This window comes from Sardina pilchardus, chromosome 12, assembly GCF_963854185.1.
Source record: "Sardina pilchardus chromosome 12, fSarPil1.1, whole genome shotgun sequence".
Taxonomy (NCBI): Eukaryota; Metazoa; Chordata; class Actinopteri; order Clupeiformes; family Clupeidae; genus Sardina; species Sardina pilchardus.
In genome coordinates, this window is record NC_085005.1 from 10,357,417 (window position 1) to 10,485,836 (window position 128,420).

Genomic DNA, 128,420 nt, shown 5'->3' on the forward strand with positions numbered 1-128,420 from the left:
AATCGTTAATAATATGTTGATTAATGCTTTATGATAATGCTGATCAATAACCAATTCCAACTATATTTGTAGCCTATAACTTGGAAGTTCCTTGGCCATCATGATTTTACCAGCATGGTTCTCAGTGAGAGTGCGAAATATTTTAAGGCATTTGTAATGAAGTATTTTTGACCAAAGCATTACCAATAAAGAGGTGCAGTAAAATTGCTGACGGGACCTTGAAGAATGAGACTGGATGTGCAGACGCGGTCACTCATGTCTGTTTCAGCTCATCATTTGCAGGAACAAACTAAAACAAAAATTGCTTTTGACCAGCATAGTGTGTTACAACACCAGAAATATGGACAGGACGTTAGGATATAAATTAGGCAAATGTCTGCGTTTATTGTAACAGTGTAATAAATTGTAGGATTAGTGGGACTAAAAGGTTTCTCTAATACTCTTGATATCCAGACTTAGAATTTCCAAGGGACTGTCAAGACGCCCACTGGAGATTGTCTATCAGCTTCCAAGAACAGATAGACCTGTGGCTACAACGTCGTAATGGACATCACGCAAAAGGAATGCTAAAAATGTGCAGTTTCCAAGAGTGCATCCCCACGCACCAGAAAGTTTCATATTAGTTCGTGGCAAAGCTCCAAAATTGCCTTGTGTCGTAAGAGCTTACGATAGTTAAACGAGAATCGGGGACAGCCCCCTATTAAGTAGCAGATTGTGGAGAAGTTCTTCCCATTTGGAAAGAGGCTTCCTTTCTGGGACGTCCGAAACGGGAGCTCTGAGTGATCCGTCAGATCGAAAGTCTCTCCTCCACTGAAGGCGAGCCTCCCATCACGGTCTGGGCATCTTTGAAGAGCGGTGGCACCTTGAGAAACAGCATATACTGAAAAAGAACTGACTTTTCTCCTGAAGGTTAGGGTTCCATTTCAATTTAATTGCAGCATTTCAAATAATCATTCATATCAATTTTGAGAAAAAAAAAATCATCTGCGTCTGGTAAGTATATCCAGAGGGTGATTTCTTTGCCTGAAGTCAAAGTTCTCTTGAAGGAAGTTTTATATTGGAAATGGAATCGTGCTTGCTGATGTAGTAGTTGAAGTATTGAAAAGAAGTAGCCTTTGAAATGCACATTTAATTGACGCGCTAAAGGATTTTCCATTTCACTTTACGCGCCAGTGGACTACCTCATTGATTAATTTAATGAAAGACGTTTTCATCGCCTGGAGTAGCTCACGTGGAGTTATGGTACAAATACTGTTCTCTAAATTGCCGGACTTTTACGTGCCCCAAATTTACCAATGTATAGGCTTTAGCCGTTACGCGTGACACTTTGGAGCGTTTTCCGCGCCCTGTGATAACCTGGAAATAGTGACCAAGGAACAGTCTGACCAAGTAACGGGTTGTTTTAAGTTGCGGATACCATCAGGTATGACTGACTATCTGAAACACCTGATCAATTTTATTCTGCTTGAGTCTGGGAGTTGGATAAATTGGGTGACTTTGGAAAGTTGCCCCCCCCCCTGACCCTAGATGCAAAAAGCCTACACATTTTAGCTATGATATGCCACGTCTACCTAACATATTTCATTTTAGCTCAAGAGGATATAATACTGTTGGATCATCATGTCTAGGATATAGGATTGATTATTTCTTGCCAAGAAATGAGACCAGTTTTACCAAGTCGTACTTTTTTGGATACTCCAGGAGGCGCCCTTATACTAGTGTATAAAATTGTAGGACTGTGGGTGCCGCGTTGGAGACAGGAGTGAGCATATTTTTTTTAAGTCGTTGTTAGGCCTTAGGATATGGAATAGAATATTGAATGCATAGATCATAGTCATTTTTCACGTTTTGATTTGAATCCTGTTGTGGATTCATAGAAATGTTCTTCTGCTGAAAGTTTCGTCTGTGCCACCTATCTTGTCATTCCACTTATTTTTTATTGGTGGGATGCTTATTGAATCACGGGTCCCACTGGTTTAGTTCCTCGTGACCACTCTAAAACTGGGTTTAGTGTTCTCTATGCAAATATGCACAACATCTCGAAATTGTTTATCCTTTTTGCAGATTCATTCATGTGCTTCTGAGGAAGAGGGTAGCGAGAGGGTGAAAAAATGAAGACCAGGCTGTCTTTGGCAGCAGCTGCCATCATTGCAGCAGTAGTGCTATCTGCTGTTGGTGCTCAAGGTAAACTTCCCTAGCCACACTAAGATGGTTTCTTTCTTTCAAGCACCCCCCCCCCCTCCCTCCCTCTCTGTTTGGATATATATTGTTCAAAGATAGTCAATGATTTAATGAAATTTAATGATTTTTTTAATGAATTGCTTACCCCCCCATGTTGTGAATAGTTGTGTATCATGGTTCATGTCTCCTTGATTCCAAAATATTCCTTTTATTGATACTGCAGTGAAATGCTAAAAATATTGTCCAGCAGTTACTGGAATAATGCTTTGGTTAGTCAGTTCATATGCTGAGATTGTGGAAAAAAAATGTTTTCAAAGGGTTTAGAATTTTAGCATACCTTTACTTGGAGATGCTTTTATTTGTATTTGTTTAATTAAAAGTTGAGTCTGTGTTTCATGCATATGCATTGCAAGGGACTGGAGTACTATCTAGCATGGTCACTGCATATTTTATGTTTTTTTCTTTCTTTTTTTTAATCAGTGTTGCTGTTACAAGTATGACTTCATGTTTTCCATAAACAAGTGGTTTAGGCTTTTAGCAAAATGTCACTATGTTTACTGTTTTTTCCAGGCATTTGTTTTTCATACAAAAATATTATTATTTGCTTTTTACATTGACATTAACTGTTCACGTTGATAAACTGAAAAAGCAAAGGTCTAGAATGGAACTAGACTGTTCCAAGTACACAACATTATGTATTTCTGCGGCAGAGTGGAAAACAGAATGGAACATTTAACTACTTTCATCTTGGGGAGAAGATTGCATTTCTGGGGGCCAGATTTCTCTCTCATCTCTCTCTTCTGTCATCATGGAACAAAGCAACTAAATATGCCTCTCACACATCATAATTCCAAACGTCGAGAGGAGAAAAAGAAAAAAAATGAAGGCGTATTTTAGACTTCTGTGGCCCCTGCTTCTTTGTGCAGTTGTCTTGCTAACCATATGCCAAGTCAACATCCAGTGATCTAATGTTAGTATGTGGTCAGTAAATCCTCTCTCTTGAGATGGTTTCAATTAGACTTGGGCCTTCTTGCCCTATTGGGTCGTGACCAGTCAGAGGTCCCCAGTGGAAGACCACGGTTTAGTCATGCCTTCCTAAAGAGAGAGAGAGAGAAAAATGGCCCCCCATCAAAGTCATTCACTTTTCTCAGCCAGACTACCAGAGCTATGCCCTCTGACTGTTTGTGAACAGTCCGACAGCCTAGCTAGAATAAATGGAGATAGAAATGGGCTACTAATGAAGCAGCCCTAGGAAAACAGATGCAGTTCTCTAATACAGCGTGCTTTTAATATGAAGCAAGAGTGAGATTAAAATTAAGTAGACCACTACCACACACATTAAAGAGACGAGGGGGAATGAGTGATTTCATTAGTGTGTGTGCGTAGTGTGAGTGTGTATGTGAGTCTGGATTAAAGTGACTCCCAATGGGGAGTGTGTATGGCATGGGATAGTTGGGATGGGGCCCAATCAGCAAAAAGGAATGGAGTGATCGTGATCGTGACGATTGAATTGATCTGCCAGGTTGGTGGTTCTCATTATTGATGTTCTGTGTACTGGTCAAGCCTTTGCTCAGGCTACTTTTCCCTGTGCTCTTGCACAGTCAGTGTTCCCTGGGCCATGGCTTCACCATGATATTTTAAAATGATATTCTTCAAGTCACATGTTTGTCTTATCAAGGCTGATTATTTCTATAAATAGGCCCTTTAGGCGGGATGTAGGCGAGATGTGTAGTTTCAACTTTAGATGTCTTTCTCTTGCATCTGATCCTAACCGAAGTTAATGTTTGTTTACTATGTACTAGTAAAATGAGCGTTATCTCAGTTTGATCAGATTAAGGCAGGTTTTCAGTTATTTTTTTTTTTCTATTGTTTTAAATCACTTAATTTTAGAAAGCTCACAATCAGTTAGAGGTCTAGCATTAATAGAACAAATAGATTGTGATTCCAAGAAGAATATCATTTAAAATATTTTTACAAAAAGTTTCTTTCTACATGTGGTCTGTCTTGTACATGGAAATTTCAGTTCCACAAGTTGTTCCAAACAACTTTTCATGTACACGTGCATGATAATACAACAATCTGTTCAGATGAACACAACAGGTGTCACCATGACACCATGTTAATTTGTCTTTTTTTACTTTTTATGTATGTTTTTCATGATGTACAACTGTACTGTTTCATTGTTTGTGTGTCTGAATTTCCCTAGTTTACTCAGTATGTGAATAATGCTGTAGTAATGAAAAGAATGTACACCAAGGTCCTTCATGACTTTGTGTATTCTTTTAAAAGGTTTGCAATGGATGCCAGAAGGTGCAGTAAAGACTAGTTATGGTATAAGGCTAAGTGGCTAACATATTGCCATGGATTGCCTTCAGTTACTTCCTCTCAGGCTAGCCTGACTCCATTGTAGAATCGATACCATGTGTTTGTTGAAAAGAAAACTACTGTCATTGTCAACCCGGCTCAACACCAGGATTCCAGCCAAGCTGGGCTGACATCTTTCACAAGCATGCGAGTTCTCAGTCAGTCCATTACATGTGTTTTTGTGCCACTGTGAAGATCTCTGTGGAGCACCTCCTCTGTGTCGTCTGAAAGCCTTGTTCTCACTTGTGTGTGCTTGAGTTGTTCACTGTGGCCCCATGGCCCAACAGCTCAAACAGATGTCATTTTGAACCAAAATGGCCGCCTGTCATAGCATCTCTCATCACTCATCTTATATGGCCTTCGTCCATTTCTGCTGTCACACTCCCCAACAATGAACGAGATAACTTCGTTACTGAAGTGTTGATCGTTGGGATCCTATTGTCATCTGTACTTGTCTGTGTTTTTCTTTACTTAAGAATACATTTCTAAGACCACAAGCATGTATAATTAACATCTCCAATGTCCTCTCTCTACAGTTGTACCGCCCTCAGATTTGAGGTTTAAAATTCTAAATGAAAACACTGTAGAAATGTCATGGAGACCATCAAAAACACGCGTACAGGGATACAAACTACAAATAGTTGCAGAATCAGGTAAGTGAACTACCCCCCTCCCAAAGCCCCCCAGAGGCTTATCTCTGGGAATATGTTTTGAGGCCCGGAGTCAGATCAGCCACACCTAACCATGACATGATTAGTTCAGTTTTATGTCATAATGTCATAACTCATGTCATGTCAACAACTGGATTCTTGCTTTTACTTGCATCTATTTTCAGGCAGTTTGCCTTTGTATTGCCTTTGTATTTTGTCTTGGCAAATGAGGGTTGATTGCAGTGATTTAATAGCCATTTGGGTCCTTTTTCAGATGAACCAGACAGAGAAATGAACCTTCCATCGTCTTACACAAAGACATCCATCACAGACTTGACCCCAGATATGAATTATATGGTAACCATTATTTCATTCTCTGGGACTGAAGAGAGTTTACCCATTTCTGGCCAGATCACAAGTGAGTTGTATTTGATGATCGTTCTTCAAACAGTACAGCATTAATGTTTTAAATTGAAATCTTGAATTTCCCCTTGGGGATCAATAAAGTATCTATCTATCTATCTATCTATCTATCTATCTATCTATCTATCTACAGTATCTATCTATCTAAAATAAATCTTATGACACGATGGATACTACAACAGAAACACGTGCCCTAAAACTCACAATATCCTATTTTTTCTTATATTTCAGTCCAGTCCAGTGGAACAGGTGGCGGCACCAGGAAACCCCAGGTCACAGACTCAGTCAGTAAGTGGTTCCTTCTACATTGAGTTTGACATTGTAGACATTGCTGTGAGGGGTCTATGCAACATAATTAACTTAAGAAGAATACAATCAGTTGATAAATGTGACTAATTATGAGAATTAAATGTAAGATTTCACCATGGGATATGAGACTATACCAATTTTATAACCTACATATGTAGAGATATGTTCAGCTCTTAGTAGCTCATGTTGCATTGAACTATCCCCTAGTTCTAGCCACTCATCTGTGCCTCTGGGATCTTTCCATTTGAATGCCGTCGGCATTTCTGACTGGGAGTTTCCATGGCCTGTACCCTAACCCTAATCATTCTTTCTATTACACTTGGGTTGTAATTCCTGAGAAACGTAGCCACCGTGTTGATTAGCCCGTGTGTGTGTGTAGTCACACGTGCCGTTCATTGTAAAGCTGTAAATGCGAGGACGCTTTTTCCCCCCCGTTTCACTCTCTCGTCGAGCAGTGGAGGGTGCTGGGCTGGGAGTTAACAGCTGTATCGGGGACCCCCGGGCCTGGGTGAAATAAACTCTTAAAGCCCTTAAACACCGAGGGAAGTGGAAAGCATTACAGATCACACTTTACAAGTGTACTGTGGCCTCCAGTGTGCTGTGGCCTCCCCCTCCTACTCCTTTGCCTTCGCTTTGCCTCAGACTGGCTGCACCCCCCCCACCCCCCTTCCCTCAGATGAGACAGAATGTTTGGGCAACCCTACGCTCACTTTCCTCTCCGACGCATGGAGAAGGAGGTTGAGGAGAGACGGAAAATAATCTCCCAGCGCCGAGCAGAGCGAATCCACCTCCTCATATGTGGACTTCCGCAACCAAACGGCCCAGGGTTTTTTCTTGTGGAAATACCCTTCAACACATTTTTTTGTTCTTTTTCACTCCACACCCCCCTCTGCATTTTTCACTCATGGAAAATGCATTAATCAAAGTGCCAACAATAAAAACCCTAATGCCAAGTTTCAGTACCATCTCCTAGCTTGCCCAGTGAACCAACCAATCAGAACTCAAAGAGCGATCTCAGGAGGCACCAGAAAGAAGTTGGTGCATCCCCGTCATCACAACGTTTGCAACATGGCTGCTCGTCCAGTGGTAGCTAGAACAGACTGTAGATGATTAAGTTGTAAAAGAATGCCATGGAGATGAGTAATCTGTAAACAGGGACGTACTCACCCATTGCTGCCCTGATAACATGTCATTCTGAAAGCTCTGTCATTACATATTGGAAAGCTCATTGCTCAAGTTGTAAACTCTCTGTGCAGCGGAGACTTAGCAGGTCCTGAGTGTACAACAAAGTTACCAAAGGAGCTAAATGATTTACCTGGCTCCTTAAAGCAAAACCTGTGGACAGAGAACAAGTTCAGAGGGGCCAGTTATTTTTATGGATTTATTTTGTATCTTTTGTAAATGGGAACGCAAGCTGGAATATTTCATGGTTTTCTTTCATACATCACTTTTCCTTGACCACTTGTGCATTCACGTTCAGTTGCTGACAAGGGACTTATAAATATACAGGAACTGGACATGCTTTTCCCTTCCTAAAAATTTGTGCGGGTTCCGGTTCAGTGGCTTTCCAATAGATGCCGGAATTTTCCTGGGCCCTGACTCTGAATCTTCTCTCCCTTCCCAGAATGCACAGTTGGCGCCATTGCTGACTTGGTCTTCCTGGTGGACGGCTCTTGGAGTGTTGGGCGTGAGAACTTCAAATACATCCGTAACTTCATTAGTGCCATGTCTAGTGCCTTTGACATAGGGGAGGACAAGACGAGGGTTGCCGTGGTTCAGTACAGCACAGACACCAGGACCGAGTTCAACCTCAACCAGCACTCCAAACGGGGCGAACTGCTGCGGGCTGTCAACAACCTGCCTTACAAGGGTGGCAACACCATGACAGGTAAATCATGCATGCACTGATCTGCTCAGGTCTTCCACCTCTCGTCCGACATCACTTACAGCTTACACTTACAGACCAAGAGAGCCCCATGTACAAAGCAAAAACCACAAATGCAATGCAATGAAATGCAATTGCCGAATTCTTGAACACAATATAGGTTTTTGTCTTAGCCTTAAGGTAGACGGTGTGTTTCCATCTGTGCTGACTCAGGCCCTCATTGTCTTTGTGGTTTTTGCCTTTGGGCTGCTGATCTGGAGGCTCAGCCAAGCCCAGAGCAGGCCCGCCAAAATCTACTTACAAGGGCAAAAGCCTGACCTCCAGCTCTCCCATAACCACGAAACTCGAGATCTCCACCTTGAGCGAATACTTTCCATACAGTTTATGAGGGGAAAACAAATACTCTCTCCACTTGTTTATATCACAACGTAACGTTGGTGGACAATAGTTTTGTTTGAATTAAAACAAAACTACCACAAATTCTGCTCACTAATGTGGCGTCCGATCTGGAAATTTTTTGTGTAGGTGACGCCATGGACTTTCTGCTGAAAAACACTTTCACTGAAGCGGCTGGATCCAGGAAAGGGTTTCCCAAAGTGGCCATGATTATTACGGATGGGAAGTCACAAGACCCGGTGGAAGGCTACGCCAAAAAACTCAGGAACAGTGGAGTGGAGATATTTGTCCTGGGTAAGTGTGCACAGTTGCTTGAGTATGTGCTTGTGCATGTATGTCTGAGAGAGAGAGAGAGAGAGAGAGAGAGAGAGAGAGAGAGAGAGAGAGAGAGAGAGAGACATGCTGCAAGTCCATGTGCAAGTGTGTGTGAGTATGTGTTGCTACTCTCTTTTTTTTTTTTAAAGGACACATCTGTGTCTTTTGATCCTCTGTCCAGTGCTATGCTGTGTGGTCTTGGTGTGTGCCTCATCCCAAGCAGTTTTTTTTATGACAGGATTGAAAGCAAATGACAAAAATCCAACAGTCCAAAGTGTCAAATGCATTTTACAGACACCGTTGGCGGTGTTGTCATAGTTTCCAACTCCGAATGCAAAAAATATTCTCTCCTCAAATGTTTTCCAATGGCGATATGACCCACAGTTCCTCACTGCAAAGTACAAAGTGCCTCAGTTTGAATCCAGCTGGATATCCTTAAAAGAGAAAAGAGAAATGATAAACTTCTTCCCCGATTCGTATGTTTATGGAGCATTGCTAGCTCTTGACATTCCCTAGCAGCTCCCAAGACCTCAAAAAAAGTATGCTCATGTTAATTTTGCTCATTCTCACATGCCTGCATTGGATTTACAAGGAGTATTTGGGATTTATTGGTGTTGACTCTCCACTATAAATGAGTAAACTTCCTGTATTTGGCAGGCCGTGAGAGTTAATATGGGCTTGTGGAACATTTTCTAATTTTTTTTATGATAGGCCATAGATGAATGATGAGTGTCTTTTGTATGGTTCTTTCTTGTTATAAAAAAAAAAGGCATCAAAGAAGCAGACGAGGCTGAGATGAGACAAATGGCTTCCTCCCCACACAACACGCACGTCTACAACATCCCCGACTTCAACGTGATCAAGACCGTGCAGCGCAAGCTTATCACTGAAGTGTGTTCTGCCGTGGACAACCAGCTCAACACACTCGCCAGCGGAGAGGAAAGTGAGTCTGCCATATTTGCATTCGCCATGTTTTTTATGGTCACCTCACTGACTCTCCTCTGTGTCTGGGTCCCTACTCATTTGTGTCCTCTTGTTTATGTACTCACTCGTGGCATACTGTCTTTGTCTAGTGTCACATCAAAGGGTAATAAATGCATGCCTTTGTTTCCTTCTGGTCTCTCCTTTGCATAGTGGTCGAGGCTGCCTCAAACCTGGAAGTCACCGAGGTCACCTCCAAGTCCATGAGACTGCAGTGGGATGCCTCACCCGATGACGTGACCGGCTACAAGCTACAGTTAGTCCCGATGATGGCTGGGGCCAAGAGACAGGAGCTGTATGTTGGGCCCACACAGTCATTCGTGAATGTGCGTGACCTCACCCCTGAGACGGAGTATGAGGTCAGCCTGTTTGCCCTCAAAGGCCTGATCCCCAGCGAACCAGTCATGGCCATGGAGAAGACCGAGCCTCTTAAAGTGTCCCTGGGTGAGAATACTTCATCCTGTTTAGTGCCCTAGTGAGAACATATACAGCAATAATTCCATTCACTCCCATTTTAGCAAGCACTGCTGTTTGAGAAAATGTACTCTTTTTGTTTCTGTGAAGTGGCGTCTGCAGGTAGTTTATGTGCTCTCTGTTGAGTAAAAGTAAAAGTGTTGAGTTACTATGTTGGTGCCATGGATGGTCTAGCCATGAGTCTTATGTATTTTGCATGTTTGTTCATTGCTGCTTTGTTGAATCCTGCCAAACTTCAGAAAGTATAGCTCAACATATCAATCTATGTTGGTAGTACAATCCTAAACACAAATCTTCTCCTTTCCCCCTAGAGTGCTCCCTGGGAGTGGATGTACAAGCAGATGTTGTCCTCCTAGTTGATGGTTCATACAGTATTGGTCTGGCCAACTTTGCGAAAGTGAGAGCCTTCCTGGAAGTTCTGGTTAAAACCTTTGATATTGGACCCAATAAGGTTCAGATCAGCTTGGTCCAGTACAGCCGAGATCCACACACAGAATTTTACCTCAACACTCACAATGACCAAGCTGCAGTCCTCAAGGCAGTACAGACCTTTCCATACCGTGGTGGCTCAACTAACACAGGTCGTGCCATGACCTATGTTAGGGAAAAGATCTTCATTTCAAATCGTGGTGCAAGGGCCAATGTTCCTCGGGTCAATGTCCTTATTACAGATGGAAAATCATCGGATGCTTTCAAAGATCCAGCAGTCAAGTTAAAAAATGCGGATGTGGAAGTCTTCGCCGTCGGTGTGAAGGATGCAGTCCGCAGCGAACTGGAAGCTATCGCCAGTCCTCCCACGGAAACGCATGTTTACACTGTGGAGGATTTTGATGCCTTCCAGAGGATTTCCAATGAGCTGACCCAATCCATTTGTCTGCGAATTGAGCAAGAGCTGCTTAACATCTTAAGGAGAAGTGAGTATTGTAGCCTGTATACAATTCAACTCTGTGCATTTAGACATTGTAAACATTGCACTAGCTGAAATTAAACACATAATCATCTGTGTCCCTAGACCTGACAAATCCACAGATCAAGGCTTATGTGTAGTCAAATCTGAAATGTTTTTGTTGTGGGAAGATTTTTGCAAGTTTGTTTGTACATCAGAGCCTGCCAATTGAACCTGTTTTGAGACAGGTTCAACACATGTTGGAAATGAATATCTTATATAATTGGTCCCTAGAGTAGTGTTCTTGTACAGAGGAAACAGTTGCTCAGTTAACCGTAAAGTAGCCTAGAAATGAAATATATGCACCACTTGCCATTAATGGTTGTTGCGTCAGAGTCATTTAAAAGCCTGTTTTTTGGGGGGATAATGAGTTAGATTTAATGGGTTTAAATCGGAAGATTTCTTTTTTTTTTGAACAGCAAATCAAAAATTCATTGACCACATGCTGCCCATTAGATATGTCATAGAGTGCATTTGCAAAACGCACCTCATGTGTGGCCATTTTCTTTTTTTTTTGGTGCAACAATGTGTTGTCCATATGTACAATCCCCACTCTAAAGGAGCATGGAGAGGTTGCATGTGGAGGCGCTCTTCAAAGCCAAAAATTACTCACTCTGCATTACAACCCTGAAAGGTATTCAGTGCTGCCAGTATGTTGTGAAACTAACAGGAGGTTTGATTACCTATTATATAATTCTTACATAATAATCTTTTATGACAGCATGAAAGACTAGGGAGGATTTTCCAATCACTGGGTTTTGAGGTGAAGGGTCACTTGTGATTGAAGGCCAGCTGTGATTCAGACCTCCATCTATCTTTCCCTAGACCTGGTCGCACCCAGATCTCTCTCCTTCTCGGAGGTGACCTCCAGAAGCTTCCGAACTACCTGGGAAATCGATGCCAAGAATGTCCAGTCTTACCTGATTCAGTACAGGCCCGAAGCGGACTCCAGAGGGGACTATGTTTCCGTCTCGGTGCCAGGGGACAGCCTCACCGCTGTCCTGCTCCACCTTACACCCCAAACAAAGTATGAAGTCAACATCTATGCACAGTATGAAAAAGGAGAAAGCTTTCCCATCACCGGATATGAGACCACGCTAGAAGGTGAGAAATGCTTTCGTTTTCATTTAAATTGTTTAATTGTTTAATTTAATGCATTTAGTTTTTTTTAAAAAAAACTGAAAAAAAAGCATTTGTATAGCCCAATAAATGGCATGCACACATACCTTAGCAAACAAGCTCTGACTATAGAGGATTGTCCGTTTGAACTCATGCCAACATATAAAATAATGTAGGTGAAATCATTGTAATTTTGCACAGACTCGGGGACAGTGCGCAATCTCCGGGTGTCAGAGGAGACAACGGACAGTTTCAGGGTGTCCTGGGCGGCCGCCCCCGGGGCCGTGGCGAGGTACAGGGTCACGTACGTCCCGGTCAGAGGAGACCACCCATCGCAGGAGACGACCACCGCGGGCCCCGAGACCACCATCGTTCTCCGGCAGCTCTTGCCCACCACCACGTATCGTGTGAGCGTGTCGGCCGAGTACGGAGGCGGCCCGGGACCAGCCATGCAGATCGATGGCACCACCAAAGAAGGTGAGTCATGCGGCGAAGCCACAATGTGGCACGTTATGCATATAAAACGTGGCGTATTTTCCCCTTGTAATAATTTCACTCCTTCTATTGGCCTGTCATTTGAAAATCCAGGAGGAGAGAGAGAAAAAAAAAAAAAAAAGAAATGGAAAAAAGTCCATGTACACTCACATATGTTATTACACTGGAGAGTAAAGTGAACATTAAAGACTCAACTTCGTGAGGGGGAAATTTCATACAAGGAGGCATTGAGAATGCTTTCTGGGAGGCTTATTGGTGATGAAATGTTGTCCAGGAAGTGCTTTAGTTTACGGACCCCGAGCCAACGCCGAGGGTGGTGATCGGAAATAAACAAACGTTATGTCTGTTCACTAAGGCAACCAAATTCTTTGCCGTCATTATCATTGCTCAGAGCAGTTAGCGTTCACGGATGTTCCAGCTGCATTAAAGGGTCGTTTTAAATGGTGCAGCTGTGCCGTTTCCACTGCCATTAAAGGGGGTGGGCATGTTCCAGATGAGGAACTCACCCTTGACATGGAGAGTCCCACTACAATTGTGTAGCATACAAGACTCTGCCATGTTGACTTGTTGTCTGCAAATGCCTCTTTCAAAAGTCCTGAAAGTGTTCATCAAACAATCAGTCAATTCATTAACATGCATTGACATGCTTCTTCATAACAAATGTTCGGGAATTTTAGACATGTGCTTCCCAGACACGTGGATGGGCATGCCCACTAAAGAGGCTAATAGACAACGTGCACGATAGGTTCTTCCTGCACGCTCATTTATTTCCTTTGGCGCTTTATCTGTGTTGCAACGGAATATCTGTTATATTCACCTCCTTACGTTTTAACTCCGACACTGAATATTTGTTTGCCCAATAATAACAAGTTTAGCACACACATAAATCCTTCTTTATCGTAACATGCTGATACCCTAGCGCAACACCTAACCGGGCCCATGTAGACACTAATTACATTAACAGTAGTAGCAGGTTCTAACACACCTGGCTCCACCGAAAAAAAGGTACAGAGAGCCTTTCGTGCACATAGCCTGTTAATTATGGAGGACATATTACTTCATCCCATTTTGGCAGAGGACTCTGTCCTATCACTCTGTCCTTTGTCTCTGAATAAAGGCTGAAATCTGAGCCCAAAGGGGAAGAAAATAGGTATACTTAATTAGCTGCACTAATTATTACCATTATTACCATTAAAGTAAAGTCCAAGAGGATGTTTTCTCCCAGAAAAGGATGACATTAACAGTTCACATGTCTAGATGATCTTTCAAAGCCTGGCCCTTCTGAGCAACTTTTGTGTTAGGTCAATTACACATCATTTCGGTTCCCTGTATCTTTTATTTTTGGGACATGATAGCTTATTTATGTTGTGCACCAATAGGTAGAAGCTTTTGAATTGGTCTAAAAGTATCCTGAAAAAAAAATGGTCTAAACAAATCAGATGGGAGCCATTCCTACAGTGCCTATGTTTTGATTTGCTAAATGGATCCAAATCATAATTTTCTACTCCTGACTCTTCCTTTGGGGATTGTGCAAAAGTTGCCATGTGTTGCCCCGGTATTAATCTTCGCAAGTTCTCAAGAAGTTTATTTGCATGGTTGTCACTATCTGAGGGCCGCTCGACCCAGGGCAGTCTCCAAAGTCTCCCAGCGGCTGACTTGTCAGACAGGAATAACAAATAGAGAAGTGGCAACAGTGACGGCAGCCATCTGCTTCCCCCTGCTCAGGCCTCGCCCACCGGTCCTCCGGAGGACGCAGATCGGCGGCCGGGGTGATCTGGTTCTGGCATGGGGTCAAGCCTCGGAGCTCACCGCGCTTCGACAGCTACTGTATTTCCCCCCCCTAATGAAATCATTTGTCCTGGTGTGACTATGCGTGCTTCGCGTGCACCCATAACGCAGGAGAGACTGCCAAGCCCCCGGTGTTGGGTTGCGGCGGTCTGGTTTGATCATTTTTCTGGAGGAACTTTTTTGATCTGAAGGGAGCCACGCTCGGTCTGAAAAGAGAGTTTTTTTTTTTTTTTATCTTGGGCAGACGTACAGACAGAAAATTGATGACAGTTCTTTTTAGGTCGCTATCGCTTTTCATTAAGCGGTAAAACATTTCCGTGAATGACTCCTGCAAGTGAAACAGAAGTCAGGCTGCTGGTATGAGGTAGCTGCTGGATCTGGGGGCAGGCTTTACCCATAACCTAAACTTTGAGAGAGGCAGGAATTTGGCCTGCTTGGGTACTTAGGCTGCGAAGGAGCGAAGGGGAGAGAGGGATACAGTAGGAGGGAGAGAAGGAGTGAGAAGAGGAAGAGGGGAGGGGAGAGGAGAGGTGGAGGGTAGTTATGAGTAATTTTCCCCAGTACCATTTACCTTGTGAGGGCTTGCCTGGAATTTAAAGGCACTCTCCACAAACCATGGAGCGTGTGCTTTTCATTGGGAAAGACATAGAGGAGGTGCTAGTCTCTCACTCTTTCTCTCTCTCCCCCATATCCTTCCCTTTATTTCTCTGCTTTCCCCCCACCACACTACCCAGAAAAGTACCAAGAGCAGAATGATGAATGTATTCCATCTATCTCGCTAATCCCTCCGTTTCGAAAAATGTCCTTTCAAAAAAAGGAAAAAAAAGAGAAGAAAAAAAGAGAAAGAAACACTGAAATCCTTGACGGTATCCAGCCCTCTCCTCTCTCCTCTCCCTGTCCAGAGTTTTGGACAATAGGCCTACAGTGGCCTCTGACCCGAGGTGGACTCACTGAGTGGGCAGGGCTCTTGGAGCAGGTCCCAGCCTGTCGTGTTCTCCGGCACACACACACACACACACACACACACACACACACACACACACACACACACTGCTATAGTCTGCCCTTGGGCCAATGAGCAACCCTCCAGCATCCTCCAGAGTGCTGCTGAGGGCTTTTCTCTGTTTGGTTGGGTCCATGGCGTCATGCTGCTTCACTCTCCACAGGCCCCCTTGTCTCTCCCTTCCTGGTTTTTAAGGATCCAAGCCTTTCTCGGTGTCTAGGGGATGGGGGGCCATGTTGTCTGCGTAATGTACTTTTACTGGAATCAATGCAATGGCAGGAAAATTTCCTCTCGGGGATTCACGATGCCTCTCGGCCACTGGAATGGGCTGTGACATCACTAGGGAAAGTAGTGGAATAATTGCAAAAGCGTTATAATAGTTTTCAGATTTTAGTACTTTATGGCTGTACTTTAAAATTGTGTGTCAGTTGTCCAGGGACATGCTATAGTCTGCATGTGGCAGTGGACAGCCGTGACATGGAATTAATTTGTTCCATACAGTATGATGGAGTATAAGTATTATTTGCCTTTCCAAACAATTACCAGGCGCCTGAATTCCCATCTGATTTTGTCATTGACTGCTCAGGGTAAAAAGGGTAAAAAGTAACATCCTCACCAAAACAGTAATTTTCACTTCAGCCACATAGACATAGTCAATGACTTTCATTCTAAAGCATGTGTGTAGGCTCACATGTGGCCCTCTTCTGAGTGGTTAGCCTAATGTTCATCGTATGCCGCAAATGAAGAAACAAAAGTTCAAACAGCATAAACAAGACGAAATGAGAAACCAAAACTCGAGCCAGTGCAGCCGAGTGTGGGTGGGAAACAGACCGGCGGTGCGGTTCCCGGGCGGCCGGCTGGCCGACTGATTCGGTCTGGCCGCGGTTTTGCGTAGCGCTTCGTGTGGATGCGCCACCTGAGAGGCCTCTTGAGGGACGGCCATTTTGCGATCTGGCATTTGTCAGAGCGGGTAATACGTTCAAGCTGCCGCCCGCCCGCCGCCACTGCCGCTCTCTCCCCATCCCCACCCCGGGGATGTAATTAAAACAAACATGGAGTGGGTAGACGGCACGCTTTTTCAACACCTGCAGCCACTGACCCACCCGCCCACAACTCCCCCCCCCCACACACACACACCACCACAACACACCCCCGCTCTGCTCCGCTCTCACATCAAACATATAGTTTTGTTTCCAGTCCGTCTCCATTTGCTCTGCTGGCGCCTGTCACAAGCGAGCGCAGGCAGCAAACATCGCCGGCAGATTTCCTCCCGAGCTGGAATTTCATCTCCGAGAGAGAGAGAGAGAGAGAGAGAGAGAGAGAGAGAGAGAGAGAGAGAGAGAGAGAGAGAGAGAGAGAGAGAGAGAGAGAGAGAGAGAGAGAGAGACAGAGCAGGCGGGTTTTTGCGCCTTTTCGCCCGGCCGTCTCAAGGCTATAAGTCCCCCCTGTTGAAAAGGCTGAGAGCTAAATCAGACCCTGCTGTCCAGAGAGGGAGTACAAACAGCAGGGCTCTGTGCTTGTTTGTGAGGATGCTGTGCACACAGTCATGGCTCGAGGAAACTGTTTTGTTGTAGTTGGAAGCAATATGGGGGCTTATGCATAATCGACCACAGTTCACTCTTTGCCCCTGAGACTTGTGTTTGTCATTATTTCGGGCAGATTTGGTGGAAGACAAAGGACAAGAGAGAGAGAGAATGACAAGGCAATAGATATGTATATTACAGATAGAGATATAGAGATAGACAGGAAGGGAGAAAGAACGATACAAGAAAAGATTGAGAAAGAGAAAGAGAGTGAGGGAGATGGATACTCATGGGACTGCGAATGTGTCAAACACCCGAGCAGGGTAGTGAATTTACTGTGGTTTTGCTCAGTTTTGCCTCATGAAGGGCTTTGGAAAAAATGGGCTGTGGGTTGCCGGCAGGGATCACTTTTGCCAGATTCCATGTGAGAGCAGACTGCTGGTCTTATTTTCCCCTCCCCTCACTTTTCCTTCTCTCTTGCCCCCCTTTTCTCTCCCTCTTTTTTTCTCTCTCTCTCTCTCTCTCTCTCCCCCTTCCCTCTTTGTCTGCCTCCCTCCTTTTTAAAAGTCCATACTCACACAGCTTTGAAAAGAAGACTTTTAAGTGATTAAAGATGGAAGTGAGCAAACTCTTCACTAATGACAGCAGCCGGATCTCCGAGCAGGAAAGACAAAGCATGTGGGTCGTCCATATGTGCAGTGCGGAGTGATCTCTTTTAACCTCCTGCACGCTGCATTTTTTTTTTTTTTTTACGTCTTTCAAAGGTTCAATCTTCCGTGCTCACACCGCTTTGAAAGTGGGAGCTCTTTAAAATGATTGAGTATGGAATTCAAGTAAATCTTAACGAAAGGTGGCTGCTGTTTCTCAGAGAATGAAAGACAGAGTATGTGAACCTTCCACATGTGCAGTAAAATTAAGGAAATGAGAATTAAGCCAGGACTGGAATGGGACGCCTAAAAGGAATATTGTCTTTGATAGATTATTTTTGGCGTGGCAGTTGGAAAGACTTGCTCTGAAATCAGCCACAGCTTGCTTGCTGATCTATAAAATTAAACACATGCTTTAAAGGTAATCTCTGTGGCCCTTCAATTTTTCGTAAGACGGCGAAAATCATTTTTCCCCCTCTGAACGAAACGTCCCTGTATTTATTGCTTAAATGGACATGTGTTTCCATGTTGAATGGATTGGAAACCCCGACCCTCATATTTATCCGTTATTTCTTATGGGTCTCAGTTTGATCCCCAGTAAGCAACAGAAGATAATGGATTTTTCAAAAGCAGAAAAACCCTCTGGTGCTCTGGCCAAACGTCACTGTGTTGATCATAACTCCATCATCTCAAACATGCTGAAATCATTGAGACAATCAGGCACTGACCAACTGTGACTGAAGGGAGGTTTTTGAGAGAAAACGACATCCATAAACCAGGGACAGAGAGGTAGGTGTACCAAGCGGCTAGCGTTCCCCCGGCCGGCGCTCAAGCAGCGCAGCGCATAAGTCAGGCTGAGCATTTGGCCCGAGGCCCCCGTGGGCTCTGTGTCAAGTTGAGTCAGTGCTGGGAGGATTCGAATTGCCTGGATTCTCTGCCTGGGCGTGACACACACCAGACAATGAATGTAGCGGCTCTGACTCGGCCACAACTGGCACGGAGTCGCTGAGCTGCAGACATCACAATTGATGCATTAATTATTGCAGTTATTTTCTATTACCAAACACAGTGCTCTGGGAGAATGGTGGGAACGTGTGCGCTGACTTAGTGTGAAAAGTCTGGAAACCATGCGAGGTGGACTGGCGACAGCCACTTGGCTTGCGTGGGAGTTAAATCAGAGTTGGCCTTGGCGTGGGTGAAACAAATCTGTTGGTGGTACGCAGCTCTCCCATGGCTCGGCTCAGGGAAGGGCACACAACATGACCGCATGCTCGGACACTCTTACTATTACTTTCCGTGTGTGTGTGTGTGTGTGTGTGTGTGTGTGTGTGTGTGTGTGTGTGTGGGATGTGTGTCTACAGTATGTGCATGTGTGTGTGTGGGATGTGTGTCTATGTGTGTGCCATGCAGATGGCTCAAATCTGAGGTGAACTCAAGAAAGAGTCTCCTGTTCACTGTGCAATAATTCAGTTTCAGTAAAAAAAGTGAATGCACCCCATCTGGAATAAAATACATCATTGATCAAAGAGAGTCCCCCCATTCCAGGCACTTAAAGCTGTCTGGTGACCTTCAAGCTGACTTTTTTATGGCGCTCTGCGTGGCTTTCGAACAAGTGGCTTCAATGCTTTGGGGGTTACCAATGCATATATCTTATCTTTCTTTGTAGTCTTTACAACCTCCACCAGGTGTGAAGCTACGTTGTCACCCTCGGCGGATTTATATCTTCTATTAGGATGTTTTCAAGCCACACACCTGCACAGATGACAAGTGGGTAGAACGGTAATGGAGAAAAATGACTTTTCCACGAGCGTACTGTACATCAGAATCTCCTCAGGATATAAAGGAGGGGCTCGTCTCACTAAGTCCATATGGGTCCCTGAGCTGCGCCACTGAGACCTGGGCCATGAGGTGTTCAGTGATAATTCTTAGTTGATTGTCAAGCAAGTTCTAAAATATGTCCCCAAATGATGATTTATTCCACAAGAGCACACATACAGTAGTGTGCGTGTGTGTGTGTGTGTGTGTTTGTGTGTGTGTGTGTGTATGTGCATGTGTGTAAAGGGTGATCCATTAAATATACCGTAAAATCCTTCCCAGTAGAGTACAAGTATTTAGGTGATGTTGTTGGGTTCATGCAGTGTCTCGCAAAGTCCCATCCCGTCTGCTTCATGTTGTTTTGTTGCTTTCTCTCTCTCTCTCTCTCTCTCTCTCTCTCTCTCTTAGAGATGGGTGCCCCGAGAGACCTGGTCACGAGCGACGTCACAGAAACCAGCTTCGTGGCCTCGTGGTCTCCGGCTCCCGGGGGCGTGAGGTCCTACCGCGTCCGTTGGAACTCCCTGTTCACCCAGGAGTCAGGAGAGAAGACGGTCAGTGGGGGTGAGACCTCCACCATCTTGGACGGCTTGACCCCTGAGACCCTCTACCGGGTGAACGTGTACGCCGCATACGGCCGCAAGGAGTCGGAGCCACTGACCGGAGAAGAGACAACGGATGGTAAGTTTAAAGCAACACTAAAGAGTTTTTTTGTACCTTAAAATAATGCTTTCAAAATCATTTCAGTGGTTCATCAATTCATAGCAGTGTGAACGAACGGCACCTCTGCATTCACTTTGCGGCTCTCATAGTGGCTATAACCGCATGGTGTAAGTTTACCTGATGGGGTCGCGGATCTGTAGTTTGATGGAATGAGACATAATAAACTACAAATTTGACTTGCTTCGATGTCACAATACGTCATACTTTCATAAAATCATGCAACATATGTCTGTGGACATCATTACTTGCTGGATGAAAAAAAAATAGCCTGTGTGCGACAGAGGAAAAGTGCTTTAATGTGTGTTGCTTTAATGTAGAAACTTAGATGGCCAACCGGACTGTAGTGTGGTTATCACCCACAGAGTCAAGCCTTTCTTGGAGATTGGAAAATACTTTCTGAAGTGTCTTTGTTCCACTGAATAAACAATGGTTGATAAAGGCAATATTTGGATTACAAAGCGGAGCAACCTCCCCCAACCTCCCTATTCAAAAGTACATCAAGAGCCATTTTAAGTCCTGTCATGGGCAGCCATCTGTAATATTGACTGTCATGGCATTCTGTTTCCTGGATATGTCACTGTTATGTCAGAATATCTTCCACCACATCTAAAGCTCTGAAGGCAAAGTGACTAGGGGGGGGGGGGGGGGGGGGCTTCTGTTTCTATTCCTGCATGGGAAAAGCACACAGGGCCAGATGTCTATTATAAATTATAACCTAGCATTTTCATTAGAGCACAGCAACATCGGATGTAAACACAAAAGCATACCTCAGCATCCCTCTCAGAGCAAGAGCCAGACTTTATATGGCAGTAATATTTTTACCAGCTTGTCTGGCTCAGGCTTCCATTAATGTGCCTTGGAAGCATTCATCTTGCCTTGAGAGTGGAGTGATTGGACGATCTGCCTCCAATGAAACAGCTGGAACATTAACCAATCTGTTGCAGATCATGCCCACTAATACCATCCGACTAGTTCTGAAGTTAATTGACGTCTTGACAGAGTTTACGTTCAATGTGCCCAGGTCTGGACATGTATGTCTGATCTGTGAGCCACACTCATAATCTTAAGCGATGACACAGTCCTCAGACTCTACCACAAACACTTTGACAGAAACGAAAAGCGCAGAATAGAAAAAAATCACATTGGAGTCCTTTTTTGGGATGGATTCAATAAAAGCGTCTGCTAAATGACTAAAAGTTTTTTTCCTTTTTTTCTACCAAAAAGGAAATGGTTCATAAGTGGAAAATTTAGATGCTCTCAGCACTTTTTCTGCTGACAGATAGCCTCACACGATAAGGGAAAGGGATTGAATGTGTACAAAAAGGGTCCTTTCTTTGGCCTGCAAGCTGTGCTCGGAAATGAGCCTGAACTCAGAGACCAAAGCATTGAGCCATGTTTTAAAAGAAGCAAGATCTAGTCGTCATAGATGAGTTACCTTTTTACATGAAACTGATGTAAGCTCCTCTGAAGGTTTTTTTTTTGTTGTGGAGACCCCACTGTGAACTATCTCTAATACTCAGGGTCTACCACAGCTGCTTTAGATATAGGCGGACAGGTTCGTACTTGTCCATCAACTCAGTGAAATATTGGAGTTGAGATTATTGCCAGTAAAAAGTTCTCATATTCTTGGAAATTGGAAATTGGAAATTGGAACACTGCTGAACATTTCACACGGATCAACTTTGAAATTTTGAAAATAGCAAAATGGTCTGAGGAATCATACAAGTCCAAATAAACACGAAATGACCAGGATAGGTGAGGGGGGTGAATTTCAACACGTCAAATCATGACAACGCAACCATAAATCAAACTTGTGCTCAAGGAAGCCAGCCCTGTCTGTCAGTCAAGATTGTCGTATTTTCCAATTTCTTTTTTTGTTTAGGCGATAAGATCTGGCAAACAGTCTCTCAGCTGTCTCTCAGACTCACCTCTCAAGTGTCTCCTCTCTCCCTCTCTCTCCTCCCTTCTCTCCCTGACATGTGCACTGACGTCAGCCTCTGCGGCGGCCAAGAAGCTGACCGTGTCGGACGAGACCGAGCGCACCATGCGGGTGACGTGGCTGGCGGCGCCGGGCAAAGTGCTCAACTACCGGCTGAAGTACTCGCCGCAGGCGGGCGGTCGCGAGGTGGTGCTCAAGGTGCCCGCCAACGCCACCACCACCGTCATGAGGAAGCTGCAGCCCATGACCACCTACGACATCACCGTGCACCCCATGTACAAGCGAGGAGAAGGCAAAGCAAGGCAAGGAGTAGGAACGACACGTACGTTGGTCTATAAATTCAACCCCCCCCGACGGGTCGCTGGCTGTGCTGGGCTGTGCTGCGCTGCGCTGGAGAGCATGGTGGGATTGCGAGGGTGGTGTGGGAGGCTGGTGTGTGTGGGGGGGTTTGTTTGATGAAACTCAAGAGCACAGCTTATGCTGGGGAGTACCCACACATGTGCGTGACTAATGGATTCAATTTAATGTTACATATGTTTTGAACTAATAATCAAGTGGTATGTGGTGGGATGATGGATCTCATTGTTCCTACATCCACGTAGCGGGGATGGAAAAAAAAATAATCGTTAGGGGTCTGGATTTTTCAGGCTGCTGTTGCAAGATTGCGGTTGAACTGCTAATCTCTCGAAATGAAAATGTGCTGATTTTTTCCTCTTTTTTTTTTTGTTCCTGCAGTCTCACCCTATAAACCTCCCAGGAACCTTCAAACCTCCGAGCCCACAAAGACCAGTTTCCGCGTGAGCTGGGACGCAGCTCCAGGCAACGTGAAGGGCTATAAGGTCACTTTCCACCCCAGTGACAATGATATAGACCTCGGGGAGCTGCTTGTAGGCCCTTATGACAACACAATCGTTTTAGAGGAGCTCAGGTAATTTAAGAACTAAGCAGAAGTAGTAGTCAAAGTCAAAGTCAAAGTCAAATTTATTTGTATAGCACGATTTACAGACGGCTGAGCCGCACCAAAGTGCTTCACAGTATTATTAGTATTATAGTATTACCATTGGTGTTTGTCAAGCGGGGAAGTATTTGACGGTTTAACAATGCAACTGCCCTCATTAAAGGCCAGGATATACCTTCATTTGCAAAAGTCACAGCATGCAAGTGGTGAAGCTCTGTTTGCTCTCTGACTCTGAAGATTTAGGGGTAACTGGGTTCGTTTCTCCTTTCCCTCAGAGCTGGAACAAAATACTCAGTAGCTGTTTTTGGAATGTTTGACGGAGGGCTGAGCATGCCTCTCGCTGGAGAGGAGAAGACTACCCTCAGGGACGCTCCCGACCCCCCCGTCTTTGAGGACAACGGTAAAGCCTCGTGCACCAACACCATTCCCAGTCTAGCCGGAGACAGTATAGCCATGCGTAGTCCAAACGACAGAGGATGCAGGCCACTGATGCAACCATAATTACGACCACAGCTCCCGTGGTAGCTACCGCCACAACCACTGTGTCTGCAGAATGGCTACTCTGTCAAGTTATTGCACAGTAACTCCATCATCAAAACAGTCTGCGAATACAATATAGATAATAGCAAAGCCAGGGACTGATAATGTAAACTAATTACTGTGGCGTCATTAGGGCTGGCTCTGTTCAGTGTCATCTGTCTAAAGATCTGAGGTCCACTTTCGAATGCTATTCAGATCATTTACACCCGTTAATACTTTGGATTAGCCTTGGTCTGTCTTTGTCCCCAATTTCACCATAATCTGATTAGGCACACTACATTCTTACCCTTATAAAAACAGGGCCAGGCATGCCAATGGAACGAACAAACAAATAAGGGTGGCTGCTGTTGCGTCTGTGTCTTGCACATATATTAATGTGGCTCTGTTTCTGCGTGTCCTTAGAAGCAAAACAGCCTAATCCATATTTCCTTGTGGCAAAGAAGGAGCAATGGAAACATTTTCTCCGCTAGCACTTAAAATGTTTTACGACCTGGAGATGCCGGGAGAGAAAGAGAGAGGGGGAGAAAGTGAGCGAGAGAGTGCCAAAAAAGGGACAGGCAGCAGTGAGATGGTGTGTGTGTGTGTGTGTGTGTGTGTGTGTGTGTGTGTGTGTGTGTGTGTGTGTGTGTGTGTGTGTGTGTGTGTGTGTGTGTTTGTGTGTGTGTGTGAGTGAGTGAGTGAGTGAGAAAGAGAGAGACAGCAGGAAAGTGAGTGAGAGAGAGAGAGAGAGCAGGAAAGTGAGAGAGACTCAAGGAGTGAGTTCCAGAGAGAGCTCGACGGCTCTGCACGGCCACATAGCAGCGTGAGGCTAGGAAAATGTTATGTTTTTCCTGAGACTCGGGAGATGCTGCCCTGACCCTGGACATGCAACCCCCTTCCCCCCATAATAGAGACCAGATTCGGGGACCCACAGTCGACCTGACAGAGCTGTCGCCTTCCAGTCTCTGGTCTTGAAGTGCCCTGCCCAGTCACTCAAGCATAACACAGGGGGAATCGTTCAGTTGGGCTGCACTGCACAGGCGCGCGCACGCCTCGGTATGAGGCTGGCGGAGGGGTGGGGAGGCAGTTTAGGTGTTCAGTGGAAAGTTCCGTGTGTAAAATGGAAAGCATGGGGGCGAGACGGCTGTCGTCTCATAACGCCATGTTTAGAATGATGCTTTCAAAAAACGTCCAGGAAGACCGTCTGAAAATGTTCGGTATGTCATGGTGGCCCTGTTGGGAACTGCCCAAGGAAACAGCTTTTGATTTAGAAACGCATCACGGCTCAGTCTGGTGTGACTTCACACGTAGACTACACAAAGCGGAATGTAAACACATAACAGGAAGATGAAATGTACAACAATGCAAACTGGTGATAACTAGTTTTACTTTAGACTGAACATGTACAGTATATATGACACACTTAGGACAACAAAAGATCCTCACACATGCCTTTGTAGTTACTCCTGAATGAAGATTTTCAATGTTAACCTTTTGTTATTTTCAGTTGCAGAACTTATGCTCTGGCAGCACGCTGTTCAAAAAGCGTGTGCCCCCTTCTATTCTTTTTACTCTCCTAAGAAATCCTGTTTAGCTGCACAGGTGTCAAGAGCAGAAATGTTCGTGCTGCTCACACAAGGAATGCAGAATAATTCTCCTGAAGGAACAGCTCGTAGATTATGCTTCAGGGGAGCTGCTTTTTTTTTTTCGTTCTGCGAGACAAAGTCCATGACAGCTCCAGATACACTCCCAAGGCCATGGCGCCAGAAACAAATACACTTTTGGATATAAACGGAAGGATGGAAGATTAAGGAAGAAAAGAAGATATAAATCCGAAGATATTGCAAAACAAAGGAAATGTTTTTGTGACTACTATGAACTGCTACTACGATTGCTGTAATTGAAACGGGGAAATATATATGTCAAAGTGTTGCTTTTTGCTTTGTTGTTTATTTCTTTTCTTTTTTTTTACATACATTTTTGCTTTGTGCCAGAATGAAAATGGAGCCATTTCCTGTCTCTCTTCTTCCCTCCTTCCCTCACCGTCTTTCCACTTCCATCTCATAGTATTGTCAAGGTCTTTTGAAGGTCATTGTTTCAAGTGGAAGTTGCCTCTGTGTGAATATGACCTTGACGTCCTTCCCCCTGACAGGAGCTCAGTGTAACACCCAGGCGAAGGCAGACATCATTCTGCTGGTGGACGGCTCATGGAGTATTGGTCGCCTGAACTTCAAAACCATCCGCGCCTTCATCGGTCGCATGGTTGGTGTCTTTGACATCAGTCCAATGAGGGTCCAGATTGGTGAGTGTTTTGTCATACAACCTCTGACGCTGCAGTTAACTTCTCCTCATAGCCAGGAGTTCTGATGATCAAGATAACTATTTTGTAACACTTTATTTCAGCAAACACATGTTAGCCATTAATACATAACTAATGTGTCTTTGTACAGTATTAGTGCTCAATATGGTCTGTTTAGCACCATTGCACATTTCTAGGTCTCTATTGAACGAAAAAAAATAGAGTTTACTCCTTATTCATTGTATGAATGTGTGACTTATATTCTTGGCTAATGCCATGGTGTGTATATTTAGAGGTTCGGTTAAAGTTTGTTTTGATAGGCAGAGCGGCTGAGTCTTAGGATCTCAACACTTGTCTTTCTTGCCTTTTGTGATAGGTCTGGCTCAGTACAGTGGAGACCCCAAGACTGAGTGGCACCTGAACGCTCACCCAACCCGTGAAAGTCTGTTGGATGCTGTGGCTAACCTGCCTTACAAGGGAGGCAACACCATGACAGGTACTTCATTCAGGTCATTTCCTGAGAGAAGTTGATTCATTTGATCAAATCCAAATCACGTATCGCTCACCGTATGTAAACAAAATGTTTAATCGCAAAGCCTGATGGCTGAACTACATACAAAGTTGATCATAAATTCGTAGTCATGCTGCTATAGTTTGTGGTCATACACAAGGCCTTGCTTTAGACACTGTTGTCAGAATTTATTAGAGCTCAGAGCTGGTCATTTTTGACCAAAGCCCACTTTTGACTGTTTCACCTACTCTTTCCCGTAGGCCTGGCTCTTAACTACATCCTCCAGAACAACTTCCAAGAGAGTGTGGGCATGCGCCCAGACTCACGCAAGATTGGTGTGCTCATCACTGACGGCAAATCCCAGGATGACATTATCGGCAACTCACAGGTCCTCAAAGATCAGGGCATTGAGCTCTATGCCATTGGTAAGTGATCAATGTCCTCCTTTTCGTGATATTTTTTTATGGACTTTCATTTTGTTTACATTCTTTTTTTTTTCAAAAACACTGCAACGACTTTGTTCGAACCGACAGTACGTAAAGGATCCGATTTTCCCCAAAACAAGAAAATGACATGCAGGTGGTGTGTGTTGTGGGTTTTAGGTGTGAAAAATGCCGATGAGGGTGAGCTGAGAACCATTGCCTCAGACCCTGAAGATATCCACATGTACAACGTCAATGACTTCACTTTCCTATTGGACATTGTGGATGACCTCACCCTCAACCTCTGTAACAGTGTCAAGGGTCCAGGTATAGTAAATCCACAGTCTCACATCCATCTCCTCGCATATTCATGGTCACACCAAGCGTCTGGATTCTTCACAGTCACCCAGCCTCTTATGAAGATCTCTTGACTTAGCCAGGTCAGGTTGATATATGGAGGATTAACCTTGTGGTATTCACAAAGAAGCTTCTCCAAAAGATTTTCTCATAGTATGTTAGGGAGGCACTGCGCTGGTGGTTAAAACTTGATAAGCTTGCGAGAAGCTCTGCAGATTTGTTCCCCTCAATGTGATAAACAGTGTTGGAATTTGGAGAAAGCCTCCTTGAAGAGTAATGGGTTTTGGCCTTTACTGCAGCCAGAGTGAGATAGATATAATCTCCACTCTTTTTTTTTTTTTTTTTTTGGTTCGTTGCAAGCATTATGGATGGCAATATACGATCCATTTTAATATCTTAATCTAAAAATATCGAAAATGTCTGTAAAGCCTCCTGCGCCAGAATTATTTTTCCAGAGTGGTGATCTATGGCCCACCAGTGGAAACGAGATTTTTGAGAGTAAGCGAGAGCAAGTGCACTCTGTGAACCATTTGACATGGCTGTTGAACTTTCAACCTTCACCTTTGATCCAGACGGAGGCCCTGGGACGCCTTCTGACCTTGAATTCTCGGAGGTCACCCACTATTCTTTCGTTGCAACGTGGATCCCTCCTGATGAGCCTGTGGAGAAGTTCCGCATCGAGTATGTGCCTGCAGCCGGAGGAGAGACCAAAGTGGTAAGAAAACCGAAATGAAACACCTTGTGTCAACTGCAGTGGTGTTTCCCTTTGTGTCTCATCAATATATGCATTATATGTAGGAGGGTGGAACATTGTGTGCATTAAGGTTACATTTAATATTTAGCAATGCATTAGTTAATCTACAGTATATGAACCAGATATATCAGTGTAATAGAATACTGGAGTTATTAGTTGTTAACCAATGGTTAACCAATGAGTTGCACTTTACACCCAGGGTTTCGTGGGTCTGTGTGTGAGTGTCTGTGTCTGTGTGTGAGTGTGAGTGTTCGCATGCGCCCTTGAGATAGGGTTCACATGGAGAGTGTTTATCTGTCGGACTCGAGACCTCAACTTCACAGCCTGTTCGGCTCAGCTCACCTCTCCCCCCTTCCCCATATCTCAGGAGTGGTTGCCTGGAGGTTTCCTCTCTCAACTCCCTTCCACAACGAGCTCCACGCTGGCTCGTAAAAACCAAAACCTGTGACGCTGAGCGAGACTAAAGTGTAGCACTTGAGTTTCTCCGGGGCTGCTGGATAAACCGAGTCTGAGCTAGCACAAGTGTTCCACATGGACACCTCTTCTGGCTCTGGGACTGTTTGACGGTTTTAAGTTACTCAATTCAAGGCACACAATTCAATACATGCTTCAGTCACACTCACCAAGACAGGTTATATTTTATTTTTAGAGCATGTGTTGCGTGTGTGTGTGTGTATGTGTGTCAGTGCATGTCTAAATGTGAGAGCATGCGTATATTGTTTTGCTTCGCTTCAGTTGCTTCTGCACTACAGTAGTTGGAACATTCAGTGTGACCCGTAGTGCTTCCAACACATTCTAACGATGAATTCCAAAAACTCCTTGGATGCTGGACCCCTGTGGGGTGAATCAAGGTCACTGACGTCTCTGTTTTTCTCCTTCTGTGATTCACTTTGGTTACTTTTTCAAGGGAAGTAGGACAATGGGACACATAGAGGCTTTGAAATGTGTCTTTAGTTAATCACCCTGAGGACAGTTGACAGAGTAGGTTAGGCTAACAGAAGGTAAGATTAGAGGGCATAACAAAGATCTTACTGTGATAATGATCACAGCACTACCAAATATTTTGAGTGTATGGCCCAAGACTTTGTTTTCATAACCTTGCCATGGAGTTTTGTTTGTGGTGCAGTTTGTTTGTTTGTCTGTCTTTGTGCTGGATTATGCAAAAGCTGGCTGTCCAATTCTGATGAAACTTTGTGGAACGCTGTAGCATAAGAAGGTGGCTGAAGAAGAACCCGTTTAATTTTGGAGTGGCTCTCACAGGCTGCTGTCCCCAGCTGCTCAATAAATTTAGTTTCACATACACTAATATTGAGAGAGATAGATATAGATATACAGTATATTTGGCCTTGGTTTGTGCTGTCCGAGTGACTATCTAGTTACAGAATGCATGAACAAGGTCATAACCAGACTCACTCATTATTGCTTTGCCACCGCGTTTTGATAGGCGTATGCGGATGGAGAGGTGCCCACCATCACGCTGGAGGACCTTATCCCCGATACCAAGTACATCGTGAGAGTGATCGGCATGAATGGAGATGAGAGCGGCGAGCCCCTGATAGGAGCGGAAACCACCCGTAAGTACCTAACTCTCACACACTGATTAATCGATTAGCGAATGGATTAAAAAATACTGGGGAACTACGCTTGGCAGAAATAAAGTAAGCTACGAGGAGAATGATGAAAGATGCTTTTCAACACAGCAATGTTTCATTTCGATTCGGTGAAAGCACACTTTCCTGCTGTCCGTCTTTTTTTTTTTTTTTTCTTTGTTTCTCATTCTTTCATTTTTGGTTAAGGCTGAACATACCTTTTTATGTTTTTATTTCACTCCCTGTCTTTCAATTTGGCTTCATGTCTGTCTCTGCTCCAGCTCCATCTGCACCACGTCTTCACTCAGTTACTCAAAGTAAACCTTGAAAGCACTTCCTCCCAAGTCTGCAGCCAGCATTATGTAATTGTTTGACTGACTCTGGGTCAGTCACACTCGGGAATGACCACAGCGATTTGTCTGTTCTCCGGAAACCATAAACAGTTGTCTGAAACTCATCTCTTTTTGAAGAGATTGTTATGAAGGGAATTTAAAAAAAAAATTGCATAGTGGTTTTAATATGAATGATAAAAACCATACAGACCCCATATGTTATTGTGCTGAGGTAATTCCTGTTTTCCGTAAGATGACCAGCTGGAAAATGCATTAGCCACAAGATCGAATTTGTTGCTGAGAAATACTACACTGACGTTTCTCGCCTTTGGTTTCATTGTTGGAGGGGATAAAGAAAACTCACATAATTTAACATGATGTAAAGTACACTTTGGGCTTTAATTTGTCCCTTTTCCTCCTTTTATAGATTATTTTAAAATATCTCTCTATGATATTTATAGTGAGGATAACAAGACCCTTTTCAAGACCGTAAAGGGTACTTATCGTTTTGTCATACGCCACTTGGACTAGGTCATTGCGGCTTCCTTTATTGTTGCTTTGAGCTACGGCTCCAACTTGGACCTTCACAGTTTCGGAGAGACCACTGCTTGTAACCCTGGGCTTTACTCAGAGTGGAGCTCCTTATAAATGAGTTTTTGCGTCTGTGATGTGGGCTATCGGGAGTTTATCACACTCCTGATAGCGGACGCCTGAAGTGAAGTGTTGAAAAGGCCTCTATCCTTTCCTCTCTATCTCCTTGCAACTCTCCTGCCTCTAGTCTCACTGGGTTTCTGCTTTGACTTATGACACCTGACTCTCTCACTCGCCCCTCTATTCTTCTGCCTGTGTCAGTGTATGCATCCTGTAGATGGAAAGTTCTACTGCAAATCATAGCCCTGTTTGTTTTATGTGTTTAACTGAAAGTTTTTGATAGTTCTGTTGATTTTTATGGAGGGTTTGTTGGGTTTTTTAATTGTGCTGTATCCCAACTGCTAGTTTTCTCGGCACCCTACGCCTTCTTTTCTCCTCCTCCTCCTCCTCCTCCTCCATATGCTTGCTGGGATCTACGTCTTCTTGTAGGTCTATTTCTCTCTTTCCTGTCATCTCTCCCTTTCACTAAGATGTGTTTTTTTGTTGCTCTGTGTCCAACGCAGTGCCCCTGCCATCAGTGAAGAGCATGACGGTGTACGACGAGACCCTGACCAGCATGAAAGTGCGCTGGGAGGTGGTGCCCGGTGCCTCGGGCTACATGCTCCTGTACAGCGCCCTCAACGCCACTCAGCCCACCAAGGAGAAGGAGGTGAGACACCCCCCCTTCATTCATCCACTCCTCCCTTTACGACTATCCTTTACCTCATTCCTTCATCTATCCATTTATCCATCCATCCATCCATCCATTCCATCCCATCCCTGTGGGCTGTCCCTAATCTGTCCACCAGTCTCCTCTCCTCCACCAACCTGAGTTCCTATAGACACCCCCACCACCACCTCCTCAACCAACCTGAGTTCCTATAGACACCCCCACCACCACCTCCTCAACCAACCTGAGTTCCTATAGACACCCCCACCACCACCTCCTCCACCAACCTGAGCTCCTATAGACAACCCCACCACCACCTCCTCAACCAACCTGAGCTCCTATAGACACCCCCACCACCACCTCTATAGACACCCCCACCACCATCTCCTCCACCAACCTGAGCTCCTATAGACAACCCCACCACCACCTCCTCCACCAACCTGAGCTCCTATAGACACCCCCACCACCACCTCTATAGACACCCCCACCACCATCTCCTCCACCAACCTGAGCTCCTATAGACACCCCCACCACCACCTCTATAGACACCCCCACCACCATCTCCTCCACCAACCTGAGCTCCTATAGACACCCCCACCACCACCTCTATAGACACCCCCACCACCATCTCCTCAACCAACCTGAGTTCCTATAGACACCCCCACCACCACCTCATTCACCAACCTGAGCTCCTATAGACAACCCCACCACCACCTCCTCCACCAACCTGAGTTCCTTCAGACACCCACACCACCACCTCTATAGACACCCCCACCACCATCTCCTCCACCAACCTGAGCTCCTATAGACACCCCCACCACCACCACCTCCACCCTGAGTTCCTTCAGACACCCCCACCACCACCTCCTCCACCAACCTGAGTTCCTTCAGACACCCCCACCACCACCTCCTCCACTTCAGACACCCCCAGAGCCCCCTCTCCTCCACCAACCTGAGCTCCTCCAGACACCCTCACCCCTCCCGCCAGCGCTTTGTGCGCAGTCAGCATTTCCTCCTCAGTCAGTTTTTATAAGCTCCAAAAGGCAGCGCAGCAGCAGCAGCCGCCGCCGCAGCAGCAGGCTGCCTCCTGTGCCAGTGGGGCCTTGACTCACTCCAGATGGCTGCCGATGTGTACAGGCCGGAGCCGAGAGAGAAAGAGAGAGAGAGAGAGAAGAGAGAGAGAGAGAGAGAGAGAGAGAGAGAGAGAGAGAGAGAATAAGAGAGAGAGAGAGAGAGTGTGTGTGTGTGTGTGTGCGTGTGCGGAACAGGAAAGAGCAGGAATGAGCCTGCACTTTTTACAGCGGGTGTTTCAGGCGAGGGCCACGAAAAAAGCAGACTCTCTGGACACACGGGGTAATGGGAAGGATGAGGTCATGTTGGCTCCTCACGTCTTATTTCCCCCCTGAAGTCATTGAGATGATATGAACCAAACACGATTTGAACAGATGCTATTTTCTGGGAGGAAGGAGGAGGTGTATGTGTGTGTGTGTTAGTATGTATAGGTGCATGTGTGTGTGTGTGTGTGTGTGTGTGTGTCAGAGAGAGAGAGAGAAAGAAAGGGAGACAGAGAGAGGGAGAAAGACAAAGAGAAAGACCGACTGCTGTTAATTCTAGAGCCTTTGTGTCCACCCCCACACTGGTTCCCATACAGTCATGGTGTTAATGCAACTTGAATTTGAATATGAGAGAGAGAGAGAAAGACAGAGAAAGGGGGAGAGAGAGACAGGGGAGATGGTTACCAGATTACACGTGTAGCTTTTTCCTCCTTTTTAATTCCTCCCTCTGGTCAGAATAGTGGAAAAGTGGACCAGTGTTCAGGGACCCACAGAGGAGCGGGTCTTGGTTATTTCTGTCCACCAGCTGTTCACCGACATCTTCTTGACAAGCACTGTCTGGTTGTTGTGTTCATCACTAACGTCTGGTTCCATTTGCTTCCTCCCTCCCTCCCTCCCTCCTTCCCTCCCTCTGTCTGTCTATACTTCCACTCTTCTGTTTGTCCTTCCTTTATCTCCCCTCCACTCCCTGAATTCCCTCCTTCTTTTCTCCCTTCCTGTCTTCTTCACTCACTCTTTCATTTTCTCGGGCTCCTGCTTTCCATCTTTGCTGTTGCAACATCCTCTTCCATCCTCCTATTGGTCTGTACATCCTTCCCCCTCTCTCTTTCCATCTCTCCCTCTCTCTCTCTCCCTCTCTCCCCCCTCTGTCCCCCCTCTCCTGCAGATGCGTGTCGGAGCTGATGTGAGTGATGTCCAGCTGGTGCAGTTGTTCCCCAACACGGCCTACACCATCTCCCTGTTTGCGCTCCACGGAGAGGCGGCCAGCAACCCGCTCACAGACACCGGAGTCACCTGTACGTCAGCCCCCCCCCCCCCCCCCTCCCTCCTCCCCCGCCGCTCTGTCCTCTAGACCCTGTCCTATTCATAGTTTATGTGCCCGCTGAGGTCTCCGTGACCTGATACATCATCTCTGCTGTCTGCGTGCTGGTCTCGGGCCACAAGGCCAAAATCACATTGGTTCTCTTCATTTTTTTTATTTTTTATTTTTTTATTCGTCTTCAGACAAATGTGTTTCCAATATGCTCTTTACAGATTCATAACATATATACATTGTTTCACAGCTTGTTATTACATACTCCTACTCCCATGTTCAACTCATTCAATGTTAGCATATAAAATGCATGACATGTAAAATAATAATAAGAAAAAAAAAAAGGACTGAGGAAGAACAGATCGAGCTGACAATTTTTTTCTGTTTCTCTGTCTGTCTGTCTGTCTCTCTCTCTCTCTCTCTCTCTCTCTCTCTCTCTCTCTTTCTCTCTCTCTCTCTCTCTCTCTTCCACAGTGCCCCTGCCCCCGGCGGGCAAGTTGACCATCACTGATGTGGACCACAGCAGCATGAAGGTCACCTGGGATGCTGCCCCTGGCAACGTCAAAAAGTACATCATCACCTACAAGCCAGAGGAAGGAGAACTCAAAGAGGTAACACCAAATGCAAGGAAATGAGAAGAATGCCCACAAAGGGGTTCAAATATCTTCACATCTCTGTCAACCATTGAAATTGTACTGTATATTGCCTTATGTACCACCACAACACATAACTCACTCACATTAGATCATGTTTGTATTACACTTTTTGATCTTCCAGTCAGAAAACGTTAGAAGTAAAAGGAGACCTCCGACAGTGTTGAGGAGATTTGGCTTGTTCTGTGAAATGATCACGAGAATGGTTGTAATGTTCAGAACTCATTCTCTTGGTCTCGATGTTAAGTGACACGATCACACAAGAAAGATTCACCACAAGAAAATCTTTCTCTCTCTCAGAAGGACTGTCAGTCAGTGTTGCAGTATTTTTTTTCCAAGCCCAGAGCTGTTTTCCGCAACCTTCATGGAAATATGCGAGCCTCCGACTGAACCCTTTGAAAACTAACCGCGAGTGGGCCGTAGCAAACCCAAAGTAAGCTAACTACTGAAACCTTTCTATCCGTCAGGTTGAAGTCAATGGCGATATCACCACATTACCACTTAAGAGCCTCATCTCCCAAACCGAATACGACGTTGCGGTCACCCCAGTGTACGACGAGGGTCCTGGAAACCCTATGCTTGGAAGTGCTATCACAGGTGGGCAAATATTGATGGGTTGCCGTGGCAACGGGGTTTAAGAAACAGCCGTGCTAGACACCAGATTTCTCCAAGGGGCCAGAACATAGGCCAGATCCCTGGTGTGAAGATGTCTGTTAATGCTGCGGGGTGCGCACCAGTGTGGAACGTTTTGTGCGTAAACTGACCTGCTTCAAGTGTTTTTTTTCCCCCTTCTTGTCTGCTCTCCTTCCTCTGCCTTAACCCCCCCCCCTCCCGGCACACACCACCACCACCACCACCACCACACACCTCCTCCTTAGCTTTTGTCTATGTCTTGCTGCAGCTCTCTCCGTCTATCTCCACAGCCATCCATCCTTTTCTCCCCTCCTCCCTCCCTCCCTCTCTATCGTCTCGTTCTGGCCGCGCCGGACACATGCGGTCGGTCTTACGCCATTGCACTCCTGGCGGTGTGCGTCTGTCTCCCCTGCTATCGCTCCCTGCATGGGGCCGTGCCGCTCATTAGTCCCACATGAGCTGCCAAGCTGTTGTTTTTCGGCCCTGTCACACAAAGGCACTTCCTTTTCACACACAAACATGGGGCCGGCACGGCACGCATAGTCATACAGAGCCGTGGTGTGCCGCGCACGCCCCACTTTTCACTTTCAAGAAGGGGGGGGGATTGGGGGATGTTTGAACATGCACCGGCCCCGCAAGCAGCACCTCACATGGTCCACAGGCCTGCTGACGCCATTGGCTTGCCTCATCATCCAGGATTCCCTCATAATCACGTCCACTCTGTTTCTCTCTCTCTCTCCCTCCCTCACTCCTTCCTTCCCTTGCACCCCCCCCCCCTCCTCCCGCACCCCAACTTGTTCTGTGCAGCGCAGTCTGATTCAAACCGTCTTTACTGGCAACTGTGCGCAATGTCCAATATTGCCAAAACAACTATGCGTCCAATCAGTTGGAATCAAAGAATGAAAGTGTTTGTAATCTCTCGTCCTCCTCGCTTGTCTTGTTTGCATGAGTAGATGTGGTGCCCGCGCCCAAAAACCTCCGCTTCTCTGAAGTGACCCAGACCTCCTTCAGAGCCACATGGGAACACGGAGCCCCCGACGTTCTGCTCTACCGTGTCAGCTGGACCAAGAAGGGAGAGCAGAATTTTGAAAACGTAAGTGTTCAGACCCGCAAAATAGTTCCGCACAGTTGAATCATTCGCAGGTCATAGATGCCAGATATAAATCTTGTTTCAGAGAGCTAATTACACTATTTGTATGAGCGGATTGGCAACGTGTTTTTGGCGCACATGATCAATTCATCCAATCAAGAGGTTTTGGGAGGAAAAAAGGAAATGAACACATAGAAATGTCAGCGCGTTCCACAGCACGTGTTCTATATTTAGACTCACTTCAGGAACTGTGCTCCCACTAGGCCATCCTGAACAGTGATGAGACCTCACTGGTGCTGGAGAACCTGGACCCAGACACTCCCTATGACGTGACCGTCACCGCTATCTACCCTGATGAGTCCGAGAGCGAGGACCTGATGGGCACCCAGCGTACAAGTAAGACACCCCCGCAAACCTCCAGTCCTTTACTCGCAAAACATTCAGAGAAACTTGTTCTGAACTTAAGCTCTAATAACTCTTTGTTCTCTTCAACGTCTTTTTCTAGAGCCAAAGAACAATGGTATGTCTTTACCTCTGGAATAGGTTAAGCTATCGTCATATTAAAATCATATCAAAATGTTTAACAGTCATGCAAGCGATCATGATAAAGTGTTAATAGAAACACACTTTGAGTTTTTACATCTGCATGCGCATTTCTGAGCTCCAGTCTCACAAAAAAAAAAAAAAAAGCTCGAAGGTGTGACCTCTTAAAGAACCGGAGCAAAAGTTCCATCAGAAACACCGGCTGCCAATCATCATGTCATCAGTTCATGTCATCCACGTCTTTAATGTTGTCACCGTGTCTCATCTTATCACTTGTGTCATTCCATTCTACCATCTGTCATCAAATAATTTGTCATCCATCAGTGTCATCAATTTACGAGCCATCAGCTAAATGGAAGTGCATGTCATATGTATAACCCGCCTGGCTGCATTTGTGTACATTTGTTTCACTCTGGCCAGCATACACCACTCCATCATAATTTCCCATAATTCCCCTCGGCTTCATCCAGCTCACTCACCCCATGTGACCCTTGGGAGCAGCTGCCATCAGACTGTGAGGGGTCCTGTAACCCTCCCTTGCAGACCTCCATGAAAGCAGTGACCTTGACACGAGGCTGTGTGTGTGTGTGTGTGTGTGTGTGTGTGTGTCTGTCTGAACACAGATCCCATCGGACCTCCAGCCAACCTGCGAGTCTTCAACGCCACCACCACTACTCTTACCCTCAAGTGGGACCATGCCCCTGGCCCAGTCGTGAACTACAAAATCACTTACCTGCCTTCCGCAGGAGGGAAGGCCATCACTGTAAGTAGGACAAGACTGTGTGTGTGTGTGTGGGCGCGTGTGTGTGTGTGTCTCTCTCTGTGTGCGTGTGTCTCTGCGTGCTTGTATTTAGTGAATTGAACTCAGATAGTCCCCTAGCTGATTTTCCGCAGCACAGAATGTTTCAAGGCCTATGCTGGGCCCTTATGTTGTTAATTATGGTAGGAAACCTACTGGAAAGCTGGAAGCTCCACAGGAACAGCTACGTAGTTAACGTGTAGTGACTCATCTGGAGTCCAAACAAGGTCTTTCCTATACCTTTCAGCAACCCCACACACTTGAGATCTCCATTCCATATCTGTAATGAGCGATTTCTGTGGGAGAGCAGGGTACGGCCCCACATTTTACTATCCATTGTAGGAAAATGTTCATAGCCATTCAAGAGAATTCTGGCAAAAGACTCCTTTTTTTTCTGTTTCTCCCAGTGTTTATGGAGGGGAGCATATGTAGTCAGATGCTCAGGAATTTGGCACCGTGGTACAGTAGTGTATGGTAGTAGGCGGCCTACCAGGATTACATTACTTTTTACTTCAGCTTATGCAGATGTCTTGATAAGAGACTTTGATTTGATCCCTCAGACATGACCAAGACATCCAAAGCAAATTCTCATGAAAGATGTAAATGTCAATAATAATCTATCAGAGTAATTTCAGCAGACATCTGCATGGAGTCAGAGCATAACACATAACCATTGTAAACTTGTTGGAATGTCTTGCATGGATTAGGGCCCGTATATGTAAGTTTTGTTATTTTGATATAATCCACTCATAGCATTAGATGTTTATCAACTCATTTTTGATGATTCAAAACCTTGTATGAGCAGACCGACTACATTAACAATGCATCGATCAAACATGCGTTTGTTTGTTTTAGCTATTGTGGCTAATTTGTTGTAGATGCCTGATTGTTGTTCATGACCTCCGGAAACACTTAATTCCTAAATTAATCATAGAGATATGCATCTCTTATGAAGGTAATCCACAGAGTGGTCTAAGAAGCAAAATGTTTACTCAATAAAGGCTGCAGGATCTACAATGGACCACAGGGGAGTCTTCATGTTGTTCCTTTATGAGCTTAGGGAAAGTGGGCCGGCATCCCACTGGTAGAAGTTTGGGATGAGGTTATTCATTCAGTTGCAGATTTATTAGACCTCTGTGATAAACACAGACCACATCATGTCAAAATTAATAAATGTCCAAGTTGATATATAAGCTTTGTGTTTGCGCTGGGTATGTTTGGATTCCATTTGCATGATAATGACAAGCATTGAACTCTTGAGAGAGCAACAACAACAACAAAAAAAAGATTCAAGTGTTGATACGTCTCTTTCAAACAGACTCAGGTTGGAGGGAAGAAGAACCAGGCCGTCCTCCAGAAACTCACTCCTAACACCCCCTACAACATCACTGTGGCGGCGGTTTACCGCAGTGGAGAGAGCAGAGACCTTTCTGGACAGGGAACTACAAGTATGTCATTGCAATGCTACAGCACTGATTTATACCAGTGGTAGATATTAAACTTTCCTTGTTGAGAGAAAATATGGCAAAACAGGAATCTGCTTCCCATTTTTGCTCATGTTGCATATAGACTTCAAGCCTACATTAGGCTACATTTAGGCTTTACCTAAACATTGTTTGTACCTTGCAGTGCTCTGCAATGAACCTGCAATAGACAGCTCTTCATCACACTCAAGTCCTCCTGCTCTCCTGTTACATGTGGCATCCCTCAGAGATCAGTTCTTGGCCCCTTTCTCTTCCTGATCCATATCCTACCACTTGGGCAGATCCAATAGTAATGCTTTCCTTTCACTGCTGTCTAACATCCAGTTTAATCTCAGCACCCACGTCCCCACTGATTCTACTTCCAACACATCAGCGGACTGTGTTTCAGATTTAAAACTTTGGATGCGTAACACCTTTCTCAAACTAAGTGCAGAAGACTGATTTTTTTCTGGTTGGCCAGTGTGCATGTTCAACTCTCACCTCAAATTAGAAGTCTTGGTGTGCGACTCCGCACTCAACTTACATCTCTGAAACATCACCCGTCTTCACTTTAGTCAACGGCTTCATCATGTCTCGTATTATTGCAATTCCCTTTTTATTGGTCTCCCCGCTAAGTCTCTCCAAAAAATGTCAATAATCCGAAACTCGCTAGATTTCTTTCCCACACTAAGCACTCTACCCAAACCACCCCTATCCTAAAATCAATACCTTCAAAGCCCTCCATAACCTGGCTGCCCTCTACCTCAGTGAACTCCTGACCCCATACTCCCCATCCCATTCTGTTAAGTCTTCCAGCAGTCACTTACTCACTGTCCATCACACCAGACTCACTACCCTAACTCTCTCTACATCTGCCGTTCCTTTACCATCTTCAAGTCTGACTTCAAAACGTTTCTGTCCATTAGCATTTATGGTCTTCCTCCTCCCTCACTGCTCAGTGTATATATTTCCTCCCTTTCCTGTGTTTTGTTTATCTTAGATTTTATTGTTGTGTGTGTGCTCACTCTGGTCTCCCATCTTTCAGGACCCTTGGGCGGAGTGAGAAATCTGCAGGTGGTCAACCCCACCATGACCACCCTGAATGTGCGCTGGGAGCCAGCCGACGGCAAAGTGCGCGAGTACAAAGTGGTCTACGTGCCAGCAGCAGGCGGGGCAGAGAGCATGGTAGGCATGGTAGGCATGGCAGGCCAAACAGTTTGCCACTCCTCGAAGCCCCTGACTGGTTTTTGAGTGTAATGTGAATAGAAAATGTATTGCTCTAGATCTCCAAGTCTGAGTGGTCTGATTTAGGACTAGGAGCATAACAAAACGGAATGTTATGGGGAGTTCAGAGTTTACTGAGCATCCTTGAATTACGCAGGTTCTTCTGGCTAGCTGTAGATTGAGATGCTTCCTGCCTCACTCTATCCCCCATCTGGCCTCCATCAGTATTCGTTTCAGCATGCAGAAAGGTCTTTATCCAACTTGTGTTGTAGTGATCCATATTGGATACTGGGTTTGACTGTGAGGTGAGTCATCCCTAACAAATGATCAGGTCAGTTGGCAGGGACTTAATTCCACTGTTCTTCCCTGTCTCTCGCTCTGGTTGTTGGTGAGCAAAACAGAGGCTCCCCCACTCCCTCGATTACGGAGTGCACTCAGATGGGAATCACCCTCACAGCTAAATCAAGTTCTCTTGATTAGCCCATAGGGTCTAAATATGGCACTCAGCTTTGGAACAAACTTCTCTCTCTCCCTAGCAGAAACAGAATCTGACGTAACCATGGATTTGCGTACAAGCGTACTCACACAGAACTCAAATTTGTATTAAGTGTCCTCCATGATGTGACACACACACCTCCGACAAGTCACCATCAATATTGACTTTCCATTGGAGGGTTTATAACACACTACCAGTTAACAGTAGTTGGTTGTGGATGGCCTTTACTATGGCCGAACCTTCAACATGTACACGCAAACCGAGTGCAAATAGCTAGGGGGAAGGTTTAGGGAAAAAGGCCAGGATGTTTCCATACTCTAACTGAAATATTTCTGGACTGTTCCACAGGAGCAAGTAGCTGCCACTGCCACCAGCACCGTCCTCCGAGGCCTTCAGCCCGACACCTTGTACACCGTCACACTGATCCCTGTGTACGCTGAAGGGGACGGCAAGCGCATGTCTGAGAACGGGAAAACAAGTAAGAGCATTTTTTTTACATTTACATTTATCGATTTAACAAATATTATTTTCATTTGTGTTTATTTTCATCCAAAGTGACTTAAATGACAATTATGTCATATGTCATATACTGTACATATGTCCATTATATTACATGGGCCAATATCCCCAGAGCAACTTCGGGGTTAAGGGACTTGCATACGGGCACAATGGTGGAAGCTGGGTATTGAACCAACACGTTTTCTGGCTACTGCATGCTAGCACAGCTCCTTAGCCACTACACTACCACCGCCCGTGCAGTCCTAGCCAAGCCGTTGCTACTTGGGATGTGCAAACAGTAGAACAAAAAAGAGGAGCACACATTTTTATGGTCACATTTGAACATTTGGAGACTGCTCCCAAAAATAATGTAGCCCACAGGGCTGGGATGAGTAACAGTCTGGCATGGCTCATTAAAAGTGATGTATTTGGAGCATGATGGATGAAATGGCAACATGGCACAAACATCCTCAAAACAGAGATCTGAACCGCTCTCGAGTACGCCATGTGATGCAACCCGTTGGCCTGTGCAGCGAGCTGTGATGTCAGATTTCTGGGGAGTGGGAGCCAAAGCAGTAAAATGAAAATATTGTGCTTTCCCCTCCACCAGGGCCCTTGGGTGGTGTGAAGAACCTGCGTGTGACCGACCCCACCATGACATCACTGAACGTGAAGTGGGAGCCAGCTGATGGGGCCGTACGCCAGTACAAGATCTTCTTCGTCCCCACCGCCGGAGGACCAGAGGATATGGTACGAGGACAGCATATTCATGCAGTACACTAACGAGGACATGTTTATTTTTCTTTTAATCCGCCAAATTAAGAACAATGCGTTTGGAAATCTGATTCACTGATGCGAGAAACGGACAATCAAACCTGTTCCAATAACGTTCATAATGGATGATTTTTTTGGAGCAGATGTGTACATGTGATTGACCAATTGTTTATCTCATGCGTACTATAATCTTGCTTAAAAAATCTGTTTTTATTTAATGTTACTGCTTAAGTAAGTACCACCTGTACATGCCAAGGCCTACAGAATGCTGCATCTCTAAGGCAATGTTTTTTTTATGTTTTTAAACAGGAGCAAGTCCCAGCTACCCAGACCACTATTGTCCTGAGGAACCTTAAGCCAAACACCCTTTACACTGTGTCGGTTGTGCCAGTCTACCCTGCTACCGAAGGAAGGCGTCAGTCTGAGAACGGAAAAACATGTGAGTGGATTCTACCCAGTCTCTCCACTGTCTAGTGTACAGAATGCAGTTCTACACTGAGAGGCCCATTGACTTCAGATGGTTTCCCATGAAAAGAAAAGAAATCTCCCCAGACACAAAAGAGCCTGTTTAATGTAGCTAAATAAGTCTGTCGTGTGAGCAGTGTTGATTATACTTGGCCCATAAGTGATCTCCGAATAGGGTCGAATGGAAACAGCTCAGGCATGAAGTGCACATTGTAAATTATTATCCTCTACATTCTAATATAAACATACAATGTATCTCATGCTCAGAAGCAGAGAGTTTATATCCAGTTACCATAGAGAACACAGCGTAAGCCAAGAACGAGAGCTTCTCAGTGGGTCTGAAGTTGGATTATTTACGTTTCCCCCCTCTTATTTCCCAGTGCCCTTGGGCGGAGTGAGAAACCTGCGGGTCATCGATCCAACCTTCACCACCCTGAACGCAGTGTGGGAGGCGGCGGATGGGAACGTCCAGGGATACAAAGTTCTCTACGCTCTCGCCGCCGGAGGACCTCAGATGATGGTAGGAATGTCTGACTGGCTCAACTCTTACGCGCCCAATCTAGGTCACGGCGGGTCGCTCCTGACTATTGAATGCACAAAAGTCACAGAGGGTGTTCAGCGCCGCTTTCCAGCATATTTCTCATGACCTAGTTGAATGTCAGTTCAAACGCTGGCAGTCGGTTTTCCCAAAGAGGCGTAGATATAGACAGCGGCACAGACAGACTTATTCTTCGCATTCATAAAGACCGAAATCCCTCTCTCCATCAGAGAGCGTGTAACTCAATCCACGTCTGGCCGTGGGTCTCAATAAATGACAGTTCGAAGAGGGAGGCTAGCTGTGAAACACCATCTGTTTGGACAGCAGTTGCTCCATAGAGACCGTGGGAGGTAGAGCTTGTCTTGAGGCCTACTAGATGTGCTGAGTGAACTTGCATTGAGGCAGAATCGGCACGCCAATGTTCAGCCTGGCTGGGAACTGACAGAGGGTGAACAGCGTTGTAATTCTGAATTTGATTCAATCTGATTTAAAAAAAAAAAAAAAAAAAAAAAAGGTTGGCTCGCCGAGTGGAAAATTTGTCCTGGAAGATTTTTAAAAATCGTTTAATATTCCGTTGGCTCTGTTACATCTTTGTCCATATACGCTAACGTGCTCATGCTTAACCTCACACTCGGTCAGCATTTCACTCTCAGCAGAGCTAAACTGTTTAAAATTGGCTTGCGTCCTGCTCGGGGTAAGACACCAGGATATGTTCTTCAGCTGCTGATAGGTAACTGGAACGGACAGGTTCATGTCCTCTTAGTTACAACTCTTCCATTTCTGCAACAGGAACAAGTATCTGAGAGCACCACCGCCCTGCTGCTGAAGAACCTGGAGCCAGACACAGACTACATCGTCACCGTGCTGCCAGTATACGCAGAAGGCGATGGTCCAGAGCTCGCGGAGAACGGAAAGACAAGTGAGTTGGTGGCCATGATTGCTTTTGTCTCAGCAGAGAATAATAACCTGGGGTGCGTTTCCCAAAACCATAGCTGCTAACCTGTTAGCAACTTAGTTGGTTGGCAATGGGAAATTGCATTGCAACCAACAAAGTTGCTAACTTAGTTAGAAACTATGTTTTTGAGAAATGGACCCCAGAGACATAACCTTACGAGAAACTTTTCCTTATATATTATTATATAAATATATTTTTATTATTATTATTTCAGAGCCTTTGGGTGCAGTCAAAAATCTGCAGGTGATAGACCCAACCATCACCACCTTGAATGTGCGCTGGGAGCCAGCCGAAGGCAACGTGCGCGAGTACAAGGTGGTCTACGTGCCCGCCGGAGGAGGACAGGAGCTGACGGTGAGAGGGGACAGCTGTCACCGGGGCGAGAGTTACGGGCGGTCTGACGTCGCTGGTTATTCTGCAAACTGATTCACCATAATTTCGCTCGATGGTGTTTTGAGCCCCCCAACGTCGTCTTCCAGGCAGCGCTGCCACTGTTGACTTAAAGGCACTTAATCCTACCCCTAACCCTATAGCGCCTTCCAGGCAGCGCTGCCTTGAAGACAACGTTGGGGGCTCAAAACACCAAGAAACCATAATTTCCCAACAGTTGGCCCCGGCTTATATATTTATTTCGCAAAATTTCTTCAGAAATGAGGTTAATACACGGGGGCGGTTAATATGGTGTTAACAAGCTGTTGTTAATGTTAACTTGCATAAAACATTGTCCTGCGGCTTATACACAGGAAATTACTGTAAGCATGTTGCACCACACGTGATCATTTGTCACTTATTTCCATGACTGATCATGAAATAATTTGCAATTCACAATTCGAGTGTGTTGTCCATATGTGGAACATTCTGTGTCATGTGTTTGTATTTATGTGAGTGTTGTTTGAGAATGAGGGAGGGACAGAGACCAACTGATCTTTGGATTGTAACTGAAATTTTTTTGGTGCGAACAGGAGACGGTTTCTGGAGGTGTGACCTACACAGTTTTGAAGAACCTCCAGGCTGATACTCTGTACACGGTCAAAGTCACCCCTGTCTACCCTGAGATGGAGGGCCTTCCACAGTCCGAGAGTGAAAAGACCAGTGAGTTCATGAGAGCTACACAGTCCAAAATAGTGTTTAGTCTGCTTTGGCCCACATGATTGTTACTGACACCACTCATTTGAACAAATGGACATGGAAACTTTTATTTAATAGTGTATGTAATCAATAGCTATTAAAACAATTCATAAAGGAATTGCATGATGCAGGTGTTCCACTTAAAGCATACGCCCATTGGTGAAAATAAACTTAACAGGACAACTGTGGTTAAATGTGAGAGTCGTGCAGTTGGGAAGTACCTGGCTCTTTGTCCTCCACAGAGCCGTTGGGTGGGGTGAAGAACCTGCAGGTGGTGGACCCCACCATCAGCACGCTGACCGCCCGTTGGGAGCCGGCCGACGGAAATGTGCGCCAGTACAAAGTTTTCTACGTCCCGGTTCCAGGATCTGATGAGAAGATGGTGCGTCACTGTATTTTCCCCCATGTGCTAACTAGATCAGTCCGACAGCGATGACTTGTTGAAATGTGCTTTCGAAAAATATGGATATTGTTCTGTCAGCCCAGACAGTGAAATGAATTTCAAACAAATGCTGAATAATTGAAACAATACTGTACGTCTGTATATTTGGTCACTCATACTTTGTTATGATGTGTAAACAGCTGATTGTCCCTATAAATGGCAGACAAATTTGAATGTAAATGTCATTTTTCAGGGCTCTTAATGAATCAAATGTGAAATTGATTGTATCACTTGGCACAATGTTCATTGTTCTTGGTTTCTCTCTCGTCATAACTTTTATCGTTGTGACTTTTATTACCTGTTGTAAACAGGAGCAAGTCTCTGGTGGCACAACCAGCATTGTCTTGAGAAGCCTGGAGGCTAATACCGTCTACAAGGTGTCTGTGCTTCCAGTTTATGACCAGGTGGAGGGCAAACTGCAGTCTGAAAATGGAAAGACAAGTAAGTCTAGATGTTAAAGTGTATCTAAACACAAGCTTCAACCAAGAACTCTTTCATTCAGACACCAGTGTTTTTGGAGTTGTTAAAAAAAAAATCACTTTTCACTTCTTCGCCTGTCTTTCTAATCCCTCCCAATGATGACTATTCATTCCTACTTCAACCATATTTTGAATCTCTCTCTCTCTCTAATACTATGCATTATCTATACTTGTTGTAGAACCTCTTGGTGGTGTGAAGAACCTGAAAGTGACTGACCCCACTGTGAACTCCCTGAGGGTGAAATGGGACGCAGCTGACGGGGATGTGCGCCAGTACAACGTCATCTACGTTCCTGTTGCTGGAGGAACCGAGAGTGTGGTAAATACAGACTAGACCTTTGTTTGTGAAGAATGCAACATGTCTGCAAATAGACAGGTTCAAGAGGCTCCAGATTGCAGTGACCTAGTTGGCCCTTGGAGAGTGATGGACATTGTAGTAAATTTGTGCTCTCAGTTTTAATCCATTCTCCCATTTGTCAATGGGATTCTCTGCCAGATGATCTTCTGAGCCGTGCATGTTGTTTATCTCAGTGCTTTAGCAGTGCACAGACCAAACAGTCACCATCTTGCTCCTGCTGTTTTCCCTCAGGCTCAGGTATCGGGAGTGTCAACCAACACAATGCTGAGGAACCTGCAGCCAGACACGGAATACAAGGTCACTGTGGTGCCTGTCTATGCTGATTTGGAGGGGAAACGCCAGTCAGAGAATGGAAAGACAAGTGAGTCCAGTCCACATGGTTTAAGACAGGAGTACGTCTCTGCTATAAGATTGTTTTTGGCATGGTGCAAATATGCCTTAAAACGCACTTCTCTCCTCCCCTCATCAGGCCTCAGGGAAGAGCCATATTCATTTTTTTAGTGTATTCTTTATTGATTTGTGTTTGTGATTAGATGTCTGGTTCAATGTTTGTGTTGTGGCTTATGTGTTAACATGCCTGTATACTGTACAACAAATGGCCTCTCGGGGACATTAAGGTTTTCTAAGTCTAAGTCTCTCCTCCCTTGCCCTGACCTTTTTCCACCCTCAGAGCCTTTGGGCGGGGTGAAGAACCTACAGGTCACGGATCCCACCACCAGCTCCCTGAAGGTGCGCTGGGAGCCGGCCGAGGGCAACGTCAGGCAGTACAGGCTCTTCTACGTGCCTGCATCTGGCGGAGCGGAGGATATGGTGAGTCTCCACTATACGGGAGAACAATTCGATTGTTTTAGGAGTTAGAGCAGAGGTCAATGACCTCAGTGACCTCATGCGCAGGGTGGCTGCAGGCTTTCATTCCGACTATGTGTGAACATTCCTGACGTGCCCAGTCAGTCCACCTGAGGTTTAGTCCAGCTAGAGAGCCTAAGGACAGTGGATTAAATGCAATGTATTGAATCGAGTATGCTGCTGCTGCTTAGTTTGAAAAGGGAAGGTGCAGCCTGTTGCAGATGAAACTCCATTTTCCAGATCTCAAGTACTGTATGTGGAATCTCTGAGATCTTTCAGAGGGTGAAAATCCAAGCCAGAATTTGAATTGTGCTGATTGGCACCTTTTTTTTTACAAACAGGGGATAAAATGTCGAGCTGTATGAATGAATGAAAACTTGAGTTCAGAATTCATCCCGTTTCTCTAGAAACACGACATCATTACAACGTAGTGGGATTGAGTAGGGCAAAGTTTAGTCCTTAAACGATGTTTCAATTAAACTGTGTTGTCAACTTGCTGTACTTGTCTTTGAACAGGAACAAGTCTCTGGAGGCACAACCACGACCATCCTGAGGAATCTTCTGTCTGACACCGTCTACACTGTCACTGTGGCCCCTGTCTATCCAGAGGGTGAAGGCCTGCGTATGTCGGAAACTGGAAAGACATGTAAGTCACGTCACTTATTAGCTACAGGCCTGTGTTTTGGGGAATTTCTAGGACACGTCTAAGCCTTGTCATACAGTGTTAATGTCTCACACCAAGTTAAGATGTCAAGAACATCCTACTCTTGGAAAAAAAAAAGGAAAAAAAACTGTAATTGAAAATAATGACTGAGATGAGATGTGATTTTCTGCCAAATGTCCCAATATGGAAACTAGTGGAGCTTGTCTAGTGGTTATGGAGGGAGGGAGGGTTCTGTGGTTAAATCATGTTTTAAACGTCAGTGCCGTTTGTGCGTGCCATGCTAATTCAGCAAAATCTTCTCCAGGGAAACTAATTGGAAACCTCAGTCTGCAGTGGAGCATGTCCGAATTACGGGCCTTATGGTGTCTAATGATTCCCTGATAGTCTGCAATACCCTGTTGAGTAGTTTGCATTGGAGGATTCATACGTAGTGTTAAATGAGTATAAATGACTACCAGATTTCAAATGTACGCCTGAGTACATAATCATGTCGTGTCACACTAGATGCGGAGGACTTCTTTTTGGTTACAACTCGTAATGGCAGCTTTGTCATTTGAAGAACGATACATCAGTGTAGTAGATCATGAGTAGATAAGACAGTGAATCAAATATAAATGGACAATCGGCATTACAATAGGTTTTAAGTATGCCCTGATACAATCCATCAGTGAGGAGATCTAACCATTGCGCAGTAAAGAACTAAACGCACTTTACTGACATCTGCTTCAGTTTTAGAGAAAGCAGTTTTAGCAGAAACCCAAAATTGTGCTCCCCACTCTCTCCATGTTCTCAGCATGTGTACCATAAAAAGGCTTCGCTCTTGGTGCCTGCTTAGGTCTGCATTTGTCTCCTAACTTCATGGAATTTCCTCTTGCTTGAAATTGAGTAACGCTATCGGATCTTGACGTTTATTTTCTATAGGTTTCCCACAGTGAAGGTTTTTCCATCATACAGTTCTGTCCTCCTCCTCCCAAAAAGGTTTTTGGCTGAGATGAAATTCTCACTCTCTCTCTCTCTCTTTTGCCCCCGCTCTCCCTCCCCTTTCTCCCACAGTGCCACGCACCGCTCCCAGGAATATGAAGGTCTACAATCCGAGCCCTAACAGCCTGAACGTGCGATGGGAACCTGCCTCAGGACGGGTGCAGCAGTATCGCGTTGTCTACCAGCCCGTCAATGGAGTTAGGCCATCTGAGTCTGTAAGTATCTGGTGTTTAAAAAAACAAACGAACCAGACAAAAAAAAAAAAAACCCTGTCTGACCACTGGAACGAATTGCCACTAATTTTGCAATTGGAGAGGCGAGGGGTTGTTTTGGTGGAATATTCACTTTCACAGTCTAGAAAGAGCACCTCGGGTGCTGGCTTCTCGTGGACACTCTCAGGCCCTGTCCTGGACAGACTTGTGGTTGAAACGGAGTGCTGGAAAACAGCCAGTGGAAATGCAATCTATTCACAGCTAGTTTTCTTCCCTTTTGGAGAAAACAAGAAGGCTAGTGTCTCATTCTGTCATAAAGAGTTAGCTTGGCTACAGATGTACCCCCCCTTCTCTAATGCACTGAAACAATAGTAGTTTATTAGACTTGCCGACGTTCAATAACAATGAGGTTGATTTTCAGTTATGCAGAAATCTTGTTCCTTTGGCTCTTGGGCCAGTTCTATGCATGAATGCGCATGTCTTGGATTGCATGATAAAAGATAGAACTAATTGCCATACAACCAGCATTTTACAGTATTGCAAAACGTTGGAAAATACAACTCTTGCACCATCTGTGAATGTCATCTATGAAAACGTGTTTGAAGTTTTGGTGAGCGAGATCGGAAGGATAATGAGCCTGTTTTTAATGATTACATTTCTCTTTAGTGCAGCTGTAAGGCTTAGATAAAAAGTGGGGGGATGAAAAAAGGAAAGAAAAAAGAAAGGATTTTCATGGCAGGGGACCTCCCTTTCTTTTTTTCCAAATTGTTTGCCAGCCACGGCATCTATTTGTAGCACATCTATGGGGGAAGATGGGCGAGTGTGTGAGTGACTGGCTGTCTCCAGTTGGTGCACACATGTGGGCGCTCTGCTGTTCACACCAGCAGGCCCGTCAAAGCTGTGGCCCTTTCATCTCCCTCACACAGCCTAACATTATCCTAAGGCTGGGGGAAGCGATGACAACGCGAGCACCTGCATCAGTCTCAGACGTTTCTGGGGCAGCCTGTGTAGTGTATACAATAGCTGCAATAGCCCAGTGGTGGTGGTGTGTGTTTTGACACAGAGAGAATATGGCCCACCACCACACTCATAAAACTCTAAAGAGGGATGTTCAATCCAGTTCTTCGCCCCGTTCAGTCCCCCCCCCCCAGTATAATCCAGAGTTGACAGCCGTTTGCAAACTTCCAAAGTAGTTACTCTCACAAAATTATACTGTTTATTTAGCATTTAACCTCTGAGAGCTTTGTTTGTATGACATGTCTATTTGAAAATGTTATCTCACTCAGATCACATAAACAGGGGATTAACAGTGAGGTCATTATATACATTTGCAGTGCCAGATTAGTAATGGCAGAAGGGGCTAAGTGTTAGCAGCAGTGAGACTGTCTTATCTGACTTCTTTAATAACAGATGACATGAATTTGTGGTCCTTATCTACTCAGGTCCTGGTTCCCGGAAGCACCCAAAATGCCTTCTTGGATCAGCTTGTTCCAGACACCGAGTACTCAGTGACAGTTGTGCCTGTCTATGCTGATGGAGATGGACCTTCTGCCCAGGATAATGGCAGAACATGTGGGTTCACTTGTCCTTTATGTATAAATGAGTTGTAAGCAGTGGCTTTATATACAGCTACAGTAGTAGAAGAACCCACACACACACCAGGCCCAGCAGAACTTCGTAATTTCTCTTGGCTGGTCCCGATAAGTCATCTCAGAACTGATGAACTGCAAACAGGAACTGTTTTGATGACACCATATTAAAGTTCATGTGTAGCCACCAAATCAAGTAATAGTAAATCACTGACATATGTCAAAGATATATGGGCCTTTGTCGTTTTGTGTGTTTTTTATTGATATGTTATAGACGTGTTATACATGTGTAATACCTATATCTTGATTATGGATCGGCTTTATTATGTGTTATGGATCTTTTGATCATTTGTAATAACTATGATGTCCATATGATTTGACATTTCCAGTGCCTCGTGCTGGGCCCAGGAATCTGCGAGTGTTTGACGCAACCACCAGCACCCTGAGCATTGGCTGGGATCATGCTGAGGGACCAGTCATGCAGTACAAGATCTCCTACGCACCTCTCACCGGAGACCCCATCACCGAGTTTGTGAGTATCATTTTAATTAAAACAACATACAGATGAGGACTCATTTATTTCTACATGTGAGGTCATTATGAAGAACTTACTCATATTCTGGAATGTCGGGCACATCAATATTATTCCTGGGAAAGCTAGCTAATAGCCATAAATGGATAAAATCAGGAACGAGAGCAGCTGCACTGGAGTCATCCACTGAAATAAAAGCGCCATTACTCCAAATGTTCCTAGCTCTAATGAGACAGGGAACGTTCCATAATAGTTTCCTCTTTCTTGATTGAGCTCTTCCCTTGAAAAAAAAAAGGGATCTTTGTCATAGGCAGTAAAACCACAGGAGAGCATGTCCTTATAGGAATACTGAGCTTGAATTAAACAAAACAATATCTTTCCTTTGTCTCTCGCAGGCTGTTGTCCCTGGAAACAGAAACAATGCCATCCTGCAGAACCTAAAGCCCGACACCCCTTACAACATCACAGTGGAGGCTATTTATGGAGATGGCCCTGGCGGTTCTCTTGTTGGGACTGGACGCACAGGTGCGAACACATGAATGGCACACATTGAATTGAATGGCTGACAGGTATCATCTTCTTTTAGGCATAGTTAGAGGATTGGATCTGTAGTAGGATGATCTCTTAAATATATATAAAGAGGCATTGGCATGCCTTGGCCAAGGCACCAGGAATCCACAGTAGTTCAGCTGGTACGCCTCAGTTACTGGCCTGCATTACTCGGAGTTACACAAACAATAGAAACCTTATATCTTGGCTTCGACTGAGACGGTACTGTGCCAGGGCAGCCTGTATGAGAACAAGAGCGGGGAGTCGGGCGAGGGCGGCGGAAAAACATTATGTTGCAGCTGCCCACGACCCAGCTACCTCAGCAAGACCAGGAGAAAAATAAAACCCCAATCTAAACACCCGTATTACCCATAATAGCCCTGTAAACACAGTAGAGGAGAAGCAGCCATTCTTAGGCCCACGGTGGGGCAGCCTTTCCCAGGGCTGGTGATGAGAAGTTCTTGGGTCAGTTTCTCGAGACAGGACATGGCGCGCCCTTGTGTGTTTTCCTGGACTTAAGCACCATGACTAATCCATTGCTGTTGCCTTCTTTTCCTGCTTGTCGTCCCCCTCTCACAGTTGGTCTCCTGGAACCTCGCAACCTCCGCATCTCGGATGAATGGTACACCCGATTCCGTGTGGCTTGGGACGCTGTGGCTGCTCCCGTTCTGGGCTATAAACTAGTCTACCAGCCTGCAGGTGAGCTTTCCGACATTAGTTTCCAGTGAATTAGGTTGGGCTCTCACCTACTGTATGGGTGGGTAAGCACTGTTTTCTTTTTTGAGTGTTTTTCTTTGAGTGTTGTACCATGAAACTGCTTTCTACTGCTAATAAGTGAGATGGAGAGGAATTGGAATGTGTAATGTTCAGTGTTAATGAAAAACGTTCTTTTGCATATTCAGGTAAAGATGACTCATTGGAGGTGTTTGTTGGTGATGTCACTACCTACACCCTGCGGAACCTGCTCCCTGGCACAACCTATGATGTAAAAGTCTTTGCTCAGTACGACGGTGGTATGAGCGGGGCACTCATTGGACAAGGAACTACATGTAAGTGTTGTCTAGAGCCTTCAGCATGAATCTCTTGGGTTCTGGAATAAAAAAGGAACATTTCTATATCTGCTATTTTGTTCTTGTTTTTTTTGCAGTGTACTTGAATGTCACCAATCTTGAGACCTACAACGTTGGTTATGACAAGTTCTGCATCAAATGGACGCCACATCGTGCTGCAACGTCTTACAGGATAAAGTTGAACCCTCTTGATCGTAAGTCTGTCTAAACACATCTGTATTTCAAAAATAGAATGGCAGTACAAATGTGGCAAATCTGCACACTTAGATCTGTGAAATCATTTTTTTATTATTATTATTCAAATCTGCAAGATTTTGGTCGTAGACCTCCCTCGGAGGCACAGTCAATAACTTTCTGTTTGTTATCCCAACACGAAACAAATCTATAAGGAACAGTTTCATGAGTGTTGTGGTCTGTGTGGTGCATTGCCAACATCTCAGTCCATTGGAATGCCATTGTATTGGTTGTTTCGTCTAGCTTTGTTAAAGCCTTGTTTGTTTTAAGCCGAGTTTGTGTTTATACCTCAGAGACGGATGTGTAACATTTTGAATACATCCGACCACCGAGTTTTTAATTAACCAAAGGGATTAGAACTTTGTAATTAGCGTCAAGCTTTGAACCCATCTGTTTCATATCGGCACATAAATTTGAGTTGCAACTCTTAAAAACAGGAAGCACCATCTCTAAGTGCTGAGAACGTGGTAGTGATTACACTTCAGGCAGTGACAGTTAACCAAATTAAGAGCTTTTAGTATAGTTTAGTGGGAATGCAGCTGCTAGCTTAATCATGTTCTCAGGAGGGATCAGGAGGAACGATCTGCATGTTAAAGTAAGGACTTCACCAGGGGTGAAAATCAGGCAACTGACCCAGATTGGTGGTGTGGTTAGGTTTATTGCAGAAAGAAAATACTGTATGCTTTGGCAATGATTTAAGTATGATTTTAAGTTCTGAAAGTGAAAGCAGAGGTCCTACAATCCAATCTTTTTTTTACAACCTGTATCTGACTGTTTCATGAACTTCACTCACTTTCTCAGTACAATTCTACTGACCAGATAGATATTTTGGTCTATGTACAGTAGTTAGATTTTAGTCTGCTGAACCTGTTCATAAAATATCACAGGTAGCATATCAGCACATATAGCATCTTATGAGATCTAGCAGTATTTGGTTGATAACTGGTCTTAGTTTAGCATGGCATAGGCACACTGTACCATCAAAGCCTTTCAAGTTGCCTGGACAGTTAAACATTTGTGTTTTTGTGTCTTTTAAATGTTTTGACATGGGTAGGTCTTAATAATTTAAACATTATATGAAGTTTATTTGTGGCACCGTCAAAGTCAACAAGTATTTAACACGCATTGTGTTTTTTTTACCCCAGCCGCAGCCAAGGGTCAGCAGGAAATCACCATCACAGCTGCTCAGAGTCAGTACTGCTTTGATGGCCTGTCTCCAGACTCCCTGTACAGCGCTACTGTGTTTGTCCAAACCCCAAACCTGGAGGGCCCTGGAGTCAGTGTGAAAGAACGCACATGTGAGTGGGTTACAGTATATCTTCTAACAATATGCTAAAATGGTTTTGTGAGTAAGAGCTTAACCTGTATTCATTTACCTGTAACTGTATTTATTTGTTTGTGTTTGTTTGTCTTGCAGTGTTCAAGCCTACACCTGTTCCAACATTGCCACCTACTCCTCCCCCTCCCCCTACGATTCCACCTGGCTGGGCCGGTAAGCTCAAACATATCCTAGTCAGGAAAGCTGTTTAACCTTTAGTGCATGAAGTTAGATTATGAGTAATTGATCTGATCTTGACCACCACCAGAGAGGTGTTAACTTGGCATTAGCCTCTGCACATTTAATGAGATACTTCGCTCCTGGTTAACACTCCATATGCCTTTGTCTCAGGGCATGCTTTTGTCTGAGCAAAACTCAAACAGATCATTCTAATGAGTCAGGATAAAAACATTTTTTAAAAAAGTTACATATGGTCATGTTCAAAAATGTAAGTGTTGAGGGGATATCAGAGGTTTGGTGTGCCGCTCACATGAGGTAGACATTATCTTGCATTTTCATCAACTCAAGTGATCCAGACGGGAAGAAAATAAGTCGTTAAAGGCAGTTCATTTTCAGACCGTCTGGTCACCAAATGTGACTCACTTTTTATTGAAAATGCGATCAATTAAACCAGTAATTGGTATGCATAGGTTCAGCATGTCAGTTCAGTCTCACTGAGTTTGTTTGTGAGATTCCAACGACCTTTCTGTTGTTTGTCAAGAAGCGGACTAATTCAAATCAAACGCTGAGTTGGTCCTCACGTTTGTTTCAAGCAGTAAACCATGCCAGATTATGCCACATCATTAGCCTGATAAACCTTCTTCTGCCACAGTTTGCAAAGGTGCCAAAGCTGATGTAGTCTTCCTCATTGATGGTTCATGGAGTATCGGAGAGGAGAGCTTTAACAAGGTGGTGAAGTTTGTCTTCAACATGATTGGAGCTTTCGATGTCATCGGACCATCAGGAATGCAGGTGTGTGTCAGTAAAATCATATTGCTGCTTCCATCAAAACAGTTCTGTTTTGATTGATTCTCTAAACTTATCTACATATTTTCATGGTTACAGGTGTCAGTTGTACAGTACAGTGATGATGCCCAGAATGAGTTCAGGCTGAACACGTACAGTGACAAGGGCATGGCTCTGTCTGCTCTTACACTTATTAAATACAAGGGAGGAAACACTAAAACAGGTAATCTTCACTGTCATCCAAATGTTCCTTGATCCAAGTCTTTTCCAGTCACAACTCCCTGTGGATAAGATCAGAAAACCAACCCCTATTTTGCCAAACTCCGATGACAAGACATCATGATGTAGAGTGGTAGTTTGTTGGATGAACTCTCTGAAAATGACCTCTCAACCAGAGGACTTTGTGTGTATATGCTTGTTTCGCAGGAGTTGCTCTGAAACATGTGCATGAGAAAGTCTTCACTTCAGATAATGGAATGAGAAGAAATGTTCCTAAAGTGGTTGTAGCAGTCACAGACGGACGCTCTCAAGATGAAGTAACAAAGAATGCGGCCAAGCTGCAGCATTCTGGTAAGATAAATAAAGTTAAATTGTTGTGTTCACTGGGATTAGTTATCTGATAGTTGGAGACATATTTTATTATTGTGATACATATAATGCCTTTTTGTATCAAAATGACAGCTCAGTGAAAACTTTGTATCAGAGCTAACTGCAGTTTTTTCTTGTTGTTCGTTCAGATTTTGGTGTTAACAGGAATGACCTCTATTTGACTCTATGCTCTGTGTCATAATATCGTCTCCTATCCCATCAGGGTACAGTGTGTTTGTCGTCGGAGTTGCCGACGTGGACTTTGTGGAACTTCAGAATATTGGCAGCAAGCCCAGTGAACGTCATGTCTTCGTTGTGGATGACTTTGATGCTTTTGCAACAATTCAAGACAATCTTGTGACCTTCATTTGTGAAACAGCCACATCATGTAAGATTTCATCTCCTGTATGAGATCTTTATGCCCAGGTCCACTGTCAAAATCAACATACTGACATCTTTTTTTATAATTACAGCTTGTCCTTTGATCTTCCTGAATGGGTTCACATCACCAGGTGCTGTCACTTAATCATATTGTTTTTGTCCACAAACAAATTCACATGGAAAGATGAGTGATCCTGTTCTCTTAAGTGTTTTTTTCTTAATCATAGGCTACTTATATTTCCTTGGTAGGCTTTAGAATGCTTGAGGCCTTCAACATAACTGACAGGACGTATGGTTCCATCAACGGTGTCTCCATGGAAACAGGCTCCTTCAACAGCTACACTGCCTACAGACTTCACAAGAATGCTTACCTTACTCAGCCATCTTCGTAAGTGTTGGGCTTCCACACACAGGTTCTGTTTGGCTCTGTTGATATGTAGCTGTGACATCTGCATAGATGTAACAAACTTCTGCGCTGAAATCTGCCACCTAAAATGTTGAGTAGATTAAAAGAAAAGGTTGTACTATCTTGTGCTGAACAAATATATATAGTATATAAACATATCTAAGGAGAGAGAGCATTCAGTCTTATTCTTTTGGCTTGTGAAACTGGTGGCATTCAAACTAGTTTCATACTGGTTTCAAAAATGCCTGTAAAAGTGTCAGTAAAATGACTGTTTCGAAAGGTAAACTAGAGAGTATTTATCAAGACTTAGCAGCCTGTTGATCAAATTGCTGTCCAAGGTGAACTCCAAGAGGTTTTATGTAATTTGAGGGTGAGCTAATCCTCTTTTAGGAGCAACCAAAGCATTTCACTGCTTTGGGTCATTTTTGCTATGATAGATATGTGCCTAAACAATGCTCTGTGGAGTAATTACCCTCTTATTGGTGCTTAATGATTAATGACGTCTGTTTCACTTTGCATGAGACTTTCATTGACTGATTACCCTTGGAGCACCACAATGGTGGAAACAGCAGGAAATGTCTCTCTTGGAAACTGTTACGCCTGGCAGCCGAATTTAATTGTATACAGTGTGTGTGTGCATGTATGTGAATGGCTCGAGCATGATCTCATGCAATGACTTTGGATTGATCGCTCTGACTTTCCTGGGAAAGGCTGAGTCTCCTTTTGGCTGGCTGGTGTAGCTGACATGATCCGTCTTGCCCAGACAGACAGTGAAAGCTCACTGCCATCTAAACTAGGTCAATTGATTTACAACACTCTGATAACTCGAGAGTGACTGACTAAGCTAACAGGTCATGACATTTGTAAAAGTATATAGCTAGCCTTGGGGCACAGATCTACTTCAGTTCTACTCGCCCTCTGCAAATGAGGACCCCTCAATAACCATGTGGTTCAAAGCCTTCCTGAGTCTGCCTTTTGTAGTTAGAGAGCCATTTTACAAGGCAGGTCAGCATATCAGATATCCTCAGAAATCATTTCTTAAGGTTTTATACAAGGGTGGACTTTAGTGAGGTGATTACTAAGACACCAGACCCTAATGTTTATAACATACCATGCTGCTATATATACATGACCAAAAATTTTGTCAGTTTACCCTGCTGTGTGCTACACCTTATTGAGCTGATATTTATGCCGAAATTCCTTCACAGAGACATCCATCCTGATGGCCTCCCAGCAGGGTACACAATCATCCTAATGTTCCGACTCCTTCCCGACTCCCCCAAAGAGGCTTTCGACATTTGGCAAGTGTCGGACAAGAACGACAAGCCCGAAACCGGAGTCACGATTGATCGTAAGTCTGCCGTCACATACTCCCCATTTTCTGGGAATGGCAAGACAGTAGAAGAAAGGAAAGAAGAGGGAAGTGAGCAACTGTCCAGCAGCTGTGGCTTTATGAGATTTTTCTCTTTCTTGTTTTGGGAGCACTCCTCAGAAAAGAACTCTTGAATGGGTCCAATCCCCCCGGGGCAATCTCTGGTGTTTTGTGGTAGTTAAAAACGTGGGCATGCATATTCTCCATCCACGACTCAGCCAGGTCCTACTCACAAACAGCTTTGAATGCGGTAGTGTTGTGGAGAGATGCAGGTTTCACACATCCCTGTCTGCTTGCCACACTCGTAATTACTTGCTGGTGAAATCTGTTGGTTCTGTTTCTAGTTTTCGGAGACTTGTGCGTGACACTGTGCCTAATCAGTTGTTTGGAGTGCTGTCTGAAAAACAACAACAAAAACTGTTTCCCCTTTCTCTCCCTTTTCTCTCTCTCTCTCTCCCTCACTCTTTCTCCATCCAGCTTCCAGCCAAACACTATCGTTTTATAACAAGGACACCCGTGGGGAGATCCAAAGGGCCACATTCGATAATGATCAAGTGAAGAGAATCTTTCATGGTAGCTTCCATAAGGTAAACAGCTTTGGATTTTTTGTCTTCCTCATTCACATAAGCTGGATGCCTGGGGTCTAGCAAACAATGGGTGGTTTGCGTTAATCATATTGCATTCCTGTCTCAATAATCTAGATATATAATCAATAATAAGAATATTTGACATACAGTACCACATGTTGTTACAGGGGAGAGTTTTTGCCTCAAATGCAGTTTTTGGAATGAGCAGTTATGTTATGTAACAGGTGGCTTATGGAGACTATTTGGTCTGTTTGTTTGAAAGTGTATTATAGATAAGTGAGTCCTATTGTATCCCATTAATTTGCATAATAAGGACGTTTATGAGTCTGTCGTTTGTTTAGGAGTTGAAAGAGAAGTTGCACTAATAGTTGTATAATTGCTTGGAGTTCAGTTCATCTGGAATAGGATGTGTGTACACACATACGGACAGCAATCACTGACAGTTTACATTATCAAAATATGATCTGTAATTTAATGTCCATTAGCCAAATTGAACAATTTAGATAGAGAAAGGAAAATGTGCACTCATAGATTAAAGTGGTTTTAACCTTCTGAGGTCTGCAACTGTTTTTGCACATGATCGAGTCGGCAAATGGATGTGGCTCTGATCCAGTGCAGACCTGGGCCAGTTCCGGCCCAGACTCACTCGAGTACAGGGCTGGACTTCAGAGTCTACACTCTCTGGGAATGTTTTGCAACCAAACAAGGTTTTCGTCAATCACTGCCAAAAAGAGCGAATATAATGGAAGCCATACTGAGAATCTTTATGAGGTGTGCTAAAAGGGCCTATCATCTAATCAAGGTGAGGATGGAAGTGGGCAACAGTAAAAAAAAAAAAAAAAAACAACAATAGGAGACAAAACAAGGCTATGGGACACAATCATTTACATGAGGCTGTGTGTATGTCTTTTATCGCACTCTTTCACAAGAATCCATAAGTCATTTTAGGGTAGGCCATTAAACGGAGCTGCAGTTGCTGCTGGCGCAGAAGGCTGGAAAATGTTGGGTCACTGCTTTAGCTGTTAAACAATTACATCAGAGAGGCAGAAGAATGCCAGGCAGGGGGGAGTTATTCCTTTTTTTGCTCTCTTTTACTCCCTTTCTTACTTCCCCCCAGTCACTTACCTTCTTACTCACTCTCTCAACCCCTCCCCCTCTGTTGGCTTTGTCACTGTGTGTCACCCCCCTGGATTCAAGCCTGGCTTGCGTCCGCTGCTTGTGGTAGTTGACCACAGGGGGAATACTTTGCGGTTACTGTAGCTCAAGGGGTGCGGTAGATCATTTTTTGTGGTTTACCTCCCAGCGTTTGTGTATATGCTGTATCGACCCGGCTCAGCTCCCGGCTCTGAACACGACTGTCACAGCCAGGCTTACCCTACTCAGCAGACCGTCTGCTCCCTCCCCCTTCCTCCCCCAAAACTTCTCCTGGCCAAGTACCACCACTTAGCATGTCACCTCCAGAACAGGACCCAAGTGCTATGCGGGGAGCATGTAGTGCTAACAACTTTCTCTAGTGAAAGCACTGTTATGGTGAATAACTCCACCAACTCCTTAGCTCTACTTTTATTCCTCTTCTTAGCTCCTTCAAATGCTAAAGGTAGGGTATTTTACCACTGTAAAAATAATAGCTTCATGCAAATGTGACTGAAAAGGTAAATGTCTGTTGGTGTTGGCAGCACCTTGTCATTATTATTATTATTATTATTATTATTCACAGGAGTTTATGGAAACCACACACTCCTGCCAGTTTGGTCTGAATAAAAAAAAAACATGAATTAGACTGTCAAGCAGAAAACGCTAATGCTCACTCCCTAATTTGATGGATGTGTTGAAGTTTTTTCTTTTCACTCTCACTCTGTCTTTTCTGGCGCACAGTGTGTGTGGTGTGGGTGGTGTGCATTGGATCGACTGAGGTTGCTCTGGGGAGAGAGCAGAAGCCTCTGATTTAGTGAGTACGTGTGCTTGGCTGCAGTCGGAAAAAGCTCCCAAGGCTTTTCGCTCGTCTTGGTTATGATGAGACAGCTCAGCCACTCATCCCCCCTCAGTGCAGACGTGGTGGAATTTTGTTCTAATAACTTAGACCCTCTTGTGGATGCTGAAATAATAATAAAATAGGATCCTGTCATTCTCAGAAAGTTCTGTCTGAGACGCAAAGGCAGTAACTGTCCTTAGATGCCCTCTACATAGTCTTTTTTTTTTTTTTTTTAAAGGAGCTGCTGCTACTTAAGGCTAACAAATTCCCAGCCTATGGGAGCATATTGAGGAGAATGGGTCGAGTTGTCGTCACATCCAGAGAATAAGAGAGTTGAATTCCTGACATCCTGGACAAATTCCTTGAGACAGAGGTGGTGCTTGCAGTGAACAGCAGATCTGCACAGTGCACACTCTGAATGTAAGGAGTCAGATGCAGGAGTGACAGTGTCAGAGGCTCGAATTCTGGCACATGGTCAGGGAAAGCCCTTAACATCTGTGAGCTCACCATCTGTGCACAGGGAAATCCAAACCAATTTTTGGACGGAGAGAGAGACAAAGATGGGTGACTGTTTCCAAATGTGCAGGTACATACACAACTTACCCAATAGGGAATGAATAGGAAACAGATTGATAAGGAAAAGAGGAAAGCAGTTCAGTGTACTGACACATCAGTGTCAGCACATCAGCCTAACAATGGCATAAAAATAATGTCGTATAGTACAACATGTAAGAAGATATTTAATGTTGGCTTGATCTGATTGTTATTTATTGGATCAATGGAGATTTTTCCATGCAGGATATTGTTGCCATCTGATTTATTGCATGCTGTATCTGGGTTCATTCAAAGTGGTAAACAAGTAAGTCTGGGAATCGGCTCTTGTGCAGTTTTATGTGCTGAATTAATAAGTTAACAGAACCCTCTCAGTGTAGCTTGCCCTCACCTTACTTCACCTTTCAAAGGTGAAAAAAAGAGAAAACAGCTGAGCATATCCGTAAGCATGGAAGGAGCATGCCATGTTTTGTAGTGAATCCAGACTCCCAAAGGTTTGAGTTTCCTTTAGCAGTGGTCGGCTCAAACACAGTAGTCCGATCCAAGGATGTTGACCGCAGAGTTGTGTGCGTCTGCCAAGTTTTTGAGACTACTACTCTAGTAGCTTTGTGCAGTAGCGTTAGCTTGCTGTGGAAGAATGTAATACTGTTGCTGTTGAACCCGTGACAGTAAGTGGCTTTGAAAGCAAATGGACAAGAGACAGTGAGTAACAGTACCTCTTATGGTACACCACAGAACATCGCCATCACAAGACGTGGTGTAACCATGCCGACTAGGAAATACCATCATACTGTATGTACACTGATTCCATGGAGTAAAAGTGACTCACGTACTCATAGCAGCACATAGCAGTCCCACCGCTAACAAGTATGGAAAAAGCGTTACTAGCAACTTCAATGAATCAAAGTAGAAGCTATGCTTTCAAAATGGTGGTTGAGACGTGCTTCGAAAGTACAGAGGGATACTCAAGAAAACAGCTGACACAGGGCTTTCCTATACAGTCTCCCCGCCAGCACTAACTTACTAATGACATGTGGTCAGTCTGTCATGAAATGCTAGCTTGAGAAACAGCTTAATGCTGATCAGATTCACTTTTAAGGAGGATTTTGAGGACTTGTATTGTCCTCATCCGTCCTCCCCAAACTCAGATTTATTTCACAGACATATATGGTTAATGCACATTTGGACACAACTGGTATATTCTTATCTTTTTTTCAAGAACAGTCTCTTCATATGGGGTTTTCAGTATGAGAAGTCATTGTTAGTAGGCATTTGGGAAACTACCTACTTAGCCTAATGACTTGCAGAAAACAGGATATGAAGCAGACACACAGCTCTCTCTCTCTCTCTTTTTTTTAAGTTTGTGCTTCAGAATCAGACCATGCGTAACTACTCAAATTCCTCTCTTTCCAGATTCACTTCTTGGTCTCCTCCAAGAGTGTCAAAATGAACGTGGACTGCCAGGAGGTGGCTGAGAAAGAGATTAAGGAAGCTGGAAACACATCTGCGGATGGCTATCAAGTGCTTGGCAAAATGTCCAAGTCCATTGGCCAGAAAGGAGAATCAGCGACCGTAAGTTCTATTTGGGGCTATGCTTTAATAGCAGGGGAAAACAAATAAACTGATCTAATAGATGCACCTACAATAGGTAAAATAATCTGACCATTTCAACGCAAGCATACATTCTATACATATCATGATTTCTGTTCCATTACTAAGCTGTATTGATGTGTTGCTGTGATGGGTAAAAGGGTGAATATTAAAATGCCAGCAAAAAGAGGGAGATATTTTGGTGTTGGAATGCTGTGAAGAATTGTGGATGTGCCAGTGAATTGGCCAGATCAGATGCAGTACTTTGTGCATGTTTTGCCTGTTTACTTTTTTGAACTGAAACGCCTACATAACAGACATATGTAACATTTGTTTTTGTTTTTTTGTTGCACAGTTCCAGCTCCAGATGTTTGACATTATCTGCAGCCTTGCCTGGACAAGCAGAGACAGATGTTGTGACCTTCCGTCCATGGTAAGACCCTCCTGAACGGACACCTCAACTGTGGGGAGGGTTAACAGTATGACACCGACACCTCTGCTTTCCTGTAGCCATTTAGCATTCATCTCTGTGTTGGGCATGTGCGTTAGGGGAAGGGGTGGCATGTACGTATGTGTTACTGCATGTGTTCATGTGTGAATCATAGTGTCATCGTGAGTTCTTTAACACATGTTTTAGATGTCCTGTATGTGGGTCTACAAATCTGAAGTGACATCATGCCAAAACATCTCTTTACCACAGACTATCACTATACTGCATGCAGAACAATAGCAAAAGCTATTTAATTGGTTGTATTTTGTTGGCTTTTGTTTTGTTTAGGGTTTCAACCACAGTCATTGTGAAATTGGAAGTTATGTTGTTTTCTGATATTCTCAAAGTCATAAAATGGAGTTGAATAAATGTGAACTCAGTCCAGAGAGACTGACACCCTTAGCTCATGTTCAAGAACATCGTTTTTGAGCGCTAGCTGTGTTAGCTTACAGGCATTTTGAATTGATGGATTCCAAAACAAAGACAGAATACAAAGACCCAGCTTCAGCATTAGATGGATTCAAGTGCCAAAGCCAGAAACACCCAGAGGAGGATATACCCCTTCTCTCTCATACGGCAAAACACATTAGCAAACACCAAAAACAAAGCACGGCTGTCAGGGTGCTGGCAACAACACATCTTTGTACACGTTTTATGGTGTGCTTGTAACATACTGTACTGGCCCTGGTTGTGAGAGGCTGTTAACCCACTGATCTAACCCCATGTTACAACTGGAAAAGGTTGTTAAAGGACCTATCAATATCATGGCTGGTGTTGCTGTCTAATGTTATCCACTCTTTTATTCTGAGATATTTCCAAGACATCTGGTCCTGCAGACATTGCTTCATGACTTATTTTGTTGTGGTATATCTGCAGCGATATTTGCATGTACATTTATTCACTTCAGTATGTTTTGCGATATATATATATGAGAGTTTAAAAAAACAAATGATCTATTCTATTAATGGATAGCATATAATAGACCTCTTGTGTGGAATAGTGATAGGATTACCAAAGAGCCCAGGGTCTCCACCTCCACTTATCTGTCTCTGAGGCAAAAGACATGCCTTAGATCTTGGCTAACCACTGTTTTTCTCCCTCTTCTCTACTTCCTGTCTGCTCTACCTCAGCGTGATGAGTCCAAGTGCCCAGCTCTCCCCAACGCCTGCACATGCACCACTGAGAGCACAGGAATTCAGGGACCACAGGGGCCTGTGGTAAGATCATCATGAGAAATTTCATCTCCCGTTTTTTTTTTTTTTCCCCAAAACACCCCTCTGAAATTTATGGACGGAAGTGCACAGGGGCCGTGCTGACATGAATCTGACAGGCCCCGAGGAGACAGTCGAAAAACTATGGAGTAGAAAACGCCATGACTGCCAGCCAACAGCAGCAGCATGGCCTGATGCTGAAATGGGCTGGAAAGTTTGGACTACTGTAGGGGGGCAGGTCATCTTCAGTTCATTGCTGTCACAACATTCAGATTGACGGTACTTCCTTATTTGCAGGGTGCCCCAGGAAGCAAAGGTCCAAGGGGCGAGAGAGGAGAGACTGGTCCTGCGGTTAGTGTCACACTATTGATTCCATTCCTCTGCTTTTTAATTCATCGTGTTCAGATAAACAGACATGCAACAGTTGTTGATTAGATGCTTGGTTTTACCAATGAAGGCTCCAACAAGCATCTATGGCATAGCTATCCAGAAATGTTTTTTGTTTGTTTGTTTTCTGAGAGCTAAACCATGTAAAACCTGCTTTTGCTGATTTGCTGTACTCCTCCATCTTAAATCAAATACTTCCTGTGGTGTATCAACAGGGTCCAATAGGACCACCTGGAGAACTGGGTCAGACCGGACCTATGGGTCTTCCCGGGCCACAAGGACCCAGTGGAATGTCTATTCCTGGTGATGCTGTGAGTTTGCGCAACCCCTGTTTCTCTCCTGAACCTTCCTCCTTTCGTGTCATTGTCTTAGAGTGTCGCCAGCTTTCAGTAGCTACCCATAAATTCCCCTCTACCTCTCAACGCATTAAGCTCAGGCCTCAGCTTGGTTGTTTGTTACGCTGAAAGTAGAGACAACTGTGGCAGTGAGCTTTGCAGCCTACATTCCACCATGTCTGGGAACGTACATTTGATATCTCGAGCCCCTTAGACCACCTAATCTTTATGTGTCTGCATAAATCTGCCGCAGTTTCCTCCTCATAAAAGAAACTGCTTACAGTACACAGTGTGGGCGAGCTGCTCTGTCAGAGAATGCACGAAGTGGCAGAATCATTTAGAACACCTTAGAAACACAGTACTCAGAATATCTCTCCGCTGCTTTGCTTGGTTATGTTTGGTCTTAAGACATAAGGTTCTGCACCGAGGTTCTGCCGGAGGGTTAATGCTGCTGCATGCCCATAGGCATCACATCAATGTACAGTAGTCTGCTTTTGACATGGTAGAAATTGTATGCATGTATAAAGACAGTGACATTTAACAATTAAATAGGTATATCATTACTCTTCCATCTCAAAACCAGTGATTAACTGTATTGATTCTCCGTGCCAAAAGAGCTGAATGCTTCACTGACAGTTGATGAATGTGGAACAAAAATGTTTGTTCTGGTTTATTTTACTTAAGGGCCGCCCTGGACCAAAAGGAGATGCTGGTGATTCAGGACTACCTGGACAGAAAGTAAGTTGGCGGAGAATGTTGTTTGTGGTTTCTGAACAGGAAACTGGGTATCATCCATTGAGTAGAGTAGATGCTACTGCTCTGGATCTAAACCATATGGCAAGACCTGAGTCATATTTCAGACCAACAGGACTTAGAGGGAGTCTGAGACCCACAACAGTTTGAGATCATAACATTAGATTTAATCTCTGCTGAGCTGCATACTAGCCCAGTCTAAAACAAATCACTGCAATGCATATGTGGATCCCTATGTGGATTATTATGCATATGACATGGCAACGTACCAAACCCTTTGAATCGCTTGCTGCTCCGCATTTAGGCAGATGGAGACCTGAAACACAATGAGAAGAAATCAGATAAGTGAGCACTCATGTTGCGGTATAGGATACAGAGGCTTGGCACACAACTCTTGCATCCTCTACAAGACCTTCAACTGGACCTCAAATAAATGCTAAATAAACAAATGAACGAATAAAAGAATGGTAGTAATCATACAGTGGTGACCTCAAATTACCGGGTTCACAGACAGTGCGCTATTACATCACTGCATTACTATTACATCCCCAATATACATCCCATAATAATATACTGTACATGGGTACATGGATCAAAGAGTTTCATGATGTCATACAAGTTGTTATATAACTATATTCATTCTCCTCAATTTGTAATCTTTAATCGTCAGTCTTTAATCTTCACTGACAAAAGGCTTGCATTAGCCCTTTGGACAAACATTATTTATTTCTACATCTCAAGCTACTTGTTCATTACTGCAGCACAACTGGCATTTCTAAAACACACCTTCTGAACAAAAGTTTAGTGCTTACATTGCTGTTGCTCAATTTATACATTAGGTCACTTATGGCCAGGCTGAACGTGTGGATTAATAAATGTTCTGATATTTGAAGTGTAGTAAAGCCAACATCCGAATAAATACAGGGTAGTACTTGCAGGTGACGACTCTGGAGCAGATGTCATAGCAACATCCATTTAATGACTTGCAGAGTGAGCAGCCCAGGTTTATAAAAGCCAATAAAACGGATCTGGAATATATTATGTTCCCTGTAAATCTTATGCCAAAGCATCAAAGCTGCAAGAGGACTGACTATAAAAACGTGAAGTGAGTGAGTTTTTTTTGAGTAAATGAGAGCTGAAAAGGAGATTTACTGTTTGACATGTACAGGGGGTCCTCAGTGAAACGACCCTGGAGTTTGTGGTTGGTGACCTGGGTTGATGTGAATCGTTAGAAAACTGGTACTAAATTGGGTCGTTTTTCCCTCTTTTGTTTCCCAGGGCCCACCTGGAACTGCTGGTGGTATTGGCCCAATTGGACCAGCTGGACCAAGAGTGAGTTGCATTGCCATTCCCTATAAAAACACATAATTGCACTGTACATGTGAGTGAATTCACCATTACTCCTACTCATTCTATATTTTTGTTTTACACAGGGACCCATTGGCAAGGAAGGATCAGCCGGACCTAGAGGTCCACCAGGGCCAATGGTGTGTTGTTATTGATATTCTGTTACCAAAACTAGGCATTAAACACTAATATTTCTTTGGTATACATTTGCCAGCTCCCAGTTAGTGATCGCGTTGACTGGTTGCGCTTGTTTCTGCTGTTGTTCCCTACTTTCTTTTTTGGTGTGGACTGAACATTTCTGTCATTCTAGGGACCTCCTGGGCCTCCCGGAGTCCAAGGCCCCACAGGACATACTGGAAAGCAGGGTGAAAACGGCAGTCCTGTAAGTACAGTCAGCTTCTGTATGTTTCGCTTTGTCAGTCTCTAGTAGCAGAAGTGTTGGATATCGCCATGTAGCTCAGGCTGGAAACCTCCACATTTTTCTATCTTGCTTGCGTTACAAAATCTGCGAGGACCAATCACAAGCTGGCTTATCCACCTGGAGCACCCGGTTGGTCCGACTGGTTGAAGGACTATCCACATGCGCACAGTCATTTGAACTATACCCCTTGGTCGTGCGTCTTGTGCAGTAGAAAATACAAAGCAGACTCCCAAGACTAATGTTCAATCTTAAAAGATCAGCTCAGTCAATCTCTCGTGTAGAGATCGCGTACGAGTTGTGTAGTGTGCTTAGTGTAGGAGTAGTGTAGTGTGCCTAGTGTAGGAGTGGTGTAGTGTGCTTAGTGTAGGAGTGGTGTAGTGTGCCTAGTGTAGGAGTGGTGTAGTGTGCCTAGTGTAGGAGTAGTGTAGTGTGCCTAGTGTAGGAGTGGTGTAGTGTGCTTAGTGTAGGAGTGGTGTAGTGTGCCTAGTGTAGGAGTAGTGTAGTGTGCCTAGTGTAGGAGTAGTGTAGTGTGCCTAGTGTAGGAGTGGGCAGCCTTATGAGCAGGGTTCTCTCAGGCCTCCACTGATAAATGGGCTGCATCAGTTATGGTGTGTTCCTCTTTGGTCGAAATTAAATAATGTGACCACATTTGCTCTAAGTTGCTATAAGTCACTTTGGGTAAAAGGATCTGCCAAATGAATACAAGTGAATGTAAATGCTATGTTCCGCTAAACTTATTTCATTTAATTTGTATTGTTATTTATTTGTATGTCGCTTTGGACAAAGGCATCTGCTAAATAACCATAACCATAACCATTACTCAACATTGCCATTGAAAGCAAAGTAATTTCCCTAGTTGGATACAGCATGTGAACTACATGACTTCTGTCCTTCTGTCATCTGGGGTAAAAGTGTCCACATAATCACATGGTGGCAACCGTTGACTGGATACACATTTACTATTACATAGTGACATTGCTCTCCTCAGGCTAGATTTGCGGCCGAAGTTGAAGTTGTCTAATGCTAGTGTTTTGGAGGACAAAGACTTTAATGGTGCGGATGTCTGTGTCGGTTCTGTTACTGATATTTGTTGTGTTGCAGGGAGCCACAGGGGTGAAAGGAGACAAGGGCGACAGAGTGAGTGATGTTTTCAATATGCGTAAGAAATGGCCTGTGAATGAAGGAACCTTTTTTTTGCCTTGTGCTCAACACTAACACGATTCACTTTCTTCATTTGCAGGGTGATATTGCCTCCCAAGGCATGATGAGATCCATTGCCAGACAAGTCTGCGAAGCACTAGTGAACAGTAAGAATGCCACTCATTTCGTAATGAAAAACATGTGTCTGCAGTAAATTGTGAGGGCCAAAGAGTTTTATTCACTATTTACTTCTTTTCAAACTGATTTTGAACAGAAAAGAAACAGCACATATCCATCACCTTAAGGCGATTACTGATCTTGTCAATTGCATAAAAAACAAAGTGTGTAAAAGAATATAGAGATTGGTGTCATGTTCATTGCAGGTGCCTGAATCCTTTTCTAAAGTTCCCTCACTTGGTTATTTGTGGTGCTAATAAGGTCCTTTGCCTCATTGCTTTCAAGGTCAGATGAGTCGTGTCGACGATCTCATCAAACAACAGATTCCTAGTAGTTACCGTAGCAACAACCCTGGACCAGCAGGTCCACCTGGACCTGGCGGACCTCAAGGCCCTCGTGGAGAGCCTGGAAGAATAGGCAGAAATGGCTTCCCCGGAAATCCTGGATTACCTGGAAATCAGGGAGAGAGAGGTGCTTGACCAACTCATCCCATTCATTGCCATCACTTCTTTCTTCTCTCTGTGCATGCCAGCTGTGCTGTTGTGCGGGTGAAATATACTGTAGTCATGGCGCCGAGTGTGCCATTCAGTTGATTAGGATTACTGTAGCGGTGTGTTGCACTGATCGCTACTTTGTGAGATTTTTATGAGAGTTGTGCCAACACCATGTGGTGTTGCTTGCTTGATTTGATGAGCATGCTTTGATCTCTGAACTCCTGAAGCCTGCTGAGTGATTATTTCTCTACTTTTGATGTCCTATGCATGCTGACCACAGTTACAGTCCCCAGGCAAGGCAAGCCATTTAGCTACATTGGTTCTTTGCATCCCAATGGTAGTTACTGCTCAAGGCAGCAAGTTAAAATTCCATGTCCGTGGGTTTGCTTGTCTGTATAACAACCTGTTTTGAATCAAAGCCTTCAAGCTTTGAATTATCCTTTGTCTTTCCATGTATCAATCCTTCCAATCTTCCCTATGGTGTTGGAAACCTGTTTTCCTGCAATGTGTGCATGCTGATGTGGGTCCCAGTGGTTAAAGTCTTCTGTTTCCTTTGTGTGTGTGTGTGTGTGTGTGTGTGTGTGTGTGTGTGTGTGTGTGTGTGTGTGTGTGTGTTTGTGGTTGGGTGTTTGCCTACACAGGAGTACCTGGAGAGAAGGGAGACAGAGGCAATCCTGGAGTTGGACAGAGAGGGCAGAGGGGACAACCTGGACCTCCTGGTAAGTATAAGTATAAGTATATATACTTTTTTGATCCCGTGAGGGAAATTCGGTCTCTGCATTTATCCCAATTCGTAAAATTAATGAATACACACAGTGTACGCAGTGAATACACAGTGAGGTGAAGCACACACTAACCCAGAGTGTTAGTGGCCAACAGCGGCGCTCGGGGAGCAGTGAGGGGTTAGGTGCCTTGCTCAGGGGCACTTCAGCCGTGGACTGGTTGGGGATCAAACCGGCAAACCCTCCAAAGTTAAGATTCAAGAGTAGTCCTTCATACCAAAATACTCCTGCGTTGTTTTGTCCCAGACAAGCTCACACAATGAGGACGCAAGGAAGCAAGGAATCAACAGAAGCACTTCAACACAAGTGCAACTTCAGCACTTCAATGGATTTAAGTGTCGTTTACCAACACATGGACTTTTTTTTACCCCCATGTTTCCATGGACTCAGCTTCGGATGTTTGCTCCTGGCCTGAGGGTGGATAGGTTACCTGTTCCACTGACAAGAGTTTTTTCGAAACTGTACTTCCTCCAGGGCAACGAAGTAGTCCATCGCAGCTGTCCCAGCAGTGTTAGCTGGGACCAAAGGGTCTCCACACTAATTTATTTCTGTCAAGTCGACCTTGACAGGAGATAAAGTAGCTAGGTCAAGTAGTTGGACCTTTCGAGATAGTTAAGGGTCAAAAATGAAATATGAAGGAAAAACCTTCAACCTGTAGCACCTGTGATCTTATATGTTCTTCTGTTTACATGCCAGCTGGCAGTGATGTCAGCCCTCACATCTGTGAAGCTCGCAACTCCTTGCATCAAAGACCCTACAATATATTTCCTACGCTGTTAATCATACTAAATATTGTGTCTGGCCAAAACAAAAAAAAATTAGTCTGAGAGCCCACCACAAAGCCGCTCGTCTGAACACTGTTGCACATCTTCCCATCAGGACCACAAGGTGACTCCAGAACTGGACCTCCCGGCCCTTCAGGCCCTAACGGGTCTCGTGGAGCCCCCGGCCGCAATGGCGTCTCTGGGGTGAGAGGCCCACCCGGCCCCCCAGGCTACTGTGACTCCTCCCAGTGCGTCGGAATTCCATACAACGGACAGGGATACGGAGGTATGTCCTATTTATAACTAAAGGGTGCATGATGGTGTTAGCAACAACCCCCAACCCCCCCTTTAACATAGATGGCATGTCATAAACAATGCATGGTCGTAGTCTTTTGAATAATCAGTAGCATAGACGCAAATTACTAAGAGGTAACTCCTAGGGTAACTCATAAATTGGGGAGCAATGTATAGTTGGCTGTATATGTTTGAAAAGAAAAGCACTGGTTACGTGGTGACATCTAACATTTTTGACATCTCTGACCTGTTTCAGGATCACCATAGTAAACCTTTAAAAACACCCGTGCTGCTTTCACTTTGAAATCCTGAGAGACACCTGTTTCTAACCACCAACGAACTGATTCAAGAACATTGAACCCACTAAATACAAACAGAAAAAGCAAAAAACAACAAAGAGCATAACAAGTGGACTGGTACTAACAACAATTTACAACTACTAGAAACAGACAAGCAACGGTGATGGCAACAACGTAGTAGCCTGTTTGCATCTTGAAGCCAAATCGGCGAACAGACAAACCACTTCTGTCGGGTGAAGGAGCATGACCACAGAACAAACAACAAACATTTTTACTAACATGGTGGCCAAGACGAGAATAATTTTTTAACCTGTTAACTGTGAGGTGGTACCTGTAAATAAACTAATTGTGCCTTGTAAATGAATCACACTAAAAATTAGTTTAACACCTGTAGTAAGCTTGTGCCTTGTACCCTGTTGCTTGCCGAATGCCAACACGAATGCCTCTCTGTGTTTTATGTAACTGTGTGCCTTAAGTATTCCCAAACAATTTGCTCAGGGCCAAGATGAAGCACATGCTTTTTGTACATGTGACCCTGGAGGTTTTAAACATTCCCTTTTCCTAAAAATTCACCTGTATGTGCACAATGACAATTCTAAGAGTTTACCTTTTTCATTTTTCATGTAGTATTTTTTTAAGCACTAACTGTAAATCTGTCTATTGTAAGGTGTAGCAAGCAATGCATTCCCAAATGCATGCATAGGCTGATGGTACAATTTCTAACTTGTTTTTCAAAATGAATGACAGAAAAAGAGTAGTAATTGCAACTCTTAGACTCGTTCCCTTATATTACAGCATAGTCTTTCAGTACAGCTGAGATGCACAAATGCACTGAAATGTTTACAAATCCTTTCTGTCGGTGCCTTTGAAATCTGTAGCTGATTACACATGACCACATCCAACCCCATGCTATGGTCAGTCCTTAAGACAGTTCCAACTCCACTGTTAACAAAAGAAATTATGAACCTGCATGTCGAAACAGTCTAAGATCACAGCCATGCTCATCTGGCCAACAATATTTTCAAGGAGAACGCGAAGCAGAACCACAGGTAGTCCCCATACCTGAAGAAGAGGAATATGACCTTTCACAGCGTCGAAAGAGGTCTCTATCAAGGAAGGGATCAAAGAGGATAGCACCATAAGAAGCGGACGATGTTCTCGACTCAATTTTTATGTATAAATTATATATATAATTATGTGTTTGTTGTAGTCACTCTCAGACATGTAACTGTGAAGGGATATGCACACTTGACATCAGGAGGGCTTCCCGCTCTCTTTAAGCCTAATTAGTCTATACCTTCACGTTCAGTGAGTGCACACGTAAAAACAAAACAAACCAGAAGGGAAGGTGAGCAAACCAAAGGAAATTGTTTTTCCATTTTTTATTTTTTTCTTGATCTGTGATCTTGTTTTTGTTTTTTCCTATTTCAAGTAACTATGTGCCATTACTTGTAACATACCCGCATCATGTCTCATTCATCGGAGGATAGCCGTTGCATTTAACAAAAACAGGCTGCGTTTGAAAACATATTGGTTGAAAGCAAATGTATAGAAACAGCGCAGTGGCGATGGCACTGTGTTTATAAGTCATAATTACAGCTCATCATAAATGCCTCATTATAGTTGTCGTTGTGTTGCAATTTCACAGTCATACGTCATACTCTGCCACTGGAGTCATGGTCACATCACAGCATCATCTGATCTGTTTCTCACTTTTACATACATCAATTAAACATGACTTCCTTTTGTTATTTTAGACTTAATATTTATCAGTGTTATTATATCAAGTCACAGCAGATTTTAGCAAAGGTGGAATTGCATGTCTGTGGTGTATATTTAGTAAGTTTTCCATTTGTTTTGTCCTTGTTTTTTTTGTTTGTTTGTTTGTTTGTTTGATTTTTTTTTTTTATCTGAATATAGTTGTTGTCATTGTTGTTTTATCATTATCTCATGCAGTTGACATGTGTGTGCAAGACTATGGATATGGTATTGCTGCTTTATGTTTTAAACTGCAGATTGTGAATTCCACAGCCTTATTTTCTTATTTATTTCTGAAACCGAAGAGGCATTTTTCAATAAAACTACTGAAAATTTAAAAATGGTGTCTGTGCTGTATGTAACATATTTTGCATGACGTTTTTAGCTGTTTTAAGGACATGACAAGGTGTTTGATTCACATCTAAGCAAAGGCATTGATATTTTAGTACTGTTGATCGTAAACAAATTATTACAATAATAACTATGAATCCAACCACATAGAGTAATCATCCTCACCTCAGTGACACCACTGACAATTGTCTGTGGTTTAACACAACACAAACGTACAGTATCTGGACTATGCTACAAAGAGGGAACAAGTTCAGAGACAGTGCAGTTGTCTAGGTCACCATGATTCAACTGAACTAATAAACAATTGTGTGGTGGACCATCACTCAGAGGGGGAGGGATCATGGGTGGTGTAGAGTAAGACAAACTTTCTGCACAAGAGTAATGACCCTGTATCGTCAGACTATGAGGAGGCTTGTATACAGGGTGGTATTTTGTGTAAGCAAGGTGCAGGTGGTTACAAACCGGCTAGTTTAGGAACAGAATGAACCACAAAGTGTGCCATTACCACCTCGTCTGAAGACTTTGGCCAAATATGTAAGCCAAACGCAAAAAAAAGCCCACTTGACGTAAAATACCCACAGGAATCCAGAGAGTTTGTAAAATAAATTTTATGTTTATCAAAACTACTTCTCAGCTTGTTATTGTAGCATCTATTTATTTGGATCGCTTTAAGATACTATTTTATTCTGTCTTTTTGTAGGGTAGTGTGAAGTGATAAATTACTATTTAGATGACCATGATTGCAGGACGCTGTAGAGACACATAGTGATTTACAACCAAACAGTTGTTATGTCATTTAAATGCTGCCTAGATTTACTTGAAACACAAGGATTCTTCTTGTTTATACACTGTAGATGACATTCCTTAGGGCATTCCCAGATGGTTTAAAGGCACATTTTATTACTCGTAGTGGTTCTGGCATCTCTCATCTCCACAGATCTGGAGTCTAATTCAAAAGGGATGCCCAAAAGTGTTTTGGGCTAGCTGTGCCGCACACCATTTCTTATCGCAGTTACATTGCTTTGAAGTCCCACCCAAAAGTGGCCTTTCCCCGCAAAAGTATGTCGGAACGGGAGACTCCTCTCTTTGATGGTGGTAAGAAAAAATAAAAAATCCAAAGCATATCAATCAAGAAAGGGTGAGAGGAAAGCAACTTCAAAGTCAGAGGGATATGCTAGAAAACAACTGCTGGTCCAGAGGATGCCGACCAGAGCACTAAATATGAACCTGCTGCAGAATTATCTATGTAGCAGAGCGCCCCATCAAGAATCACATCAGATTAAAAATGTGTTCCTGCAGTGCATGATACACGTACTATCACACAAGTTCTTGTTAACAGATGATTCCGACAAAGACATGATATGATGGTAATAAATTCTGTTCTGTAAATCCGCTGTGAAACTAATGTGTGTTTCAGTCAAAATTTCCGCAAAAAGCAGTGAAGTCCTCTGTGGAATTATGGGCCCCAAGTATGTAATGCCATTAATACGTGTTGCTTTAGGGTGGAGGCTATTACAGCTGCCTAAAATGTTATATTATGAGAGTTGTCCACAGCTTTCCAGAAAACATGATGTTAGAACTTTGATGAGTCACTTGACTTTGCTGGACAGGGAGCCTTTAAACAGCTCTCAATATTTGGGTTAGCCACATGTCAATGTGAGACCTAATTCGTCAAAGTGAAATGAACTTGGATTTATGGGATCCCAAAACTGTCAATTTCATTTCAAGTAACCTTAGAATCTTCATAAAAGCCATAAAAAACAAGAAAACTGAAAATGTTTAATAATGAGCATGGCCATAATATCTTCAGAAATGTCTTCGTCTTCCTAAAACAGGGAGGGAAATAGCCAGATAAACCACAAGGGCTTCAACAAAAACCAGCACAGGAATGTGCAAACACAATATTCAGTGTCTGCAATCGCCCATTGTCCTTTAGAACAGGATGCTAATTCATAAGAACAGACCATAAGCAGCCCCTTGAGGGAAGCTTTCAACACTTGGTGGACCACTGCTGTGTTACTGCAAAAGTGAACTGCGGAGAAAAGAAAAAAAAATCTATTAAACGGGAACCGTAAAATGTCAATGTGCCCCTGCCAGTGATGACCACATCAGGAGTTAACTGGATGCAAGAGGAGTCTGCATGTCTTGTTGCCTGCTGTTCCATGGGTGGTGTTCTTTTAGCACTGACGCTATGTCCGGCCACCTGCACTTTACTTCACTCACTGTGCCGATGCTAACAGCTACACTGGGATTTCTCTGATTTCTCTGCCTTCCCACAGCACCTGGGTTTTATTAGACAATCAAAGATACAGGTATAATTTTTATATACACAGGACAGGTACATGTATTTTGAATGAATGCCTTTTGATTATCTGCTCTTTTTTGGGTTGAGGACGATGATAAAGAAGCTGCAACTGTGGATCATTATTCAAGAACCGAAAGCACCTCAGTCAGCCTGGATCTACAATTGAACTGTGTAGAACAAGAGTACATGAGCCTGTGAAAACAAAAGGTGCAGACCTTCATTTGGTTTCTTGTAAAATAGCCAGCATCTGTGAGGTCTTTTACTGACGTAGCCACTAACATGCTGAGCCTCTAAAGGAATAACAGTTGAAGAATCCCTCCTGTATGGTTATATAATTGCATCCGGAACAAGAAAGAAGATACTAACAAGTACAGACACAAACAATCTGTGATGGTAGAATGCTTTTTGCAAAAAAATGTAAATATTTCATTTTCAAGTGGTCAATTGAATTAGTCATGCCTACTCAAACAGCCAACAATTCACTTAACTCAGTAGTCCAGCGCCTCAGTGTCAAAATGACCTCCTCAGCGTATACATACAGTGTGCTCTTTGACACATGCTTTCTTCTCAGGAACTGCTCATGTTTGCAATGCAACTCTTCACTTTCAGCACACAGAAACTGACAAAAATCCATCCTGTCAATAAGCAGCGCTGACACCATCAAGCTGGCCTGTAGACTGGCTGGTGCATGAAAGAAAGGATGCAGAACTTGACAGGCCTTAAAAGGACGATCAGTCAGTGACCATTGCATCACTGTCTGATGGGATTTGTTTGTCTATGTTGTGGGATAATCCTCATTAAAGGGTCACAGATAGTCCCAGAAAAATCTCAGCAGGATGACACAATGTTTGGGTTTTTGGGAAATGTGCTAACTTGTTTGTGCTCTAGACTAGGTCCCAGAGAAGTGAGGCTAGCTTAAAGGAGGATTCCGGCGAGTCAGGCAGGTACAGCGCTACAGTAATTTCCTGCATATAAGCCACATTGTGTATAAGCCGCAGGACAGTGTTTTATGCAAGTTAAAAGACACAAAAAACATATTAACATATTAACTAAATAAATCTATGGGTAACACCCATTCTACAAAATCGTTAATTAATCACTGTGAGTCATAGTGAGACTACTGTCAACTATGCAAAAGTGATGCCACAGTCATCAGAAAATACACCAATGCTACTACTCCTGAAAGTCAGTAACATCAAAATAAACATATAAAATCAATGGCTCTGTAAATAGACATTTAAAAAACGTAAATGAGGTCAAATGGTAGTGAAAATGAGATAATTCTTCTGGTGAAATTACAGAATGCAGGAGAATTGCACAACTACAGCATAGCCTTATCTGATCCCCACATTCATAGCAATCATTACAAATCATGTCGGCTCATTTCCCAGGGAATGCTGTTGATTGGCGACAGTCCACTGTGAATCTTAAGCTGCTAATTCTGTCAGATTCCAGGTGTGTAAGCGGAAACAGCCCCTCTTGTGTGAGTACTAATTTGATTTCACATGTTTTGTTTTTGACCTCACTCAGGATGTCAGGATGTGTTTTAAATGTTCTGTATACAGAGAGAGATCTGCTGCAAGGGTGGTCCCACAGTCTGAGCTTCAGCTGAAGTTAACCAGCGAGCTCTGTGGATGCTGGTTTGGTTGGCTGACAAACATGCACCAAGACTGTGTTAAAAACACATCTGCCATGGTGACAGCCCACACACCAAATGAGCACCTGTTCCAAAAAGCATTGTGACCATACTATCCACATTAAGTCATCCAAATATTCTATTTCAGTCATGTCTTGTTTCTCCTGCAGTGTTAGCCTACCTTCAAGTCATAGTAGCCAGGGTATACTCTGACAATATCCCTCTAACTTTCCATTGTGATGATACATAAGATGATTAGGTGAACTACAATTGAACTCTATGTAACATCATGTTGTTCTGCTACATAATAACAAAGCCAGAGTCTGTCAAATGCAATAGGTGTCAGACAGAGTTGTTTTCAACGACATCTGAAATATATCTTCTTCTCCTGCATGGAAACGGCTTGTTTCATCTAAACTGACTGGAAAGAAAATGATACACCTTTTACACATGATAATGATCAGCTCCAAATGAACCCTATCTAAGAGCTTTTAAATGCACATTTATGACCCAAATGACATCACCTAGGCCAGTGTTTTTCAACCACTGTGCCGTGGCACACTAGTGTGCCGTGACACATTGCTAGGTGTGCCGTGGGAAATTATCCAATTTCACCTAAGTGGTCTAAAAAAGAGTGAATAGAAATAATTTTCTTTGTGTTCATTTGATTCCTATTCAAGACACTTTGACAAGAATGACTTGATATCATTAATGCGGGCTACAGATTTTTATTTAATTCCATTTTCCATAAAATTTCATTTTATTTAACATTTTCGGCTGGTGGTGTGCCTCAGGATTTTTTCAATGAAAAAAGTGTGCCTTGGCTCAAAAAAGGTTGAAAAACACTGACCTAGGCCACCCGGAACATTCAGGGATTGCTCAAACTAGGGCTTTCCAATGAGGTAAGAGTCAAACCTCCAGCTAACAATGGCCATGGCGCCTGTCCTACAAGCAGATATTATTATAGAGGCTACAGCAAGTCGCTGTTGAGCTCTTTAAATGCATTTAGTCAAAACAATGGCTTGCTCCATTTGACAAATATTCAAAAGGGTTATTTTTTTTCTTTCAAAACGCAATTTGAAATTAAGGGGTGGTGGGGTGGGGGGACTCTGATTGGTTTCAATGAGTGGTTTAGACAAGCTGTGTTATGATTTTTTTTTGTTGACTCTATTCAGGCCATGAAAAAATGTTTTGTTTATGTTGTTATGAGTATTTTATATGTTTGTTTATTCACAGCCATGTGAGAGGATGCTGTCTGTGTCCTTTGTTTTGCCCCACAGACGTGCTCGTTAGCAGTGGGCACAGATGTGTGTTAACAATACACAGTGCCGTGGTCACACACAGAGATGGCTCAACCTCAACTGCCTGCTTTCATTTTCAGTCATATTTGCACTTTTACCACCAAGACGGTTGCCTTGGTTTTTAATGTTTGTTTTTAATATTTGGGTTTTTTTCTGTTTGCTTTTGTGTTGGCTTTTCTCTAATATGGATCCAATTTGGGTTCATTCTTCACTTTGTCTAAAAAACATGATAATGTCATTTTCAATTGCCTCCTTAAAATCGTGTAAAAATCATGAAACAAAATTCCTTCAATTCGTTTGCTCTCTTTCTTTCCTTCCTTAGTCTATTACATTTAAAAATGGAGAGTGGATATCAGTTATAGTTATATGTATATCATGACACAATTTCAAAAATGTAAACAAAAACAATACACAGAACAGTCTTCGAGGAGGCCTTATCCTTTATGCACACTGACAAAGATGGTTCATTCTAGTCTCAGCAAGGAGTCAAGAACATGACCTAATTCATTAACCTTGGCACTCAAGATTCAAACTTAATCACAGCACTGTCGGAGTGGACAGCCGAGGGGTATACTCAACACCTGCCTCTTTAACAATATGAGGCAATGAACTCAGAGTCAGAGGGAACAAGAATAATTGAAAGGGTGGCGAGGAGGATTTTTGTCGGTGCCGTTTTCTGAGCTCTGTGGATTCACTACATTATATAGCGCTCTCAAAGGTATCATTATTTGCTGACATTTACTGAATTATTATAATTTCACGCTGACACAATGGTGGCCGCTTTCCACAGACAGGCACATCCTGGCCAGCTGTGATGCACTTCACTATGGAAAACCTATTGAGACTAGAAATGAGCCATCACATCACCCTCGTCCAAGTCCTGCAAACCTACGCTGCACATTTGGGTCAATGGCACCATGTTCAATTCCATGTCCAACATGAATTGCTGTATAGGTGTTTGAGCTCCAAACTGACTTGGGTATTTCCCCGTTCAGCACTGAGCTTGAACAGAAAACCCAAACCTTCAGCAATTATGGGATGGAAATGTCTTGGCTACAAGTTAACATCATTTTGAGGTCATAACAATACTACTGGCAAAGTTAATAACATCATTTCTAAAATGTGAAAGAAGTGAGTTTTTCCTCTGAATAGTCTTGGCATGAACATAAGGGTCAAAGCCTGCACAATGACAATAACGTTGTATCTACTAGGGCTGTCAAACATTTATTTGTTTTTAATCGTGATAAATTGCTGAATCTCTATAGTTAATCACGATTAATCACATATTTTAGCACATGATTAAAATTCTGTTTTGCATTTCTGAACTTTCCAGAAGTCTGATGTAAAGCCATTTTTACCAGTGTGCGTTGATTGGGAGTCAAATGAAAGCAAAGAAAGTTACTTTATGAACTTAACTTTAAGTCGTATTTGATTTCAAAAGATGTGCAGCCTTCTGCACAGATATTCTTCAGAAATATAGCTGGTGGCCTCAGCTGCGGCACGACTGGCTGGGGCACCTGCACTGCACGCCGGCGACCCGGGTTCGATTCCTGCCCCGTGGTCCTTTCTGGATTCCACCCCAACTCTCTCTCCTACTCACTTCCTGTCTCTCTATACTATCCTGTCTGATTAAAGGCATAAAAGCCCTAGCAGCATGTATACATGTACTGTACTGTACAAGTTTATAGCTGCTCAATGTGAACTTCACTTTCTGACTATCCCACAATTGTATTGCTTGTGTCAGGCCACATTAAATTTGAATTTGTTCTCGTAACTGACTGTGCTTGTGTATTCCGCCTGCCTCTTACATCACTTTTGATAACGTATCTGCCAAATAAAATGTGGTCGTAAATGTCTAAACACAACACAATAAATAATACTTAATCATCTTTTCTTTTTTTTGTTATTACAAAAGACAGTATCATACAGAATCCTTTTTAGGTAAATTCTCCACTTGGCAGGTCACTAAGAAGGTTAAGTGAGTTATAAATAAATGGGTCGGACAAAGAGTTTGCTTTGACTGAGCTATTGGATGGTATGAAAGCAAGCAACTTCGAGACAAAACACAACTCTTTAAAAACATCAAACAAGACTGTGTCTTGTCTGCTGCAATTAAGCAGAGTCTTAAGATGTGACTTGGAACAGTTTAAAGACAATAATAGCAGATGCTGTTTCACTTCCAAACAGAAGACTCTGATTATAAAATGCCTCTTCATTTCAATATCATAAAGCCAGTTCAGCAGAAAATGTTATTGCCTGGCATTCATGACAAATGTCTTCAACACTCAATATAATTGACTGGCCTCTAATATTTGGTATAAATCCAGGTAAATCTTACTTCAAAATCCTTTAAGCTAAAGATTCTGAATCTGAAAACTGCAGGTACTGCAGTTCAAAGTATGACTGCTACCAGCTATGCAAAGAAAATAAAGCACATTTCTCAAGTTGTAGTTCTTTCCATGCCCTATAATCCTGCAATTGGGAGTATGCTGTTTGCATGCATGTCTGCATGTGGCACTTGTGCCTGGACAGTGTGTGTGTGTGTGTGTGTGTGTGTGTGTGTGTGTCTGTAGAAACCTGTGTACACTGCCAATGTGCTGTGTGTGTGAGTATGCATGGTGCCTCCTGTCGCCCCACCCCAACGCAAACCGCAACACGTGACTCCAACTACCGTCTGTGCTTTCATGTAGGACCTGCCACACATTGTCCCCCTTACTGTCTCTCTTATCTGCAAGGTATAATACCAGAAACAACACAAAGTGTTACGGATTTGAGGGTCATTTAAACTGGTGATGAAAGATCACAACAATGCAGTTTCACATATAATTCCACTAGCCTCTCTTGCACGGAAAGATGGCTGACCTCCAGATGAAAAGTTATGGTTCAAATGAAAGATGAGACAGATGAAAAGCTAGCCATTTTTCACAACCCCTTGTTAATGCACTGACAAACAACCACAAGCTAAATAACTCAATATGTCACTCACAATTCAAAATTTATAGGGAAAATGGGCAAAATTATTTCAAATGTTAAGACCCTCAAATCGCTGCTGGAGGCCCTCAGAAAGCCTTGACTGGAAATTCTGTCAGGGAGCTTGATATTCCTTGTGGTGCTTCTATCACAAACACAGGACATTCAAGGGCCTCACACAAGAGGTAAAACACATATTTACAGTAGAATGTTTATGATGATTAGACATGCATGCCACTTGCAATTGTATGGTTGACCTAAATAATTTTAATCAATTGATCTGAATTGGTTGCAGTGTCTTATAGTGGTCTGTGCTCACCTCACACACAGCTGTTTGGCATGCTGGTGCGTGAATAGGCCTAGGCTACCGGTGTTGGTGGTGGTCGCAGTCGTGATGCAGGCATGCAAATGTGTGTGTGTTTGGGGGGTGGGGTGGGGGGGAGGTGCGTGATGACGATGATGATGATGATGATGATGATGATGATGGGGGTGGCGGCGAGTGATGTTGCTCCCCGGCCTAGAATAACATAGGACAGGCCCTGAAGAGGAATATAGAAGTTCAGGCCACTGAATATTTTCAGCAGATCTCCAACTCAGGTATGAAGAACACAAGAGAAACAAACATGTGCGTTCCTCAGGCACTTCTGGCAGCACAGAAAACAACACCGAGCTAATGGTAACTTGGTGTCAAACAAAAAAAGTAAAGAATGAGTTTTAAAGCCAACATTTTGTTAACCACCATGCTAAAGTCTGATCAATTTTAGGAACAGATTGGAAGGGTCTATAATCATTTCATCCAGACAAATTGCAAATCCTTTTAACAGCTATACAAGCTGTCTGGGATACTGATCTTCTTACATTCCACTCTCCTTGTGACTATTTTTTTTCTTTTGGTGAAATGTCTCCAACAGCAGTTACGTAAGCAGCACAAATTGATCAACTCAAAGCAAAGATCCATTCTGATGAGAGTCATGGTGTGATTTTCAGAACAACACCCAGAAACTAGTGTGATTCAATATGAAAAAAATGAAATGACTTGATTTCCCCTGAAGGCCAATAGACCGGTTACGTGTTAGGTAGATTGATTGCCCAAAAAAAACCTAGATGTTCGAAGTGACACTGAAATAACATGCTAACTTAATCTATTTTCCACTATTATACAAATCTGCTCAGGTAAATAGGGCAACATACAGTACCACAATGACACACCTTAATGAGTATGAACATCCAACAATTTGTAAGGATCTGTTTCTATGATGGGTTTGTTTCACTATAATTTGTAAACCAAATTATTTGTAAACCAAATTATTTGTAAACCAACAAAATTATTTGTAAACCAAAATGATTTAGTCTGATAGTATACTCCTCTTACTTACAGTAGCAGCACAACTGAGTCAGAAAACATGTCAGCTTTCTGACCATGATTCTTATGTTTATGTGAGGGACGATAAGACAATGCATTTATTTATTGTTTTGTTTGTATTACTAAATATCCTACATTTGTCTCTTTTACTGTGTAATAATAGGCTGGGTGAACCCTGCCTGAACTTCCGGGGAATTTGAATTTTGCCCGGCAGCTCAGGCTGGATACCAGCAGGTCTACTTTCATTGTTTCATTGCCAGAATCTCTGGCTCCAATAAGAAATGGCCATACTCTAGTCCTGGCACGCTATTGGCCGGCGACGTGACTATAACGAAACTTAAGTAGCAACGAAACGAAAGCAGCAGCCGCTGTGGCTTCTGTTTTGGAAGATGTTAAAGGCAAGTTTTCTTTGAAAACAGAACAAAAACTTGCCCAGGAACAGTTCATACAGCAGAAGGACGTGTTTGCGATTCTACCGACCGGCTTTGGCAGGCTAAAAGTTTAATTTACCAACTAGCCCCCCCGGAGTCATTTGAACGATACACATTGATCACGCCTCTTTTGCAGTAGAATCAAAGCGCATCTTCCCCAGACTAATGTTCTATCTTAAAAGATTGAGCTTAGTATGGTGAAAACCAGACTAGTGTAATACATCTTATTATTATTAATAGTTTTATTAGTATTATACAGTATAACGGAAGGTGCCGTCACAACACAGCTGACGCTCCACCAGAAATATGTGAGCTGGCTGAAGAGCCCTCTGAGGCACATACTGTAGTAGTCCATTACCTTGAATTGCTTCCTGTATCTGATTAAACCCCCTAAAACAAATGACATATCAGCGACCAGCTGGTAAAGCTGGCCGTTGCTTTGTCCTTCAGGGTACCATAAATTTGATGTCTTGAATTCAAATAAAAACAGAAAATTACTATACATTTTTAGTGGTCATTGTGATTTTCTCACTGAAGGAAAAGTAAAACAGTGTCATTATTCTGAGTGAGTCTTTTACTTTTCCTGAAGGAGAAAAAGACTGGAGCTTAGGAATACATAATAGCGATATAATCACTCTGTCTCCGTGGTTGCATTTAACCGTGCTATTATCATACTTAAGTTACAGCTCTCCCCACAATGTCTTCTACACCGTCTACACCGACATCACTCAGAGAGAGAAGATGCAGGTTATTTGAGGTAACTGCTCAAAATAATGACTGGAACTACAGTAGATCAACTGCATAGCTGTACATGGTTTGACCACCACATGTATGTCTGTGTGTCTGAATAAATGTCCACTGTCAGCAAGGCAGTTTGTGTGTGTACTGTATATGCCTGTGTACATGTAGTGTGCGTGTGTGTGTGTGTGTGTGTGTGTATCTGTTTATCGGTCTGTCTAAACTTGTGTGCACTGCCAACGTGCCTCTCTGCATGTGTGCTGTTCCAAGGCACTTTGAGGGCCTCAGGCAAAAGGAACCTAGGGGCCCTAAATCAACTGTATTTGAGTGCTTGTGTATGAGTCCCTGTGCGTGTCTGTGTGTGTGTGTGTGTGTGTGTGTGTGTGTGTGTGTGTGTGTGTGTGTGTGTGTGTGTGTGAGAGAGAGAGTGTGTGTAAATGTAAAAACTGCTCTGAAACTAACTTAATGCACAGACACATATCCACATCCACATACAGTGATCATAACAGTCCAAGCAGGTATTAAAATGTGTCAGTTGCACGACCCCCAATGGCCCATAACGATTCTACGTGTCAAATTTTGATTCACAACGTCTTGCCACAATATACTGGCTACTGAAGTGCCACATTTTTGGCAGGTCTGTATTTCGTGCATGGGACAAAGTTCTACAGCAAAAGATGAGACTTGGGCTTGCCTAAGTATGTGGACCAAGATTTGTTTATGATGTTTATATTCTATCATCAAATATTTGCATAGATGAATGGAACTATATGCACATTGTAAAAGTCTACACTGTACTGTATCTGACATTGTGACCATGCCATGGTATACAATAGGGTTTTATTGTTCGTTCATACTGTATATGGGTCATTCCACGTCAAATCAACCAGAGCGCACGCACTTGCGTCTCAAAAAAATCTGAAAAAATACCATGCGTACCTATGTTACCCAGGAGACACTCTGTAAAATGTTTTTGTGCTAAGATCAATACTTTTCAAGTAACAGCCAGTTTTACGGGGGGAGGGGGGTGTCAAATTTGTTGTGCCTCTTTTTTTGTCAAAGTTCACAAGCTCATTGCTCAAGAACTAGATTCTGTAGAAGGCTCACATTTTGCAGGCTGGTGCATAAATAGGAATAGCATGCAGTAAAATCACCACGAGTAGTCTGGATGATCCTGCATGGTCATAGCAGTCCCTCAAAGTTGATCAAAATGTTATTGGAGTTCTTGGCTGGGCTCTGTTTAGGCTTACAGAAGACATATTTTTACTCAACATGATGCTGCAAAGAGTGGAGTGACGTCATAACAAACCCTATAGATTAAGAATAGGATGTGACTGAAGTTCATACTTTTGGCAATATAGTGTATACTATAAAAAAGAGCACTGACTCTCCCTTGTTTTGTAATAAATGAAGCTATGTGGCGTCACTGATCAAACCACTATATCTTGATTCCAGAGAAAATCACTCAGCAGCACAATTAGCCTTTGTCTGTTTTCCCCTCCATTCGTTTTGTTTTGTTTTGACTCTGTAAGGCGACCTTGAGCTTCAGAAAAGCGCTATATAAATAAAACGCATTATTATTATTATTTATCTTTATTTTCTGAGGATGAATGTTTCGTTTAATATGAGTCGTCATTTTGGTTTCCCTGACTCATCATGGCCTTCGACTGAACCCTTGCTTGGCATGTACAGTCTTAGTCATTCTTCTGTTATTGCATCAACATATACTGGTAGCAACTAAGGAAACAAATTGTGTTATATTGCCACAGTAGTTAAATCGCTTAAATGAAGTTGCCGGAATAGGGAGGCATCCTTGATATACAGTATTTGTTATGGTTATTAATGACCGTTGCTAAGGTTATATACATTTTCCCTTGGTAGAGAATAAATCAACAGCACTGTGATTGATTTCAGTGCTTCTCCACATGGCTATAGAAGGTAAGGTTTACCGCTAGACTTGAAAATGATTTAGCCAATTGAAAATATGTAGCTATGATAACAGTCAAAGGAATGGGAGTCTCTTAAAATGAAATCTTATCTGGTCTTATCTACACCTTGAACAGCACTATGGGTTCCCTGCAGATTTTCAACTTAAACTGTCAGCGTAATGCTCCATTAAATGCCTTTTTATCTAATCTGGCAACAAGTTGAGCAGAAATGTTGCCGTTATTGGAGGCCTGAAGGAGTGGTTAAATGCTTACTTTCCTGAGGTGGTTTAGGCTGATATCCCATCGCACTCACAGGCCCAAAGCATTAAAACAAAAACACCCCCTCTCAATGTTGTGCTCATTAAGCTGTCATCATAGTCTGACAGGAACAGCGTCCTCCCTCTCACTGAAGAAGCTACCGAAACTTCAAGAACCATACCCCTCCACCATATATATCTTTTTTCATATCTGTCATACTCTGAGCATAGGAAACACTAATAAAATGGCGTCCTATCTTGGGTTAGGTTACTGATTAGGGTAGAACTGATTTTCAAGAAAAGGCTTCTACAGGAGCTAAGGCTAAGGGGTCAGGAGATTGGTTGTCAGTAAGTGGGTGCTTACCTTCAGTAGCTGAGTAGGCCACTTTTAGTGAAGTCTAATGAAGTGAGTAATGTAGGCTTAGCAGATGTTGACAGTAGAGAGAAGAGGGGCAGCGATTCCAGGCTGACCAAGCAAGCCGAACTGATTTATGACTGGTGTAAGTCTCTCTCTCTCTCTCTCTCTCTCTCTCTCTCTCTCTCTCTCTCTCTCTCTCGCTCATTAGAGCTTGGCCAACACAGGGGTCCCACTCTGCAATGACAGATGGCAAAGTTGTTCACTAATTCTCTTCAAAAACAAATATATCGAGGGAGATGAGGGCAATAAAAAGTCAAACCTTACCTTATTATGAAGCCTGTAAAAACTAATTGCACACTATTACTATAAAATACTAGCCTAGAAATCTAGACGCACCCTAGTGGCAAAAAATATGTTTTGCCTAGCGGGATGGTCTAAGGTCGCACCGTTAAGGCCAAGCCTGCATTCAGCACCAAGTCAGCCTGTCCAATCAGAACGCTCTATCTGTGTACGGAGTCCTTGAGCCCGCCTTAGCTCACCTTCGGCTTCCGATATTGACGCCAGGGGGCTTGCCCATGCGTCCTCGTTCGACGAGTTGGGTGGGAGACCGTGTTGCAACAACCACAGAGAACAACGAAAGATGGATGTGGCTAACGAAGCACGCTTGTTTGAAGCGGCTTTGGAAGAGTTAGACTTGAGCTTTTCTTTGAAGGTTGAGCAGAAAGAAGCACTCGAGTCTTTCGTTTTAAAGAAGGATGTATTTGCCATTTTGCCGACCAGCTACGATTTGTCACAAGTGCTGGCCTATTACGTGCAGAGCAGTTTGAAAGACACCGGTTCATCCGACCCACAGGCTTCAGCTCTGTGAATGATCCAACTCCAGACTATACATTTCTGTATAGTTTGGCTTGCCAGGCTAATAAAATAATTTTTTGACAGATGAAATGTTCTTGCGTTATTATTCTCTGTAGGGAATCTGCCCACTTCATCTATGACATCCATGTTATTTTGGGCATATGAGAAGGTTTCTATGAATACAGATGATAGGACTTAATTAGACTGATAGGATTAGAGTTCAGACAATGCAAGCCCTCAAACAACATACTGTACACTTAATGAGTGGTGCGGTAACACCTTTTTTTCTGAACATGAGTAGGCTTCTGCTCTTACAGTGATGACATAACCTAGGCTAAGAAAGGGATAATGTATAGAACGGCAGTCAGTATCATAGAAAAAAAGTCTCGACAGGGTGAACCGGGTCTTTCCTTCGCCCTGCTCTTATTTTCCCCTACAATGACCGGCGTTCACACAACCAAGTATGGTGAGACAAAATAAAACGTGGTGCATTTCTAAGCACCCCCACATTCCTCATTGTATGTATCTTTATTGTTTTATTTCCCTGGCTCAGTTCATGAATTCATTAAAAGCTGCCTTGCCTGGTGCAACTGGAATGAATTGTGTTTATTTGTTTTTCAAGTTTTTAATCCAGACAAATCTGATGTAATTGACTGGTGCAAAATTCTGACAACAGCTGCATTCTGTCAAAGTTGGACTAGGAAAGTGGAAAGGAAGACAAAAGCCAACAGGCAAAACAATGTTTTCTTCATTACTTCATTAGAAAGTGCTTAGGTCAAGATTAAACCATCCCTGTAGTCTCAGTAACACTTTGTGCTGTGGCAGTACAGTTCAGTAATTTCTATAATGGTAATTTGTCAACAGTGACCAATAGCAACAAATAACGACAATATATGTGCTGGATTTCAGATCCACACTTTTGCTCTTGTTGTGTGTTTGCTCTTTCTTGACATGAAGTTCTACTAATTACCCTCAACTTTCAATAAAGACAAACTACTGTAAATTCAGAGCCAAAATATGTAACCAAATAACTATGAAATATTATTTTCCACAACAGGTCAGTTAGCTAAAATATAGCTTAGGTGCAAATAACAGACATGCCATTAGTGACAACTAGTCAAAAGAGCATATGGAAAGCATTGATAGCTCTGTTCATGTTGCTGGGATTGTGAGTAATTTGTTTAACCAAAATGAGCAACCGCAGAGTCTAGAGACTGTTAGAGGCAATCCATCATTCATTAACAAGATGTTTAATCAATTACAAAACAGAGAAATATTTTTAGAACTGTGACTCAAGTTAAAAGTCACGTTGAGGGTACCATGTCAACAAGGAATAAGACAGTGGCGTGTTCAATGGACTCAAAACTAATGACTCAATTGTAACTGGAATATCAAGATACAAAGTAGTGATTTTCTGTAACAACAAAAGTGAACTATGTTTCCTATATGGGTTTATGTGAACACAGCAGACACATGGGTATAAGAGGTTACCGAATAAAGAAAGTAGATTCAATGTCTTTTCCAGGTGTAACTCTTTGTCAGAGATGTCACCTCTGCATTCCTCCCCCACGTCACTTTCAACCTCACACCACCACTCATACGATTTTCATCCTCTACTACAGGATCAGACGCCAGATGTAAGCAGATGTCTTTGATTGTAAGTCCTACATCTCACTTGACCCCCCCCCCCCCCCCCCCCCCAACACACACACACACACACACACACACACACACACACATCACTACCACCACCATCCGCGCCCCCCCGAGCTGTCTATGCACAACAGCGCAAATGAGAAAACAAATGGCACAATCAAGCCTCAAAGCATTTCCAACTGTTTCCAGTTAAGACGGCATGAATGGCCAATTACGCTATCTGTCTACTTCCTCTTACAGGAACACGGTGAATAGCCCCTGCCATTGCCTAACCCTGGTTTTATTGCTGTGCATTATCCAATAATATTGAGCATTACCTCCATCTTAGTGTGTCTCTAAAATGTTGACAGGTCCTTGGCAGTATACAGTACATCAACCTCACACAGCACAAATGAGACAACGCTTTGTAAATGTGGTTAAAACGCACACAAAGATCTCGTTGGACTGCCATAGTTCACAGAGAGGCTAGCAATATTTTCCCTTGAAAAGCTTTCATCATTCATCACACAGATAATCATCAGTCACAACATCTAAATATTGTGATGTACGTGGAATAATGTTTAGATACTTTGAAATGAAAATTAATGGGACTTCAGCTTAATGCTCTACAAAATGTCGACCCCAAGTTACCATTGACTCAATATTGGAAATTTGCATCTATTTGCCGGGTCCTTGTTCCAGTGTTTCTACCAGGCTTGTGCAAAATTCAGAATTGAATTGAGAATAACTCCTAATTTCCAATTCAATTCTTGAATTTGAATTGAGGTCAAAAAACAGGATTCAGAATTTGAATTGAAATTAAAGGAAATAGAATTGAAATGAAATTAAACTCAAAGAAATTCATATACATCATTTAAGGATGTTTAACAATGAAGCTTCAAGCATATCAGATACAGTATGATTGCATCAAACACATAACTTATGAAACTTATAACTTAAAACAGTACCTAATTACATTTCCAAAGTAGCCTTCCCAAAACAGAACATACGTGAGATTCAACACATTACTTCTGTTGTGTGACTGTGGAATTGCTTTGAATTTAATTCCACTTCCTGTTATTCCAATTCAAATTCAACTTCCTGTGGAACGGAGCCAATTCAATTCAAATTCCAATTCATGAATTGAGGCCAATTCTAAAATTCGGAATTGTACACAAACCTGGTTTCTACATAATGAAGAATAATGTGCAAGGTGCATCAGTACAACTAATTCACTTGTAAATTGATTAGTATCTGATGATTTACCATTAAAATGACCTTCCTCCACAACACTGAATGCTAACTCATTGTGGTGCTCTGCAGCTAAACACACTGAAGTCACATACAGTACTATGCTGTCTTCGTGAGGCTGTGACACCAAGTTTTCTTACTCTGGAACGGCATTCACTGACAGTGGCTTTTTGACAAGGTCATGATTATATGTGATTAGAACATGACTGCTTGATGAAATACAGTCCGTGCAAAGCCTGCTTTTCATCAACCTCTGTCATCATCAGCCTTTGGCATGTAGGCCTACAGATCAGAGCACATGATTGCTTGAATGCCGATTGTGATGACGAATCTGAACGGAAACATATTCCTTAACCTTCGGTGTTCCTTAGAATCAAGGGAAATATTTGTAAAACAAGGATCCTTGAAAGTTAGATCCTTTAAAGAGACCCTATGCAACTTTCTGCAGGAGACGATCGCTCTTTGTTTACATCTGGAAGTCTGAGACGAAGAACCACGATTGCAATTTATATATTTAAATATAGCCTATACATGTATAGATAATATACACGCTAAAGCTGTCAGGGAAGCTCTGCAGAGAAAATGCAAGCATAAAACGAGCGAAAACGAAAAACGAAACCGAAACCAGAGATGAAATTGCCAATCCTGCATAGTTCCTCTTTAAATGCCTAGGAGACAGGAGATTTAGCCCATTGTTTTTGACTAGATGCTATTGCATGACATTTGAGGATATTACTAATCCCAAAGGTAATTCAATGGATGAACCAACTCTACCATCCCTCTACAGTTTTAATGGTACAACATGTCTTGCTACCACAACTCATTTTCAGAAATAAAATTAAATGTGCCGAATTATCAGTTCCTCTCAATAATCAAAACACTCCCCCTTTCTGTTAATTGTTAGCAAAGTTAGTGACCCTCTAGCATGTATTCATCCTCTTCATGATATTTTACAAGCCTTCTCATTTTCGCTTGCATTACGTTAGCAGCACAATAACAAGATGAACACAGCTGTTACAAGGCTGGCATTTGACACTACAAAAGCCACATTGGCACAACTATTTCTCTGGTGTTCATATGTTCAGAGACTCATCCCACATTTCTGATGTGGTATGAGACTGTTCTCACCATTATTTCGTCGAGTACTGGTCAAAGTATTTTAGCATGACTGAAAAAGGAAAGCTTGCAGCACCAAAAATCACATTTTAATTTATCATCTGAAATTACATTTTAATTCAAGTCAGCAGAATCATTTTATGTTTATTATACAGTAGCATTTTCTTCTGGCAAACATGTACATAGCCATAAGAAATGTTACCATTTATGCAAGCCTATTTAATACTAAATAACCACTTCAAAATGGACCATTCCTGATCTGTAAAATGTTTTCCTTTCCTGTTTGTTAGCAGTTGATGTAAAAGCACCTAACATAATTTGATTTGGTGACCTGCTGCGAAAGAGAGAGAGACAGAGAACGAGAGAGAGAGAGAGAGAGAGAGAGAGAGAGAGAGAGAGAGAGAGAGAGAGAGAGAGAGAGAGAGCGCACCTGCAAAGTGGTTCTGTGCGCATGTGTGTCTCTGCATGGGGTTATGTTCGATTCAAGTCAGGAGTTGGTCCATCCGGTCCCACATTCACACCGCTCCAATATTAGACTAATGTTATCAGTTATCAGACAGCGCTGTAAATGTGTGCAGGAGCATTTCGCCTTATGATGTGTGTGTGTGTGTGTGTGTGTGTGTGTGTGTGTGTGTTTTACTGTATGTGTGTGTACCTTTTTGTGTGTGTGTGTGGGGGTGGGGGGGGGGGGGGGTGTTGTGTGCATGCATGTGTACGTGTTTATGTGTGTGTGCAGGTGCATGTATGCATGATTGCCTGTCTACTGTGTGTAAACTGTATGTGTGTTTATGCGTGTGTGTGTGTATATATATGTGCATATGTGAACGTGCACGTACAGTACCTGTGTGTATGTATGTATGTGCGTGTACGTGTTTGTCTGTGCTAGTCTGTGTGTGTGTGTGTGTGTGTGTGTGTGTGTGTGGGTGTGTGTGTGGGTGTGGGTGTGCTGGCATGTGTGTGCATACCTTTATATGTGTGTGTGTGTGTGTGTGTGTGTGTGTGTGTGTGTGTGTGTGTGCATGCGTGTGTGTAGTGTACAGTCACTAAGTAAGGGATAATGCCTAGAACGCCGGTCATTATCGGAAAATAATTCCCGACAGGACGGACAGAACCCCGACGCGCAGCGGAGTGAATGGGAGCTCCCTCAACATTCTAGAGAGCCATATAATAAATATACTGTACATATTCCCCATGAACCAAACTACACAAAACTTGGCATATTCAGAGGGTGTCATAATGATCTTACACTTCAAATTGTGTGCAATACCAGCGATTACAATGCATAATTTCTGCCTTTTTATTTGTGACTATATGGCACTATACTGTACATTAAATGAGTGGTTATGAGATGGGTTGACATGGCCCCTAAGCCTTACGGTTCTCGAGATATTCACAGAAAATTGTGTCTGGCCATCTACAGGCCAGTTGTTGTACAGTCACTAAATGTACGCATAAATTAATTTATTGTATGGCCCCCCATTAACGGAATTCCACGAAACGTGGCGTGCATTCAGAGCACTTCCAATTTCGTGCAGTTTTGACCATGTCAGGTCAGAGATACCTGCGATTAGTTACAACACCTCATTTTTGCTTTTTAGTTTTTTAACTAGGTGGCGCTATACATTAAATGGTTATGGGATGGGCTGTCATGGCCGCACAAAAAATATATACATATATATTTGCTGAGCTGCGGTCATAATTAGGCCTACATTATCATGCTCTTCCCCCATTCTCTCCCTAGGCTCCCATTAGTTTACATGATCACATTCACACGGAATCATGATAAACCACACAAAAGTTTTTGAATATTTTCTACTTTGACCACAAAATTCACAGATTTATATTCATATGATTATAATTATGGTAGTAGGCCTAGTTTGTTCAAACATAGGCCCTATATCACCATGTGTTCATGAGTTTGTAGATCTACAGAACCATTTCACCCACTTCATTCATTTAATTCCCTGATATTCACGGACTGCCACAAAAATGATAAAATTTCTTGACTTCCTATCTCTGGAATAGACTTAATTAAAATCTCATGATATTCCAGAAATTCCCTGAATCCTGCTCCTCATGTCACTTTACGGTATGTTAGACTACTGAACACTGAACAGGATGCAAGTGGTTGGGTTACCTGGATTGATGAGGGTGGTGTGGTGATCGTTTACGGTCTACGGTGGTGAATCTGGAGATGTTACTGGCTGGTGGTGATAATGATAGTGGTTGGATAATTTGTAGGCTACAAAAAACAACAACATATGATAAAAAAAAAAATGACCAAATTAAAAGTATAACATCAAATCAAATTTGAAAAGACAGAGGATTAAACATTCAGCTCAGTATGCCATATAGCTACTGAACATGAGACAGTTTAAGCTACATTATTAGGCTTACTTATCCATGTCAACTGGACAAAAGTCATGTTTACACACAGGATGCTAATGTTACCCTTAGCGCATCAGCTCAGCCAGAGAGTGAGCTCTGTCTCAGCTGTGCCACCATACCAACATAAGATAAAGTCAACATTAGCTGCGTGCCAGCTATATACAGTAGGCTAGGCCTACTGTAGGCTACATACTGTAGCAGCTGACTTATCAAGCGAAACTACAACATCAGTTCTCTACCCAGTGGCGTCACCAGCCGATTTTACCGGGGCTTCAGCCCGGGGTAATTTGAGCCGAGCCCGGGGTAAAATGTTTAATGCTTGAATCTATCAGCCACTTTCAAAATCAACCAGCATTTGCCTGGTGCTAAATGTTGAGCACCACTAGAAGTAGGCTAAGCAAGCTATCGATTGGCATCACAATACAACACTGGCTACACGTTTCTACATGGGCTAGCCCAGTGTTTGTTTCTCAATCTATGGGTACCGGGCCGCGAGAAGATTATTACCATCGCGCCGCCGGCCGACTCTCTCTGCATTCTCCGAGAGACGCACCATGCAGCCGCGGCCGCACACATTCTTTTCGGTCATATTGCTGCGAGATATTTTCGCATAGAAATAACAGGCATATCATATGAAACTACGTAACCTGACCTTTACAGTGGCACTAGCCACTAGTTTCTATGGTGAGCGGTTCGCGAGATACTTAGCGTTGAAAATTACAGTTACATACAAAAATGAATGTCACATGCAGTTCTGCGCCATACCAATTCTTCTCTGTGAAATATCTCATGATTTCGTTACTGCCCTATGGCAAACTGCATATCAAAATAAACAGGAGATCCTACTGATTCCAATGGCGTATAGAATGTATCTGTATAATTAGCGGTAATCACGAGAAATCCTTTTTGAAATAACATCACATTTCTGCATTTTTTCATACCTCCCCATTTCCCCCACTTCAAAATAATTTATTTTTCATATCAGAGGTTGTATTCAGACCCCTGTTTGTCATATAGCCATGGCAGATGCTTGATATGAATCGTTGGTAGGACTATGTGTTTGTCTACACACATTCTGAGAGGAGCAGATGAGTAGGCTAGGCTTAAAAGTTCAACTTCGAAAAGGAAAATTGTTTGTTTTGATTTAGACCTACAATAGGATATGCTATATCTACTCAGACTCCTTGTCATCCACTGGTAGTACACTGTAGTGTGTCTCTGGATAGTATAAGCGTATGGGTAGTTGTAACAGCTGTAGTCAGATAAGCCTAATTTTTCTCTCAATAGTGCTCTTCCTATGAGTAGGCTATCTTGTGTTCCTTGTAAAAAATACAATGTAGGATTATAACATTATAATTTAATAGGCTACTGTAGATCCTCCATTGCCTTCTTCATTTCGCGCACCCCTTAATGTCCCCTTAAAAAAAAATTCGGCGCGCGCTGCGCGCGCGCATTGACACTAGGGGCTAATGCTAGAAGTATACTCGACGCACCCGACCTGTCGCGCGACAATGTGACGTCAAAATGACGTAATTTCCTGTGTCGCAAGCCACATTTCAGCCGCGCGCCGACCTGTCGGACACCGAACATTTTTTATCAGCCGCGCGCGCCAACCTCGCACGACAACTAGGAAGAGATTGAAGCCAAGCTCACGGAGCCAGTGTCCTTATACAGTCATCAACCACATAAACCACATTCAGGCATTATCATATAGCCTATCCAACATCTTAAATAAGCCCATTCATTTTAAAAACGACTGTAGTCATGAAGTTTGAATAATAGTAAGTTTGAAAAGTGGGAAGTTAAAGGAATAGTTCGGAATTTTGGACATAGGACCTCATTTCCAACTTTACCGAGGTGATATAGGTCGGTGGAGACCGTTTTTATCGCGTTTAGCCCCTTCCTTCAGTTGCAGCGTCCCCCTTTGCTAACGCTGGTTTTGAGCTAACACATTTCTACGGTAACATCAGTCTGACATCAACAACAGTCTTACTCACTCCACCGCACACCCGAGACAAGTCAATTAAATCGTCGGACTATCGATATACATGTCCGTGTTGATAGAATAATTTTAGAAGTAAAACTAACCTTGCAACTCAATGATTTATTACATTTTGAGGGACTAGTTTCTCAATATCAATCCGCCACTGCCATACAGGGAACAAAGTAGGCTATTGCAATGCGATGCAAAGTTCGTTTTATTTCTAACATGGATCTATCAACACTAGGCATGTGCATCGATAGTCTGACGTTAAAATGTATTTGTTTCGGGTGTTCTGTGGAGTGTTTTCAGTGGCAGGCTGGATGTTACCGTTGACTTGCGTTATCTTGGCACCAGATTAGCACGAGATAACGCTGCAACTCATAGGAAGGGCAGAAATTCACTGAAAATGGTCTTCACCGACCTACATCACCCAGACTGAGTTGGAAATGAGGTCCTATGTCCAAAATTCCGAACTATTGCTTTAACTTGGCTAGGCTGCAGCGAGAGTTGCCGTTTGGATGACTGATTTGTTTACAGTCGTGAACTACGTTGGATAAGTTAACGAAGTTACCGAGTTGCAACAGGAGGATATTAGGGGGAAATGACTAGGACCGAGGCACATAAGTATTCCAGCAAAAGGTAAGGAAGAGATTTATTTTCAACCAAAGGATATCTGCTAGACCTAAAAAAAAATATATATCTTTCCATTTAGGGAGATTACACAAGCTCATCTCATAAACGAGATGGTAGGCTAATCCTTCAGTTGTGCAAGCTAAGTCTGAAATATCAGCAAAGAAGCTAGTTGCTACTGCCATTAACGTCAATGGATACCGTGCCTCCGTTCAGGAGAATACTGCAAATTGTGTCGCGACTACCACGCGCAAGTATACATGGTTACAACGTTCCCCGTGACGTCAACATGTCGCACGACAAGTCGGGTGCGTGAACTGTACCGGGGCCTTAATACTGCATTCATGCAGCTCGGAACCTCGGAAATTTCTGACCTCCGATAGCGGAAAAATGACATGAACGCTAGGTCGGGTGGGATTTTTTCCTCGGAGACTCGTGCGGAAGTTTTGTGCCCCGAGGTGTCCGACTTGACGTCACTATCATATTCTCCAACCACGACGGCCTCCCTTGCAACAACACAAGAGGTGAATTTCACTGTCATTACGAATAGGCAAGGTAATTTGTCGCTAAATTAACAACACAGACAGAAACACTCGCCCAAGACAATTTCCTTCTTGCTCAACCATACTAAGCAGTTGTAATAACGTATTTATGCGTTTCCTGTATTTATTTTCCGAACTGATCTCATGAACACAATTTTTTTCGGAGGTCGGGACTTTTTAAAGGCAGGTCCTCCGAGGTTCCGAGCTGCATGAACGCAGTATAAGCCCAGGTTGTCCTTAAAGTCTAGAAACGCCCCACTCTACCCATAAAATCAGAAGAATCTAATTTCTTACTTAACATAATCCTGCAGAGCCTGGGATAAAAATGAAAATCCTAGAACGTAGCCTAGCACTTTTGGGTTGACATAACTTTAAATTGACGCCTGAACGGCCTCTTCGAGGTAACTCGTAGATAAGAAGAAAGACTGTCTCCTCCAATGTCTTCACAGCTGATATGGTGGGTAGAGAAGAGTGTTCGGTAATGGCGCATGAGGTAGGCTAAACGTAATCCATGGTGGTGGCTGAAAAGTAGGCTACTGTAGGCTAGCCTATCCAATTGTTTTACTAAAGTGTCTATTAGGTCTTCTCAGTGTTAGCACTCCCATTTTTAACAATAGATTTGTTCAAACTGTACTCATTTCTTGGCTAATTTTCTCTCTCCTTGTTCATACATACCCGACTTAAGTTTGTCAGAAGCTAACGTAGAGCTGCCCTAAAGTTGGGTTGACATAACTCTAAATTGACGGTCTCTTCGAAGTAACTCGTTGCCCTACTCCCCGCTCACCATCGGAGTTTTAATTTGTCTATCACCAGGTAACATTGGGCCCACAAATGGCTATTTCCTAACGACAAGATAAGAAGAAAGACTACCTCTCCTCCACTGTCTTCACTCATCACAGCTGATATGGCGTGGGCAGAGGCGCTTCTGTAATGGCGCATGAGTAGTAAGTGTAGATCAGAAAAAAACCTGTTTACTAGTAGTATTTCCATGGTTGTGGCTGAAAATTGTTTTACTTAAGTGTCTATTTAGGTCATCTCAGTGTTAGCACTCCCGTTTTTCCAGTAGATTTGTTCAAACTGTACGAATTTCTTGGCAACAACAAATGTTTATTTCTATGTGCGCCAGAGGCTAACGCAGAGCCGCACTTAAGTTTGCCATGCAGTGGCAACTGGCAACACGTCATCGATGGGTAACATGTTTAGGCTCATGTTAAAGTTTGTCGAGAACATTTTCGCCACCTCAAGATGAATCTTTGACCTCTCACTCTTGGTGTCATTTTTCGTATATTTGCTTGCTTTTAGAGGACGAAGTTCATTGTTAGGATTGAAAATACTAAATGTAGGCCTATTACTGCTGCAAATTAAGCGACCTAGCCTATTTAATTAGTCGATTATAGAAATTTAGCCTAGCCAACACATAAATGAGGTCAAATTAAAAAAAAAAAAATCATATTAAGCTACAGTATAGACTATCAAACTATAAATAAGGTTAATTTCCACTTCACTAGACATATTTCCATACAGTACTGGTTGTAGACCTATAAGAATATTCCAGACAGAGAAATTATATTAAGCAACTCTCAGTCTTTAGATTTAGTGGCATGTAGGCTAAATCCATTTAACTCAGTTTTCCATTTCATAAGCCTCAGGCTTATTTCAAAGAACCATGTTTCACTGCATGATAGATAATGTTAGGTCCTGCTCCTTCCTAATCAGTACAAACTGAGAGCGTTGTCTGGGTTTTCCTAGAGTGATGCCATCGAGCAGCAGATGTGTCATCAAATGGTGAAAAGGCTGCTCTCTCCATTATGCAGTCTTCTGTACTGCGAGCCTCACTGTAAACAAATAGTCTAAACACAGCCTCTGAAAACCCCAGCAGAGGAGCATTCCATGAAATCATAGTGAAATCATCAAAGAGCTCATAAATAGGCCCTCTATGATAAATTGTCCTCTCCCATGGTATAGACTACACAAATGAGTCAACCCAAAGCTTGCCATTACATGACTGGCTTTTTTTTAATGGGGGTTGTGGGGCCTTCTGGCTATTACAGTCTAATCATTCCACAAACAGGCCTACTTCTGACTTTAGAAAGTCAGGTTCAACTGTTCAGATGCTCTTGATAAAGCCTAAAAGTGCTAAAAGTTTGTTTGTTTGTTTTTGAAGACAAGACAAGTCTATGATGTTTTTGTCTGCTGGATGGAGTAGGCTACAGTATATCACCATTTTTGTGGAATCCGTTCCCCTCCTTGTTTCCTGATAGTCAGCATGCTGACTGAGTGGTCATTACAACATCACCACATTAAATGTGTATCTCCTCCTTGTTTCAACGTATACTCTACTGAACAGTACGCTCACATTCCTATACTGACTGTGCCACCCCTCCCATTCTGTTGTGGTCTTACCTGCACGTGGTGAGTGGTGCATCTGTCCACCAGCACCGCGCCTCATGGGAACGCTCAACAGGGAAATGAGAAGCGAAGGGAAATGGTGGTCCTAAGGGAGAACACCTGTAGTTCTGTACAGTAATTTCAACCAGCTGATCTCTTAGGCGCCCTCGTAAAGCGAGTTGATTTACAGCATAATGCTGGAAGATTATAGTGTGATGGAGTGGCAGCTTTGTTTTCTAAACCCCCTAGTCTAAATTTGTGGTCGTTTATAAGCACATGTTAAGGCACAAAACATGAGTTGGAGGAGCGTGTCTTACATCAGGTACAAGGCATTTGGCCATTGCTGTAAACAAACACGCTTTCTCTCTCGGTGGGGGGATCATGTAAAATGTATTGTGTTTAATCAAAATGACATTTGTTATCTTAAGGGAAACCAATGAGAGGTCGTCTTTATCAGCAAAAAAACACATGAGAGGCAACTTTCAACACTAGATGACAAATCACACAGAATTGCTGTGTGAAAGACTTATAGGCTCCCATATTGATGGTGTCAACCATCAAGAGAAAAAAGTCCATAAAGTTTTACAGACACTCTTTGTCACTTTACCTTCCCTCTATTATCCTGTCATTCATGGTGCGCATGAGAGTACACTGTGTTCGTGTTCATCCACTAGGTTCACTGGCAAATCGCAACCAAGTTATTGTGTATTACATTTTTTTTATTATTATTATCATTTTAAAATCATATATATTTTGGGGCTTTTATGCCTTTGATGATAGGATAGTAGAGAGAGACAGAAAGTGAGTGGGAGAGAGCGTTGGGGTGGAATCTGGAAAGGACCACGGGGCAGGAATCGAACCCGGGACGCCGGTGTGTGGTGCAGGTGCCCCAGCCAGTCGCGCCACGGCTGGGGCCGTGCATTAACAATTTATAGTACCATGCAGCAGGGTGATGGAGATGGTGGTGGTGATGGGTGATTACAGTCATGATGGCTGATGACCATAGACTGTATATACTGTATACAGTCTATATGGTTATGACAGTCTAAATTAAAAAAAGGGACAACAAAGCTAGAAGTTCAATTAAAGTTCAGTTACTGTAATATGTTTTGGTGATCAACAGCAGCACTGATAACCTACTAATTGCTATTTAAATGTTTATGACTGATTAGGAATTTACACCGCAAGCAAAACATAAGCAAGAGTAAACTGTCTCTGTATCTAGCGTGACATACTGTAACAGCGTGTTAACCCATGGGTTTTTTTTTATGTGTAAACTTCACATACGCCCTAAAATAGAAGTGATGCATAAAACCACGTTTTCCTCTACTTTTAATGTCAGTAACATACACATGTCAAGTTCCGCCAGTGTAAGATAATACACTCATCCAAGTAGATTTCTATCTCTAGCAATACGAACGCCAGGTGGGCGACTGACAAACGTTTCAAAACTACTCTTGTAAATCCCCAGTAAATATAATTCTGTATCTACAAGCATCAACCTCCCAGCCTGATACTAGCGGACGACTCCCTCATCCTTTCCCAGTACTCCTACAGTATGTTCACAGTAGTAATCTATGGTGTCGAAACAGTGACATTTTGGTTCCTGAGGCAGAGTCTTCAGTGGCCTATAGTATTACTTGGAAAACTTGGACCGGTCACCCAACTTGAAGAAACAGTTGTTTGGCATGTATTGCCTCATGATGATCAGCCAAAGGAATCCCTTTATTTCAAATTGATTCTTAAGTCTTAAATCTGAAAGATGTTCTTCCTGTGTTTTGCCAGGATTTTTGGGAATGGATTATAAATACCCACTAATAGTCAACACAATGATGGATTTAGTGTGGTGGACAGAAAACTTGCGCTACATATCTCTGCGATGACTAACCATGAATAGATGGTGACGGGATTAATAATAAGGGCATTCAATTTTGTCCAGCCCTGTCGCAATAAAAAACAGAATGACATCTACGCTCTGCCATGTTCCTGGCTGCTTTTCATTCCTTTTAGTAAGACATCCCTAGGAAGATCATGCAGACAGATGCTCCCAACCTCTCTCAAAGCTTCCCGCATATCAACCCCATTACGTCATTTCTCCATAGGCACAGAGGAGGGAAATATTGATGGAGGAAGAATGTCTTCTACTTAGGCCAAGAGTGAGAATGTTTTTTTTCTCATCTTCTGTAAAATCAGCAAGTTCTGATTGCGCTCTTGGAAACCTGCAGCTGTCTATAACTTTTTTCACTCATTGAATACATGAAGTCTTCAAACCTTCAAGGATCTTCACCTACAAGCTCAGTTGGCAGCCAAACCATACTGGTAGGCTATGTAGAAGTGAAATAGGTCAGGATGTTTCAACAACTGAATGGATTTTTTTTCTTCAAATGGATAGATATTGTATGGGATATTGTATGCGAAATGTTAAACTAATTGAGTGTTATACAACAGTTAGGTCCGGTCGAACGATTTAGCAATATCTGATTGGACGAGACGCGCTCTATCAGTGGTGATATTAACCGATATCACCACTGGTGACTCTTCACAGCTAATAATCACTCCGCGACGTTGATTCTTCGCTTTGATTTAACCAGAGACGGCATTCCATGTTCTTTGATTTAGCAGTTGCATAGCAACCACAAGCGTTCTGAGCTAGGCCTACTTCGCATAGCGGAGGAACTGGGCTAAATAAAACGATGGCAAATAATAATTATCCTTCCTAAAAATGCACTCGGGTATCTTTTTTTTGTTGGCAATGGAACTGTTGTATAAAAGCATTATCGCACTCGTGGTCGTGGTGTTGTTGGCCAATATCGCCACGGCTGTAGTTACCTACGGCACTCAGCCTTCGGCTTCGTGCCTGCGGCGAACCACAGCCGTGGCGATATTGGCCAACAACACCACTCCCACTCGTGCGATAATGCTTAATTAGCATCCCTTACTTTGAAGAGTGAAGTAAGAGACATGAAGTAAGTCATGTCATGGCACCTACCCACATGTGAACTGTTTTATTTTTAAGTATGTAAACACCTTAAACGAACACCTTTTTTCTTGATTGTTCATTAGAGGCATATGGTGTCATTTATGAGTCCGCTTTCAAACGTCCCAATGGACGGCTCTTATTTATCATTTGCAAAGAACGTAAACACATTCTCTCTCCTGCTCTACAGAAGAGTGCTTTTTGAAGTGTTGTAGGCCTAATACTTGTGACTCACTTTGCCGCTGTGCAGTTCAAGTCTAGTAGTTTAAAGTAGTTTTAAAAATGAGTTTGTTGATATGATCCTAATTCTCCATTCTGTTAAGATTGATATAATTTATGCGAGGAGACATTGATATAATTTTGCAAAGTTGAGCAAGCTCTCTTCCAGGACGTGTCGGATGGTTGTCAGTACAGCTTGATCCTATCAGGAGAGTGTGATCTTGTGCAATGACAGGAGTGTTAATGTTACCTCTCAGCCATTTGTGAACCCGAATGAGGTGACATTTGTGGGGCGGCATGCAGTTTAACAAGCCCTACATGCTGCTGTGATAATTTTATTGGTTTAGCAAAGAAAGTCTCAGGGAAAAAAAGTCAGATGTAGGTTTTGCCCTCAGATATGAAACAACATTTAAAAGAAAGAGGAGAGAGAGATCTCAAAAGACCCCCGCCCGCCACAAAAAAAAAAAAAAACATCAATACGCCTACTTAGGTTTACCATCATAACAGCATTATGGTCTTCTGACAGATTTCCGGATTGGTCTCTCTAATTCTTTGCCAGTTTCCACCTGGAGCTTTGACATTCTGTTCTGTCTTCTTCAGAGAAACATAAAATCATAGTAATGTAATAACCTGTTTGTAAAATGAGACACACAGTTTTGCACAAACCTTTCAATACCAAAAATGCAATCGTACGTCCGTAAGTAACCTAAATGTGTCATCTTTAGTTTATTGTTATCACAGCCTTAACAAGGCAGAGGGGGAAGGAGGACATTTTTGTCTGTGGAAAAACCCTGTACACCTCCTAGTAAAAGAGTAAGAACTTCCAGGACCTCCAATAAAACCTCATGTGATGTGGTCATGAAAGCCAAGACAAAAAATGCCTCTAAAATTCAGCTGTGAACCAAGGATACTGTACGTTACTCTTTTAACATATGGGTGTTTAGGTACGTGGCCTGACTCGTGTTGGGGAATATATACAGTAGGAGATTGTTGGGGGCGGGGGTATGTTCATGTGGCGATATTCCTTGTTACGCAGGGCGATAGTGACTTGGAAGAAATGGGTAATGTGCCCCCACCCCAAAGCAAGGGAGCAATGTGAATAGCCTGTCCTTCAGTTTTGTTAGGGGAACTTTTATACACCATTTTACAACCCTTCAGGTATAACTACTGCCAGCCATGCAACACAAATCAGGAATATGATATACACAATATGCTCAATTGACCCAGTGAAGTTTTCATAGTAAATGTCTGACATTGCATGTGGCGTTCACGTTTCCAGGCTTGTTTTTTGGACTGACATGAAGTAAAAAAAAAACATGATGCAGCATAATATGTAGATTTATGAGAAGATTACTGCTGTCATTCCTTTTCTTTTTTCAAAGCTTTGTACTGTCGATGTCTTCTTCACCAAGAGCCAAGTTGCTATTATTATGTTGAAAATGAGGTGTGAATTGCAAATGTATGTCGGGGCGGCATTGCGTAGAACCGTGGCCTCGGAGGAGTGTCTGAGGGGGGCGAAACCTGCATGCACACAGGGACTTCTGAAGTTGCAGTGTGGGAAGACGGAGAGGGTGCCAAGTTGGATCACTCCGCTCCTCTCTTCCTCTGTTCTCTCTTCTGCTCTTCTCTTCTCTCCTTTCCTCTCCTCTTCTCTTCTCTCCTCGCCTCTCATCTTCTCGTCTCATATCCTCTCCTTTCCTCTCTCTGCTCCTCTCTTCTCTCCTCTCCTCTCCACTCATCTGTTCTCTCCTTCCCTTTCCTCTCCTTTCTTTTCCTTTCCTGCTCTCTGTTTCTCTCCTCCTTTCTTTTCTTCTCCTCTCTTTTCTATGCTCATCTCTTCTCTCCTCTTCTCTTTTCTTCTCTCTCTCATCTCTCCTATCCCCTCTGCTTATCTCTTCTCCTTTCCTCTCTCTTTTCTCCCCTCCTCTCCTCTCCACTCCTATCATGTCCTCTCTGCTCCTATCTTGTCCTCTTTTCTCCTTTCCTCTCATCTCTTCTCTCCCCTCCCCTCCACCCCTCCTCTTTCATCTCTGTTTTCTCCCCTCTCCTCTCCTTTCCTCCCCTCCCGTCCTCTCCCCTTCTCTCTTCTCTCCTCTCTCCTCCCCTCCCGTCTCTTCTCCGCTTCTCTCTCCTCTCCTCTCTGCTCCTATCCACTCTTTTCTCCTCTCCTCTCTTTTCTCCTCTCCTCTCTGTTCTCCTCTCCTCTCTGCTCCTCTCCTCTCCTCTCTGTTCTCCTCTCCTCTCTGCTCCTCTCCTCTCTGTTCTCCTCTCCTCTCTGTTCTCCTCTCCTCTCTGCTCCTCTCCTCTCCTCTCTGTTCTCCTCTCCTCTCTGCTCCTCTCCTCTCTGTTCTCCTCCCCTCTCTGCTCCTCTCCTCTCTGTTCTCCTCTCCTCTCTGTTCTCCTCTCCTCTCTGCTCCTCTCCTCTCCTCTCTGTTCTCCTCTCCTCTCTGCTCCTCTCCTCTCTGTTCTCCTCTCCTCTCTGCTCCTCTCCTCTCCTCTCTGTTCTCCTCTCCTCTCTGCTCCTCTCCTCTCTGCTCCTCTCCTCTCTGTTCTCCTCTCCTCTCCGTTCTCCTCTCCTCTCTGCTCCTCTCCTCTCTGTTCTCCTCTCCTCTCCGTTCTCCTCTCCTCTCTGTTCTCCTCTCCTCTGCTCTCTTCTCCGTGCCCGGCACTCGGCAGCAGCAGCAGCGCGGCAGCTGACTCTAATTAGAGCGCTAAGTGATCCCGATCAGGCAGGATCTCCGTGCCACGGAGCAGGAGCAAATCCACTGACTTTACATTTTGTGTGTCGAAAGTGGACATGATGTCAGTGGAAATATTTACTTTTTTAATGAATAGGCTGCCCTAGGATAAGACCCCCCCTCCCTTCCCTTCCCTGCCCCCCATCCCATTACCAGCCTCTCTTTCTTTCTCTTCCTCTAGAATAGCCCTCCAACTCCCCCTACTTACTGAAACACTGCAGAGCAGAGCAGAGAGTTTCAGCTGCTTGATTGTTTTCTGAATATTTGCATGTCTTTGAATGTTCATGAAGTTGAGGGAGGACAGTATGAGAGAGAGAGAGAGAGAGAGAGAGACGGAGAGAAATTCTGTCTTTGAAATGTCAGTATCTGAAATGTCTCTCGCACAACATGGACTCAGCATGTTGTTATATCACTATACAGAAAGTGCTGCTGAACACAATAGTTGACATCCACCCAATTCTAACTTCAACCATTTACACTTTACACTTCCTGCAAAACTCACCATTGGCTGGGTTGTTGTCCGTTGAATTCTAGCAACAACAGAAGCACAAATAGCATAAAAACAATGCTTCAGTTGAGACTGTAGACAGGGAAAAAATTGTATAGTTTGTGGTGATCATTAAGTACCTGACACTGAATCTCATTATGTCTGTTTACACATTTTCGGTTTTACTGTTGTGTCTGTGATCTGTGTTGTTGCTACTATACTGTTTATTTTTTATGTTTCGGAATTATTGCTGTTTGGAAGTGCTGTTCATTTACTCCCTTTGTTTTAGTCAGTGACTCTATTAAGGCACATTTTATTAAAAGATTATTTCTTATGGGTTTGTGTTTACTAGAAAAGGCGTCAAACTTACATTTTTACTAAGCCTGGCGTCTGTGTGTTCTGTCTGTGGGATTATAAAAGGCTCTGTGGACTAAAATACTTTAAAAATTTGGCAAAGACTTAGTTGCACCACCAGCAAGTCAATTATGTTCTCTGGGTTTTCAGTGGCAGCAAGGACAGAGCAAGACATTTTGCATTTACAAAAACTACAAACTGATCCTTTACAGTCTCCTTTCTCTACTTTTTTATGGCCATAGACCCAGGACCCCCTTTGCTATTCAGTCATTAGATGACATCAGAGGAGAAGTGGATAGGATTACTCTTATCCATGTTTGAGTGACTGTAGACTCAGCAGTCCCGTGTCAATGCCAACAGTCTGAAAATGAGCCCCTATGCTTATGTCATTTTGGTCTGTAACTCTGAGACATTTGAGTCGTACTCCTTTATTTGGACAGGCATCACTTGGCCAACTTCTCATTAGCTATGTCAGCACTGTGTTGATACAGCACACAGTCCCTGATAATTGACTCTACTACAATGGTCTAGTGAGAAGTGTAAACTCTTTTTTCGTGTGATGCTTTTATCAGATATTTACATGCAACCTCTGTCGTAAACAAAGAGAGAAAGTCCAAACAGTGCAGCAAATATTGAAAGAGGGAGCAATAAATGGCTCTTTTAGCATTTGGTTCCGTGGGCTGTTTTGAAATGTGAATTACATTAATAGAGTACATTGTACATTTGCTTGGCTGTGTGACAGGGCATTTAAAAGATTAGTTCAAATAATAATCTATTCGTGGCTCCTTCTTAGAAGGCCAGAAGTAATTAGTGTTTAGTTATTTTGGCACTATTAATAAAAATAACCAAAAAACCGAACTCCATCTGTAAGAGTTAATTCCGAAACTATGCATTATCAACACAGCAATTCCAAAAGTTTTTTTTTTATTATGAGCCGTAAAATGTTTAAATGCCCCCCTGTCATACATAATTGCAGCTACAATATGTGTGCACACATCACCTTAAAAGAGATCTCCGACAGCCTCTGATCATCACTAATTTCACATATGGTCACAACAAAATGGGAGACATGAAAAGCCACCCACGAAGTCCCTGCAGACACCAAAGGATGGCATAATCGGCGGGTGACTTTCCAGCAGTGTGTACTCAAAAGGAAACTTAATCAGCGCTTCAAGTATTCGGCCCCATGCCCTGCATGCTGCCAATTTCATCATCATGCAGCCTCGCAGCTGTTAAATCATGTCTAGACTCCGACATGAAATGACTTAGGCATTTCTTCATTTGTTATACGGGATGCTTTTATCACAGCTCCAAGGCTATTCTGTGGTCTAAACCAGTAGCGCACAAATACTCTAAAATGCCAGTATTCAAACTCCGTAAAGGCTTCTTCCTCAGAAAGTCATGCTATGTCATGAATCTCTCCCTCTCATTTGATGTCATAGTTTGGTAGATATTTTACATGGTTAAAACAGTTAAGTTTACATGCAACCCAATTGAATCAATGCAGGCCTGTAAGCCTATAAGTAAATGATGTTAACATGTCTTCTCAATTTATGCAAGGCTAAGTCGCCATACGTTTTGGACCCCTCCGGTCTGCATGAAAAAAAATGGAAAGCAGGGATGCTTCCAATGAAATGCACCTCACAGTCCTGCAGCTGTCCTTTGTGTGTGTACGCTCTCTCGTGTTCACATGTTATATTCCAGGAGAGGAGGGGAGAAGAAGGGAGACAAGAGAGTAGAGAAAAAGGAGAAGAGATGGGCAGAGAGGAGAGGAGAGAAGAGGCTTAGAACTACCCATAAACAAATGCAGACAATTAACATTTTGCCTTAGGAGCATATTGCCTCTGGAACATTATGCACAAATGTCTGAATTGTATTGGTCGCTGAGCTAAAATATCAGCAACCTTTAAATGTTCTCAGCCCAATTGATAGAATAGCAGGTTGATTGATCTGCACAAGTTGTCAACATGGCTTATGGATGATTTACCAGGAATCACAGTACCTTTGAATAATCAGGTGGACAGCAATGACATTTTACGGTGCATCTTTCCTGCATTGTTTTCCAAGGACACATCTGTCATCTTTTTTTCTAAGGAGCAATTATTTTTCCTCCTGGAGAATGGAAAAAGTGCTCATTTACGACGATACCTTTCAGCATTCACAATATGTAACGTATCTTACCATCACTTTTTAAAGGATGTCATTTAATATTAATGTTGTTTTCACAGCATACTTCCAGCAGGCGCTCACATGAGGGACATTCCACCAGATAAATCAAATTCCTGGATTGTCATTTTAGAGATACAAAAATCCCCTTTACCTTGTCTTTGATTGTAAGGTCATGACAGCTGTTTTACCTGTTAAAATACCTTATGCCTTTGTTTGGTAAAAGGGCGAGCATCATCCAAACCCTTTATTCAAGACCAGACAGGAGCTCCTGGTGAGACAGAAACCCCCTGTCATTTTATAAGAATTTCCTGACGTCTTTTGTAATTTGACCAACAGACAACTAGTCCGCTACTGCAGTCTGCATTCACTGGATCAATTCTCCACCTTTCAAAATCTTGAAATCAGTCAATAAACACTCTACAAAATGTCATCATGTTTTTGCCAAATTGTATTGGTAATGCATTATAAAATTACCTGTAATAATAATCATTTTCACAGTACAACCACAGTCTTGACGTCTGATGAATGAGGTTGTGATTCAAGGCCTGTTGTGTGTGGTCGTGATCCAAGACTTCAGATTAATCTAGAGATCTGCCCCTGGCCAGATCACAGCCAACTGCTACTGAGAGTAAGCCTACGCACAGTGTGCATGTGTGGGTGTTAAAACCAGAGGATGTGCTAGCTAGCACAGCTATTGTGATTGTAATATAATATTAGAGGACATCCTTACTGTGGTGAATGACAACCAGACTGAACATAAACTCAAGGCAGGATGTAAATCAGGGAACGAAGCAGGGAGCTATCCTGTAGCTTTAACAAGAGAGAGAGAGAGAGAGAGAGACCAAACTCGATGAATGTCAATTTTTCCACAGAGAAATAACAGTGCTAACCGTACTCTGAAAGAGAAACAGGAAAAGGGGAAAAGAGCTACCTGTGAAACCCACAGCATGTCTTCTCACCACTGGCAGTACCCGGCAAGGTTCCTGGTCTTATTTGCTCGGTCATAGTTCCAACGTTCCTTTGCCAATTGAACAAATTCCAACTAAGCTGTACAGTACATAAAACAATGTTTCAAAATGGAATGGAATTACACACAAAAAAATGGACTGCCATGTGTGACAAGGGACCCAAGGCATCATGTAGTTTAATAAGAGTTTGTTGCTAAGAAAACAAACCTTGTACACAGCACACGTTGGGACATAATTCACCAAGACACAGCAGGACACCATCACTAACGGATTCTGTTCCAAGTCACCTGCTATACTTATCAAATAAAAAGCAGCTTTGTTTCGCTTGGCCTTAAAAGGGAATTTGAGTCCAAAACAGTGGTTTTACATTTCCCGCATCATTTAACCATATGTTGGTTTACCTTCTAACATACTGGTTGCATATCTTGCTCTTGGCCTCTATGATGACACACAGTCCCAGATACTCACAAGGAGAAACTGTCACAGCTGATTTTGTCCATTAGTATTAGTCTTGCTTTTATGAAACTGCATGTCATGCTTTTTACCAAAATGACATGTTTATAGGAAAAGATTGTTGATATGTGGAGTTTGGGGTGACATCAACCATCCCATCTAGCAGGACTTTTTTTTTTTTTTTTTAATTTCCACTTGTCTACTTGAGTTGAATAATGTCTCTCGCAAAGGCACAAATCCTCCCCATAAGAAGAGTATCACGTTGCTCAGTCAGCTAGTTGATCCCATGGTCAAAAAACATTTTGCACTGGGTTCTGAGGAATTAGCACACTATTTGAATGATGGACAACAGCGGTTCAACATCAGATGCTTGGCCTTAGTAGGGGGTGATTCGATGGTGGCTGAGGTTGCCTGTGTGGGATAATTTGATTTTCAGAAGCTCAGTGGAAATAATACTATAGCAGCAAGCTGTAGGATTAGCTAACCATGCGAGGACAAAGTCTGTCCAGCTGAGAGTTTTAGTGTGTGCTGTTGATTTTTATGTTAATAGTCTCTTACGACAAATTGGGTTGTGTGATGTACATGTTAAGGTTCCAGCAATATTACTTAATTAATACTCATTTAGTAGGCCTTGCATAATCAAAATGCAATTGCAGATTTTAAAAGGATTTCTCAGTGTCAAAAATCTACTGGATAATAGCCAATATCTGAACTTGGAAAAAAGGAGAGCTGCCAATTTCAGAATGGAAAAAGATCCATTCATTTATCATCAGTCAGTAATAGCTTACGCTACGAAATGTGAATGTTTAAACAGGCCTAAAATGCTGTAGGACTCTTGAGTGCATCCACCTCCTTGAAATATGTCAGGACAAGCAAATATTCTGTGTACTTGGAAAATAATCTGTTTGTTCCCTAAGCAACAAACATGTCCTGCAGCAACGTTTGAGTCAACACTTCCAACAGTTAGGCTCCAAATGGTTCTGTCTTATTTTCTAAGACATTCTATGCATCTACATTATATCTATCTATCTTACTGTCTTTTATATGAAGACATTAGATCAGGTATTTTTACAGCAGAACAGAACCCAACATTTCCACTTGGGGGGGGGGGGGGGGGTCTGTGGACAACTAGACCTTTTTCTTGTAATTTCCGCCAGGGAAGATTTCGGATTCTGATGTCTGGCCAGTTCACTAATTTTCCCCACATGTCACCTGGAGGAGGCTCTCAGCAGTATCTCACAGGGGGGGGCATCATTTGAGCTCCTCACCAAAACCCAATGACAACTATGAAATAGCTGTCACACTTATGTTTTCCGTATTAGGGTAATCTTCAGTTAGTTCCCACATGCTTCGCTGAACGGCAGTGATACAGTATGACATCTGCCATGGAGGTACAGCCCTGAAGGTTTGTCCAATTTTGGTCGGGCTCCTGGGGCACAAAATAAATAGCAAACAACACCGTGATTGACAGGTTTATGCACAGGATTATAATAATGTTGAAAGGATACAGAACGGCAAACTAAAACTGAGAATAATAGCCTAATGTAATCGTAAATGTACGGAAACTAGAGCAAAATCTATCAACAGTTATGTTGCAATAAATGTGTACTGTTAGTGCCATATAAATATCTAGAGATAATTTTGCTTGTCATTTAAAAGTATCCTATGTTTTTGCCTTAATATCACAGCTTTGAAGACTTTGAACTAGATTGTTATGGGGGGAATTGTATGTATTCAGCTTGCCTAGCCCTCTTCGGAATACCTACCTTGCAACTTGCTTTTCTCCGACCCTGAGATGATGGATTGCTTCACAGCAATTGTGCAATAACCTACTTGAATGGAACTGTGTAATACCTTCAACATAGCCCAAGCCAGTTTGTAACCAAATCCACAATGTCCATGGGGAAGGTTGCAAGATACAAGTTGTATGTACAACTGTTGTAAATACATAAACAAATAAAAAAAAATTGGAAAACTTTAGAACTGTGTTCAGCATAATCTAATAGTTATTCAACATAATCACCCATATCATCCAAAATGTAAAACTGTCTCCACGATTTCAGCTCCAACTAAAATGCTTTAAAATGCTAAAATGTTCTATAATCATTGAAAAGACTAACTATTCTGTGCATACAGTGCCTGTAGCACATGCAGATGGCAAGTGTGAACATATGTGTATCCAAACTCTCTGCATGTGGTCATGCATGTTTCCATGTACAGTGACTTATATATTTTTGAAAAAAAACTGCGGATCCATGATTGATAAACATTCGTTGTCCCTCTAAATCAGGATTATTTCTATCAATACGATCCATAGATCAAAGCAGGGAGCAAGTATGATGAATGCATGGCTTCTGCAGGTGTGTGACAGAGCCCAACTTATCAGAATATCCTCCTCATTTTTCAAATTCCACGTGCAGATACCTCCTGAATGCATGCGAAACAGATGAGGAAGGGAGAGCATAGAGAAGCCTACCAGGCCAAGGCTGGCAGATGCTGCTGTGTAGGGTTCATCAAGAGGACAGCTACGCTCATTTAAGGCAGCCTCATGAATACTGATGCCGAACGTTTCGCTGTAAAATACTGCACGACTGGGAGATGGGCCATTGACTATCGTTTTGGAACACAAACACAATGCACTGCTTAAAATACTCCGACTGCAACACGCGGTTCGACCCTGAGATGGGAATGGCAAGTTGTTAAGATGACAGAACTGACTTGTTTTGCGCTAAATTATGGTCACGTCATGCGCCATGTGTTTCAAGGGGTCAATGGTGACTGGAGTGTATCTTCATGTTGATCCTCAGAGGCTTAAGTCCACAGAAGTAAACATCACTATTGCATCTATTGCGAGATAATGGTGCATGACTTATGAATCTTGGAAGCGTGAAACATACCCCTGTTATTTCTCATAAACTTACTTCATCTAGTGCTGGGAAATTAATGTGTCCATGTGTCCGATAATCACATAGTCACTGACCGGAAAAGATCAGAATCAAGATGACCGAACAAACTAATAACTCATCTAAACAGCAGTTTAATCACGCACCTGTTGCGACCCGGTTGCCAGATTGTTTTCTGCATGAAACAAATCCGCAAACAAACGTCTGCTGGAACCCGCGAGACGGTCTTCTACCCCAGCTGCATAGAGTGCTGGTAAATGCTACATTGTTAGAGTGACTCAGACACTCTAGAGCCATTTATCCCTGTGTGATATATAAGTGGTTTGTATTGATTAACATTTAACCCAGACACATGTAAGTATTTTTCCATGAGGCACACGGCAGGATGACAACATGCATGCACGAGACATGTACAAAAGCGAGATGGGCCTAAGTTGTGACCGCCGCAATCAGACATGTTTATCCTTCCAGCTCGTTACTTAATGACTGAACAGTAAACAAAGGCGTCAGTGACAGTCCATATGGTTTTCGGACCCCCCTCCTTAGAAAGGTCATTTACAGTATATGAGTTACTGTCTCAAAGCTGAACTCATCCTATGGAGTTTCAACTGTACTTTTGTATGAAGCACTTGTTTGTGTGTGATGTTACAGTAGTAAACAATAACCATAACCCAAACCCGAATCTGTGCCTTACCAAGATCCATACACATCACCAGCTGTGCATTTATTTTGGTCTGCTTACTCTCACCAGAAGCTGAAAGACTGCCTGTCAGTGGGTTCATCCTGCAACACGTGCTGGTGCACGGAAACCGTGTCTATGTGTGTTTTCATAAAGCCGATGCAGTAAGCAAAGGTCCAGGATCTGTCTTGTGCTACAGACAGGGATCCGAGATTACGAGGAGCGGTTCGCCACCTCATCCATTACGCGCCACGGGGCGCGGGCGCATCCCGAGAGAGGAGACGGGCACAGCTGGAGCTGGTCTGCACCGCAATCTAGCAGCGAGGAAAAGCGTCGAGGTGTGGGTGATGAGGGGGCTTAGAGAAAGAGACGCAGCAATGTCAGCTCATCTGTTTGGTTCTGTCAGACTCATCATCACCTTTTCTTTGTAAAAAAAAACAGAACAGAACAGAACCGCAAATTCTGATTTATTTGTTCGACCTTGTACAAGTGTCCTCTCCAAATGAAATCGCAGGGGAGCTCTAACTCACCATTTCTGTCCATGTCCTTTTCTTTTTTTTATTCAATCGAAGCTTTATTTGTATAATCTACTCTCCATTTTGGGATGAAGGGGGAGCTTGCTTCTGGGAAAGATGCACTACAAGCGCTCTGTTTGCTGTTTACTTACTGGGAACTTGTGAGAGAATCACCATATATGGCACTTGAAGAGCAGTGAAAGAATTGCTTCATAGTAAATTCTGTATAAGTGAGTAATTTTATCTAATGAGTTGAATCTCACACTTCTTGGCTACCATTCCTTCTTTAATGTGTGTCAGTATACTCTACAAATAAATATATTGCCTATTTTTAGCGAATTTTACAGGCTTAGAATTCTCGTCAGCATTATTCGTATACCCTTGAATAATTATAGACTTCCAGCATTCTAAGGGGCTCCAGGGGACTGGCTGTGAGGCTACAGACCCTGTTATTTTCAGACTGCATATTCTCAATACAGCAATGCATCAATAGCAACCACCGTTGGCAAGCAGCAGAGACAGGAGTGGTGATGTTGAAAAAAAAATGCTTTACAGACAACTTGAGGCACATATGATGTTTATACGTTTAAAAAGCCTTCAATCTCGCATGGCTATTTTAATAATATGCCTACGGGTTTCAGCCTTACTGCCTTCATCAGAGGATGGGCAGAGGAGTGATGATGTTGAAATGAATCAGGAATGCTGGTCAAAATGAACTGTTTAGCATTCCAGAAATGCAATGACTTGATAGTGTTGGTATTGCTGACCAGTGGAATAGCTTGAAAGCACCTTGTAATGCCCTGCTCCATGCACTCCACCCTCCTCTTGGGGTAAGACGACCCAACTTATCCTCATGGGGGTTAGCTAATATGGATGTCGTCAGTGCAGGACCAGAGAAAAGACTGTTGAAGTAATCAGTCTTGACCTCTTTTAGGAGGGGTTGCCCAGTTTTTCCAGGCTAAATGTTGACACAGGGATAGCCTCCCAAACTGACAGATTGATGCCAAGGAGGCCTGTAAGACACTGTCATGGTACAAAAGAAACAGAGGATGCTGATGTCTTTAATGTTTAAAAGCACTGAAGCCAAGTAGGCCTGTAAGACACGGTCATGGTACAAAAGAAACAGAAGATGCTGATGTCTTTAAAAAGGCATTTAATCATGTCTGATTGAGCCTGGAAGCACCTCTCTCTCCCTCTTAAGTCATGGAAGGTACAATGGCATGGAGTTCAACTGAACCTCACGTCTCTCTGATCATTAGTGACATGACTGATAAGGAGATGAGCCACATGAACCACAAGCCCTTTGAGAACTAAAGTAACAGGAGGCTCCCTTTCCGAGAAGAAGACTTTTCTGGTGGAATGGAGCATTCAGTATCTGGCAGAATTAGTTCAACAATAGATTAGCTGGATAAGGGATCACGGACCGAAATTGTCATGCAGCGTATCAGGAATGTGACACAAATGTTTAAATGATAGTTTAATTTAAACTATATTTAAACATATTATGAGAATAAAAAAAACATTGATACTGTCCATTTACTGTCCACTTTACATATTGTTTTCAAAGTAGCCCTTTATCTAATCATGTACATGTATATTATTTTCAAAATAAAGTCTTAAGTACAATGAAGCTGATATTGTTGCTGAGGTACACATGCAAATACAAAATCATTCAGCACAAGAGTACAGTTTTAATGCCATGTTCACTGGACAGGTCATAAACCACAGAACATAGCTCAGCTACTGCTTCATATCCTCTTGTGCACAACAAACGTTTGTTGGCTGATATCCAGTCTTCTGAGACAATAACGGGGGAATGTCTCATTATTTCAGACAGTTATTGCTCAATATCTCAAATCATGCACCGGTCATATTACATACCTCTACGCCCAGTAGTTACTATTTGGAGAGATGGGGTGGACAAACCAGACGTTTCACATTTTCCAAGAAGAACTATACAGTAATATACTGTACAATATGCGCATTTGGATAACAAACTGTTCCAATTTGTTCTTCCCGACCATCTGAGAGAGTTTTTGAGAATTAGCATGATCTGATTATCGCTCAGAGCTTAAAACTGTTTCCACAAAGACATCTGAGATGCATTTGTTGACTCTCTCGCTCTCATCCTCTCATCCTTTCTCATTTTGCTCTGTTCTTTCATCTGTCTCCTTTTTGTCAGCCAAAGGGACGCTTTTGAGTACTTTGGCCGAACATTTAAATTCCAACCAGGTGCTGCTGCTTCTCATGGTCACCAATTATGGACTTGGTTACAGCTTGTTATGTGGTGCGTGAGCCTTTTACAACACCAGAGACAATCCCTTGGTGAGTACACACTGTTTCTGTCATTGTGACATTCAGGGGAGAGCCTTTGTGGTGACTGTATAAGGCAGTAAATAATAAGCATCAGTGGAAAATAGAGATTATTAATCTGTTTGCAGATTTAAACAAAAATAATATGTCAGCAAGCCCACGCTGCACACGCCATGGTATTAAAGGAGAGCAAGTTTTCACATACTGTACAGATCTCAGTTTCTCGAGATATCTGTGAAAACTTGATTGTTTTCGTTTTGTTTCATACCAACAGTACTCTGTGACCTCAAGTAACAGAGATCTACTGTATGTGCTGGATTTCTCCTTTAAGTATGAGCAGTTAGTTATCGGATCATATCTCGGTCAAGAGCCGGGGGGGGCAAATGCACAAATATGCAAAGAAAAGCAAAAGAATTACGCAAATAGTATTGACAGATGCCGTGGCGATAGCTATGGTCTCCTCACTACTGTATCTTACAGTAAATGTTATTCTATTGCTGTAAGTCGCATGAATAACAGCATATTGAATTGTAAACATAAAAGTTAAATGCACAGTAGCCTATATGTAGCAAGTATTCTGACAGAGGCTTCCTTCTTTGAGACACACTGGACGACAAACTTCAAAATGCCAGGTATGAGTCTGAGATTTTTGAACACGCTTCCAAGACAAACAGACAAACTTATGGCCTTTCCAGGTATGGACTTCTACAGCAGAATGCTCTCCTTAAGGAGCTGTAACCAATAGCATTCATCAGGCGTTTACAGATGACTGATGGTTCTATGAAACATCCCCCCTCTCAGCAGGAAATCTCTTATCCAGCGGGACAGCAACAGCCCGAAATAAGAGAGAGCACATAAAATGAAGTGGTGCGTTATTTTAGGAGTACCAGCGAAGTTCCTTTTTCTTTTCTATACCTCGTGTTTTCAGTTTTATTTTAAAGAATCAAATGAATCCTCTATATGTTAAGGCAGGCCTCTGTTTTTGTGGTACCGTCAACCAGTGGTGCCACAGCTGTGTGTGAACTGAGACAGACCCAGGACCTAAACAAATAAAGTGATCATGTAAAAACGGACTAAAGCAACCCCCCCACCCCTCGACCTGGGTCTCAACACTGCTGAGTAATGGCTCCTTATCTGCAACAGCAGGAGTGGGGCAGTAAAGATAACCTTTTGATACCTAATACTTTAACTAAACAGATGCTTCCATTTAAGCCCTTTCGTTTGTGTGTGTGTGTAAAAAATGTCTTGGGCCCATGTCTTGGGATGACTGCTGCTTCAAAAGATTCAGTTAACAGGCCAGTGTCTGGTCCGGGGCAGTCTAGCAGGTATCCATGCATGAGAATGTCCTCTTTGGTCTTTTGGTGTTCAAGGTAATCCAGAGTCCACCATTCCAGCCTTTTTATTGCCGCTCCTAAAAAATGAAAAAATACATCTTGAGTGCGATTACGGAATTAGAGAGGAAATGCGCAGCACTGTGGTTTTGCTGAGCAATAACGTCCATCAGTCTGCCGCTAAACATGCCAAAGTGATAAAGAAATTTGTCAGCTAAGCCATCTTGAATTATCGTTCACATCCAAAACCTGACCGTTGGACTACTATAAAAGCATGCACTGATTTAACAGCGGTGACTCTCGTCCAAATTAGCTCAGCCTCCCGATGGAAAGATCTGAAGACCCAGAGATAGAATGCAGCCGTGGTGTGTGGAAAACAATCAGTGCGTCCAGAATGTCTGACTGGCAAAAGCCCGTCCTCGTCCCCCACGCATTGCCGCCCGCTGACAGAGATGTTCCTGTAGAGAGAGACAGATCGTTTATAATCCTCTGACGACGCATGGACACGGGCCATCAACGGACTGGGGCAAGATCTGACCCCTGATCTGACTCGCTCGCTCTCTCTCTCTCTCTCTCTCTCTCTCTCTCTCTCTCTATCTCTCTCTCTCTGTCTGTGTCTGTGTCTGTCTCTCTCTCAGTCTGTCTTTCTCTCTCTCTGTGGGTGTCTGTCTCGCTCTCAGTCTCTCTCTCTGTCTGTGTCTGTGTCTGTCTCTCTCTCAGTCTGTCTTTCTCTCTCTCTGTGGGTGTCTGTCTCGCTCTCTCAGTCTCTCTCTCTCTCTCTCTGTCTCTGTCTGTCTCTCTCTCAGTCTGTCCTTCTCTCTCTCTCTCTCTGTCTCTGTCTGTCTCTCTCTCAGTCTGTCTTTCTCTCTGTGTGTGTCTGTCTCGCTCTCTCAGTCTCTCTGTTTCCCTCTCACACGAACACGGTCATAGACACACACACACACACACACACACACAATATGATAGAATTGTACATGTATCTGTGAGAAATCGAGTGTAACTCATTTCAAGCTCACTGAGATGAGATGAGAACTGGCCCAATCAAATTCAACTTGAGAGCTCTCCTTCAAGTATGAAATGCACTATTAAAAGGTTGCCATAAAGGATATTGTTTCAACTAGCAAAAACATGATCTGTTCCATAATCAAAGTCACAGGCCTTGCTCTGTCAAAGGCGATTTACTGTGTCATGCTTGAGGCCTTTCGTCACAGATGCAATATGCAGCTAAAATTATGGTCATTCGTCATGTTTAGTGCAGAAAGCACTGTTGGTGAGAGATGCTGGTCTGTTTCGGATAAAAAGAAGACACTGAGAAATTATCTTTTGCAAAATTGTTACTAATGAGGATGCTTCGCAAAATAAAACAAGAGAGCTTCTGCTCTCTCTCTCTCTCTCTGAGGATGTTTCTGTTTGTTTTTATTTGTTCTACTGAACTAAACAAATCACTAATGATGTGATATCGTGATCTATAACAAGCATTTGCACTAACTGGCTGTTGTTTATTTATGTTACTATAGCTGAATTACATAATTATATGAGTAATTCATTTTTCTCAAACAGCTAAGAGCTTTCGGAAATTGAGAAATTGCAAGATGGACCTCTTCAAGTGGGTTGGGCCAAGGTCTCCAGGATCTCAAAGGTCTAAGTGGCCTTCTGATTACCCCCAGGCTGAAATAATTAAAAATGCTTGATTCATTCTTTTCCCAAATGGCTATTGCTTCAGTTGCAGATGAGATCGCACCTTGCCCTGGTCCAACATTTTTACACTGGGAGTCCCCCTAACTTACAGTAGTCTGGTAGGAAGGGGGGGTTCACCTGCACCCGAAAGGTATATTTTTTTAACCTAGTTTTTTGTTATCCTTAAGGTGTCTAGTAAAGGAATTTTGATGTTCCCCATGCAAATTATTGTCCCATATGTGATTTTTTGTACCATCTTTTGTGTCTTTGCTTGATTTTCGGGTATAAAAAATGAAAACTTTAAATGTACATAGAATCTGAACAATACATCCTACAGACACAATCCACCCCATTTTCTCTTCGTCTTTGCATGAGGAATTGATAGGTATGAAGATTGTCATGATTAGATTATGTATGGTGCATAAAAACACAAATAAACACCAAAAAATGCACACAAATTGTGACATTGGCTCACTGGAACTCCTCCCCTATGGACTCCGTTGATATATGTTTTCTAACTTTTGTATTTTTACAATCTTTAAGATGTCTAATAACCAAATGTTGATGATCCCTACTTAAAATATTGTCACATGTTGGTCCAAATGAACTTCTCCCACAATAAGGAGTTACTATTCAAGCCATTGTATTGGTATTCCAATTATTGAAACAAAACAGAAAACCACTCATATAGTCAAATATGTGTATATGTAGGGTATAACAAATCCCCATTAGAATAAACTGAAATATAAAAAAGTGATTCTAATCAAAGGTCAAAAAGGTCAAGGGCAATGATGTCTATTCATCATACAGCATGTCTTAATAATCAATCTTGCTCCTCATGTTCTCCACCATCTCCTTGACTGTTTCCTCCAGTAAGTCAGTGAGTGAAGTGGGGAGGATAGGTCCACAAAACCACACTGGTTCCAGGGTACCTTCTTCTGTCTTTTCACAGCCTTGGCCAGGATCATGGGGCTTGGAACACCAGAATAGCGGTATGGCTGATGTCTTGTATGGCTAGACGGTGGTTGACACAGTTGATGTGTGGGACCAGGTTGTCTCTGCAGGGTGGGAGTTGGGACAGATCCACCTTGGATCTGGTGGTAAGCTAGCCTGGACACCAGACTCTCTTCTTCGCAGAGAGTCTGGCCTAGCGCCATTTGCAAACGTTCATTTTCTGGTTTGTGGACACTTGCCTGAAGTTTGAATTCATTGGAGTTCATTCGCTAACGTTTGGAAATGACGTATGATAGATAGATAGATAGATAGATCAATAAAGTATCTATCTATCTATGATAACCACGGGGGACACAATGATAACGATAGGCTTGAAACTTAAATGTAATATCTCTTGAGAATGCCCTCTGTTCGCTGATTGGGCGGAGATGCATTTGCTGGAGTAAACCAAGCTGTATCAATACCTATGTTCAGCATTAATTGTCATTACATGCTACAGAATATCTGACTGGAAATACTCACTTGAAGGTTGCATGGTACTTTGGATTACTCTGCAGCTTTTTTAACGGCCCAACCTTTCCTTTGCCTCTAAAGGTACTTGTAAAGTCTTCCCCTGTGAAGACGTAGAGGCCAAGTATTGTTGTGTAGTAGTCTGCCCCCTTACATTCTGCTAGTTCGCTGACATTTAGGATCCGCCTGTACTTTCCTGTCCCAATATCGACGTAGATGGTCAGCGGGATGGATTTGGCGTGGTGTAGGAGGATGAAGAAAATGTCTGTGTCTGGAGTTCTCACCACAGCCACCTTGTGCCCCAGTTAAGTGGCATACAGCAGGTACAGAACAACCCAGGTGTCAGTCTCTTCCTGGCTAGACTTCAGCTGAGGTATCTCACATGTGGTCACCTGAAGCAAGTTATTTAGTAAGGTGTGCTAGTATATAATAAGACACAATCTTATCAGTTTCTCATGTATAACTGGGCTTGGCTAAATATTTTCCAAAAGTTTCTGAGAAAGACTCACATTGCCATCCGATGACTCCAACTGATATGCTTTGCCTTCAACGACTACCACTGCTGTTCCACATTTCTCCAGGCGTGATGCAGATGCATTGCTGCCCCATACCTCAAGTGGCAGTTTACAGAGTTGTGTCTTACTCTTGTTCATTTGTCAGGAAGGGTTTAAAGTCACTTGGCTTCCTTGTTGCTGGACCACCTATGATGTATGATGTACCGCTGGGACACGCCATGACGGAATCATTATGGTAGGAGTCCGTTGAGAAGACAAAATGCTTCTTAGCCACCATATGGTCAAGGGACTGGAGACAAATTCCCTCGAATGTTGGTTAGAGGTTCCTCAAGGCATGAAAGAGTGCATTGCCATACTGGATGTAGAAAGCAACCTTTGGATAAGGCACATCTTCAGGAGTGTCTTCCATCAAGTAGTGAGGCATTTCAGCCTTGTTGGTCTTATTGAAGAACCCATCAGCTGTGCCTAGGCTAGGAGGAACTGGGAAGAGTGAGTACCGCAGAACTGCTCGTCTCACCATTATTCGAGGAAATTTCTCTTCAGTCCCTTGACCATATGGAGGCTAGGAAGCATTTTGTCTTCTCAACAGACTCCTACCATAATGGTTCCGTTAAAGCTCAGGAGAGATTCCGTCGTGGCGTGTCCCAGCGGTACATCATAGGTGGTCCAGCAACAAGGAAGCCAAGTGACTTTAAACTCTTCTTGGCAAATGAACAAGACAACTCTGTAAACTGCCACTTGAGGTATAGGGCAGCAATGCATCTGCATCACGCCTGGAGAAATGTGGAACAGCAGTGGTAGTCGTTGAAGGCAAAGCATATCAGTTGGAGTCATCGGATGGCAATGTGAGTCTTTCTTGGAAACTTTTGGAAAATATTTAGCCAAGCCCAGTTACACATGAGAAACTGATAAAATTGTGTCTCATTATATACTAGCACACCTTACTCAATAACTTGCTTCAGGTGACCACATGTGAGATACCTCAGCTGAAGTCTAGCCAGGAAGAGACTGACACCTGGGTTGTTCTGTACCTGCTGTATGCCACTTAACTGGGGCACAAGGTGGCTGTGGTGAGAACTCCAGACACAGACATTTTCTTCATCCTCCTACACCACGCCAAATCCATCCCGCTGACCATCTACGTCGATATTGGGACAGGAAAGTACAGGCGGATCCTAAATGTCAGCGAACTAGCAGAATGTAAGGGGGCAGACTACTACACAACAATACTTGGCCTCTACTGTACGTCTTCACAGGGGAAGACGTTACAAGTACCTTTAGAGGCAAAGGAAAGGTTGGGCCGCTGAAAAAGCTGCAGAGTAATCCAAAGTATCATGCAGCCTTCAAGTGAGTATTTTCAGTCAGATATTCTGTAACATGTAATGACAATTAATGCTGAACATAGGTATTGATACATTGTGACATTGTAATACTATAATTACTTATGTCCTCAGAAAACTTGGTGACCAGTGGTCTTTGGAGTCAGATGTGGTGGAGGACATCAAGGCATTTACATGTCTAATGTATGGCCAGGCCCGTGAAGAATCTATTAACAATGTGTGCAGCATCATGCTGAAAAGAATGATTGGGGAGGATGAGACGCTTACCATTAGCCTGGCCCCCGCCTGACTACGTACTTCCGCTCATTTACATCTCTCTCCATATTCCGTCTGGCACAGCTTCATCAAGCTTGTTTTACTCCGGCAAATGCATCTCCGCCCAATCAGCGAACAGAGGGCGTTCTCATGAGATATTACATTTAAGTTTCAAGCCTATCGTTATCGTTGTGTCCCCCGTGGTTATCATAGATAGATAGATACTTTATTGATCTATCTATCTATCTATCTATCTATCTATCTATCATACGTTATTACCAAACATTAGCGAATGAACTCCAATGAATTCAAACTTCAGGCAAGTGTCCACAAACCAGAAAATGAACGTTTGCAAATGGCGCTAGGCCAGACTCTCTGCGAAGAAGAGAGTCTGGTGTCCAGGCTAGCTTACCACCAGATCCAAGGTGGATCTGTCCCAACTCCCACCCTGCAGAGACAACCTGGTCCCACACATCAACTGTGTCAACCACCGTCTAGCCATACAAGAGATCAGCCATACCGCTATTCTGGTGTTCCAAGCCCCATGATCCTGGCCAAGGCTGTGAAAAGACAGAAGAAGGTACCCTGGAACCAGTGTGGTTTTGTGGACCTATCCTCCCCACTTCACTCACTGACATACTAGAGGAAACAGTCAAGGAGATGGTGGAGAACATGAGGAGCAAGAGATTGATTATTAAGACATGCTGTATGATGAATGGACATCATTGCCCTTGACCTTTTTGACCTTTGATTAGAATCACTTTTTTATATTTCAGTTTATTCTAATGGGGATTTGTTATACCCTACATATACACATATTTGATTATATGAGTGTTTTTCTGTTTTGTTTCAATACATATAATACCAATACAATGGTTTGAATAGTAATGCCTTATTATGGGAGAAGTTCATTTGGACCAACATGTGACAATATTTCAAGTAGGGATCAACAACATTTGGTTATTAGACATCTTAAAGATTGTAAAAATACAAAAGTTAGAAAACATATATCAACAGGGTCCATAGGGGAGGAGTTTCAGTGAGCCAATGTCACCATTTTCTTTCAATTTCTTGGTGCTTATTTGAGTTTTTAGGCACCATACATCATCTAATCATGACAATCCTCATATCGATCAATTCCTCATGCAAAGACGAAGAGAAAATGGGGTGGATTGTGTCTGTAGGATGTATTGTTCAGATTCTATGTACATTTAAAGTTTTCATTTTTCACCCGAAAATCAAGCAAAGACACAAAAGATGGTACAAAAAAATCACATATGGGACAATAATTTGCATGGGGAACATCAAAATTCCTTTACTAGACACCTTAAGGATTACAAAAAACTAGGTTAAAAAAATATACCTTTCGGGTGCAGGTGAACCCCCCCTTCCTACCCTACTAACTCCATGACCTCTAGCTTCAGTATGTTCTGCTATTCCAGAACCTACTCTATTCCATAGAAATGTCCCCGTTCACTCAATTTAATTATTGCCAATTTGACAACATTAGTGCTCAATAAATGCATTGTTCCACAACAGATTATAGCCATAAAAAATGGTCCTTTGTGGTCACCAGAGTTATAGACATGATCAGTAGAGACCAATCAGTCACGCTGGAACTGGAAGCGCGACTCATAGCCAAGCATCACATTTTCTGAATGACCCCTGTTAGTGCACAGAAATGATCGCAGGGGAGAAAGGCATGGCTCCTGGCACACATTACCACAGACATGCGATCCTGATTGTTCCAAATTCTGCAATTCTGGGATAACCCCAAGACACTGTTAACAAAATGGGTTGTGTTTAAAATGAACTTGTTTCATGTCAGGAAAGTGAATCAGTTCAAATCCACGATCCAAAATGGAATAAAAATGGATAAATAAATAGCACACAGCTCCTAAATGGCAGGCAGACAGAATTTTTCCCCTTATAAAAATGTACATTAATATTTACAACGCAGCACCGTAGAAATCCACTCTCGATTGTCTCCAACTGGCGGTGGCGCCCCGATTTCAAGTCAGGGTGCTGTTAGTTTCCCCGAGACCGCTTACATTCTCCATGTGAGAGGAGGACCACCAGACCCTGAGCAGCAAGGCCCAATGAAACCGTTTAATCAAAATGTGGTTTTCCAATAAGCGCCCATGAGATCCCTCACGTGAGGCTGTGTTCTGCTGGGTAACACCTCTTAAAATCTCCCGCAAAAGGACCAACTTCAACATGGGAAAGAAACATCCCTCATATTATCATTTTAGAGGCAGTGACTCACTTGTATTTTGTGGCTCTCTCGAAGCTTTTTCCACACAGTATAACGCCTATGTGACTATGGTGTGGTTGGCAAGTTACTGGTATAATATTACAAATAAGCATACACTAGAATACATAATACAGTAATACAGTATGATGGAGATGGAGTGGGTCTCTCTAGGTCAGGCTATTGCATTAGCTGTTTGAATGTCAGATCATGAACACTGGGAAAATACTGTGTTAAAAAATTAAACAACTGCATTTGTGAACTTAATTTCGCTGACATCATGTGGAAACCTCACGTGTTCAAATCTGTTTGTTTTCAGGAAATAATAAAATAAAATGTATTGTGAAATATTTCAACATTGCTTCAAAATAAAAACTTGTGCCAAGAAAAGGAGTTAACTTTACAGACGGGTGTCTACAATCTTTAACATCCATGCCAGCTCAGTATCCCCTGAGTATTAACGCAGTGAGCGTTTCTCACTACAGCACTGGTGGATGGGAAAAGTCCAATCATTGAGGTTGAAACAATTACTGCTAAAGAGGTACGTCCCAATAAAACTTCAAAGGCCACTATAAAGTCAACTTTGGAGTCATAAAAAAACACACAAAGACAGAAAGAGAGAAGGGGAAAAAAAAAGATTTTGTCAATTTTGATGTACAGTTCCAAGATCCAGCTGTCTGATGAATTCCCTAATGTCTGCAGATCAGCTTAGCTCTGAGAACCACCCACCAAGTATACCATCAACAGCAACGTTTGCTGCAAGTGCTGATGTCATCTTTGGCCACTTCTACAAAACAAACAATTAGCGATGCGATTAACCACTTTGATAGAGAAATCACAGTATGCCATGCATCCATTTCATTAATTTAAGTCTTGTGTCTTTGTTGAGGGGCTCTGTTATCTTCTATCAAGTAGAGAGGAGGATGCCTTTACAGATTCTTAGCAGAAATGTGTATTGGCATTGGTAAATTTGTAATAGTAAAGTTGCTTGACGCATATGTAAGGGATAATCAATGACGCGCCGTGCGTTTATAGGAAAATAATGCACGTTCGAAGTGGTAATAAGGACCCGACGCCGCAGGCGGAGGGGACTTTACACTTCGATAAGTGCATTATTTTCCTATAAACGCACAGGGCGCGGAGTTGATTATCCCGCTTATACCACTGCTACTATCATTTTCGTTTATATTGCCGCCGTCTTAGATACAACATTGCTGTTTTTACCGTTACATTCACATTGGCGAATTAATATTCAAGTGTAATAAGCCCAAAAGAAGGGAACTACTTCATAGCCGTGCGGTATATAGAAAAATAATGCACGTTCCAAATAGCGCATCACAATAGGAAATTTGACCAAGCAGTGGTATAAAGATGAACAACATTCATCCAACTTGTCTGTGTTTAAAGAAAAAGATATAGAGGACATAATAAACCCATAATTGTTTTTTGTTTTTATTTGTGGACAATAATGCCCCATTTGCTAAATATAGTGCTGAATAGATGTGATCATCCATTCAGACATGATTATCCAAGCATCTTGGTTCAGAAAAAAACAAAAAAACTATGGAAACTTGTACCAAATGATAGATTGTTTGGTTTTGTGCCGACTGCCAGAACTGTGCATTCTGTTCTCTTCTTTGAAAAGGCACGACGGATTGCATCATGTCTTCCAAACCATGCACCCTGTGTGTGCTGTACCACGCCATCCTAGCAAGATGCGGAGTGAGAGATGGAGAGAGAGAGAGAGAAAGGGAGCGTCTGTGTGATTTGAGAGTGCTAGTCGAGCTATGCCTCATTAGTCTCTCCTCCTCCTTAGCTTCCTTCCTTCCGTTGCTATATTGACTTTGGATCACTGAAGAAAGTGCTCAAAGCTGGCACACAAAATGCCCCTAAACTGTGTGTCAGCCCCTTTACACATAAAACTGTCCAACCAACTTAGATTTAGCTTTAGTTATTTACTACCAATGATGGATACCAGAACCAAAATGATGTTATGTTCTGTCAAGAATGCCCTAAAATATAGAATAATTCTTTGTAAACAGATGATGAAGGACACGCTATTGGATAGTAATGGCTGTCTCCTTTGAAACAGAATTCCTGCAAGCTTATTTCATAACATCTGAAGAAGATTTATTGTCTCAACAGAATCTTACACAACCGTGTTTGCTCACATGTCTGATATAGGCTTAGGCTTTCGCGAGGCATCCTGCAGTTAATATTTGGTTTGCGATATTCACAGCGGGAGGATGGCGCTCAGGTGCCCTGCCTCCTCTAACTGTCTGGCTTCCTCACGACCTCACCAAACACTTTCACAGGTGAAGGTCACCCAGAGTATTCTGGGGGTTAGGGGTCCAACAGCAGGAGCTGTTTATAGGGGTTCAAGACTTTAATCTCTCCGGATACCCACCAAGGCTCTGCCCTCCTGGGAGCCAACCTGTAACCCCTCTGTTGCAGACCAAGGTTACCATCACAAATGTACATGTGTACAATATAGGATGCGTGTGTGTGTGTGTGCGCACATGCATGTGTGCATGTACAGTATGTGTGTATGGTGTGCTTTCTACATTGACCGGCATACTCAGGGCAAAAAATGTACCCTACATCCTCAAATATCTCAAAGTCAACAAGATATTCAGATGCAAGAAGTCCAGATTACAGTATAAACAAATTCAAATATTCAGCCCTTTTTTTAATCAGCAAAAGGCATGCCAAATAATAAGGCAATCACTATGCAACAACTGGAAACAAACACTACAGTAGGTCCATTTACAAACATGAAAACTGTGGTATCAGATAATTTCATGAACTTTGAATGTTCAATGATCCATCAAGGGCATGCTGTAATGCATTGAATACTCAAACATTGGTCCATTTACAACAAATTGCAATGGCCGCTTTCCTTCTGGAATAAATCAAACGTGTATGATACAATGCACATTTGGACCTAATGAACAATTAAACCCAAGTTTAATTCCCAATACTGGCTAATCAATCTTACAATTCTCCGAAAACATGTATTTAGGGTACCATGAGTGTGCAATGAGTGTACTGAAATAAGAATAGCGATACTAGAATGGGTGCTGAAAATAAAACAGCCTAATAGTTCCTTGGTGTATACTCTCTTCCATATTTCAGACCTGACAGTCCAAAATAGCTGGCCAATCCTGCTGCGTTGACTTATTAAAGCCAGTCATGGATTCAGCGCGCGAGAGGAAAATGTGAATAAAAAAACAAACTGCGATGAAAGCTGTGAAAATCAGGATGAAATTCTTTCCACATAAACTGCCACCACATGAAAATGCACACCCTTCAGAGGTGCCCACAACAAATAAATATGAAATCAAATGAACTAATTTATATTAAATCAAAGTAATGTCTTCATTTACAGAATTACCGAAGGGTGTC

At 42.9% G+C, this 128,420-nt stretch overlaps 1 protein-coding gene across 1 annotated transcript; it reads left to right on the top strand.

Moving 5' to 3' along the window:
* The first annotated feature begins 2,111 nt into the window (after positions 1–2,111).
* Positions 2,112–73,321, top strand: col12a1b (collagen, type XII, alpha 1b). The gene is made up of 75 exons (XM_062551364.1): positions 2,112–2,184; positions 5,082–5,198; positions 5,470–5,613; positions 5,850–5,906; positions 7,552–7,815; positions 8,338–8,502; positions 9,293–9,466; positions 9,658–9,948; positions 10,290–10,892; positions 11,750–12,028; positions 12,245–12,520; positions 19,723–19,992; positions 22,029–22,295; positions 22,709–22,901; positions 23,207–23,331; positions 25,606–25,752; positions 26,126–26,245; positions 26,521–26,685; positions 26,863–27,009; positions 27,612–27,754; positions 29,238–29,367; positions 30,869–31,014; positions 33,235–33,364; positions 33,856–33,992; positions 34,502–34,631; positions 35,621–35,760; positions 36,021–36,153; positions 36,924–37,063; positions 38,418–38,547; positions 39,608–39,747; positions 40,631–40,760; positions 41,391–41,530; positions 41,864–41,993; positions 42,400–42,539; positions 43,347–43,476; positions 43,727–43,866; positions 44,475–44,604; positions 44,883–45,022; positions 45,394–45,523; positions 45,741–45,880; positions 46,151–46,280; positions 46,590–46,729; positions 47,282–47,411; positions 48,483–48,625; positions 50,065–50,194; positions 50,601–50,743; positions 51,139–51,268; positions 51,872–51,991; positions 52,195–52,341; positions 52,440–52,556; positions 53,742–53,894; positions 54,014–54,088; positions 54,747–54,886; positions 54,980–55,103; positions 55,307–55,450; positions 55,692–55,856; positions 55,942–55,980; positions 56,099–56,237; positions 57,464–57,606; positions 58,105–58,214; positions 62,152–62,310; positions 62,684–62,761; positions 63,949–64,035; positions 64,327–64,380; positions 64,632–64,727; positions 65,436–65,489; positions 66,783–66,836; positions 66,938–66,991; positions 67,162–67,233; positions 68,374–68,409; positions 68,513–68,579; positions 68,875–69,060; positions 69,725–69,802; positions 70,745–70,915; positions 72,249–73,321. Exons 1-75 carry the CDS (start codon positions 2,112–2,114, stop codon positions 72,362–72,364), a joined length of 10,650 nt encoding a protein of 3,549 aa, XP_062407348.1. The 3' UTR covers positions 72,365–73,321.
* Positions 73,322–128,420: the final 55,099 nt, after the last annotated feature.

What these genes read in the sequence shown, in the direction of transcription:
- col12a1b (XM_062551364.1), top strand. Translation starts at nt 2,112, where the DNA reads ATGAAGACCAGGCTGTCTTTGGCAGCAGCTGCCATCATTGCAGCAGTA. An exon ending in GGGTGGCAACACCATGACAG is followed by an intron (nt 7,816 to 8,337) that starts GTAAATCATGCA and finishes TTTTTTGTGTAG; the next exon opens with GTGACGCCATGGACTTTCTG. An exon ending in CCGGAGGACCAGAGGATATG is followed by an intron (nt 41,531 to 41,863) that starts GTACGAGGACAG and finishes GTTTTTAAACAG; the next exon opens with GAGCAAGTCCCAGCTACCCA.